At 40.5% G+C, this 144,179-nt stretch overlaps 5 protein-coding genes across 10 annotated transcripts in view; 3 read left to right on the top strand and 2 right to left on the bottom strand.

Annotated features, from left to right (window-relative positions):
- The window catches only part of LOC127433007 (protocadherin-1-like), a 304,687-nt gene extending 303,047 nt beyond the window's left edge, over nt 1–1,640 (bottom strand). Inside the window, exon 1 of the mRNA XM_051684592.1 lies at nt 1,513–1,640. The gene's annotated coding sequence lies outside the window, so the exon portion shown is untranslated. The remainder of the gene's footprint in view (nt 1–1,512) is intronic.
- Nucleotides 1,641–57,091: 55,451 nt separating this feature from the next.
- Nucleotides 57,092–75,647, top strand: LOC127433012 (short transient receptor potential channel 7-like). The gene is made up of 12 exons (XM_051684616.1): nt 57,092–57,225; nt 62,913–63,675; nt 66,258–66,440; nt 66,548–66,712; nt 68,416–68,632; nt 69,102–69,335; nt 69,554–69,818; nt 73,359–73,554; nt 73,683–73,904; nt 74,000–74,077; nt 74,354–74,429; nt 75,294–75,647. The coding sequence occupies exons 2-12, from the start codon at nt 62,923–62,925 to the stop codon at nt 75,431–75,433; spliced, it is 2,529 nt and encodes an 842-aa protein (XP_051540576.1). The 5' UTR covers nt 57,092–57,225; nt 62,913–62,922; the 3' UTR covers nt 75,434–75,647.
- Nucleotides 75,648–76,763: 1,116 nt separating this feature from the next.
- LOC127433016 (eukaryotic peptide chain release factor subunit 1) lies at nt 76,764–97,049 on the top strand. 5 transcript variants are annotated; one of them, XM_051684624.1, is made up of 11 exons: nt 76,766–76,965; nt 77,475–77,604; nt 78,233–78,408; nt 78,697–78,836; nt 91,876–92,014; nt 92,104–92,294; nt 92,381–92,510; nt 92,724–92,894; nt 93,918–93,982; nt 95,497–95,644; nt 95,749–97,049. In XM_051684624.1, the coding sequence occupies exons 3-11, from the start codon at nt 78,246–78,248 to the stop codon at nt 95,829–95,831; spliced, it is 1,230 nt and encodes a 409-aa protein (XP_051540584.1). In that variant the 5' UTR covers nt 76,766–76,965; nt 77,475–77,604; nt 78,233–78,245; the 3' UTR covers nt 95,832–97,049. The 5 variants fall into 5 exon arrangements, 4 of the variants coding, with proteins under 4 accessions (XP_051540584.1, XP_051540583.1, XP_051540582.1 ...); XM_051684623.1 differs by lacking the exon at nt 77,475–77,604 and adding an exon at nt 77,327–77,432; XM_051684622.1 differs by lacking the exon at nt 77,475–77,604 and adding an exon at nt 77,324–77,432.
- Nucleotides 97,050–97,709: 660 nt separating this feature from the next.
- LOC127433015 (F-box and WD repeat domain-containing 11-B) lies at nt 97,710–127,951 on the top strand. 2 transcript variants are annotated; one of them, XM_051684619.1, is made up of 13 exons: nt 97,710–97,794; nt 99,843–99,905; nt 106,487–106,727; nt 111,861–112,047; nt 114,931–115,021; nt 115,882–116,019; nt 118,050–118,168; nt 118,312–118,561; nt 121,324–121,442; nt 121,607–121,717; nt 122,379–122,457; nt 126,796–126,960; nt 127,095–127,951. In XM_051684619.1, exons 1-12 carry the CDS (start codon nt 97,756–97,758, stop codon nt 126,955–126,957), a joined length of 1,599 nt encoding a protein of 532 aa, XP_051540579.1. In that variant the 5' UTR covers nt 97,710–97,755; the 3' UTR covers nt 126,958–126,960; nt 127,095–127,951. The 2 variants fall into 2 exon arrangements, with proteins under 2 accessions (XP_051540579.1, XP_051540581.1); XM_051684621.1 differs by having other exon boundaries at nt 97,726–97,794; nt 99,843–99,910; nt 106,513–106,727.
- A 1,555-nt stretch (nt 127,952–129,506) lies between these two features.
- LOC127433021 (fibroblast growth factor 18-like) lies at nt 129,507–138,169 on the bottom strand. The gene is made up of 5 exons (XM_051684632.1): nt 137,699–138,169; nt 137,214–137,253; nt 136,924–137,101; nt 135,146–135,252; nt 129,507–132,659 (listed from the first exon to the last, which is right to left on the bottom strand). Exons 1-5 carry the CDS (start codon nt 137,728–137,730, stop codon nt 132,375–132,377), a joined length of 642 nt encoding a protein of 213 aa, XP_051540592.1. The 5' UTR covers nt 137,731–138,169; the 3' UTR covers nt 129,507–132,374.
- Between the last annotated feature and the right edge of the window lie 6,010 nt (nt 138,170–144,179).

The raw sequence follows: 144,179 nt of genomic DNA, 5'->3' as shown, positions 1-144,179 counted from the left end.
TATGGTTCCTAAGGTGGTCTGAGTGGTTCTTAGCACATTGCTATGCAGTTGCTTGGGTGTTCTGGGTGGTTTCTTGGGCTAGGTGGTTGCTGGGGTGTTTACTTACTGGCCTAAGTCAAAACAACCCACCCCAGTCTCTATAATGCTTTGGTCCCTAGATATGACTCAGGCAACATGACCACACTGGAAATCGACATGTTGCTTCCAAGAGTTTGTGTTCCCTGAAATGAACTCCATTCTGCTGAATTACTGACAAGCGCCATCTATCAGACATTTTAAATCAATTTAGATGTCTTCACCTTTCCCTCTGGTGCCACTGATACTCTAAGACTTGGGTTCTGGTTCCATGAGATCCAAAAAGTAATCGCGTTCACATCAATAAAGGTAAGCGTGATTTATAGATTGCATTTTCGCTCTGATATTATAGTTTTACTCCACTGACTTTAAGGATTAGGGTGGGGTTTTGGGTTAGGTGTTACAGTTAATAAAATAAGCATTCCTGTTGGCTGTATTACATAATTTACAATGAAAACTACAACTTGCATTTGGGTGCCACTCTGTGGACATTTCACTGGAAATTAGAGCGCACAGGTGCCCATATGTTTAATAACACTTCCTGCTTCGGCCACTGGAGGGCAGTGGTTCAAAATTTCGGTAAGCACAGACCGATTTCAGCAGCAGAACTTTTGACCTACTGTCGCCAGATTTACAGTGAGATCAGTCTGAGGGGCCCTACTTAAATATTATTCTAAGGGATTTTTTCATCCATTTTGTAGTCCACCAGGACAAATTGTGAGACTGATAGAAAAGTCATTTAGAAAAGTAATAGCGCACCTCCCCTCAACAAGCCGCATGATTTGAGCAGCTAGCTATCATTTATGTCTGGAGTACAAATGGTGCCGGTGAGTTACAAGTCAAAGTTTAATACTTAGTTAGAGGCCTTAGCAACACTAATATTAAATTTGGTGAGATCTGTGCTTAATCTGTTCTATGCTTCAAGATGCATTCTCTAAAGTTGGTACATTTATCCTGTTTTATACAACAGTTTGTTTTGGTCCCCGAATCTGATTGGGTGAGACACGTTCCATGAGTACTGATGTTTCAGAACATCAGCACTAGGATGCTTCACTGTTTGTATCGCTCCGCTTTTGTTCATGCCTTTCTAAACTAAAGTGTAAGAGCAGCGCATGTGTGTAAAAGAGCTATAGTATGTGTGTCTTTTAAATTTTTCCTGTGATATAAAAAATTTTACCCAGCAGGTGGCGATAAAAGACCATTTTTATGTGTTATGAGCCAGTTTAGTTTGACGTGCATTGAGTCATCAGTGCAGGTCAGTCAGCAAGCAGTTTCTTTTAAGTCATCGGCATTGTCTCTCACTCCATGAACGATCGGACTACTACGGCACTTCTACAGCTGGAAAATAAAGTTAAACTAACAGCTTCGGCATTAAGACTTATCACAGCGGAAAGACACAACAGACAGAGTAATCAAAAACATACTCAAGACGCTTACCTTTTACCGAAGTTTCCGTGTTGTGAGTAGAAATAAATATTCAACATGGCAGAAGAGAGAACAGTTTCTATAGTGAATGACTCTTGAGCCAGCTATCGCAAAATACTCTGGGGTTACCCCACTCGGACAGCTATTTTTAACCAGAGAAAATAGGATGTATTTGACCAGAATTCCCATTATCTTCAGCGAGCTGACAAACACTACACTACTGCTTGGGACTGGAGTCACGACAGACACAGGTAGTCGCACAAGCTCAATCTCTCTCTCTCTCTCTCTCTCTCTCTCTCAATCTCTCTCTCTCTTTCCCCCTATCTCTCAAACACACACACACACACACACACACACACATCCTTGTTTCTCCAATGATTTGTTAGAATAATTGGTGTAGATGGTCATAAACTTATCACTAGTGCCTGTCACATCCAAAAGACATGTCTTATGAAACCAATCACACTGCAGCAGATGTTTCACATAGCACCAATCACACGGTGGCAGATGTTTCCCACAGAGCCATTTGGATACAAGCAATTACCTCTCAACATAAGCATCTAATATGGGCCTATGTCCCTCACCATGTACGTCACAATACAGGCCAGATGTTCGGCAGGCAGGCATGAAGCAACAGCATCTGAAAAGTTCCAACTGTGTTCTAAATGGAGTGCAGAATAGAAAGTGATGCTGTTTACAGAGAGAGATAAAGCTGCCAAAGTGCGCAAAAGTTCGGGGTGCTGGTCAGGTTATATCGTTGCTATAGTGAATGCTGCCCTGTGGCTTTACAACACAGAGGACATGCTATGTCCTCCCACAGACTGAGATATTGTGGATCATGATGTCTTCACTGCTGTTTTACTGCAAACAATGGAGGTTAAGAGTTCTTTTTTTATGCTGGAAGGATGACTCTCTGAGAACCATTTCAGAGATGCTCTGAATGCCAGATTTCTACTTTAAATGCTGTATGATCTCCTGCTGTACCCTTTAGATGAGGTTCAGGTCGTATTTCTCAAAATAAATATGGCATATTTATTGGTACACTATGGCATCATGTGTTGCAGTACATTGAAAAATATACATGCAGAAAAACCCCCAAAACAAATGTTTATCGAACGGTCATAAAAGCTCTCATCAGCTCAGCGATTAAAAAAAAAAAAAAAGAGTTTACATCTAATAGACGATGTTTCTTCTTTTTCCCAATCGTTCTCTGCCTCCTCCTTCCTTTTACTCTCTTACTCTCTATCTTATGGTTCCCTCCTATTTTGAACATGCTGTACTCGTGACTTTTTTTCCTCTAATGGAGATTTATGAAGTCATCTAGATGCCTCTAGCATTTAAAACTTTGGATCTCGCAAATGAGATAGTAACTGTGGCTCTACATAATGTACATTGAAGGCTCGAGCTGGTGCAGTTTGAACTTTAATCCCTTTTATGTGTCATCAGCTCGTATAGACAGCCTTCCATCTGTCATTACAAGACACATCAGAGGGAAAGAGGGAGAGCAAGGAAGAAAGATAGATAATGGGGGGGGGGGTTCTGCTCAGAAATTCTGCACTAGTATGGTGCAGAAATTGATTTTTATGTATAGACTGAGAAGTTTCTAATCATTTTTATGCAGTATTAAAATTAATATCTAATATTCTCCATTAATTGCATTAATACTTTGACTAAATCTTCTTTGCATCTGTAATGCATCTTTTAGATCTAATTAAACAAATAAAACAGAAATGTACTTGTTACCAAATCAGTTGTTTATTCATTGAATCATGCCAAGGGGAAGGTTGCAAACTTAAGAGGTTGCAAAGAGCCCTTGGGCTCTATTTATGGATCTTTGGGTGTCTTTACTGTGGTTAACGCCAGCATTCATGAATAAATCATAAGGAATATACAGAACATGACGGGTGTTCAAATGAGATTATAAAGATGGAACTACTTCTCTTCAGGCAGAACATTGTCATCCATTTCAAGTTTGCCAAAGCCATTGACTATTGGATGAATGTACTGTTGGAGCTTTTTAGCATAAATTGAAATGTTGTGTTAGTTGGAAAAAAGAAAACCACAAAAGAATCCCATCTCAATATAAAGCATGAAGTGTAGGGCCTCTGGACTTGCTTGGCTCGCAATCATTAAGAGAAGAATGATTTTACGGTCTTTTTGTCCAACAAAGTCCATGAATATTGGCTAGATGAAGTCATGAAAACGCATGAAAGTATGCTTTATTTTTGTGTTATTCCTTTCCTCACAGCCTCTTGTCTGTTCTTAGGATCTGGATGACAATCAGCTTACATAATACAAAATATTTCTCTCACCTCCTTTATCGAAGTCATGGACACTTGTTTCATCATGCTGCTGGAAACTTTGAAAAGCTTATATGTCCTCAAATCCCCTGAGGTCCTATTTGTTAAATAAATCAAACCAGGTTTTCATCCACTCACTCTAATGTCACTAGTTCTAATTATGTTATTTGTTTGAACTGCCTCAGCTATGCAAATATAGCATCAGGTTGCATGCAGTAGCATTGAACTATTCCACAAATCCTCATATGCACAATCTTTATGTGATCTCTGTGTCCTTTATGCAATTGCTAAGGTCTGACTGTCTGAGTTATTTTGCATGTCAGGGCTGACTGCCTAAAGAATTTTGCATGTTCTGAACCATTTGCTGCTGCAAAACTATAATCTATAAAAAGACAGATTATAATTGCCTAGCTATTCAATATCACAGTCTGTGATCATGTTACTGTATTTGAATGTGGAAATATTCTAATACAGAGTTAAGGCTTAGATAAATCTTGCTGTTGCGCTTAGATATTCCTTGTTGGGAAGCTTGCAGGTGAGAGATAAGGTACAGTCACGCTGCACAGATGGCGGAGAACAAAACCATGTTTGTTTTTTTTTTTTCCACAGAGAGACAGAAACAAACAGGTTGGTTGAACAGAGTGAAATTTGTTAATTTAGAATTATCTTATTCTCAAGCACACACTGTTTAAACTACAACAGGGGACATTTTCTCTCAAACATATATACATGGAAAAGCTTTTTATATGAAAAAAATCACAAATGAGATCTCTTTAATATATAATTTGTTCCTCCTAGACATCAATGAGAACACATGGAGAGCAAATGGTTCTAATTTGGTTCTAATTGTATTTCTCCTAAGAAAACTTAGAAGAAACATCTAAGACAGTTGATATTTTAAAAATAATCATTAATTATATTGAAAATATGTCTCCTCAGCTATGAAAGAGCAACCTTATTCATATCACAGAAACACGTCGCTATATCTTCATTTTGCAAAATGATTTTTTTGTGGCTCCTTGTACATATCGCTGCAGTTTCTTGGTGAAATGAACACTAGAGGCTCTACAACAACAATTACTTTTATTTACTTTCACACAAATCACAAGTAAAACAGCTGATTATCAGTTCATAAACAATTACTTTTCACAATGTTCCTGACACAATGCTATCTTACTTACACTTTTACAATAGGGCATGACTTGTGAGGTGATACATTTTATTGTTTGCATTACATTTGCATTAAATTACATTTATCAACTTGTTCAAACGCAATCAAAGTGCACTGTAGCACAACAGGGTAGGGTTGCACCAGCTGTGCGTAAGTTCTTACATAAGTTGGGACATAAAGTTCACACTAAGGGCTTAGTAACTACTAGTTAGTTTGTAACTAAGTCCGTGCTTAATTTGGTTGCACCAACTGTTCTTAAGGCAAGACTTAACTAGCAGTTCGTAAGCTCTCTGTAAAGTAACGCGTAGTCGCATAATATGACGTTTACCCGTATTTATCCAATAAGCAGCCTTCAAATTTGTACACAGAAGTGTTAAAAAGCCCAGCATTTCAGTTTATCTCGCTATGGTTGATGTTCAAACCTTGTTTTCTCATGTTACTGTCAGCTGTAATAAATTATATCCCCATTAAAATATGATATGTAATAAAAGTAGATTTGATCAATAGTATATTTGCCCTGTGTAAATAACAATATATAGGACCTGTATCTAAAATAAATAAGGGGTGGAAAAGGGGGTAAAATACAACAGGCTGGAAAAACAGACATTTATTAATTTTAATAACCTATATGTATATTTTGAATGTGTTGAAAATTGACACTGGGCGACGTATCCTGAAAACTGCACCGTTTGAATGGTTTCATGCTGAAGAGCCGCTTAAAAGTACGTCTTTTTCTCTCTCATAAATGTAAACGAGTGTAAATGTCAACATCATAATGTATGTCAAAATTATTTGTCACACAAAATATGAGCTCATTGATGTCATCAAATATCTGTCTGCTTTTTTATTCCATCAGTTACTCCTGGTCGGAGGCTTCTGTAAATATTTTGTTTATACGTAGGGTTTCGTCCTAACTAAGTTGAATGGTGCAACGCTCAAATATTTAGTAGTGTGTAAATTGTGACTTAGTGCCCATTTACGCCACAACCGGCCCCTGATCACTCAGGAATGTTGCACTTGCTATGCACAGGACTGGGGAACACCTCCCAAAGATCATGCAAGTTGAAACGTGAGCTGAAAGTGTCAAAGAAGCACCACACAATAACCTAGTTTCCATTCACTTTTCGCTCGGTTTTGTTATCGATAAAGTGAAAATGCGTAAAAATTTTTTTGAGAAACTTGACGTCTTCTGCCTGTTTCCATTCAAATGGCCTTTAATCGATAAAAATTGTGTGCGTGATGATGTCATGCTTAAAAAAACACCTTGTCGCGTACGTTTTGATTTATCGCAAAAGAAATCTGCCCTTAAGCCATTAATTGTGTACCTTTTTTGTATTGAGACAATTAATTGAAATTTGACAGCTTACTGTTATTTTAATTTCGCAAATAAATGCAATCAGAAGACGAGGGATTGCAATCAAAAGGGAGCAGTTGCCCTTCTGATAGGACTGTAATATTGGTCCAGAGGTTGCCACCGGTTCCGACCCGAAAGCAAATCGTCATGGCCCTGTTCAAGCCGGCAACCTGCATAAAGTAGTGGGGGAAACTTTAGGTCTTGGTATAAGGACCATCCATCAAGTGTATATGCTGTGTGCACAGCTATTAAAGAAAAATTGATGCGGTGTAATATCAGGTTTTACATATGATACATTCCTGATATTCAATAGGCTATTTTAATCATCTTATGTAAAGCATTGCCATCACAACTGCATTATGTCCCGCATATCTGTCCAGCAACTTTTAACGACCAACTGAACTTGATTGTCATCTAAATTAATTTTAGCATCATAATGCAATTGACATTTTCTGAAGAAGCTCAGCAAGTGCGATCCGAGTTAAAGGTTAGATTTTAGCTAGTTTTCTGGGGGGGCCTGGGTAGCTCAGTGGTAAAGACGCTGGCTACCACCCCTGGAGTTGGCTGGTTCACTAGTTCAAATCCCAGAGCATGCTAAGTGATTCCAGCCAGGTCTCCTAAGCAACCAAATTGGCCCAGTTTCTTGGGAGGGTAGAGTCACATGGGGTAACCTCCTCATGATCGCTATAATGTGGCACTGAAAGCCAGATTCAGGGTGAGCAGAAGCCAGGTAGAGGACTGTAGAGCCAGGATCCTGCAGCAGAGGACAAAGATGGTGGAAGAGGCAATTCTAATTCTAAAAAGCAACTCTAATTCAAAGGTGCCACCAGCAGGATGCCTGCCAGGAAGTGACCTGGGAGCATCGAGCCAGTCAGAACGAGCTGAAAATCAAAGTGGTTATTGTGATAGTACATGTGCAAGCCATCAGGACCCAGATGGAGCAGTTCAGAGGTGTGAATGCAGGTAACATAACCTATTCTTGAGCAAAGTAGCACTTCACAATCTTTGATGTGACAGCTACAAGATTCATAACATAGAATATTCATTTTGAAGAAAGATTACAATACAAAATGCAGTGAAATCAGGGCAGCACACGTTCAGCGCTTGAGCACTCTGCTGATGACAAAATTTGCATAACGCGTCCTGTACGCAGTGCCTAGCGTTCGCATCTAACTGAAGAATACCTTGGGTTTAATTATTAAAGGGATATTTCACCTAAACGTTCTGTAATAATTGACTGACCCTCATGTTGTATCAAACCCATATGACATTCTTACGTAGAACACAGAAATAAGTTTTATTTTATTTATTTTCCTTTCAACTGTTGAACTCAAATGAAGATTTTTATAAGAATATCTCAGCTCAAGGGGGCCTGGGTAGCTCAGTGGTAAAAGACGCTGGCTACCACCCCTGGAGTTCGCTAGTTCGAATCCCAGGGAGTGCTGAATGACTCCAGCCAGGTCTCCTAAGCAACCAAATTGACCCGGTTTCTAGGGAGGGTAGAGTCACATGGGGTAACCTCCTCATGATCGCTATAATGTGGTTCGTTCTCGGTGGGGTGCATGGTGAGTTGAGCGTGGATGCCGCGATGGGTGGCGTGAAGCCTCCACACACGCTATGTCTCTGTGGCAATGCGCTCAACAAGCCACGTGATAAGATGCATGGGTTGATGATCTCAGAGGCAACTGGGATTCATCCTCCGCCACCTGGACTGAGGTGAATCACTACATGACCACAAGGACTTAAAAGCACATTGGGAATTGGCCATTCCAAATTGGGAGAAAAAGGGGAAAAATACAGAAACAAAAAACAAAAAAAAAAAACTAGTTTTCTGAAAGTGAACTCAGCATTGTAGTTTATAGTCATGAAAAAAGTGTAGAACATTCTGAGAATGTCATTCAGCCAACTTTTTCATCTATAGAACAGGGTAAGGCTAATTTAAGTTTGTGTAAAGACAAGGCAAATATATGGCCCTAACAATATTATTTTTTCATTTGGTAATTATTCTTTTTTTTTTATTTAATGCGTTTTTCGTTTGGTAATTTATTTTATTTAATACAGGGAATTTGCCGGCATTTTTTCAAAAGTAAGCTAAACAATAATTTTATAGAATTGGACTGTGTTAGTGTTCCAAAAAAGCACACTGATGCTTTTCTCCTAGTATTGTGTATCTATTTTTTTATTTAAAACATCTTTGTGCATAGAAATTATATGTTTTTTTGTATTGTGGACTAATTTCATGACTGCCGTCTATTATTTTGAATGGTGTGGAAAAGCAACTTTAATAAATAAACGGATGGCTACCGCGATTAAATTAATTGCAGAGTGGCCATTCATTTGTTCTCCATGCACTTGTCGATGACAGGTGCATGAGAGATATTTGTGTTGGCACTCCTGGAAGTGTCATGACGCAGATGTGTTTGCAGCATCGGATCTGTGCAGGTATGCCATTAAGACCAGTCCAAAACGGTGCGAGTAATGCTTCACATATAATAAATTGGCTTTCAAGGATGTATACCTTGTCGTCATGGTAAACACAGGCTAACGATTGGGGTAAATTCTGTCATGTGACACTATATTTTTGTGTTAATTTTCAATTTTCTCCACAAAAAGTCTTTCCAAGCCAGTTTTTCGTGACATTTGAAGTATCGACATAGAGTTTATGTGCTAGAGTTAAACGGAAAAATATTATGTCGACACTTGTGACATTTTAGCGTTAATTTGCATTTCCATCAGCTATATCGGAAAACTGCGCTATTTGATGCGCTACACCTTTTGCCGCAAAAAAACCCTTGGATGGAAACGTAGTTACTGACGTGGTTGCTTTAGCTATTGCATTTTTCATCTCACATTTGCTTTTTATGACACTATTAGTTAGGTTTAGGTTTAAGGTTAAGGGTAGGGAGGTAGATCTTGTTGATTTAAAAATGGATAGAGCATTAACCTTTAAAATTCACCTTAAAACTTCATCTGAATACGACACCATTTTACCCGCTTTTGGCACCCCCAGCTGGACATTTCACTGGAAAACTGCAGCCAAACATGTTATATAGCATGCAAATTTTGAATTGTAAAAATGTTGGCATATTCACGTAAATTTCATGAGATCAGACTTCAAATTTTAAACCTATACCTAACTAATAGCATCAGAAAAAGCAAATGTTTCATGAAAAACAGGTAAGAATTTTATGATTAAAACATATCTCCCTTACCTGAAACTTTTGCCTAAACCTAACCAATAGTGTTTTCAAATATAAAGGAGACGTAAAAAAATAAAATAAAAAAAAAACATCCTTACCTAATCAATGCCTAAACCAAGGGTATTATACTTACTGAAACTGAAACTAAAACTGAAATTAAATCCCAAAAACAACTAGAAAAACCAAATTAAAACTAAAACTTTCCACACAAAAAATTAACTGAAACTATCATGCATTGTTTCAAAACGAACTAAAACAAAATATAAGTGATCATAAAATATTTTCATTTAAAATATTTTGACTTGTGTATATTACAATACCATTTTTGTATCTTTTAAAATCTCCATCTGTGGCTTTGCAAACATCTGCTGGCCATGAGTTTCATGTGTGTGTGCCCACATTCCATTATGTGCTCCATGTTTCAAGATAAATGGATTAGTTTGTTTAATCACATCATCCATTGCTGTTAAAAAAAATAAAGGGATACATATCTCCACATTTGTAAGTCATTCTTGGTTATTTTTACCATGCTGTATGTCAGCCTAGCTATATAGTGCAGAGCTATGTGCAATCCAGACTGGATAGGGAATAGTTTAATATAAAGCACATTACACAAAATTGTCCCCTGCCAAGTAATTTACTAATCTATGTTAACTGAAATAGAAATAAAAATAAAATATAATGATAGACTAAAATAAAAAATAAAACTAAATTTAATTGAACAACTAAAACTAAACTAAAACTAACAAACACAGTTTGTACAATAACTGAAACTAAACTAAATAATAATTTGAAATTGAAAACTAAATTAAAATTAAAACTAAATTTAAACCCCAAAACTATAACAACCTTGATCTAAACCTAACGAATAGTGTTTTAAAATGCAGAAGCGAAATGAAAAGCAAATTTTCTGAAGCAACCACTTCATTTCGTGTCACTCCTGTGACTGTCATGTCACGTGTCAGCTTGAGTGCTGAACTTGAACTGTGGTCCTCATCCTCGAACGCCCTATCAGGTGAGTGTAACGTGTGCTGGCTGCTGACAATGATGGCAATGACGAAGACAATGATGAGATGAAGAACCCAAGTGCAGTTTATTTACAAAGTGAGAACCAATAACCCTGACTACACGTGAACTAAACTAAACGTAAACATGAACATGGCTTGACATAAATGTGGCTTGACTTAAACATCTATGATCACATCCAATACTTGACCACTAGACAATGAAAACATGAGGGCTTAAATACAAGACATGGGAGAACATAAACCAATGAACAAACAGAATTAAACAATAAACCAATGAAAACATGACACATGAACATGGAGGGAAAACAAGACATCACATGACTAGGGAACAGGAACTAAACTTTTCAAAATAAAAGACATGAATCAACAAAATACACCTGACATATCCCCCTCACTAAGGGGTGGCTCCTGACACCCCAACACATAAACAAAGCACTTAAAACATGACATAAATTCAAAGTTCTGTAGGGAGCTGGGGGGGGTGTCTTGAGGTGTGGGGCGTGGCATGGCAAGAAAGGGCGAGGGGCATGGGACCAAGGCAAAGTCCGTGGGGGGTGGAGCCATGAGAGGCTCGAGGGGCGGAGCCATGGAACTTGGTGCCCGGAGAGTAGCCGAAGACTCGAAGGGCCAGGGTGGAGCCGATGGCAGGGAGGACCAAGGCAGTGCTGGAGGCTCGGAGGAGCAAGGCGGAGCTGGGGGATCAGAAGACTGAGGTGGAGCCGGTGGGACTGAGGACCAAGTAGGGAAGGAGGTCCCCGGTGAAGCTGACAGATCGGAGGGACGAGGCGCAGCCAGAGGATCGGAGAGCCAAAGCGGAGCCAGGTGACCGACAGACCAAGGAGAAGCCGGAGGGACGAGGGACCCCGGCAAAACCGACAGGCTGAAGGATCGCAGTGGAGCCGAGGGAACGCAGAGCTGGGGCAATGTCGAGGGACTGACAGGCCAAGGCGAAGTCCAGGGCTCGGAGGTTCCAGGCGGGGTCGGAGGGCTGAAAGTTCCCCTTGCCTGCTCAGGAGAACTAAGGGTGGGTATAAGGGTGGGAACCATCTCCAGGTCCCACTGCTCAGGTGTGGCTGTGACGTGGCATGGAGCAGGCTGAGGCATTGCTGTGACATGGCATGGAGCAGGCTGAGGCATTGCTGTAACGTGGCGTGGGGCAGGCTGAGGCGTTGCTGTGACGTGGCGTGGAGCAGGCTGAGGCGTTGCTGTGACGTGGCATGGAGCAGGCTGAGGCGTTGCTGTGACGTGGCATGGAGCAGGCTGAGGCGTTGCTGTGACGTGGCATGGAGCAGGCTGAGGCGTTGCTGTGACGTGGCATGGAGCAGGCTGAGGCGTTGCTGTGACGTGGCATGGAGCAGGCTGAGGCGTTGCTGTGACGTGGCATGGAGCAGGCTGAGGCGTTGCTGTGACATGGCATGGAGCAGGCTGAGGCGTTGCTGTGATGTGGCATGGAGCAAAAGATGGCGCTAGCTCAGTGACCATGACTAGAAACTCTGGCATGGCGACCATGACGTGAAACTCTGGCTCGGCGGCGGCCATGTCGTGGACCTCTGGCTCGGCGGCGGCCATGTCGTGGAACTCCGGCTCGGCGGCGGCCATGGCGTGGAACTCCGGCTCGGCGGCGGCCATGGCGTGGAACTCCGGCTCGGCGGCGGCCATGGCGTGGAACTCCGGCTCGGCGGCGGCCATGGCGTGGAACTCCGGCTCGGCGGCGGCCATGGCGTGGAACTCTGGCTTGGCGCTCTGGCTTGGCGGCCATGGCGTGGAACTCTGGCTTGGCTGCCATGGCGTGGAACTCTGGCTCGGCGCCGGCCATGTTGTGGAACTCTGGCTCGGGCATCCCCCTCCCCCACAGTGAACAGGGAACCAATGAACCGTAGGGCGAGGTCGATATATTGAGCCAGGCTGAGGGAACTGCGACCACCAGGCATCAAAAAAGAAATGGACTCATTCAGTCCAAATCTAAAACAGTCTTTGAGGGCAACCTCATTAAAGTCCACCTGGAAAGCCAGATCGCAAAAGTCCTCCACATAGTCCTCCAGGGGACGATTCCCCTGACGTAGGCGCAGAAGCCGAACTGCTGGGTTCATGGTTGGGTCAAGTATTCTGTAACGTGTGCTGGCTGCTGACAATGATGGCAATGACGAAGACGATGATGAGATGAAGAACCCAAGTGCAGTTTATTTACAAAGTGAGAACCAATAACCCTGACTACACGTGAACTAAACTAAACATAAACATGAACATGAACATGGCTTGACTTGATTTAAACATGGCTTGACATAAACGTGGCTTGACATAAACATCTACAATCACATCCAATACTTGACCACTAGACAATGAAAACTTGAGGGCTTAAATACAAGACATGGGAGAACATAAACCAATGAACAAACAGAACTGATAACAAGATAATTAAACAATAAACCAAAGAAAACATGACACATGAACATGGAGGGAAAACAAGACATCACATGACTAGGGAACAGGAACTAAACTTTTCAAAATAAAAGACATGAATTAAAAAAATACACCTGACAGTGAGCTACTGCACAAGCAAATCAACTTGGAATAAATGTATATATGTAGGTGGGTCTGTAATACAAGTGTTAAAATTTATCATTTTAAAAAAAGATGTGTTATAGTAAAAGTGTGTTGATATAAAAAAAGCAGGGTCTGAGTAATAGAGAGAAAAATAAGTATTTATAAAGTCATAATTAGCCATTGAAGTCATGATTTGAGTGAAAGTGAATAAAACACACAGTTGTTGTAGCACCTCTAGTGTTCATTTCACCTGGAAACTACAGGGAATTGTACTTGGAGACACATATAATAAGTTTTGCAAAAATGGTTGCTGCAAGTTAAGGTTATGGATGTAGGTTTTGTTGATTTAAAAACCAATAGAGCATTAACCTTTAAAAACCTAATCTGTTTTGTAGAACATTTTTACTTGGAACTGCTGCAAGGACCCACACAATATCATTTTGCATATACTACCGGTCAAAAGTTTTGAAACACTTATTCATTCTTTTTATAATTTTTTTTTCACATTTTAGAATAATAGTAAAGTCATTAAAACTATGGAATAACATAAATGGAACTATGGGAATTATGTTGTGACTAAACAAATCCAAAATAAATCAAAACTGTGTTATATTTTAGCATCTAGTAGTCACCCTTTGCCTAGAATTTTCAGAAATGTACTCGACATTTTCTCAACCAACTTCTTGAGGTATCACCCTGGGATACTTTTTAAACAGTATTGAAGGAGTTCCCATCTATATGCTGGGCACTTATTTGGCTGCTTTTCTTTATTATTTGGTCCAAGTCATCAATTTCCCAAAAATAAATTTTTTTTATTAAATTTTAGATTTATAATGACATAAATTAATATGGTGGCACAATTATATTTTTGTCTACAAAACTAATTTCAAACATTTAAGAATACGCCTTCAGATCAAAAGATTTTTAAGATCATGAGAAACATTTCGGTCAAGTGTTTCAAAACTTTTGACCGGTAGTGTATATGTCACCACAGGCATGTTTTTTGGTACATGAGAAACAATTGGTGGGCAAATCAAGCCATTTTCAGTTTGTTTGTCACACTCCACACTCCAAGATGAGGGTCTTACTCATTCTAACCCTTCTGCCTGTTGTATACAGGGCATATAAGGGCAGCCTGCATTCCATGGAGGACACAGTGCAAACAGGAAGTGTGGAGACTCGAGCTGAGGCTCAGAAGAGCCAGCTGGAGCAGTAACACTTTGCAATCCCTGGCTGGACATCTTGGCAAAGCCGAATGAGCTTTCATGTCTCAGCAGCGAACTGCGGTCAAATCTGACCCGGTGGCATCCAAAGTCAGGGGTGGCACTGAAAGCCAGATTCAGGGTGAGCAGAAGCCAGGTAGAGGACTGTAGAGCCAGGATCCTGCAGCAGAGGACAAAGATGGTGGAAGAGGCAATTCTAATTCTAAAAAGCAACTCTAATTCAAAGGTGCCACCAGCAGGATGCCTGCCAGGAAGTGACCTGGGAGCATCGAGCCAGTCAGAACGAGCTGAAAATCAAAGTGGTTATTGTGATAGTACATGTGCAAGCCATCAGGACCCAGATGGAGCAGTTCAGAGGTGTGAATGCAGGTAACATAACCTGTTCTTGAGCAAAGTAGCACTTCACAATCTTTGATGTGACAGCTACAAGATTCATAACATAGAATATTCATTTTGAAGAAAGATTACAATACAAAATGCAGTGAAATCAGGGCAGCACACGTTCAGCGCTTGAGCACTCTGCTGATGACAAAATTTGCATAACGCGTCCTGTACGCAGTGCCTAGCGTTCGCATCTAACTGAAGAATACCTTGGGTTTAATTATTAAAGGGATATTTCACCTAAACGTTCTGTAATAATTGACTGACCCTCATGTTGTATCAAACCCATATGACATTCTTACGTAGAACACAGAAATAAGTTTTATTTTGGGGTGTACTATCCCTTTAAAATTCAGCTCATTACTCTTTCTGCACTGTTTATACTAAAGACATTAACTTCAAATCTTGCATGCTGATTCTTGAAACATTTTTGCAAGGTAGAAAGTTCTATAGACTTAGATCGAAGGAGGGACCTAAGACATATCTATGGACCAGAATACCACAGATTCTTGAGGTTGGCTCATTTGACTAGGACCAGTAAGCAAGCAATGCCCTAGCAACCACACAGCTCTGGCAATAACCCTAACAATTGCATTGCAACACATTAAAAGACACTCAGAACACATTCGCAATAACAAAGCAATGCCCTGGCAAGCACCCACAAGCACCATTCATAATTTCTTCAGAACATGTGAAAATCTAGTTTTGGCTCTTCTTGTTTCCCTTTCTACGTTTTAAACATGATTTTACAGAGTACTTTTCAGACTTGCAGCATAAATCTATATAATAGTAATAATGTCACATGAAGGCAGCCCTGACACTCTGGTGGGTGAATTTAAAGCAGTTCACAAGGAGCGGAGGACAGACAATTGTATTTCTTTCATTTTTCCTGTTCGTTATTCCACTTTTTTCCCTTCTCTTCTCTTTTCCCAATATCACAATAAGCAAACAAACCACTGCTGATGAAGTTGCATTCAATACATATTAAACAAAACACCATAAATAATATAAAGACTGCCATCAATCCACACAGAACATCATAAAATTCTATGCACAGAACAAAATTATCACAGTTATCACTTCTCATTTTCTAACTGAGATCACAAACATTTTACTGTTTATAGCTAAGGCTCTTGGTCTTGAAGACCTGAAAGTCAAAAACTGCTTTTCTCGGATTCCAACAGAGAAACAGAAGACTGCCCTGCAAGTGCTCAAAGCAACTACTGAGAGAGAGCACAGGTAAAACATATTCTGTTATTCAGTTCTGTTTACTGCATCACACACAAACAGCTCATGACAGGACAGAGAGAGATAAAAGAGTATTTTTGTGCTCACAGATTGCGTACTATCGAAACAACAAAAGCTACTCTCTTTTTTTTTTTACAACCATCCACTGCTGTGACAGCACTGACATGTCCATTGAATTCACTCCAAATAAAAGACTATATGACTGTGAATGTGTGTGCATTCGACTTGCTTTACGAGTTTTCTTAAAACATCATGGCATTGCTTTTTTCTCTTTCTTGAGAAGATACAAATGGGGTAGTGCTAATAGACCAGAAAACATCACTGGATTAGGTGCAGAAAGAGAATACAGATACATACATACATACATACATAACATAACATACACAAGCCTTTGTTGTTGGTTTTTATCTCTTGTATGCTTAATGGCAAAAAATACACCCAGCACATCACTTTTTTAAGGCTTTGATGCTGAGATGAATGTTTGTCAAACTAAGCTTCTCTCTCAGCTCTTCATTGCCCTCTAGTGGGCAACACATTGGAGTTTTCTGTACACTCTGACTGGCAGAGATATAAAATATGAATCAAAGGTAATAAAACCAGAACAAATTATATATATATATAATGCAAGCAGTTTCCTAATCTCTCAACAAGTCTGTAAGTTCGGTAAGATGTAATAATAAGCCTTACTAATGAGCAACTGTTCACTGAATTCTGTCCACCCCTCATTTGTTCTCAGATCTTTTTAGAATCTGTGATAAGCCATAAATCTTGATAGTAGTCCAGGCCTTGGTCCTATAGTGACTCGGAAAAGTCTAATTCCACTGAGAGTCTGCCTGATAAATAACATAACAATCTAGGAAAGCTAGAGACCGAAATGGCTGAGTTCAGTTCAGAGGGCTAGTAGGAGATAAAGAAGACTTTCTCAATAATTCACTCATTAAATTAGTTGTGGAACACCTTAGGGCTGTTCAAAAACTTAGCAAGCTGCCTACAAGATTCCTTCTGTCTACACAGGCAGCTGCATTCTTTGGCAGCATCCTACGGAAATGGGGCCTTATCATAAACCTTATTCACAGTAGCGCCATCTTTAATGTTTGACGGGAATGACAACCAGGCTGTCAGGGACAGACTTACAGTTCCTTCAATGCGCCGTACAGTTGTTTAAAGTGTTTTCGGTCATTCCACCGACAAAATATTAAACATCTTTCCAGACATTTCAGTTGACAAAAACTCCAGAAAACATGAGTAATGGAAAACTAAATGTGATCTTGGAGCTTTATACAACGGATGCCATTGAAGAGACTGTAAGTGTATCCCTCACAGCCTTAATTTCATTCACGTCAAAAATCAAAGATGACACTACTGTGAATAAGGTTTATAAGACACCGAACTGGAATGCCCTGCATGAGTGAGACACACAATAGACCTTTCTCACAGACTGTGATTGCGTGTTTCCGCCTTATTTAGTAGCATAAGTCTTGCAAATTGTTTTATATTATACATTTTTAAAATATTCAGTGTAAATTTATAACATTATGTTTTGTGTTATATTACCCTGGAATTCATTTTAAAAAATGAATTACCACAGCTGCAAGGGGATTCCCTATCTGTCACTCACTCAATGTTGTGTCGATGTAGTGACACTAGGGGTCACTCTTGGGAGCCCGAGACACCTCTGGTCTTTGATAAAAGGCCAATGAAAATTGGCGAGTGGTATTTGCATGCCACTCCCCCGGACATACGGGTATAAAAGGAGCTGGTATGCAACCACTCATTCAGATTTTCTCTTCGGAGCCGAATGGTCATGCTCACTGAGCTGAATTCCCACGACTGTTCATTCACCTCTGCTGGATCTGACGGCGCATTTCAGCGGCTTCTCCCCCCTCTGCACTGGTGCAATGCAGAGAATTCCCCTGGGCGCTTCGGCAGAAATAAAAGAGTATATTTCTCTAAAAGAGTATATTTCTCTAAAAGAGCGGCACACACGGAACGTCTTTTTAAAGACGCGTCTTTCTAAAGATGCTTTTCCGATTGTGTGTTATTCCTGGTTGCGCTCGTTATCTCTCGACTTCTGACGGTCACGATCACTGTCTTTCATGTCTGGGCACTGCTCACGCAGAGACAGCGTTCGTGGATTGTCATGTTCTCATTGCGAGGACATGTCCATGGCAACGATGTGGTCACAGCTCACCTTCGTAAGAAAGCAAGCCACCCCAGAGGCTCCCCGCCTCGGTCCTTTTACCCACGGGTATGAGGCCAGCGCGGCTAGCACTGGGGGCGATTTGGGGACCCCAATGGGACCGCCTCCGCCGGGTATCCCCCCGCGGACCTCCCATTCCCCAGAACGCTCGTCTGCCCCGATCGGGCTTCCGGATGAGTCCGCCGGCTTGTCTCACGGTGAGTTTGATCTCTTATTCGGAGCCCGCGAAAGTGATGAGCTCTCGAGTGCAGCATTGGAGAGCAGGCTCGTCCAGTCGGAAGCCTCAGCTGGGCCTCTGCCCAAGGCCTGTAGGTTTACGTCATCTCTGACGGCCAAGGCCTACGGTGCCGCTGGACAAGCCGCCTCTGCCCTGCACGCCATGGCTCTCCTGCAAGTCTGCAAGGCGCTAAAGGAACTGCACAAGGGTAATTCCGCCCTGGGATTGATGCAGGAACTGCGCTCGGCGACCGACCTCGCTCTCCGAGCGACGGAGGTCATGGCGCAGTCTCTCGGGTGGACGATGTCCACATTAGTGGTCCAGGAGCGCCAACTTTGGCTCAACCTGGTCGAGATGGGTGAGGCCGACAGGACACGATTCCTTGCTGCCCCCATCTCCCAGGCTGGCCTATTCGGTGACACCATGAAGGACTTTGCCCAGCAGTTCTCGACGGTGGAGCAGTAGACGGATGCTAGCTGGCATATCCTGCTCCAGCGCGGCTCAAGATCCCACACCTCGTCTACTCATCACCAAGGGCGTCCCCCTGCGGTGACTGCACTGGCTCTGCCACAGCCCGCCCCTTCGGCCCGGCCCCGGTGTGAAGCCCACCACAGGAAGCAGACGCCACCTGTCTCGCCACTGCCCAGAAGCCGTGAAAGGCTTCAAAGCGCCCTTGAGACAGGCGACCCAGGGATGATGAAACCCGCTGCTCTGGAGCTGGTATGCAGATCTCTCCATCTTTTTGTTACCTTTTGCATTTAATTGCACTGCATGCCCAAGTGGCTGCAGTACTCAAGAGTTCAGCAAGAGTGGTTTCCTTGTTCCCTGGGTCACGTATCCGGTGTGCACGGCCGTCATCACGACCACCATCCACCACTCTATTTGGCAGGTTTGGCGCTCCAGCGGTGGTCTCCCGCCCCTGAGCGCCCAGCTGTGGCACAAATCTGCCCACAATGTGACAGTCTCCATGGGTCACGAGGACAGGCCTCTTCCTCCCCCGTCCCAGGCTGTTCCGGGGGTGGTCACAAGGAGCCAGGTAAGTGCTTCGATATCCTTAGACTCAGCACGGCCACGACGTGGTGTGGCACCTTGAGCTCTGCCCCACCGCGAGGCCCCATCTGCCGGTATGTCCGATGACGTTGTCCCTTTGGTCCCCCTTGCATGGAACTTGGACGCGTGGCTTGCGCTTTCCAATCCGTCGTGATGGCTGGTCAGGTCCGTCCGACTCGGCTACGTGATTCACTTCGCCGGGCGTCCACCCAGGTTCAGCGGTGTCCACTTCACCTTGAAGGACGAAAACGCTACTACGAAAACGGAGATCGCTACCCTCCTACGAAAGGGCGCGATAGAACCTGTCCCTCCAGCCGAGATGAAGAAGGGGTTTTACAGCCCCTACTTCATCGTACCGAAAAATGGCGGTGAGTTGCGGCCAATCTTGGACCTGTGAGTACTGAACTAGGCTTTACACAGACTCCCGTTCAAGATGCGGACACAAAAACGCATTCTGGCGAGCATCTGGCATCAAGATTGGTCACGAAGGTAGACCTGAAGGATGCGTACTTCCACGTCTCGATCCTTCCTCAACACAGACCCTTCCTGCAGTTTGCATTCGAGGGTCAGGCATATTAGTACAAGGTCCTCCCTTTCGGCCTGTCCCTGTCTCCCCGCATCTTCACGAAGGTTGCAAAGGCAGCCCTTGCCCCGCTAAGGGAGGTGGGCATTCGCATTCTCAACTATCTCGACGACTGGCTAATCTTAGCTCACTCTCATGACATGTTGTGCGCACACAGGGACTTGGTGCTCTCACACCTCAGCCGACTAGGGCTTCGGGTCAACCGGGAAAAGAGCGAGCTCCTCCCGGTTCAGAGCATCTCTTTTCTCGGTTTGGAGTTGGACTCTGTCTCTTTGACAGCCCACCTCACGAACGAGCATGCCCAGTCGGTGTTGGTCTGTTTGAAGGCGTTCAAACAGAAAACAGTGGTTCCACTGAAACATTTTCAGAGGCTCCTGGGGCATATGGCATCCTCAGCGGTGGCCACCCCGCTCGGGTTGATGCATATGAGACCACTTCAGCATTGGCTTCAGACTCGAGTCCCGAGATGGGTACGTCGCGTGATCATCACGCCGGTCTGTCACCATCTTTTCACCTCTCGTTTCTACGGGCAGGTGTTCCCCTAGAACTGGTCACCAGGCATGTCGTGGTCACATCGGACACCTCCAACACGGGCTGGGGCGCTGTTTGCAATGGGCACGCAGCCGCCGGCTTGTGGACAGGCCCGCGACTGCATTGGCACATCAACTGCCTCGAGTTGTTGGCAATTCTGCTCACCCTGCGGAGGTTTCGGCCATTGATCCAGGGCAAGCACGTGTTATTTCAGACAGACAACATGGCAACGGTAGCATATGTCAACCACCAAGGTGGTCTGCGCTCTCGTTGTATGTCACAACTCGCCCACCATCTCCTCCTCTGGAGTCAGCAGCACTTCAAGTCGCTGCGAGCCATTCACATCCCGGGCAACCTCAACACTACAGCAGACACGCTGTCATGACAGGTTACCCTCAGGGGAGAGTGGAGACTCCATCCTCAGGTGGTCCAGCTGATTTGGAGTCAATTCAGACAGGCATAGGTGCACCTGTTCACCTCCCAAGAATCCTCCCCACTGCCCACCCTGGTACGCCCTGACCGAGGCCCCCCTCAGCATAAACGCACTGGCACATAGCTGGCCCCCTGGCATGTGCAAATATGCATTTTCCCCCAGTGAGCCTACTTGCACAGACCCTTTGCAAGGTCATGGAGGACGAGGAGCAGGTCGTCCTGGTATCACCCTACTGGCCCACCCAGGCGTGGTTCTCGGACCTCACGCTCCTCACGACAGCCCCCCTGATGAATTCCCCTGAGGAAGGATCTTCTTTCTCAGGGACGGGGCACCATCTGGCACCCGTGACCAGACCTCTGGAATCTCCATGTCTGGCCCCTGGACAGGACGCGGAAGACGGTGGTAGACACGATCACTCAGGCTAGGCCCCCCTCTATGAGGCGCCTGTATGCCTTTAAGTGGCATCTGTTCGCTAAGTGGTGTTCTTTCCGTCGGGAAGACCCCCAGAGATGTGCAGTCGGATCAGTGCTTTCCTTCCTGCAGGAGAGGTTGGAAGGGAGGCTGTCCCCTTCCACCTTGAAAGTGTACATTGCCGCAGTAGCAGCACACCATGACGCAGTTGACGGTAAGTCCTTAGGGAAGCACGACCTGATCATCAGATTCCTAAGAGGCACCAGGAGGCTGAATCCATCCAGACCGCGTCTCGTTCCCTCATCGGATCTCTCTGTAGTTCTTCAGGGTCTACAGAGAGCCCCCTTTGAACCTTTGCAGTCAGCCGAGCTTAAGGCACTCTCCTTGAAGACTGCCCTCCTGACTGCGCTCACTTCCATCAAGAGGGTAGGTGACCTGCAAGCGTTCTCTGTCAGCGAAATGTGCCTGGAGTTCGGTCCGGGTTACTCTCACGTGATCCTGAGACCCCGACCGGGCTATGTGCCCAAGGTTCCCACCACCCCTTTTAGGAACCAGGTGGTGAACCTGCAAGTGCTGCCCCTGGAGGAGGCAGACCCAGCCCTGTCATCGCTGTGTCCGGTGCATGCTTTATGCATCTATTTGGATCGCACACAGAGCTTTAGAATCTCTGAGCAGCTCTTTGTCTGCTTTGGTGCACAGCGGAAAGGAAATGCTGTCTCCAAGCAGAGGATCACTCACTGGCTCATTGATGCCATAACTATGGCATATGTCACCCAGGACATGCCGCCCCCGGTAGGGCTACGAGCCCATTCTACCAGGGGTGTAGCGGCTCCCTGGGCCCTGGCCAGGGGTGCCTCTCTAACAGACATTTGCAGAGCAGCGGGCTGGGCAACACCCAACACCTGTGCAAGGTTCTACAACCTCCGGGTGGAACCAGTTTCATCCCAGGTAGTGGCACGCAATACAAGCGGATTAGGCCGGGATTGCCGGCCGGGTTTATCACTTGCACATATCGCCTTCCACCTCCTTTTGAAATGAAGACATGCGCTATTAATTCCCAGTAGTGTTCACAAGTTTGTTCCCTGGTTGACTTCCTCCGAGCCCTGTGGCAGTCAAGTTTTCAGAGAGATTCGCTGCCGGCCCAGTACACGCGCTAAGAGCCCTGTTCTGGGGTAGGTGCTCCGCATGTGGCGGTTCCCTGTAAGGCTAATCCCATGCGATATATATCTTCCGCTAATTCGTTTCCCTGTTGGCAAACTGCGTCTTCCTTGGGCAGAGCCCCTCTGCCCCAGTCTCCATGTTTGTAGTAACTCCTCCCCCACTGGGCAGGATCTACCTTGAAGACTCTCCACCTGGTTGGAAAGACCATGTGACGTATTTTTCCATTTAAATATCCCCCCCTCTCTTTGGGCGAGGTGTGGTCTCTGCTGCGTCTTCCCCTTGGGAGGGACACCCCCGACTAGACCTGGCGGCCCAGTTGGATAATCCCCCTTCTTTTTTAGGGAGTGGAAAAAAAGAAGGGGGAAAGAGGCCACGACTGGGTTAAGCTTGTCTCTATCTTTTGGGTAGTCGACTTGTCCCCAAAAAGGTCCGTTCGACACTCATAACTATGTTGGGGGAGGTTATGTGTCGACCTGGTGTGCTGGCTATGAGGCACACAATAGTCTGCCCACCACATACCGCCAGTTCACGTAACACAGTTCAGCCAATTGTGGCGTTTCGTATAGGGACTCCTAGTGTCACTAAATCGACACAACGTTGAGTGAGTGACAGATAGGGAACGTCCTGGTTACTTGTGTAACCTCCGTTCCCTGATGGAGGGAACGAGACGTTGTGTCCCTCCTGCCACAACACTGAACTACCCGCTGAAATGGCCAGACCTTATATCAGCTCCACAGCATAAAACTTGAATGAGTGGTTGCATACCAGCTCCTTTTATACCCGTATGTCCGGGGGAGTGGCGTGCAAATACCACTCGCCAATTTTCATTGGCCTTTTATCAAAGACCAGAGGTGTCTCGGGCTCCAAAGAGTGACCCCTAGTGTCACTACATCGACACAATGTCTCGTTCCCTCCATCAGGGAACGGAGGTTACACAAGTAACCATGATGTTTCTGTTATAGCTGCTGAGTTAGTGACAGTAAATTTGGCATCTTCTCCCATTTTACTGTCTTAATCCACCGTTCTCTATTTTTTTCCTCTTCTGTTAAGTCATTAAAACGTAAGAGTGGACTTTTTCTTTTGCTCTTGGAGCAAATGGGTAAGTGAAAATAATATCTGTTGTGATCTCCCATTCACTCCCATTCACCACTGTCGAAGTTTACCCTGCAAACGATTACTTCAGCTTTCTTAATCCCAGAGTGTGAAAAAGGTCTATTAGCACTCCACAAAGCGCATGAGAGACTCGACACGCAATATGATGCCTTAAAGGTGCACTCAGTAATCTTTTCCCATTAAAAAAGATTTACTCTTAAAGAAATTAATAGTAATTTTGAAACATCTGTATAAAATCATGACCACTCACATGAAATGAGGAGTTTAGTCATATCAGTAACCTTATAAAAGCAGTTTTATTCTACATGGGGCAGGGGAGCCCTCATGTGGGCTGCCATTTCAGATTCACATGACCAGCTGAACACTACTTGCTTAATCTCAGTAAATGTCTTGTTATTGGACACTTCCACTCTTGGATTAAATTAATTATGGCTGATAGTAAACAGTGAATTTCTACAATGGCATCTGTAACTGAAAACTACTGATTTTGAATGATCCTGCATCCAGGCCACTAGGTGTCACTGTAAGTCCAAGTTGACACGAACATAAAGTTACTGAGTGCACCTTTAAAGCTGAAGTATGTAATTTCTGCAACACTAGCACCACCGAACGAAATTGTAAAAGTAAATAATGTTTTCAAAACAGCTTTTCGAATACGCCCCATGTCTGCTGTTGTTCGAACTTTCAGATAGTCCCACCCCCAACTCACGCCATTGGTTGAGTAATGTTGTTGGGATGGTTCTAAGTGGGTGGCTCTAAACAAACACAGGAGTTTTATAATGCCACAGAGACAACGCGTTTACTTACTGAATGACTGTGGCAGCGGGGGCATGGTGAAGCATCTCTCCGGAGAGAGAGAAAGCGGTAAGGGCACTTACACCTGAGCTAAATTATGTCTAACGCCTGTCTCTAATTTCAGTGAGCACGGGGAGAGCGGCATAAATAGGGCCACGCAGCACTCAGACGAGAGAGAGAGCCTGGGCACTAGAGACCTCATTGTGAAGCCAAGAGCTTATTATTACAAAGCTGAGAGTTTATTTTTCTGAAGTAGTTGTTTATTTTTAGAATGAATTATTGAACAAGGTGAAAGCCCTGAAAGAGTGCATTTGCTGCAGTGGGGAGAATAAATGCTTACCTGAACCAGAAAATCTGCTTCTCGCCTCCTCCTTTAACTTAGAACTGTTACACTGGTGCCGAAACCCGGGAAAAGGTTTGAATATGGATGGAAGTTGCCCCGTAGAGTCCTCCCAGTAGGCGGAGATCCTCCAAGCCCTCGCCAGCCTACATCAGAACCACCAACAGACGCTGCTTGAGCTCCGACAAGATCAAGACCGCCGGTTTGTCGAGCTCATGCATGCTCAAGCCGAGGACCGGCAGGCGATCCGGAGCCTCCTCAGCCAGGGGGCATCCTCAGCCGTGACCCCAGACACTCCCATGCCATTACCCCCGCCAGCATTACAGAAAATGGGGGCCGTGGACGACCCTGAGGCCTTCCTGGATTTGTTTGAGCGGACCGCCGAGATCTGGGGCTGGCCGCTCGGCCAATGGGCAGCCCGATTGATCCCACTCCGGAGAAGCCCAGCTCGTGGCTCAACAACTGCCAGCGTCGAGCCTCCTGGCCTACGGAGATTTAAAAAGAGCCATCTTGCAACAGGTTGGTCGCACTCCGGAGGAAAGTTGTCAACTCTTTCGGAGCTTGAAGTTGGAGAGCTCCGACCGCCCATTTGCCTTTGCCCAGTGGCTCCGTGATGCCTGCCAAAGATGGCTGCTAGCGGGGGATCGCGACGTCCAGGGAATTATCGACCAGGTGGTACTGGAACAGTTCATAGTTCGACTGCCAAAAGGGACGGCGGAGTGGGTCCAGTGCCACCGCCCGGCATCGTTGGAGGAAGCTATCCGACTTGCGGAGGACCACATGGTGGCGATCCCGAGGGCGGAAGAGCCCTCCTACATTTTCTCTCCTCCCTCTGTTTCTTCCCCCTCCCCTCTCTCCTCTCGTTCTGCTCTCTCTCCAGGTCCTGTTCCTGCCCCACGCAGACGAGGAGGACCTCAGCCCCTGAGACCAGTTCCCCGGGTGTGGGAGGCAACACCTTCCCCTACTCCAATGCCCCGCCGCTCTCCCCCTCGGGGGGGGCACCCGCCGACGCAAGTGCGGGCGTAGCGCCTGGGCCGGCCTGCTGGAGGTGCGGAGACCCAAGCCACTTCCGAGATCAGTGCCCTCTGATGGAGCTGGGGACGGTGGTGCGGGTCTCTGACCTCCCACAGGCTGCCCCCGACTGGGCCGGAGCGTACCGGATACCGGTAAGTGTCAAGGGGAGTACTCACCAAGCGTTGGTGGATACCGGTTGTAATCAAACCACTATCCACCAACGCCTGGTTCAACCCGAGGCATTGGTCACAACTAAAATGGTGAAGGTGAAATGTGTACACGGGGATATTCACAAGTATCCGGTGGTGACCCTGACAATTAAATTTTGGGGGAAAAAGCATAGAGTGGAGGCTGCGGTTAGTTCCCGCCTCACCCATCCGCTGATTTTGGGGACTGATTGGCCTGATTTTAGAGTTTTATTAAAGGGAATTTGCACAGATGGGTCCTGTATGAAAATAGGGAGATGTGTGATGTGCGATGCTCTGGCAGGGGAGGTGGAGCCGGGGCCGTCCTCGACAGCTCCACGTCATGATGATGAGAGAGGGGGAGAGGCTGCAGCCCCTCCCCTTCTCAGGGAATTCCCTGACAGGGATTTCCCTTTGGAGCAGTCACAAGATGAAACCCTCAAACACACCTTTGACCAAGTGAGAGTCATTGATGGTCAACGACTCCAGCCTGACATCGCACTTTCATACCCCTATTTTGCAATTATAAATTGCAGTTGTATCGAGTGACACAGGACACTCGGACCAAAGAGGATACAACCCAACTTTTGATTCCAAGGAGCCGTCGGGAAATGGTATTCCAGGCGGCTCATTATAATCCCATGGCGGGTCACCTAGGAGAAAGGAAAACACTGAACCGTCTAATAGCCCGTTTCTATTGGCCGGGCATTGGCAGCGATGTCCGCAGGTGGTGTGCGGCATGCCGCAAATGCCAGCTGGTTAACCCACCGGCCACCCCAAAAGCGCCATTGCGCCCTCTCCCTCTGATCGAGGTCCCCTTTGAGAGAATTGGAATGGACCTCGTCGGGCCATTAGAATGGTCAGCACGCGGACTCCAGTGTAACAGTTCTAAGTTAAAGGAGGAGGCAAGAAGCAGATTTTCTGGTTCAGGTAAGCGTTTTATTCTCCCCACTGCAGCAAATGCACTCTTTCAGGGCTTTCACCTTGTTCAATAATTCATTCTAAAAATAAACAACTACTTCAGAAAAATAAACTCTCAGCTTTGCAATAATAAGCTCTTGGCTTCACAATGAGGTCTCTAGTGCCCAGGCTCTCTCTCTCGTCTGAGTGCTGCATGGCCCTATTTATGCCGCTCTCCCCGTGCTCACTGAAATTAGAGACAGGTGTTAGACATAATTTAGCTCAGGTGTAAGCGCCCTTACCGCTTTCTCTCTCTCCGGAGAGATGCTTGACCACGCCCCGCTGCCACAATGACTTACTTGTAGTTGTCTCTGCATATTAAGCTGGGGTAGAAGGAAATATTTTAACACTGAAAAAGTAACATTAACAGTTTTAAATGATGCCACCCGAAGGAAGCCAACTAGGTTATGTAACAGACTCCTTATCTTTACCTTTCCTTACAAAAAAGAAAATGGTGTAGTGGCACTATGGTACAATGATAGTATCAGACTGTCATACCATGGTAATTTAAAACCATGATACTAAATAAGATTAGATTGACTTTGTCATTGTGCAGACAAGGCCTAAATGAAATACAGTGGAATCCATGATATACTGTGACACAGAAATACAGAAAATCATTAAATACTGAAATACAGAAATTATGTACTCCGGCATCTATATATTCCAGTCAAGGGTGTAGCAGCCGTTGGGGACACGTCCCCAACACTCTTTAAAAAGGTGATTTTTGTCCCCCGCACTTTTCCAAGCTAAACCCATACCGAGTCCAAATGGTGGATTTGTATACAGCAGGGGTCGGCAACCTTTTTGACATGGAGTGCCATTTATTTATTTTTTCCTGGTTAATGGCTGTGCCGACATCAACTCCAACAACAACCCTTACATAATAGGCCGTCAGTCAGACAGTTAATAAACGCAGCTCCTTTTATTTCTAAAAAGTTGCTTTCAAAAATGCTAATTTATCCATGTTTTTTATCAGCATTGATGTTGATCTAAATTAATAATCTAGAGGAACACACAAACAAGAGTTATTTATCGACATATCGTTCTTGATTGGCAGCATTATGTGAAATGCACTGCAGAAAAAAACAAAGGACAATCGTTCTTTTAAGCACACATTATAAGTGTAGTTTATATCAGCGCATGAGTCTTCATTAAGTTAGGCTTTTTACATTATGTTTGTGAGGTAATAGATTACTAGATCTGTGTTTTAAAATTCAGCTCCTGTTTATTTACCTCTATGTTGGTATGCAGTCGACAAACTGTAGGAAAAAGTTAGATCTGCTGTGTTCTTAGGCATTTTACTGAAGCGAATAGATAAGTAGACACGCTTTTTTATACATGACAACGTACAGACTTTATTGAAACTCATAATTATTATAAGACTATTATTGTTGTCTTTTGATAAAAGTCATGCTCAGCAGCTCACAAACTGTAGGGAAATGATAGCTTTGCTTTGTTCTTATAATGCATAAAACCTCTACTAAAGTCTCTTTGTAGGTCTGTAGATATACAAATTTTAAAGGATTAAAATTTTCTTTTGATTTGTTGATTCAGTGACTAACTAATTTCACACAAGACACTCATTTGTCACCACCTTCTGGCATCACCAGAAATGGTCACTGAACGAATCATTAAATGGATCTGTACAAATTTTGTTGAACATAGTCAAAACACTTAAGCCACTTGGATACATTTATATCCCACAATGCACAAGCACAGAGTAAAAAATATAATTGTGCACATGCACAATTGTCATAGTAATTTATTCAGGATCAGCTTGTGCTCAGTCTTTAATTGTCATGTGTGAAACAGAAGCAAGTGCTCTACAAGATGACCTTTATTTTTGCAGCTACTTTTGCGAAATTTTGCAATTACTTTGCAATACTAGAATCTTTAAAATACTACAAATATTAAAAGTAAATAATATGTGTATAGTAATATAATACTTATATATTAATATATAGTGTAATATATAAATACTGCACTGTAAGTGTTGGGTCTGTGCAAGCCACCTACTGACAGCTGTGTCCCCACTACTGCTACACCCCTGATTCCAGTGTACTTCAAAATGGTACTTTTAGGGCCATCACTCAAAAAAATATTTTAAGATTTATGCATTTCAATTTCATAACAAAATTCCATCCAATTCAATTAAGTTATCTTTAAATAAAATATTCTAAATATTTTACATTTTATTCATTAATTCTGTTAAACATTACACAAATTAATTTGATGGAATTATGTTGTGAAATTGAAATGCATACATTTTAATCTAGTTAAAATCTAGTAGGCTAATCTAGTCATGGCCCAGGCTAGGGGGGACCATTTGGACGGTGAAACAACCAAGGCAGACCACCAATCCCCCCACCCCCTCCCCTGCATATCATAAAATTATAATGTTACTTTTTAAAATGATAAGCCTTTTTTTAAATAAACAAATGCACCGAAATAAAACATCTGAAATATCAAACTAAAAGCGCATTATGCATTGTTTACAGTAACAGCAGTTGTCTGATTTTACTCATTCATGTTTAATGATGATGGAGTATTTCATATAGTAATTTGCTTAAAATATAGAAGGACTGCATAATTCTCAGAAGAGCTGCTTTTGTCTCCCTTTGCCTCATTAGGGCGAGTATACAAATCTCCAGCAGTGGAGCTCATTGTAAGAGCTTAAGAAAGCCAAAGCAGGTGCAGTAATTGGGAAGTCAGCTCATGCTCTGTTTTCCTCTCTGTTTGTGCTTTTCACTTCTGTTGTTGGGTTGCCAAATGACACATGTGATGGCTGTTTTTAGCTCATGCTCAGGCATTGAAATCTCTTGAAGTGAGGTCAAACTCAGTTGAGAGGAAGGTAACAGGACTAAATTGAGCTGACAACAAGAGTGGGGGAACTGAAGAGGAAGACCTCAGGTGTTTATCAGTCATTCTCGGTTTCTGCATGCTCACATATTCATTGTTTATACTGATACGTATTTCTCAGATCATTTTGGCAGAATTGGATATGATGAAAGGTCTTTTGTGATGCCCAGCAATTAGATAAAAATAGTCTTTACCACACTTACAATGTTGGAATTTCATTATAATAATTAACTACATATAATTTCAAGTGGTATTTATTTTTATTAATTTAAATATTTGTAGCACAAGCACACTTTAAGCAAAACATTTCAGAAAAATCAGTTTAAGATTTAATAATTGAGAAGTAATTGCGAAAACGGCTAAGAAAAGTTAGTTGCATATGACAACTTAGTTTGATATTTTGTTATAATGCAAGGACATTCATACATTTTAAAGTGTGGCTTAAAGGGATAGTTCACCCAAAAATGAAAATTATCGAATAATTTTCTCACCCTCATGCCATTCCAGATGTGTATGACTTTTTCTTCTGCAGAACACTAACGAAGCTTTTTAAAGAATATCTGTGGCAGGGTGGAGGGCGGGGCTGGGTCGTGATTCCACACACCCGGCCTCTAATAAGGCTGATTAAGCCCGAGAGGGATAAGGCCGACCGGAGACGGCAGTGCAACAGAGAGAGAGTTACGGACAGCTGTCCGACACCTGTTTATGTTTGTGTCTTTTTGGTTAAGTTTATTATTAAACTATTATTTATATTGTTGAGCTGGTTCTCGCCTCCTCCTTTCCATTGAACTGTGTTACACTGGTGCCGAAATCCAGGAAGGAGGAGGGATGCACCGTAGTAGAGTCCTCGCCACTACCATCCACCCCAACGGAGTAGCCGCGGCCATCCGCCTGAGAAGGGAGGAACGGCTGCCGACTGCGAGGGGAGGAGGGGCTCCTGGCTGACCGCCAGGAGCGGGAGGACCGCTGCCAGGGGCAGGGGAGACCCTTACCATTCACCGAAAACATGGCGGGGCATTCCATCTCTCTGGGGCCGGAGGACTGCATCCGATCCGCCTGGGTAGGCGTGGCTGTCGTCCACCAGAGGGTGGAGGAGTGACCGAGGACCAGGCTACGGCATATCGGAGAACCGGCAAGTAATAAATTCTTTTTTTTTCGCTCTCTCTCCTCTCTCTCTCCTGCTGCTGCTCCGCGTTGGCCTTTCCCTCTCTTTTAAATATTATTATTGTGTTTTTTTTTTTGGTGCGATCCCTGTTACAGGGTGTATGTACCGCATTTTTGTTATTATTGTTTCCCTCCCCTTGTCCCCTCCCTGTTCCAGGTAGATGGGGATGACCTGCCGGCAGACGGGTCAGAAGGCACGCCAGCAACCCCCCCCCTTCCCCTTGTGGGAAAAAGGGGGGCGGGTGTACGTCATGCCGGGGGCTCCCCGGCCTGAGAGAACAAGAGAGGAATGTGGCAGGGCGGAGGGCGGGGCCGGGTTGTGATTCCACACACCCGGCCTCTAATAAGGCTGATTAAGCCCGAGAGGGATAAGGCCGACCAGAGACAGCAGTGCGACAAAGAGAGAGGTATGGACAGCTGTCCGACACCTGTTTATGTTTGTGTCTTTTTGGTTACGTTTATTATTAAACTATTATTTATATTGTTAATCCGGTTCTTGCCTCCTCCTTTCCATTGAACTGTGTTACAATATCTCAGCTCTGTAGGTCCATTAAATGCAAGGGAATGGTGGCCAGAACTCAGAAGGTCCAAAAATGACATACAGACCACATAAAAGTAATCCAAATGACCCCAGTGGTTAAATCCATGTCTTCTGAAGCTATATAATTGGTGAGGAACAGATCGATATTCAAGTTATTTCTTACTATAAATCTCCACCTTTGACCAGCCCCAACCAGTAAGTGGCTGAATATGAAAGAGAAAGTCACTTCCTCACAAGAATGTCAAGTGAAAGTGATTTACAGTAAAAAAAGGGCTTAAATATTGGTCTGTTTCTCACCCACACCTCTCAAGTCGCTTCAGAAGAAATGGATTTAACCACTGGAGTTTTATGGATTATTTTTATGCTGCCTTTACGTCCTTTTTAGACCTTCTGAGTTTTGGTGACCATTCACTTGCATTGTATGGACCTACAGGACGGAGATATTCTTCTAAAAACCTTAATTTGTGTTCAGCAGAACAAAGAAAGTCATGCACATCTTGAGTGGCATGAGGGTGCGTAAATGCTGAGAGAATTTAAATTGTTGGGCAAACTTTCCTTTTAAGTGTCCAGATACTTTTTAGGCTCCTTAAAGTCCTATATGAATATGCACACCATAAGTTCAATGCTTTAGCTCTACCACCTAATTTACCCAATACAATGTATGTGTTAAGCTCAGGCAGCTGGTCTGAAAGCCCTGGGGAACCAAAGTTCACCTTGAGTCACCTGGATGAGGAAGAATCTTTGCTTGAATGTTTGATGAGTAAAACGGAACAACTGACTAGTAACCCAGATTTAGAGAGGCTGTAATTAATGTTCGGAAAATTAGGAAAATAAACAATTAGAGCCAATTTACTAAACATCACACACAAACCCTGAGTATATATTTGTATTTAGCGCTCTGAAGTGTTTTTTATTTATTTAGCATTTTATTTAGCACTATCGTATTAGATTATTAGCGATCTGGATGACTGTTGTGCTCTTATGTCACTCTTGAGAGTTTTATGCCTGCACTTGATGAGACGTGCAGCTCTACAGGAAGTCTACTGAAGAGACAGCAGACGGGGATTGCCAGTAACAGTGTAGTCTGCTTCTTCTTGCATAAGAGTCTACAAAGATTGACATCATATAGCGACAATGCCAATGCTGATACCACAAGTACAGTTTTCCAAATAAAGATTAAAGGGCCTAAACCATTTTATCACCCTAAAATACACATATACCCATCTATATTACACTTACACATGAAAATACATCCACATGACATCATACTCTGCAGCTTGTTTTGAGTTGTTTTCCATTTAAGAGTGAATTGTGTAATTTCCACACCATGAGTGGCACCGAAAGGAATTGCAAATATTGACCAGATGGATCACACTGTGAATTCGGCAATGGTAGGTCGAAAGTTTTGCTGTTAAAATTGGTCTGTGCTTACTGATATTTGAATCACTTGTCATTTTTTGAAGGAAATAGGGCAGGGATTATCACTTCTGCATGGAACGCACCCATGTTGATTTCATAAATGTTTCCCGAACACTCCCCTGTTGCCATTGCTTAATCAAATAGATAGTCCTGCCCAAATTCACATCACTGGTTGAGCCATTGTTCCTGCGCTAGGCTGGTTGGGATGCTCCAACAAATAGAGCAATGCAATGAAAGATGCAAAGAGTGACAGTGTTTAAACGTTTTGGGAAAATCAACCTACTAATGGCTTAGTTACAGTTCTTAGTTGGCATATAAGAAGTATTTTAACATTCAAAACATTACATAGTTCACCTCTTAAGTAGTATTCACACAAAACAGTTAGCATCACATTGATCCGTTAAAAATCTTTCAATGAACTTTGACCAGTAGGCTTCTGTAAAATGACTTATTTGAGGTGCAAATTCCAAAAAATGTATCACTAGATTAAATGGTTTTAGGATGCATCAAGTTCTGTTGAAAAAATATTTGATTTACATGAGAAACATCCTGGTTACTTGCGTAACCTCCGTTCCCTGATGGAGGGAACGAGACGTTGTGTCAATGTAGTGACACTAGGGGTCATTCTTGGGAGCCTGAAACACCTCTGGTCTTTGATAAAAGGACTATGAAAATTGGTGAGCGGTATTTGCATACCACTCCCCCGGACATATGGGTATAAAAGGAGCTGGTATGCAACTACTCATTCAGGTTTTGTGCTGAGGAGCCGAGACTAGATCCCGGCCATTTCAGTGGGTAGTTCAGCGTTGTGGCAGGAGGGACACAATGTCTCGTTCCCTCCCTCGTTCCCTATCTGTCACTCACTCGATGTTGTGTCGATGTAGTGACACTAGGGGTCCTTATATGAAACGCCGCAACTGGCTGAACTGTGTTACGTGAACTGGCGGTGTGTGACGGGCAGACCACTGTGTGCCTCACAGCCAGCGCACCAGGCCGACACGTAACATCCCCCAATGCTGTTATGAGTGTCGAACGGCCCTTTGGGGACAAGTCGACTGCCCAAAAGATAGAGACAGGCTAGCCCAGTCGTGGCCTCTTATCCTCTTTTTTTTTCCTCTCCCCAGAAAAAAGGAATTAAATGACTGGGGCCACCAGGTCTACGTCGGTGGGGTGTCACTCCCAAGGGGAAGACACCGTGGAGACAACACCCCGCCCAGAGGGGGGGGGGGGGGTATTTTGAGTGGAAATACGTCACATGGTCTTGCCGAGCTTTGTTGGAAGAATGTCATGTGGAGAAGTCCCATGGCAGGTCCTACCCTATGGGGGAGGAGTTTCTACGAGCATGTTGACTGGGGCAGAGGGGCCTCTGCCCAAGGAAGATGCAGTTTACCAACAGGGAAACGAATTAACGAAAGATATATGTTGCATGGGGTACCTACGGGGAACCACCACATGCGGAGCACCTACCCCAGTACAGGGCTTATTTAGCACATGTACTGAGCCGGCAGAGAGTTTCTCCGCGAACTCGTCTGCCACAGGGCTTGACGGAAATCATCCAGGGAACACAGTTTGTGAACACTACTGGGAGTCAACAGCGCATGTCTTCAGCTCAGGGGAGGTGAAATGCGCTATGCGCAAGCGATAAATATTGGCCAGCTGTCCCGGACTTATCTGCTTGTGCGTGCCACTACACGGGATGAAACCGGTTCCACCCGGAGATTGTAGAACCTCGCAAAGGTGTTGGGTGTTGCCCAGCCTGCTGCTCTGCAAATGTCTGTTAGATAGGTGCTACTGGTCAAGGCCCAGGAGGCCACTACACTCCTGGTAGAATGGGCTCATAGCCCTGCCGGGGGCGGCATGTCCTGGGCGTTGTATGCCTTTGTTATGGTGTCAATGAGCCAGTGGGCGATCCTCTGCTTGGAGACATCGCTTCCTTTCCGCTGTGCACCAAAGCAGACAAAGAGCTGCTCAGAGACTCTAAAGCTCTGCATGCGATCCAAATAGATGCATAAAGCACACACCGGACACAGCAACGTCAGGGCTGGGTCTGCCTCCTCCTGGGGCAGCACTTGCAGGTTCACCACATGGTCCCTAAAAGGAGTCGTGGGAACCTTGGGTCGGGGTCTCAGGATCACGTGAGAGTAGCCCGGACCAAACTCCAGGCATGTTTCGCTGACAGAGAATGCTTGCAGGTCTCCTGCCCTCTTGATGGAAGTGAGCGCAGTCAGGAGGGCAGTCTTCAAAGAGAGTGCCTTAAGCTCAGCTGACTGCAAGGGCTCAAAGGGGGCTCTACATAGACTCTGAAGAACTACAGAGAGGTCCCATGAGCCGTCTGAAGGGATTCAACCCCCTGGCGCCTCTCAGGAACCTGATGATCAGGTTGTGCTTCCCTAAGGACTTACCGTCCACTGTGTCGTGGTGTGCCGCTATAGCGGCTACATACACCTTCAAGGTGGAGGGGGACAGCCACCCTTCCAACCTCTCCTGCAGGAAGGAAAGCACCGATCCGACTGCGCATCTCTTTGGTCTTCACGTCGGGAAGAACACCACTTAGCAAACAGATGCCACTTAAAGGCATACAGGCGCCTCATAGAGGGGGCCCTAGCCTGAGTGATCGTGTCTACCACCGTGGGTGGTAGGCCGCTTAAGTCTTCTATGCCCCATCCAGGGGCCAGACATGGAGATTCCAGAGGTCTGGTCGCAGGTGCCAGATTGTGCCCCATTCCTGAGAAAGAAGGTCCTTCCTCAGGGGAATTTGCCATGGGGGGCTGACGCAAGGAGCGTGAGGTCTGAGAACCATGTCTGGGTGGGCTACCAGGACGACCTGCCCTCGTCCTCCCTGACCTTGCACAGGTTCTGTGCAAGTAGGTTCACTGGGGAAAACACATATTTGCAAAGTCCAGGGAGCCAGCTGTGTGCCAGCGCATCTATACTGAGAGGTGCCTCAGTCAGGGCGTACCAGAGTGGGCAGTGGGAGGATTCTTGGGAGGTGAACAGGTCTACCTGTGCCTGCCCGAATCAACTCCAAATCAGCTGGACCACCTGAGGGTGGAGTCTCCACTCTCCCCTGAGGGTAACCTGCCATGACAGCGCATCCGCTGTAGTGTTGAGGTCGCCCGGGATGTGAGTGGCTCGCAGCGACTTGAGGTGTTGCTGACTCCAGAGGAGGAGACAGCGGGCGAGTTGTGACATACAATGGGAGCGCAGACCGCCTTGACGGTTGACATATGCTACCGTTGCCGTGTTGTCTGTCCGAACTAACACATGCTTGCCCCGAAACCTCCGCAGGGCGAGCAGAATTGCCAGCAACTCAAGGCAGTTGATGTGCCAATGTAGCTGCGGGCCTGTCCATGAGCCAGCAGCTGCATGCCTTTTGCATACAGTGCCCAAGCCTGCTAAGGGAACCACGACACGCCTGGAGACCTGCTCTAGGGGAACGCCTGCCCATAGAAACGTGAGGTCGGTCCAAGGGCTGAAGAGGCGGTGACAGATCGGCGTGATGGCCACGCAATATGTCCCGTGGCACCATGCCCATTTCGGGACTCGAGTCTGAAGCCAGTGCTGAAGCGGTCTCATATGCATCAACCCGAGCAGGGTGGCCACCGCTGAGGATGCCATATGCCCCAGAAGCCTCTGAAACAGTTTCAGCGGAACCGCTGTCTTCTGTCTGAACACCTTCAAATAGGTCAGCACCGACTGTGCACGCTCATTCATGAGGCGCACCGTCAACGAGACTGAGTCCAACTCCAAGCCGAGAAAAGAAATGCACTGAACCGGGAGAAGCTTGCTCTTTTCCCAGTTGACCCGAAGCCCTAGTCGGCTGAGGTGTGAGAGCACCAGGTCCCTGTGTGCACACAACACATCCCGAGAGTGAGCTAGGATTAGCCAATCGTCGAGATAGTTGAGGATGCGAATGCCCACTTCCCTTAGCGGGGCAAGGGCTGCCTCTGCGACCTTCGTGAAGACACAAGGGGACAAGGACAGGCCGAAAGGGAGGACCTTGTTCTGATACGCCCGACCCTCGAATGCAAACCGCAGGAAGGCTCTGTGTTGAGGTAGAATCGAGACATGGAAGTACACGTCCTTCAGGTCTACCACCGCGAACCAATCTTGATGCCGGACACTCGCTAGAATGCACTTTTGCGTCAGCATTTTGAACGGGAGTCTGTGTAAAGCCCAGTTTAGTACTCGCAGGTCCAAGATTGGCCGCAACACACCGCCTTTCTTTGATACAATGAAGTAGGAGCTGTAAAACCCCCTCTTCATCTCAGCCAGAGGGACAGGCTCTATCGCATCCTTCCGTAGGAGGGTAACGATCTCCACGTGCAAGGTAGCGGTGTTTTTGCCCTTCACCATGGTGAAGTGGACGCCGATGAACCTGGGCGGACGCCTGGTGAACTGAATCGCGTAGCTGAGTCGGACGGTCCAGACCAGCCATCGTGACAGGTTGGAAAGTGCAAGCCATGCGTCCAAGCTCCGGGCGACGGGGACCAAGGGGACAATCTCATCGGATGTACCAGTGGGTGGGGCCTCGCGGCGGGGCGGAACCTGAGGCCGTGCTGAGTGTTGTGGCCATGCTGAGTTCAGGGACATCGAAGCACTTACCTGGCTCCTTGTGACCACCCCCGGAACAGCCTGGGATGGGGGAGGAAGAGGCCTGTCCTCGTGACCCGTGGAGTCTGTCACATCGGGGGTGGATTTGTGGCACAGCTGGGCATGCAGGGGCGGGGAGATCGCCGCTGGAGCGCCGAACCTGCAAAAATGGAATGGTGGACGGTGGTCATGATGACGGCCATGCACACTGGGTATGTGACCCAGGGAACAAGGAAACCACTCTTGCTGAACTTTTGGGTACTGCAGCCACTTGGGCATGCGGCGAAATTAAATGCAAATGTAACAAATGGTTCTCCTCCCGGCCCTCCACCGGGGATGGAGTGGTCTGCTTACCAGCTCCAGAGCAGCGGGTTTTGTCATCCCTGGGTCGCACGTCTCAGGGGTGCTTGGAAGCCTTTCACAGGTTCTTGGTGGCCGACTGTGAGATGGGTGGCGTCTGCTCCAAGCCGGGGGCGGGCTGCGGCGGAGCCGGTGCAGTCACCGCAGTGGGACACCCTTGGCGATGAGCAGACGGGGTGATTCAGGCCGGGGAAACCTCCGGCATGACGTACTCCCCTCCCCTCCAGGAAGGAAGGGTGTTGCCCTTCCGGCTGTCCTGCTGCCGGCAGGTCTTCCCCGCCACTCTGGAGCCCTGGGAGAGATGAGGGGAGGGAGAGGAGAGAGGAAAAGAGTGAGGGGGAGAGACAGAGAGAGAGAGAGAGAGAAACTCACTTACCTGTCACCGGACACGCCGTTGCCTGGTCCTCAGCCACTCCTCCACCCCCTGGTGGACGAAAGCCGCTCCTCCCCTGGTGGACGGCAGCAAGTCCTCCAACCCCTGATGGACGGAATGGCTCCTCCTCTTCCTGGCAGACGGCAGTAGTTCCTCCGACTCCAGGCGGGAGGCAGCAACTCCTCTGTCCCCTGGCAGACGGCCGCGGCAAGAATTCCACGACATCCCTCCTCCTTCCTGGGTTTCGGCAGCAATGTAACGTATTCATATGATGGGCAAGCAGGAGTCGGGAACCGGCTGAACAATCGGCATAAACTTTTAATGCCACAAAGGAACGTAAACATAACATAAACTGCTTTCCAACATAAACAAAACAAAGACGCGCACACACACAACATGTGCATCTCTCTCTTTCTCGAACTGGTGTCCCCAGCTCCTCTTTATTCCTCTCCCGGCTGATTGGGCTGATTCAACGCTGGGCATCCATCGGTACACCCCGGCCATGCCCTCCTCCTTGTCACATCAACATTACAAATGCTGTTGATTGAGTTTAACTTTTATTGAACCCAGAATATTCCTTTAATAAGACTCATAGGGCTTAGATTTGCCACCATGCAGCCAAAAGAAGAAGACAAAAATAGGTTTATTAGGATACTATTGGGATTGTGCCGACATAGTATGAGTCATCTATTCACAGGTGTGACAGGAGCATCAATGGGACTGTCACATCACAGAGAGAGAGAGGTCACTCTGCCCTTTAGCATTCAGATATTCAACCACAAGCACTCTTTAAAAAAATATTAGTCTGTTGTTAATAAAGATTGTTACTAAAAAAGCCGTATGAGCTCTGTATTTTGTAACTTTAAAAATTCAGTATGGTCTTTTATTGATGTAGTATGATAAACCAATGCTCTCTGCTCTCTAATTTCAGAGAAGTGAAGTGTGGCTTTAAGTGTCCAAATGAATTATGGGGCAACTGTATGCAATGTATTGGGAAAATGAGAGGTGTCATCCTTCACTTTCCATAGATGGTCATCCATCTGGTTGCAAAATGAGGTGTTCTTTCTGTGCACTGTGGTATCAGGACTGTACTTTTAAGGGCATGGTGTGTCATTAACGCCAACTCACCTGGTACAGTTTTAAACAGCAAGCCAAATGCTATACAAAGCCATTGCACAACACTTAATGTTGAACTTCCAAAAGCCTCAGAATCATCAAGATGCAAATCCAACATCTGGGCTGAAGATGAGGGTTAGAAGGCTAATAATGACTACAGGGGAAGTTATTATTAACTGAGTCAGATAGATGCATCATTGGAAGCCAGATAGGTGGAGGTGGCGTGGCTGAAAGCCATGATTATGAGGCAGGTGGTGCAGCTAGGGACTGGCCAGGTCAGAGGACAAAGGTCTGAGGTCTTCAAGATGATAACTGGATGCAATTTCTAGAATTAAACATACATGTCATCTAACAATGGAGCATACAGTATATGTACAGTTAATGTATACAGCATGCTGCATACTACTGTTTTTCATTGCATTCTGCATACTATTTTACATCCTTGGTTGTATAGTGTGTAGTATACCGTGTATACAGTACATTATGCAGTATGCTAATATTCCATTCTGAACCTATACATTTTCTATAATGCAACTGAATGCATATGGTATACGATTAACCTCACTCATAATTTAAGTACCACTATGAGCAAGATATAGAACAAAAGAAAAATGAAAGTACATATTTTTCTCTTTATGTGTTTAAAACATACAGATGTTCATTTATACTAACACAGTTAAGCCTATGTTTTTATTCAACCAAATTGCATTGTCTGTGGTTTATATCTTATTTGTTATTTGTGCAGCATATTGAAGTACATAAAATTGTTTGTTTTATATTCAGGAAAACAATTGGAAGAGAATGGGGCTAGCAATGCCAAGGTCATAGGTTCGAATCCCAAGGAATGTATATCTTGAATGTACTGTAAGTGGATAAAAGTGTTTGCCCAAATGCATAAAATGTAATGAGAATGTTGGTGAGTTTTCTTGGGGCTTGGGGTGGGGGGCATTAAAATATATACATATACTGTATAATATATATATATATATATATATATATATATATATATATATATATATATATATATATATATATATATATACAGTATATATACAGTATATATATATATATATATATATATATATATATATATATATATATTTTTTTTTTTTTTTTTTTTTTTTTTTTTTTTTTTTTGCTGCCAACACATGAAATTCAAGAACTGACTGTTCACTTGCTGCCTAATATGTCCCACCCATTGACAGGTGCCATTGTAACGAGATAATACATGTTATTCACTTCACCTGTCAGTGGTTTTAATGTTGTGGCTGATCAATGTATATATATGCAGATCAGCCACAACATTAAAACCACCTGCTTAATATTGTGTAGGTCCCCCTCATGCCGCCAAAACAGCACCAATCCGCATCTCAGAATAGCATTATGAGATGATATTCATTTCACTACAATTGTACAAAATGGTTATCTAAGTTACTGTAGACTTTGTCAGTTCAAACCTTAACAGATTACTTTCTCTTAAACTGTTCTTACCAATCTGCTTCAAATCTGGAGTCAGACATTGAACACACCGGCTGTATGGTCCAACTGTGCCGTCTCTGGTGGCGGCAAACTGTGAACCTGATGTCTGTAGGTGAACTGCCTGAGGTGAAGTTCTCATATGACATTATTCATTACAGTGTTGGTCAAATGTTAATCAAGCACTGACGCAGCAGTTTCCTAAACATCTGCCGTTACAGCTATCAATAGAAGCACAATTTTTTTATTCTATATATTGGATCAGGTTGCAACATTGCCCTTTAAACAGATTTAAATTTGAGCTCAGACGGAGTTGCTGACAGCTCCTGATGAGAAGTTCATCTCTGCTGGAAGTATTTTGGACAGGACAGAAGACTGTTATAGTGACATTCTGAGAGAGAGAGAGAATGCAAATAAATGTCAGAAGTTTTCTCAAGGCAGCGACTATTCAGGGAGACACCTGCCTACGAGCATTTGTCATCCTTAAGGTGCTTGGTATTGTTAGTTTATCTTCCAAAAATAATTTCTTTCTTTTTTTTTCAGCTCAAACATAGAAACCGAAAACGCTGGGTGATGAAACCATCCTCAGAGAGAGAGTCTGGTTCAAATACAGCACACTTTGGTGGTGGATCTCCAGGGAGATGTTGACATGCTGAAAACAGGAATTGTAGGTAAATCAAATTCTGTTACACCTTTATTCAACATATCACCTCTTTCTTATATCCAAAGAGCCTGGGGCAAAATTGTAATTAGAAAGAAACAGAAAAAGACCCAAAATTATGTTATATGACAGAAACCAAACGTGGCAGAAATAATTATTTGAGATGTTTTTCTTCTATTAAATAATCTCAGTCTGAGGAGATGAGCAATCTTCATGGCAGTCAAACTCTGCCATTTGGTTGGAGACTCTGGTGAAGGAACTGAAGAGTGAAGCTCATCTCAGAGGTGAACTGAGAACATCACCAACGGATGACTGTTCTGAGGAATTGGTGGGCGTTTTAATTTTACAGCCTCTTCCTCTTGCTTTTTTGCAGAATGCAACTTACTCCCACCTGTCTCTCAGTTACTAAAGGATCAGACAGTATTCATTCCTCTAATTCTTCACTTTTTGTTCTCAAACTGAAGTGTATTGAAATATTTTTTCCTCAATGATATAATAATTTTGTCTTTTCATACATCTTTTCTAACTTTCCATTCAAATATTGTAAAAAGAATGCCTTTCATACCTTTTAAACTTAAACTGAAATGTTCTAGTTATTTAAGCATCCATCCTCTGTAATAGTAGTAGATCTAAATAAGATAAGTGCTTCCACTGAAAATCAGTCTCCTATAGACTACCTCCTATAGTGCAATAAGTCATAGTGGTTAAAAATTATTTTTAGGACAATCTCCAGACACTTTCAGAAGATCCTCAATGCTCTCTGCTCAAAACTGACATTTAAAAACCAAAAACAAGTGCCAATGTACATCGAGAAGGACACTAATGTGAGAGGATACCAGTAGGTCACTGCAAACTTTAAGACTGAGACAGTGTTTATATATTCAACTTATAATCAGCACTGAGAAATCCAAAAAAATGTTGCCCTTCATGTCAAAATGACACAAAGACATTTTTCAAACACTTGTGTAAACAAACATGTACTTGTTTGCCACTTTGTGTGTGCACATCATATTTCACATTTTTGCTATTTTGTAGACTTGTCACACAATTGCTTGTCCAGCGGTCCAAATGCACAATGGGATTTGAGGCTTGGCCAGTGTAATCTTTTAAATGAAACATTTTCAGGATCATTTTTTGCCCTAACAAAGGGTCATCTCCATTGTAACTGTTACTGTTATTTAGTGTCCCTTACTGATGTACATAATAAGATACTACTGGAATTGAATGTGTGTGCCTTAATATCTGGCATCTCTCATCTATAACCAGCCATCCAAAGAACCTGTGCACTTAACGTTCTCATGAGGTTTCCTGCCAACCGAATGCAGTGATTAATTGGCTACATTAGGCCCCTTTTGGGGCTCACTTGGGTAACAGTCCTTTACAAACTAACTGGAATTAAAAAATCTGGCTATTTGGAGTGTATTTAGAGTATACTGTGGCAATATGTTTATATACATGTCACCTGAAGCACCTTGTCCTACATAGTGATAGCTACAATATATTATCCAATGAGGTTAATCACTGAACTCATACAGTTAATGTGAAAGTTTTCTTATGTAAAAATACTTTCTCTTTTCCCAGCTAAATATGCAGAGACAACTATAAATAAACCATTCATAGTCTGATTTCCCCCAAAACTGTACATTTTATGTCAACTTTGTGCAGTTCAAAACACTACATCAAAGAGCATGTATATTGCTTAAATAAATGATGTTGTTTCAATTAAATAGATTTTAACTCAGAGAAAACATGATTATGTCCTTCTCAAACTGAGAAGCTGAATGTGCTGGATAAATTGCTTAGCTCCTTTTAGGACAGTTAGGAAGTGGTAGTATTTCACCTGTAGAGAGAGCTTGGGAAAAAGAAAGAAAAAACAGTGAAAAAAACAGTGGTGAAGGTCATTGTGTATTCTCCCAGTGTAAACTGGCAGATTTTCAAGTTTTCCCATTTCCAAGCAGTATTTCTAACTGTGAGTACTGCCATGACAAGATCATGCATAATTTAATCTGCACAAGACTATCAGTGTTGGTTAGGTTTCATGCCAAACTCAGGTTCACCAGGGTTACAGCAGAAAATTATCAAGAGACTGCTGCATCTCTCCAGCAGAACCGGTCTATAGAAATAGATATGAAACACTGTCGGCTTGAACTAGTTGTTTAAGAAATGTCACAAATCATTTCGTGATTTCTTGTTCTGCCTTTTAAGTTTGAAGGTTTTGTTTGTCTCAGTAGGCTTCAATAATGTACGCTCTGTATGATCAATCAACACTTTTAAATGAGGCAGATTTAACATTTAAATTTAAGTCATGAAAAAACATCTCCCAACCTAAAATAAAAAGAGGGAGAAATATTGAGTCATATAAAGTCAACAGGTGGTTCAAAAGGCCTTGAGCCAAAGCAAGTGTTTGATATCTTTAAATTATGCCCATCATGATCTTACCTGGTACTTCCTCATTCACCTGCAAAGTTGTCAGCAACACTACCCAACAGACAGAATGTTTCCAGCACTTGTTTTCCATCAGGCAAAATAAAGCACTGACCAATCCAGGCAGAACATGAGCCTGCAGACATATACAAATAAAATATACTTTTCAGATCACTCTATAATTGCATTCTCAAGCATGAACAAAGTCAAATCAAATGGGTGACGCCATGCGAGAAGCAGACGTGTGAATCACGAGCTCTGTGCACTTTGATGGTTTTTTAATTATTTTCATGTTATAATCCAGTGAGATTCGATACACCCAATTACATATTTACTCTTTGAGGTAAACATGGCAAAGAAGTCAAAATCCTCAGACTCTGGAGACATTAAAAGACACTTACGTGCTCAAGCTGACACCCCCGAACAGGCCGTGAGCCAGGGACTCGATTTGGAAGGCACGTCGGGAGAAGAAATTCAGCGTCAACTGTCCAACATCTAGGTGATGCTGACGAAGGTTGTTGCTGACTTGGAGGATCTCGCTGTAATACATCACAAGAATGGCAGATGTTGAGAAACGGATCGATTATCTGGAGTCATCGGACAGGGAATTATCCGCTAATCCGCCTGCGTCCAAAACAGACTTGGAACATATTTTGGAAAAACTAGAATATCTTGAAAATATGAGCCGAAGGAACAATATACGGATTGTTGGAATTCCTGAGCATGAAGAGGAGAGATATGGTGAAATTCCTGGATGAGCTCTTCCCGAGTCTGCTCGACATAATAGGCCATAAACTGGAAATCGAGTGAGCTCACAGAGTCCCATCTCACAGATCTGCTGAGGGAGACAGGCCCCGATCAATTCTGGCCAAATTTCTGAGATCATCCGATAAATATCTCGTCTTGCGCCAGGCGAGGAGCAAAGGAATGCTTTCTTGGAGGAATCACAATATTTTCTCGTTCCCGGACTTTGCGAATTCGACAAGAGAGAAATGCGATCGGTTCAAGGAATGTAAGAAACTTTTACATCAACGGAAGATCTCTTTTGCATTGATGTTTCCGGCCAAACTGAGAATAGAAACGAAGGATGGTCGCAAAGTATTTACATGTCCAAAACAGGCACTCTCCTTCATAAATACATTGGAGTGAGTAAGCCATTTGATGTTTCTTATATTAGTGGTTTGACTCGCTGAAAATACACTCGACTGTCTGAGGAAGCAGGGTGCAATTTTTTGTGTCTTTTTGCGTTGGCTCCGCCTAGCAGCTGGAATTTGTTTTGTGGAATGACACTCCCTTCAAGAAACTTTTGCATTGACGGAAGATCGTTTTTACACTGAAGTTCCTGGCCAGATAGAGAATGGACACTATGGATAACTGTAAAATATCTACATGCTCACATAAAGGATGTCTTTTATGAAGTTGACGGGCTGAGTAAGTCATGGTGTATTGTTTTTTTTTTGTTTTTTTTGCGCGGCCTCCGAGTGAGTTTGGCTCTTGATCATCCGAGGAATTGGGATGCCTGTTTTGTTTCTTTTTGTGCTGGTTCCACCTAGTGGCTGGAGTTTGACTTGTAGATTAACACTGCTTTGGGACAGTTGTGGATGAATCTGTTTGTTCTTTGTGCTTATGCCTCCTGTTGGCTGGAGTTTGTGTGGAGTATTTTTAAGGGACATTAGAATGATTACATCATCTGCCATACTCGTAAACAGCCGGCTCACTGAACAATTGTTTGTCTGTCCGAGGAAACTGAATGGCTTTATATCAGCTGGAGTTTGTTTTGTGGAGGAACACACCTTCAAGACAGTTCTGTGAATGAATCTACATGTTCTTTGTGTTTATTCTGCCTGTTGGCTGGGGTCTGTTTTACAAAGTATTTTCTGATATGTAATTTTGCCACACAAAATTTGGATAGAAGCACCGGACTTCAGCAATCTTTGAGTTTAGAGGGACTGACGCCGGTTGGCACTGTCGTGCGCGGGGTTAATGTGCACATTTTTCTTTTTTTCTGTTTGTTTTGTTCGGGGGGAAGTTCGGTGTTTGATTGTTGCACTAATGGGGAATGTGGTCTGTATAATCTTGTTTTTGACACAATTTTATTTTTATTTTTTATTACATCAATATGTCAAATGTTAATATGAGTAGGTTATCTCTCTCCACCTGGAATGTGAATGGGTTGGGGCACCCCATAAAAAGAAGGAAGGTTATTTCTTTTCTTAAACGTAAGAAATATGATATAGTGTTTCTTCAAGAAATGCATCTTTCCCCGCAGGAAGCTGAAAAATTTGGGAAGATATGGGGTGTACATGTTTTCTTTAGTGCTGGCTCAAGTAAGAGCAGGTGAGTCATTATACTGATAAATAAACATCTATAATTCAAATGTTTTAAACAGAGTAAAGATCAATTAGGAAGAGTCATTATTGTTTTAGGAGAAATTGAGGGGCAAAGGTTGATTTTGGCTAATATTTACGCACCTAATGCTGATGATCAGGGCTTTTTTATAGATCTTGAGGGGATGTTGCAAGCTGCTGGCACCCCTCATGATATAATATTGGTCCCTCATTTCATCTGTTGTTGATTGCTCAGTTGGAAACATCTTAGTTTCAGATCACGCCCTGGTGAGTTTAGAGGTGTTGCCACATACGGAGATAAAGAAATCATATAGTTGCCGCTTTAATGTATCCCTTTTGCAAAATCCTGATTTCCAACAAATGTTAAAGACTGAATTCAGTGTTTATATGGAGACCAACTAGTCCTCAGTGGAGTTGGAAGAGAATATTAAAAGTGCCGAAGCAGAGCTGAAGCGCAGAATGTCGTCTGATGGCCTCAGAGAATTGACTCGATTAAAATACAGATATAATGCTATTTTGTCGCAGAAAGTGGAGTTTTGGTTGTTCAGGGCAAGACAGTCATACTTTGAGTCGGGGGACAAAGCAGGGAAGCTTTTGGCTAGATATATAATGCAGAGAGTGTCTTTTTCTACCATTCCCTCAGTGAAATCTGCTGGGGGTGAAATTTTTACTTCGGCCATTGATATTAATAATGCCTTTAAAGAGTTCTATCTTGATCTCTATAGGTCCACGTCTTTGTCTACTGATGAAGATATTAGAAAATTTGTGGAACCATTAGAACTCCCTAAATTGACAACTGAGCAAAAAAATTCTCTTGATTCTGAGATAAACTTGGAGGAACTTGAAGAGGTAATTAAGGCCTTACCTACAGGCAAGGCCCCAGGGCCAGATGGCTTTGCCGCTGAATTTTTTAGATCTTATGCTACAGAACTGGCTCCACTTTTGTTAGAAGTTTATACGGAATCATTAAAGAATGGAAAGCTTTCTGATTCTTAAAAAGGACAAAGATCCAAGCGAGTGTAAAAGTTACCGTCCAATTTCCCTGATCCAGCTAGATGTTAAAATTTTGTCAAAACTTTTGCCTAACCGGTTAAGTAAAGTTATGACATCTCTTATACATATAGATCAGGTGGGGTTTATTCGGGGCCATAGCTCTTCTGATAACATTAGGTGTTTCATTAATATCATGTGGTCAGTAGTGAATGATCAGTCTCCGGTTGCTGCCATCTCGATTGCCGCCGAAAAGGCATTTGATATGGTAGAATGGGATTATCTTTTTAAGATTTTGGAAAGGTATGGGTTCGGGAGTACATTTATTGGTTGGATTAAGTTACTTTATAGACACCCTGTAGCAGCGGTACAAACAAATGGATTAATTTAAGATTATTTTACTCTGAATAGGGGCACTCAGCAGGGTTGCCCTCTTTCCCCATTATTGTTCTGTCTTGCCCTGGAACCATTAGCAGCTGCGATAAGAAAGGAAGATGATTTTCCAGGGGTGATGGCGGGAGGTGTGGAGCATAAGCTTCTGCTTTACGCAGATGATATTTTATTATTTGTCTCTGACCCCACTAGATCTATGCCTTGCCTCCACAGAATTATTAATTCCTTCTCCAAGCTCTCAGAATACAAAGTCAATTGGTCTAAATCTGAAGCTTTGGCTCTGACAGCATACTGCCTGGTAATGGCTTTTCAGCCGGGCGCCTTCCAGTGGCCCAAACAGGGCATTAAGTATTTGGGTATTTTATTCCCTGCAAATTTGTCTGATTTATTTAGAGTTAATTTTGACCCCTTAATAAAAAGGTTTTCGAGCGACGTGGACAGGTGGGCTTCATTACATTTATCGATGGTTGGGAAGGTTAATGTTATTAAAACTACCTACTACAGTCACTCCCTATAGATGTCCCCCTCTCTTATTTCAAGCAATTTAATAGCATAGCAAAGTCCTTTATTTGGATAGGTGAGCATCCCAGGCTACATTTCAACAAACTACATTGGCCAATTGACAAAGGTGGGCTAGGCCTACCCAAGATTTTGTTTTATCTACACTCGGTGACCTGTATGAGAGTGGAGTGTTGAGATCTTTTGATAATTTCGGTCATCATTTTGGGATTCTAAGATCTCAGTTTTATAGGTATTTACAACTGCGCCACATGCTCTGTACTGTTTTTGGGAGTAGCACACACCCCCCCTAAGGTGGCAGGTGCTTTGGGAGAGGTGATTGCAGCTTTTGGAAAAGGTCATGAGGCATCGGTGTATTACTCCCTGCTATCTCAGAGACTGGGGGATGGAGCTTTAACTTCTATCAAGAGATTATGGGAGAAAGATTTGAATTTGGTATTGGAGGATGGAGTGTGGATTAAGATTCTGAAAAATGTCAAGTCTGTATCTAGAGATGCAAGGGTTCGCCTTATGCAATTTAAGATTTTACATAGATTTTATTGGACCCCCTCTAGATTATATAGGCTTGGTCTTAAAGACACACCCACCTGCTGGTGATGCCAATCAGAAGTTGGAGACACTACTCATGTATTTTGGGGGGGTGTTAAGATCCAAGATTTTTGGTTAAAGGTTAAGAATTATTTGTGGGATGTTTTGAACGTTCAAATTTTGCTTTGTCCCAGACTCTGTATTTTGGGTGATGGGGCGGTCATGAATTTGGGGGATAATCACATTAAAAATTGGGTTCTGACCAGTCTCATGATCAGCAGGAAAGTAATTTTAAGGGGTTGGAAGTCAAGTGGAGCACCCTCTTTTTCGGAGTGGTGTGTGGAAATGGGGAGGGTAGCTGCATTTGAAGAAGTGGTAAGTAGTAGGCTAGGGTTTAGGGATTTATTTGTTAAAAAATGGGGCAAATATTTAGTTTTTTGGGGGGACTCTTGGGGAGGGGATGTGGAGAGTGCAGTTTAGTTTAATCATGTATGTTTATTATTATTTTATTTAATAATTTTTATTTTTTCTTTTCTTTTCTTTTTTTATTTTTGGATTGTGTGTGTATGTGTTATTATGTGGGACCACAGGGGTGTTCGTTGGGGGTCAGGGTGGGATTGTATTATTGGGGTTTGAATGTAAAATGTTGATTCTTCATATATGTGATGGGTTTTTCTCTGTCATGTGTATATGAATCAATAAAAATGTTAATTACAAAAAAACAAAGTCAAATCAAATCCCTTTATTGTCACTCAACCATATGCACAAGTGCAACAGTGGGTGAAAGTCTTGGGTGCAGTTCCGAGCAACAAAGCAGTCATGACAGTGATGAAACATATACCAGTTTACAATAAACATCAGATTTACACAACACAATTTACATATCTAATATACACATAATTACACACAACACAATATACAAATAATAATATACAATGTACAGTATACAATACACACAATATAGAATACAAAGTATACAATAAAAATAGTATATATAAAATATACAGTAGGTTGTATTGTGCTGTATTGACATTCAGGCTGTCGGTTGATAGTCAGTTGCCAGTGTGTTGTTAAGAGAGAATATAATTTATGACAGTCCAGTGTAAGAGATTAATAAAGTGCAGTGCTGATGTATATTGATCGTGAGAGATCAAGATTTCAAAAGTCTGATTGCTTGGGGGAAGAAGCTGTCATGGAGTCGGCTGGTGTGGGCCTGATGCTGCGATACCGCCTACCTGATGGTAGCAATGAGAGCAGCCCATGGCTTGGGTGGCTGGAGTCACTGATGATCCTCCAACCTTTTTTCACACACCGCCTGGTATATATGTCCTGGAGGTAGGGAAGCTCACCTCCGATGATGTGTCTGGCAGTTCGCACCACCCTTTGCAGGGCTTTGTGGTTGAGGGTACTGCTGTTGCCTTATCAGGCCTTATGATTTACTATGGTATGTTTTTTTTTTTTATTATGATTTTGATTATTGTTTGCCCCATTCTACAATTGTGGTGATATTTCGATCTGAAATGTTTTCAAAAATGAAACCAAATGATACACTGGACCTACTGTGCAATTTTAAAGGAATAGTTCAGGTCATCCCAGATGTTTATGACGTCCTTCTGCTGAACACAAAGATTTTTAGAAGAATCTGCCAAGGACCTGCCAGTTTATTTATTTATTTTTGCTATAAAGGGAGAATTGCAAAAGCAAAAATGCTAGAAGTGATCTTTAAATATCATTTAGCAATTGTGATTGCTAACAAAAATGGCATAGTTCAAAATTGCACTTTTAACATTTAAATATACCATTTTTTTTTTTTTACTGTGACTATTGGAATTGAGCAGGCTACATTGCAGTTTAACTTTAAACTATTTGAAGGTGAGTGACAGCATCTCCCAAATAATGAATAACCCATTTTTGTTTGGTGCATCTCTAGATCTCTTAGTCTTACGGGATATCTAACAAACATGTTGTGAATCAGAAATCGACCTCATTCAGTGAATGCATTTATATTTCTACCATAACTCAGAAAATGTTGTTGATGAATGTTTTATACAGCGATTATTTAATACAGTAGGCCTATGGATGTCTTAGTATTATATAACTTGGCGCCTTTCTTGGCTAAGTTACCTTTCTCCTACAGCACTGCGAATGAGAAAGAGCACAATGTATCAAAAGCAGCATCTTTGTAGAAAGTAGTTTTAGCACGTGACATATTTCAAACCTCACTCAACCCACATCAATCTAGAGTAGATTAAGCAGTATATGCAGGTAATTCTTTCATTGGCTGTTTTCAAATAAGAGCATTTCAAATCCTATTTTCCTTTGTTTGGGAATTACCAACTATATTGACCAGAGGGAGGCAGTGTTGTCTCAAAGGTTTTCATAAGAATTTGAATATTTTGGAATGTAAGGGTGATTATATGTTGTGATGAGGCCTACTGATTTAAAAAATAAAAAAATAAAAAAACTTCTGCCCAATATACTCCATAAATATCTCCATTTGTTATACATAAGTATATTTGAGTATTATAGTTCTATCAAATATCGTCCTATATACATTCATGTAACAGGAGCCAGCTGATAGATAACTGTGCAATGTGTATAAACCTCACTCTCCTGACCTCAAAGGGTGCACTAGTGACTGACACTGGCTGGAGCCTTTAGCCTCCTTGTTAGCACACCCATCTCCCATGCCAGAGACACTGGTTCAAGTCCTGTATGGAGCGGGTAGAACAGGAGTATCACAATGGTGCCGTGACCCGGATGGAAGTGAGGTTTAGGTGGGGGTGAGTGTAATGGGAGCCAGCTGATAGATAGCTGTGCAATGTGTATAAACCTCACTCTCCTGACCTCAAGAGGTGCAGTAGCAACTTACGCTAGGGGCTGTTGCTTCCTTGTTAGCGCACCCGCCTCCCATGCTGGAGACGCCGGTTCGTGTCCCGTACAGAGTGGGTAGAACAGGAGCATCTCATTCACATATTTGAAACGCATACCCTGGCTGAGAATTTATGAAGTAGGCTGCATGATATACTGTATCTATATCTGTCCTACACATCTGCAAAATTGTCAATCATCACACCGTCATTATCCACCTTACTCTGTTTGTAAATGTGAACATGTGTTCACAAAAATTGTGCATGCTCAAAAATTCAGTTTGCTCCCATACTCCCCTAGTAATTATCAGGTGATGCTACTGACTTCTCAATTCCCAGTATATCTGGTAGTTTAATGTGAGCATGCCTTGGTAGATTTTAAAATATATGGTTGAGCTGTAGGAGAAAATCTGCCTCTTATGTCTCACTCAGTAAGTAAACATGATGAGAAATGACAGGTTCCTCTCAACTGCTGTATGATCCTGTGTGACGTTAATGTTTTTGTTTTGTTTTTTGTTTTTCACTTAACAGCTACAAAGAAGAAGCAGTACTTATTTATATATATAGAAATTAGCTTAATCTATCTATCTATCTACAGTATATATATATATATATATATATATATATATACATACAGTTGAAGTCAAAAGTTTACATACACCTTAGCCAAATACATTTAAACTCAGTTTTTTACAATTCCTGACATTTAATTGTAGAAAACATTCTCTGTCTTAAGTCAGTTAGGATCACTACTTTATTTTAAGAATGTGAAATGTCAGAATAATAGTAGAGAGAATTATTTCTTTCAGCTTTTATTTCTTTCATCACATTCCCAGTGGGTCAGAATGCTGCCACCCCCATGCTTCACGGTTGGGATGGTGTTCTTCGGCTTGCAAGCCTCACCCTTTTTCCTCCAAACAAAACAATAGTCATTATGGCCAAACAGTTCAATTTTTGTTTCATTAGACCAGAGGACATTTCTCCAAAAAGTAAGATCTTTGTCCCCATGTGCACTTGCAAACTGTAGTCTGGCATTTATATGGTGGTTTTGGAGCAGTGGCTTCTTCCTTGCTGAACAGCCTTTCAGTTTATGTCCGTATAGGACTTGTTTTACTGTGGATATAGATACTTGTCTACCTGTTTCCTCCAGCATCTTCACAAGGTCCTTTGCTGTTGTTCTAGGATTGATCTGCACTTTTCACACCAAACTACGTTCATCTCTAGGAGACAGAATGCGTCTCCTTCCTGAGTGGTATGATGGCTGTGTGGTCCCATTACGTACTATTATTTGTACAGATGAACGTGGTACCTTCAGGCATTTGGAAACTGCTCCCAAGGATGAACCTGTCTTGTGGAGGTCCACAATTTTTTTTCTGAGGTCTTGGCTGATTTCTTTTGATTTTATCATGATGTCAAGCAAAAAGGCACTGAATTTGAAGGTAGGTCTTAAAATACATCCAAAGGTACACCTCTAATTCAGTACACCACCAATCAGAAGCTAACTGGCTAATTGTCTAAAGGCTTGACATCATTTTCTGGAATTTTCCAAGCTGCTTAAAGGCACAGTTAACTTAGTGTATGTAAACTTCTAACCCACTGGAATTGTGATATAGTCAATTAAAAGTGAAACAATCTGTAAACAATTGTTGAAAAAATTACTTGTGTCATGAACAAAATATATATATATATATATATATATATATATATATATATATATATATAGTTTGCTAATGTCTGTGGAGTGGTTAAAAAAGTAGTTTTATTGACTTCAGCCTAAGTGTATGTAAACTTCTGACTTCAACCGTATATATATATATATATATATATATATATATATATATATATATATATATATATATATATATACAGTATATACAGTTGTGCACAAAAGTTTGCATACCCTTGGAGAATTGGGGTATGAACCACACGTTTGAGATCTCCCCAGAGTGGCTCAATGATATTAAGGTCAGGAGACTGTGATGGCCACTCCAGAACCTTCACCTTTTTCTGATGTAAACACTGAAGGGTCAACTTGGCCTTGTGTTTAGGGTCATTGTCATGCTGGAATGTCCAAGAGCATCCCATGCGCAGCTTTCGTACAGAAGAATGCAAATTGTCTGCCAGTATTTTCTGATAACATGCTGCATTCATCTTGCCATCAATTTTCACAAGATTCCCCGTGCCTTTAGAGCTCACACACCCCCAAAACATCAGTGAGCCACCACCATGCTTCACAGTGGGGATGGTATTCTTTTCACTATAGGCCTTGTTGACCCCTCTCCAAACATAGTGCTTATGGTTGTGACCATAAAGCTCTATTTTGGTCTCGTCACTGCTGTGAGGTGTGTCAAGCTGTTGTCGGGCATATTTTAACCTGGCTTTTTTGTGCATTGGCGCAGTAAAGGCTTCTTTCTGGCAACTCGACCATGCAGCTAATTTTTGTTCAAGTATCGTCGTATTGTGCTCCTTGAAACAACCACATCGTCTTTTTCCAGAGCAGCCTGTATTTCTCCTGAGGTTACCTGTGGGTTTTTCTTTGTATCCCAAACAATTCTTCTGGCAGTTGTGGCTGAAATCTTTCTTGGTCTACCTGACCTTGGCTTGGTATCAAGAGATCCCTGAATTTTCCACTTCTTAATAAAATATATTTTTATATCCTTTTCCATCTTTATGAAGTTCCATTACCTTGTTACGCAGGTCTTTTGACAGTTCTTTTCTGTTCCCCATGGCTCAGTATCTATCGTGCTCAGTGCATCCACGTGAGAGCTAACAAACTCATTGACTATTTATACACAGGCACTAATTGCAATTTAAAAAGGCACAGGTGTGGGAAATTAACCTTTAATTGCCATTTAAACCTGTGTGTGTCACCTTGTGTGTCTGTAACAACGCCAAACATTCAAGGGTATGTAAACTTTTGATCAGGGCCATTTGGGTGATTTCTATCATTATGATTTAAAAATGAGCCAAACAACTATGTGATGATAAATGGCTTCATATGATCACTATCCTTAAATAAAAGACTAAATAAAGTTTTTTTGCATGATCAGTCATATTTTCAATATCAATGCCAAAATTTCACAATTTCTGCCAGGGTATGCACACTTTTGAGCACAACTGTATATATATATATATATATATATATATATATATATATATATATATATATATACCGATCAGCCACAACATTAAAACCCCCTGCCAAAACAGCGCCAACCCGCATCCCAGAATGGCATTCTGAGATGTTATTCTTCTCACCACAATTGTACGGAGCTGTTATCTGAGTTACTGTAGAATTTGTCAGTTCGAACCAGTTTGGCCATTCTCTGTTAACCTCTCTCATCAACAAGGCGTTTCCATCCGCAGAACTGCCCCTCACTGGATGTTTTTTGTTTTTGGCACCATTTGGAGTAAACCCTAGAGACTCTTTTGTGTGAAAATCCCAGGAGATCAGCGGTTACAGAAATACTCAAACCAGCCCATCTGGCACCAACAATCACCCATGCGATTTTCTAATCAGCCAATCGTGTGGCAGCAGTGCAGTGCATAAAATTAAGAAGATACGGTTCAGGAGCTTCAATTAATGTTCACATCAACCATCAGAATGGGAAAAAAATTTGATCTCAGTGATTTGGCACGTGGCATGATTGTTGGTGCCAGATGGGCTGGTTTGAGTATTTCTGTAACTACTGATCTCCTTGGATTTTCACACACAAAAGTCTCTAGGGTTTACTCCAAATGGAGCCAAAAACAAAGAGAGAGAGGTCAGCAGAGAATGGCCAGACTGGTTCGAACTGACAAAGCCTACAGTAACTCAGATAACCGCTCTGTACAATTGTGATGAGAAGAATATCATCTCAGAATGCCATTCTAAGATGCGGGTTGGCACTGTTTTGGTGGCACGAGGAGTACCTACACAATATTAGGCAGGTGGTTTTAATGTTGTGGCTGATTGGTGTGCATATAAATTTTATATAATATATACACAATATATGTACAGTGTTGGGGAGTAACGGAATACATGTTATGGGATTACGTATTTAAAATACAAAATATAAGTATCTGTATTCCACTACAGTTACAAATTAAATCATTGGTAATTAAAATACAGTTACATTTAAAAAGTATTTTGATTACTGAAGAGATTACTTTGCATTTTATTGTCATTTGTTTCATTGAATATTTAGTCCTTTCAGATGGAAAACATATGGAAAACATTTATATATATAAATTATGCGATCCAAAGTGCATTTGAACAGCAGTGAAACACACACACACACACACACACACACACACACACACACATATATATATATATATACACACACACATCTAATTTTTTTCATGTGCAACAGTGGCTAGAGAAGAAAAGTAATAGTGTTACAGATTGTTCATAAAGTGACCTGAATTGTTTTCTCCACACTTTTTTGGAAGAACGTGTGCTTACTCTCTTTCTTCTCTGAAAGGATTATCATGTCACTTGGGTGATGGCTGCATCGGTAATCCCTGTCTCTTTGGACAACATTATTAGAGCAACCTTGTTGACAGACCTGTCATGTTAACTATAAGACATCCAATTAGCTTTATTACAAACTTCAAATTTTAAATACTGTTTTAAATATAGGAGAAACTTTAAACAAAAAAGACACTGATAGACAACTTAATAGGCATTATAGACATAATGAGAGTGGAGTGTGCAATGTTTTCATTTGTGCAGATGTGTCTCTTTTAATTAACAGTCACTCGTGCTCACTGTCTCCTGATTGCAATGATAAAATATTTATGGCCCAAAAGAATTATAGATTTTGCATGGCTGCAAACAGCTGAACGTATCAGTAACCATTTATTTCAGACCTAAAAACATTTTTCATCTTTTTCAGTTATGTCTGATTTGACTCTGTGTAAATCCAGTTATGTGTGTGAGGTGCAGACATCTATCAGCGACAGGATTACAGCTGCATCACCTGCTTTCCGTGAGAGACATAATGGTAGTTCTAAAACACACACTCTCTCTTTTCGTTCTGGCTGCATGTCATTTATTCACAGAACTGCACAACTGGAAAGACTCCACTTTCTCTTTGGTAAACATGCGAAAATAATCTTGATTCACCTCATCTCACACACACTCTTATCCCAACATCAGTTGCATGACATTCTTCTGCAAATTCTCTGTCCTGATTGACACCTCTGTTTCCCCAAAGGCAGGGACATCTCCTCGAGATACTGTCTCAGTACTGCATATAATACCTGTCATTGACAAACTGAGCCATTCGATTCAGACTATCGATCAGGTTTGCCTGCATTTTGAGATTATTTGTTGTTAACGTATGATTTGACAGTATGTAATATGGTATTTATTTAAAAATACCATCCTTAGCACATTGTGTTGTACATGATTATTATTATTTATTTATTTTTTGGTTTGTTTGTTTGTTTGTTTATTTTAGGGGGTTTACTGTCCTTTTTGAGAATAAGGGAATGGATAACAGACAGAAAAATTCTGGGAAGCAGTGCATCTTTACCTTTGAATTCTGAACTCTAACATCACTTAAGTTTGCGACTGAGTCATATGAGATGAGATGGGCCAGACCTCAGTGAAAGACCTCCAGCCATAAGCCTTTGATCAGCATCAAAGCACCTCAACAGGTGATCTACTGCAGTCAACACAGCAGCTGCTCTGCATGTATCATGGAAAAGTTTCAAATCTGAAATGACCTGCAGATTGGAGTTGACATTCAAATGTAATAGCTTTGACCTCACAAATATTAGGACAAATAATAAACTGAAATTTATTCACATTCTGAGATTGCATTGTAATCGAAAAAATAGGGGAGACCTACTTTTTTTACTCCAGTGAATATTTCTCAGGGTGGGATTATTTATGAAAGTCAATTTCTGTATATACACACAAGCTATCGAATATGACCTTTATTGCCCAAGAAAAAGATACAGTTCACTGAACACATGTTATGATCACAATAAAAACCTCCTGTTTATTGATGCTGTTATAGATAAAGCAGAAAGACTCAATCCACAACACATCTGCATTTAAACTATAAACAAATTGTAAATAACCTATTTAATTATTTTCTGCAAAATGTAAACAGAACAAAGAAATTGTTATTAAAGAATTACCCCAACCTGACATTTATGAAAAACACCCTTGTCCACAGAACATGGAAAATATATGCCTTCACAAAACACCTTCCAGTTTAGATTTAATGTATCCCCTTGTTTTTCCAAGAGCTTTATTACAAAAATGTTTGTTTGAAAGATAGAATTAAATAAATAATTACAAATATTTATTTAATTTTTTTTATAAATATTAAATAATGCTTTATTATATTCAATATTTTATTAAATATTATTAAACTATATTTAAGATTAAATATTTTTTGTTCATCATGATGTTTGAAATCAAAAATATGAATTGATACAATAAAACAAATAAATATTTTATTACTTTTTTGTTTTCTTACCTAGCCTATGTATGTGACTACCGTACCCCCACTCTCCCCTATATACATAGAGAGAGAGAGAGAGAGAGAGAGAGAGAGAGAGAGCGAGAGAGAGAGAGAGAGAGAGAGAGAGAGAGAGAGAGAGAGAGAGAGAGAGATCCCCTTAAAGACCAATTTTGACGTCTTTGTTGATCTGCAAGTGGACTGTGTACAGGCTGACAGACAGCTAAACAGTACTTTGATGATAACATTGCGTCCAAGAACTTGTGGTGGGCGGATGATAATATGAAGAAGAGGGGGAGGGAGAGAGACAGAGGAGAAAAGGTGCATGTCTTACTTTCTGAATGTCACACTTGTTGCACAACAAGACTTGTTGTATGACTCCTGTGGACCGGGGCTCTTTCTTTTAAAATGCTGAATGAGAAAGACCATAGCGAAATGCTCGCAAAGGAGCAGTTTATCATATCCCACGCCGCACTTTGCACCATCCCACTCGCGCTGTCAACGGGTGATGCTGCTGTCGCCTCAACGGAGACCGGCCGAATGCGGCGCAAACCTGCGGGAGGCGCTTCCGAAACTCACCCCTCTGATGCGTTCACCTACAGTGACAGAAACACCTTCTCTCGCCTTGACCGACCGTTAAGCAGGTGTATGACTCTTTCTGGCACTCTGCTAGAGAGTCGAGGCTACTCGGACCGGCAAAACGACTCAACCAAACCAGAGTTACTAGATCTTCATGAAGATGAGGTGTCTAAACAGGTAGAGCACGCCGAGGAGTTTGGACTTCACGCGCACAGGTTATTCGACAGTGATGATGACCTCGAGGATCAGGTGCACCATCACTGGCATCCCCATGAAAGCATCTCACACTATTCGTAAGTATTCAACATCAAATAAGACATAATCTGCTGCTCTGCCATCAGTTGTAACTTTGTAAATTGATGTAAAATTGTATTTTGATCTAAAATAGGAAGAGCAGAAAAGTTTTGATTGACTAAAAAAATGTACATAGATAATGTCGTTTTAGTTATTATTGAATTGAGTTTTTGTTCAGTTGGGATCTGTTTCACGTTCAAAGGCCATGTGTTATCCATTTTATACATTTTTTTGAGAAAAACCAAGAACAAAGATTCTTATTGTCCTTGTGATTTTCGGTAGCCTATCGACCTTATTCACGCTAGCGCCATATTTGATTTTTAATGGGAATGACAACAAAGCTGTGAGGGATAGACTTACCATCTCTTCAATGGGCTGAACTGCAGTGTTTTTGGATCGTTCCGAGGACAACACATTGATAAAATATCTTTCTAAGAACATTCAGTATACAAAGAACTCCAGACAATATGAGTTGTGGAAAATCAGATGTGATCAAGGAGCTTTATACAGCTTTATACCGTTCGTGCCACTGAAGAGAATGTAAGTCTATCCCTCACAGCCTCAGTGTCATTCCCATTAAAAATCAAAGATGGCGCTAGCGTGAATAAGCACTATGGGTGAATAGCATTACAGTTATTAGATTGACTCACCTCTCTCAGGCCTTATTGAAACATAAATTATTCATTCTGTTTATTTTAACCTCTGTTCAGTTTTAAAACAGCTATAGACATTGAAAACTTAAAATTTGTTGTCCACATTGCACTCAAAAAGCTTTCTGATTATGTAAAAACTTAATGTAGGCTAAACATAGTTCACAAATGCAACCAAAATATGCATGTTCAAATATCCATAACCAACATGTGTAACATGAGCACTAGTAATGAAAACAATGAGGGAAACACAAAAAGAAAGGGAAAAGAACAAAGATGGTACGAAAAATCAACAGTTAAGAGATCTCCGCGCACCACTCCCGAAACGAGGCGCCCCAAGAATGATCCGTCTGCCGATCATAACTTCAGCTAGGACCCAACTTTTTATATATCTATCCTCTATATTAATGACCACCCCATCGCCCAAAACACAGAGCCTGGGGCAAAACGAAAACCGAGTGTCCAATACGTCACACACAAAACTCCCAACACTCAACTAAAATTCCTGGATCCCAACACACCACCAAAAAATATGGGCCATGTCCCCATCCTCCGACCGGCACCAGCAGCAGTGGGTGCGTCCCCAAGACCAAGCCCATACAATCCAGAGGGGGCCCAACAGAATCGATACAAAGCCTCAAATTGCACAAGGCACACCCCTGCATCTCCAGACACAGACCCGATGCCCTCCAGAATCCCAGCCCACACTCCCTCCCCCAACAACAAGTCCAAATCCCCCTCCTACAATCTCCTGAGAGAAGCCGAAGCTCCACCCCCCAGACTCCGAACCAGCAGGGAGCAACACACCAATGCCCCACGACCCCCTCCAAAAGCAGCAATCACCACTCCCTTTTCCTCCATCTCCTACGTAGAAAGGTGTGCCCCCTGAAGAAACACCACACCTCCGACGCTCAAGAAGAGAAACAACCCTCCCTCCCCCCATGGGGTGCCCCAACCCATCCACACTCCACGCAGAGAGAGAAAACCCACCTACACCAACACTGACATCCCGACACACAATAAAAAACAGATCGTGTGCCAAAAACAAGACCACATTCCAACATCGCCGCAACCACCAAAACCCGAACATCCCCCGGAACAAAACAAATAGAAAAAAGAAAAAACACGCGCACCAACCCCGCACATGACAAAGCCAACTGGCGTCCACCCCTCCAAACACAAACAGTCCATGCATGCCCACGAGGACCCCCCTGACAACTTCGCCGACGGACCGCTCAAGTCTGTTACCTCCACACAAATTCTGAGAGACAGAACCACACAGCAAAAGACAATCCACAAAACAAACTCCAGCCAGTAGGCGGAACAAACCCAAAGAGCGTGCAGATCCATCCACAAAACCGTCCCGAAGGTGTGCCACTCCGCAAAATAAACTCCGGTCACTAGGCAGAACCAGCACAAAAAGAGCGCGCAGACCCCCCAAACAGTCAAGTGAATGTTCAGCAAGCCGGTCCACTCGGCCGCAATGAGAGCACCACAAAACAACTCACCCACTCCACCGACCCCACGAAGGACATTGCCCGCTGTGGGTATGTGAACATCCCACGGCCCTCCCCAGCATCCACTCCCAACCCGGCCGGGAACACCAGCGCAAAAGTGACTCTCCGCCGATGCAAAAGTCTCCCGCACTCCCCGAATCAACCATGTCCCCCTCCCGCTGAACCGGCAAAGTCCGGGAACAAGAAAATGCTGTGGCCCCCTCAAGAAAGCCCTCCTTCACTCCCCGACCCAACCCAACACAGGATCCCCACCGGATGATCCCAGAAACCCGGCCAGAATCAATCGGGGCCTGTCCCCCTCCGTGGATCCCCGTGCCGGAACCCTGCGAGCTCGCTCAACCCCCAGCCCATGGCCCGCCGTGCCGAGCAGACCCGGAATGAGCTCATCCAGGAACCCCACCACATCCCAACCCTCCTCGGCCCCAGGAGCACCGACAACATGGACGCCACCCCGCCGGCCATGGCCCTCCATGTCCTCCAACCCCTCCCAGACATGCCCCAAATCCACCCCGGCCACCAGCAGACCAGCAGACAACTCCCCCTCCGATGACCCCAGACAATCGATCTGCCCCTCGACACCCCCCACTCCTGCAACCACCCCAGAGAACCCCGCCCCCATGGCAGCAATCAATTGACGCACCACAGCAAGATCCTCCAAGCCAGCAACGACCCCAGCCTGCACCGCTGACATGCCCAGCATCCCTCTGACCAAACTGACCCCCCGGCCCACAGCCTGTCCTGGGGCATCAGCCGAGCATGCAAGCGTCCCCCAATGCCTCCAGAGCCTGAGGATCCCAAACTCCCCGACACATTGTCCCCCTAGAACAGCCACGGAACAGAGTGTACCGTATCCCACCGGTCCACATCACCAAAAGTGTCAAAACTAGCAAAGTGCGCAGAGCTCGCTGCCCACACCTCTGATCCCCGCACGGTGCCACGAGACCCCCTTTCCATAGACTTAAAAGAGTAATGCAGAGACATAGATTTAAGTGCAATTGAGTAAAACAGCAAGACTGAAATTAATGACTGATTCAGGATTGGGACATTTTTGTTAAACAAAATAGTATCGTTCCTAAACTCAAGAGGTGGAGCAGAATGCCATTGGTACACTATCAGAGTAGGGCCTACTGTATATCATGTTTGATATCTTGTGTTGCAAGGCGAGGAAAAAAAATTATATTTTATTCTAAGTGACATCCACAGTTTTCACAGTGTTATTTGCACTGAGGCTCTTGCAAAATCAAAGCGAATTAGATTTCATCCTTGTGTACCTGGTTTGTGTTTGAAATAACTTGTGTAGTTCTGCATCTTTGAATTTAAAGTTCAAGGGAAAATGACACTACAAAGTACCCCCGGTTAATTCAATAAAGTCAGTTAATTAAGTCCTAAGGTGAAGATCACATACATAAAATTACATTAAGAACATCTGTATCAGAGGTGGTGGTATTTTCCTGTCATGACAGGAAGCTCTATTAAAAGTCCATCTGCATTGATCTCATTGACCACAGGTGCAATATTATACTGTACTGTAAAGCAGTCTGCTGTATATACCTAAACCAATGTTGTTTTAGATGAATGGATGTCCTGGACAAATTTCTTCCAGCCTTTGCTTGTCCAACTAGGCCTATTGTAGTCTGGTCTACCCTGCAGGTCAGCTTAAACCAGAATGAATTTCCATGCTGGTCCAGCATGGTTTATGCTACATTGGTGCATCAAAAACTCAGCCGGTGAAGGTTCTCAACAGCATGGTCTTAGCGGGGTAAATGCTGTGAAAAAGCAATGCTTGTCTTTTCAGTTTTCCACATATTTTTTATTTTTTTTTTGTAATTCAGGTTTGAGGCCATGCAGCGTAGACACACCACCCTTAGAGAGAAATGCCGCAGGCAGGCCGTCCGCGGGCCAGCGTACATGTTCAGCGAGAGAGGCACCAGCCTTACCCCTGAGGAGGAGCGCTTCCTGGATGCTGCAGAGTATGGAAATATCCCAGTTGTCCGTAAGATGCTCGAGGAGTCCAAGACTTTGAATGTGAACTGTGTGGACTACATGGGTCAGAACGCATTGCAGCTTGCTGTAGGGAACGAACACTTGGAGGTCACAGAACTGTTGCTGCAGAAGGAGGGGCTGGCACGAGTGGGTGATGCCCTGCTTTTGGCCATCAGCAAGGGCTACATGCGGATAGTGGAGGCCATCCTGTCCCACCCGGCATTCGAGGGTGGACTGCGTCTTACACTGAGTCCCCTAGAGCAAGAGCTACGTGATGATGACTTCTATGCATACGATGAGGATGGAACTCGCTTCTCACAGGACATCACGCCTATGATTCTGGCAGCCCACTGCAAAGAATACGAAATTGTGCATATTCTACTACTTAAGGGGGCTCGCATCGAGAAACCACATGACTACTTCTGCAAGTGTGGTGAGTGTGCTGAGAAACAGAAGCAGGATTCTTTCAGCCACTCAAGATCAAGGATGAATGCCTACAAAGGGCTCGCCAGCGCTGCCTACCTGTCACTCTCCAGCGAGGACCCTGTACTCACAGCTCTGGATCTCAGCAATGAGTTAACACAACTAGCCAACATTGAGACTGAATTTAAGGTAAGGAGATGCACAGAAACACATTCCAATTTAAATTCACCTAAATTGTTTTGCTAGGCCATGAAGTAGAGTTTCAAACTTTTCACTGTCAAGAACCCCCAAATATTATGATCCCCTTGTGTGAGACCCCCTTCCTAAAATATAAAGGTTTTCATACATACAGATCTATACTGTCATTGCCCTAAAGTCAAATCAAACTTTTTAAGGAATAGTTCATCCAAAAAATGAAAATTCTCTCATCATTTACTCACTCTCATGCCATCCCAGATGTGTATGATGGAGGAGTTACATTTTTGGTCTGTTCTCACCCAAAACCAGTTAGATCGCTTCTGAAGACATGGATTAAACCACTAGAGTCGTATGGAGCTTCTTTCATATTTTTGGAGCTTCAAAGTGCTTGCCACCATTAACTTGCATTGAGTGGACCAACAGAGCTGAAATATTCTTCTAAAAAAATTTGTTTGTGTTCTGCAGAAGAAAAAAAAAGTCATACACATCTGGGATGGCATGAGGGTGAGTTAATGATGAGAACATTTTAAATTTGGGGTAAATTAATATTTAAAATATTTTCTGGAAAATATTTCCTTCAGATGAATACCCACTATTAGAATACTGTTAGATGTACAAACCTAAAGAAAAACACAATACACAGTAAATAATCAGAATAAATATTGTTTCAAAGAGAATAGTGCCTTTTATCTCTCAGTGAGCAAGCTAAAGGTGGCACAGTGGTAAGGAGAATATATAGCTGTCAATAGAATAAAATAATTGTGAATAATCACAAGTATAATGAAACAGTAATGTCAAATGTTGGTAAATGTTAACTTTTTATGGGGGGCCTGGGTAGCTCAGTGAGTATTGACGCTGACTACCACCCCTGGAGTCGCGAGTTTGAATCCAGGATGTGCTGAGTGACTCCAGCCAGGTCTCCTAAGCAAACAAATTGGCCCGGTTGCTAGGGAGGGTAGAGTCACATGGGGTAACCTCTCCATGGTCGCGATTAAGTGGTTCTCGCTCTCAATGGGGCACATGGTATGTTGTGCGTGGATCGTGGAGTTTAGCATGAGCCTCCACATGTTGTGAGACACTGCGGTGTAATGCACAGCGAGCCACGTGATAAGATGCATGGATTGACGGTCTCAGAAGCAGAGGGGAGATAGAAATAATAAGAAAAGGGGATACATTTTGTTTTTGTTTTTTACTTTTTATGTTTTTTCTTTTTTTTTTTTACATGTTTTTCTTTGAAATTTTCTACCGACCCCCTAACATGCCTTGAAGCCCCCTGGGGATCCTCATTTTGAAAGCTCATGTGGGCCCTGGGGCAGCAGCTCTGGGTTCAAAGAATTAAAGGGAAAGTTCACCCAGAAATCTAAATTTAGTCAACACTTATTCACCCTAATTGTTTGAAACCCATATGACTTTCTTTTTTTTCTGTGGAATACCAGTGGAGATATCAGGCAGAATGTTAGCCTCAGTCACCATTAATTTTTATTGTTTGGAAAGAAGATGTTGTGAAAGTGAAGCGTGACAGAGGCTGATATTCTGCCTAACGTCTCCTTTTGTGTTCCACGGAAGATAGAAAAACAAAGGGTGATAAGTGATAGAATTTTAATTTTTGCGTAAACTATCTCTTTAAAACAAGATCTTACTGCATTCCTGGCAAAGGCATTTTTATGAATCATTAAGTAATTTGTGGATAATACAAACTCGTAAAGTACTCTCATGATATTTCAAAGCACATTTTAATAAAAATAATAATAATAATAATAATAATAATAATAATTAAAACAGCTTCTCAGTTAATCTAAGAGAAGTCCAATCATGATGAGTGTTCATGACCCTGTACTGGGCTGTGTCTTTATGAGAGAAAAGTCTTCGCTCATTTGAGCTCACAGACAAGCAAAATATTTCACACGAAAACCAATTTCCCACCCTTGAGAGAACCCCTTATTATAAATTAGAGGCTTTTCAGTGACAGTTTCTGGTTCATAGAATCTCTATACACAGAATTTTTCTAAAAAAAAAATTTCTCTAGAGAACTCTGTGCGCTTCAGCGATGTGTGTTGTTTTATATTTAAATATTTTGGGGAGAAGTTCTTCACTGAAAGTCACTCCTGGGAAATATCTAATCACGACTTCTCCAATCCAGACAGCTTTTCCCCTTATTGTGCTTAGTGAGCTATTAATTTAAAATGCTCCATTGAGAGCTTCCTGTAATCATCCTGTTATTATTCTCTCATCATCATTTTTCTCCACAGACTATCACTTTCGACAGTTGTAATGCCGTGTCAACGATTCTGGGTCTGGAATTCGACATAAAATGTTTGATCTCATAAAACAATGCGATGCTATAATTACTGAGGCAGGCTTCTCTTGGGTGCCCTCCATTAGGTACATTTCTGTTTGAGAAGATCAGATGCAAACATCAATTAGACTTCCATTTAGAGGTGTTACTTGGGATTTTTGTTTCAGGACTTCTGCACATCAATGTCTTTCATAGCTGAGTGTGCCCCTGTCATTTGCTGTTTGGGTCTCTGTTGGAGTGAGTAATCCAGTAATACTGTTTCTCTGTTTTGTTTCAGAATGACTACAGGAAGCTCTCAATGCAGTGTAAGGACTTTGTGGTTGGAGTATTGGATCTCTGCAGAAACACAGAGGAAGTGGAGGCCATTCTAAATGGAGATGTGGATCAGAACCCCCCAAGCGAACACCACAGGCCCTGCCTCAGCCGGGTCAAACTGGCCATTAAATATGAAGTCAAAAAGGTACTAAGTAATGTACTCTGTATATCTAAACTATGATTTATAACCAAAAGCAAAATAATTTCCCAAGTGCTTACAAGACAATGTCTAATTTAATCATTTCTGTGCAGTTTGTGGCCCACCCTAACTGCCAGCAGCAGTTACTGACGCTGTGGTATGAGAATCTATCAGGCCTCAGGCAACAGTCTATAGGCGTGAAATGTTGGACAGTACTGGGAGTGATGGTCGGTCTGCCATTTCTTGCCATTGCATACTGGATTATGCCCTGCAGCAAGGTAGATCATTATTGTCCAGTATCAATTCATCTGAAAACAATGGGCAGGCCTACCTTTTTATCCACCGTACAACATTGCAGGAGAAAGATTAGAGCATAAATATCCTTTACACGAATGCGCGTGTGCAGATGCGAGCACTTGGCCAACAAATTGCCAATGAGCTGTGCAGATTGAACATATTAACATGTGTTCTTGTGTTACTGTGGCGGTACAAACCTCAGTACACAAGGGGGTGATAGAATTGCCATCAAAAGTCTGTGCCATTTAATTGGATGTGTTATTATTCAGGTAAGTTGCTATAAATTGACTATACTGACTATATTACTTGCTCAACAATATTCTCTTCAGTCTGTTGCTCTGCCATGACAATAGTTGACTTGAAAGAGAAAACTAAACGTAGAAGCAGACTAATGTCCCCTACAGCAACCTTTATGCCAACGTTGAGAATGCAACACAGTCTGGAACTCAACAACTCATGAAATCAAGCTTGCGCAGCTAGAAACCTCTGCATTCACGCACTTGTGAAAAGTATGTTTCGGCCTTTACAGTGTAGATGAGTGGTTCTCAAGTGGTGGGCTACACCCAACAATGGATGGATCAGGATCTGTTCTAAAAGGGTCACAAACATACATACATACATATATATATATATATATATATATATATATATATATATATATATATATATATATACTGTATATATATATGTGTGTGTTATTTATTTAAATTACATAAACGGTTTTTGGTCAACCTGGTCTAATAGAATGAACATTACTCTATATACATTTTTGCAAACTGACTTGTATGTGCCGCTCTCCAGGTTTTGCTGCAGTTTCCTGGTGAAATGGACACTAGAGGTGCTACAACAACTGTGTGATTTAATCATTGTCACACAAATCACAAGTACAGTTGCTGATTTTAATTTTATAAAAATGTATTTTTCACTCCATTACTCACCCTATACTATGTTATGATATCAAAACACTTTTACTTTTACGCATGATTTGAAAAATGAAACATTTTAACACTTGTATTATAGACCCATCTACATATTCACACTTATTCGTATGTCTTTAGCTTGCTTGGTAGCTTACCTGATTGGACATTGAGTTGGACTTTGAGCATGATGACCGTGGTTCGAAACCAGCCAAAGACTCACAAAACTGAAAGTGGCATAGAAGCGACACAAAATGACATGGTTGCTTTAGTTAATGTGTCTTTTCTTTTTTATTTTCTTTTTTATTTGCATTTTAAAACACTATCGGTTAGGGTTAGGTGTTGGTTAAGGGTAAAGATGTTTGTTTTGTTAAACTCTCATTTATCTTTCCGGACACTATTGGATAGGTTTAGGGTAACGTTTTAGGTTAGGGAGGTATGCTTTACTTATTAAAACATCCATCTAAAATTCACCTTAAAAACCTCATCTGATTACAACCTCATTTCGCTAGCTTTTGGTGCCCCCTGCTGGACATTTCACTTGAAAACAGCAGCCAAACATGTAATGAAGCATACAATTTCAGTTTTGAAAAAACTTTGCAATGCTCATGTAAATTTCATGAGACTAGGCTGTTTTTGGTGCAAATCAATCTGGCTAACTTGGAGAGGTTGTGATAAACAATGTAAAAAAGTGTATATTCTGTAAAAAGATTGTTTTTATTGATATTTTGGATATTATGTGCCTTTGTTATTTATCTTTTCACCAGGTGGGACAGGTTCTCCGCAGTCCCTTTATGAAATTTGTAGCTCATGCTGTCTCATTCACCCTCTTCTTGGGGCTTCTGGTTCTCAATGCTTCGGACCGATTTGCAGGAGTCAAAACCCTTCCTAACGAAACCATCACTGATCATCCACGTCAGATCTTTCGCATCAAAACCACTCAGTTCTCTTGGACAGAGATGTTAATCATGAAATGGGTACTTGGTGAGTATCAGTCTTCAGTCATGCCTGATCAACAGAAAGTTGTTGGATGTAGTTCATAATTTGAGTTGTGATCTTGAAATGTCCTCTAAAGCAATTTTTTGTCATTTTTTACTCACCTTCATGTTGTTTCAAACCTATATAAAACAAAAATAGATGTCAGGCATACTGCGAGCCTCAGTCACCATTCACTTTTGTTGTATCGAAAAAAGATGCAATGGAAGTGAATGGTAACTGAGACTAACATTATGTCTGACATCTAGTTTCGTATACCGTGAGAAAGAAAAAAAGTCATACCTTTTTTGAACAACATGAGGGTGAGTAAATGATGACAGAATTTTTATTTTTGGGTGAACTATCCCTTTAAGATTAATTTCACTCAATGTTTGCATCAAAACACCACCAAAAAGAAACATATACACATAGTTATGATGAAATACCCTTAATTCTTTGCTTTGATTCTTCTGATCAGGAATGATCTGGTCGGAGTGTAAGGAAGTTTGGGCTGACGGGCTGCGTGAGTACATAATGCATTTGTGGAACGTTTTAGACTTCGGCATGCTGTCGATCTTTGTAGCATCCTTCACTGCACGGCTCATGGCTTTTCTTCGAGCTTCTCGTGCACAGCTGTATGTGGACTTGCATTTGACCAGTGCAGACCTGAGCAATGCCTCATTACCAGCAGATGTAGCCTACTTCACTTATGGTAGGTTGCGTGCTGTCATGCTCTATTTAAGACCAAAAATGTATTGAGATGTTTGTGTTTTCTTCCATTTTATCAGTAAATTCAAGAATGTGTGTCTGTTTCTTTTCACAGTCACATGCTAATAAATGTAGCACATGCTTTTCTGTTGTCCTCCGAGTTTAAACAAAATGCTGCCATCAAGTGGTGATACCAAACATTTACTGATTTCTGTCTTTCAGCCAGGAACAGGTGGCTTCCCTCTGATCCTCAGCTCATCTCTGAGGGATTGTACTCTATTGCTGTGGTGCTGAGTTTCTCTCGTATTGCCTATGTTCTGCCGGCCAATGAGAGTTTCGGACCCCTGCAAATATCAATCGGCCGCACTGTTAAGGATATTTTTAAATTCATGGTCATCTTCACCATGGTCTTTCTTGCCTTTATGATTGGCATGTTCAATTTGTATTCTTACTATTTAGGAGCCAAGTACAACCCCGCTTTTACCACGTAAGTCTGGGAAATTTACAATAAAAATATTTTTTATGTAGGACTTAATTGTTAAAGGAATGTTACAGGTTCAATGCAAGTTAAGCTCAATTGACAGAATTTGTGGCATAATGTTGATTACCACAAAAAAAAAAAAAAAAAAAAAATATATATATATATATATATATATATATATATATATATACACACACACACACACACACACACACACACACACACACACTGGCAGCCAAAAGTTTGGAATAATGTACAGATTTTGCTCTTATGGAAAGAAATTGGTACTTTTATTCACCAAAGTGGCATTCAACTGATCACAATGTATAGTCAGGACATTAATAATGTGAAAAATTACTATTACAATTTGATTTGTTTTTTTCAGAACTTCTTAAACTACTTCAAAGAGTTCTCATCAAAAAATCCTCCACGTGCAGCAATGACAGCTTTGCAGATCCTTGGCATTCTAGCTGTCAGTTTGTCCAGATACTCAGGTGACATTTCACCCCACGCTTCCTGTAGCACTTGCCATAGATGTGGCTGTCTTGCCGGGCACTTCTCACGCACCTTACAGTCTAGCTGATCCCACAAAAGCTCCATGGGGTTAAGATCCATAACACTCTTTTCCAGTTATCTGTTGTCCAATGTCTGTGTTTCTTTGCCCACTCTAACCTTTTCTTTTTGTATTTCTGTTTCAAAAGTGGCTTTTTCTTTGCAATACTTCTCATAAGGCCTGCACCCCTGAGTCTACTCGTTACTGTTGTACATGAAACTGGTGTTAAGTGGGTAGAATTCAATGAAGCTGTCAGCTGAGGACATGTGAGGCATCTATTTCTCAAACTAGAGTCTCTGATGTACTTATCCTCTTGTTTAGTAGTACATCTGGGCCTTCCACATCTCTTTCTGTCATTGTTAGAGCCAGTCGTCCTTTGTCTTTGAAGACTGTAGTGTACACCTTCGTATGAAATCTTCAGTTTTTTGGCAATTTCAAGTATTGTATAGCCTTCATTCCTCAAAACAATGATTGACTGACGAATTTCTAGAGAAAGCTGTTTCTTGTTTGCCATTTTTGACCTAATATTGACCTTAAGACATGCCAGTCTATTGCATACTGTGGCAACTCAAAAACAAACACAAAGACAATGGTAAGCTTCATTTAGCAAACCAAATAGCTTTCAGCAGAGTTTGGTATAATGGAAAGTGATTTTCGAGTACCAAATTAGCAATTTAGCATGATTATTCAAGGATAAGGTGTTGGAGTGAAGGCTGCTGGAAATGAGGCCTGTCTAGATTTGATCAGAAATTACATTTTTTCAAATAGTGATGGTGCTGTTTTTTACATCAGTAATGTCCTGACTATACTTTGTGATCAGCTGAATGCCACTTTGGTGAATTAAAGTACCAATTTCCTCCCGAAACAGCAAAACCTTTACATTATTCCAAACTTTTGGTCACCAGTGTATGTATATATATATATATATATATATATATATATATGACTCATCCTTCCTTTATAGAAAAACTTACAGTGGAAGAGAATGGGGCCAATCAATTAACAGTAAAATTCACATCTTTTCAAAAGCATAGCAACAAGATTTAAACATTATATGTTTTAACACCAATTTTTGATAAATGAGGAACGAGCCAGAATTATTTTTTTGGAAATCAACATTATGCCACAATATGCTGTTAATTGAGCTTAACTTGTATACAACCCTTAAAATTTCTTTAAAATTTGTCGATAAAATTTGAGGCATGCTCTTGATAACAGAAAACAATTTTGACTTTTCCCTCTGTCTGTCAGTTTCATCCGCAGGATAAATGTTAAAAAACACTAATTTGAAAGTACCAGTATAGTGACAAGAGCTAAACATTAAGGGCTCTATTTTTGTGAGTGCGCAAAGCACAGCATTACGTGCAACGTATGCAGAGCGCTAATTCTAAGCACAATTGTCGTGCCAGCGCAAGTGGGCATGTGTGGGTGTTTGCACTATTTGTAGTTGTAAATGCGCACAAACTGTGGGTGTATTGTATGTTAATGACGTTTCATAACCACGTCTGGTTTTAGTGCTAAGTCTAAATTCAGTTCCAACATTTGCAGTTTAGAGGTTCCACCAGCAGGTGGTAATAAAGTTAATGTCCAAACTCTGAAAATATATAGTGGAACATCAAAGGATGCCCCTGACAATCGCCATTTTATGAAAAAATAAAATAAATAAATTGTGTTAAACTATCTATAGATCATGGTTTATTCTTCAATTATTATTAGTAGTAGTATATTTGATATACTGTAATTTGTATTGGTATTTTTCCACCTGTTGTCGTACAGTGATTTTAAATCACCGCAAAAGGCGCCAGTGAAAGAAATTTGCTGAGGATAAAATGTTTGGATTTGGTATGATTTTTGACCACTTCATTATTTTGATTATATTTTTGTTTCCTTTGAAGTTTAATTTTAATTTAGAAATAATTTTGATTTAATTTTTTAATGTTTCAATAAATGAATGACATTTTTCAAAATCAAAATCGAATGGTAGAAGAGAAGTGCGTGAAGTGTGTAATACAGTCGCTATTAATAATAGCCATGATTTGTGTGTCAGTAGATACAAATTCTTAATAATACTTATATATTCTATAATTTAATGGAGTGTACATCCATATCCTGACGAGAATCACATTTTCTATGTCACTGTCATAGATATATGCCTGACATTCATCACGGACACAGTTAATGCACAAAAATAACTTAGTCCATATTTCTATTCTTTTAATTCATTGCATACAGCCCAGTTACACTACCAATTTCTAATGAATATGCTGTCTTTATTTATATCACTGGTGTCTGAGGGAATTAACTATATAAAAGATGCAGATGCTGCAATAACCAGAGAAGAACACATTTCCCCAAACCCACTTGCACCTATTAGCGCATGCTTAATAGCATGAAAATATCAAAACTTCATGGCCATGCCCATTGACTTAATGCTTCAGACTTAAAACTTAGCACTAGCGCTCTTAACATAGGGTCCTCTATGTGTTAACATGAGACTAGTGTCATAAATTTACTTACCTTGTCTATGCAATGTTTTTACAATCTTTCAACTCCTGTCATGACCATGTAAAGCCAGTAAACATTTGAATGTTGAATGCATAACAATTTCAGTAATCCCACTACAAAAATTATTATTTGGACAACTTTACAGCTCAGATAACATACATTTTTGTGTGGATGGATTGATATAAGTGCTTTAACACATGTAAGAAGCATATATCTGCTTTTAAACCCTCCTCAATGCCATGACCCATAGACTTCCATATGTGTATTACTATACATGCGATTTTGGTTTGTTTTTACAAACTGAGAACAAGTCAAAATTATTTTCTGTGGTAATTGACAGTATATCGCAGATGCTGATGATAGAGCTTAACTTGTTTTTAACCTGGAATATTCCTTTAATTGTTTCTTTTTCATTGTGTGTGTGTGTGTGTGTGTGTGTGTGTGTGTGTGTGTGTGTGTGTGTGTGTGTGTGTGTCTGTGTATTACAGGGTTGAAGAAAGTTTTAAGACACTCTTCTGGTCCATTTTTGGTTTGTCTGAGGTGATCTCTGTGGTCTTGAAGTATGATCATAAGTTCATTGAGAACATTGGTTATGTGCTCTATGGGGTCTACAATGTCACGATGGTGGTGGTATTGCTCAACATGCTGATAGCCATGATTAACCATTCATATCAGGAAATTGAGGTGAGATCAGTTTACTTTTCTTTCCCAAAAATACTCTTTGTTAACAGATTTGCAGTGTTGCAATATCAGTGAGTAGTGCCTGGATCATATGTCATAATGGATATGGTTGTGTGTGTGTGTGAGAACAGGAAGACGCTGATGTAGAATGGAAGTTTGCTCGTGCAAAGCTGTGGCTCTCCTATTTTGATGAAGGCAGCACTCTTCCACCCCCCTTTAATCTAATACCCAGCCCCAAATCCTTCTATTACATGGCTCAACGCACCAAAGCATGCCTAGTGAGTTTGTGCAAGGCCAGAATCCGTACTCAAAGTAGCCAGCAAGACAAGGGAATGGCCAATCCACGGTCTAAGGTCAGAGTTCAAGCAAGGGTTTTTGTTTCATTTTTCAACTTAAGAACAAACAAAATTATAATTATTTACATATTTTTTATTTATTTATTTTTCAGCTTCATCGGTTTCAACCTTACCATGCACAAGAGGGATTCACAGTTAGAAATCCCATCAAACACCTGACAAGATATCAGGTACTGATAAATGTTTTCCCCCAACTCTTTAATTTATAGTAATTGAAGGCAAAGTCAACATATTACTTTTGTAATCTTGTGTATTTCCAAGCAAAAAGGGATCTTCAATAAGAAAAAATATAAGGCGGTGCTTGATTTGATCCGTTGGGATTTGATTGGATCAGGAAAATAACGTGCACAGATGCATCGTGCCAAATGAGACCAGCAACTCGCATCAAAAAAGTAAACAGGGTCAAATTTGATTTCATATTGACTTGAACTCTCTTGATCTCATAGAAACTCATGAAACGTCTCATCAAGCGATATGTCCTAAAGGCTCAAATTGACAGTGAAAGTGATGAGATCAATGAAGGTAAGATTAACCTGTTTTATGGTTTTAGAGGAATAGTTCACCCAAAAATGAAAATTCTCTCAACATTTACTCAGCCTCACACCATCCCAGATGTGTGACTTTCTTCTGTTGAACACAAAGATATTTAGAAGAATATTTCAGCTCTGTAGGTCCATACAATGCAAGTGAATGGTGACCAAAACTTTGAAGCTCCAAAAAGCTCATAAAGGCAGCCTAAAAGTAATCCATACGACTCCACTGGTTTAATCCATGTCTTCTGAAGTGTTTCAAACAGTTTTGGGTGAGAACAGACCAAAATATAACTCCTTTTTCATTGTACATCTTGTCATTGCAATCTTTAGGCACGATCATGATTTCAAGCTTGATTACAATTACTAGTGCTTGACGCATATGCTGAGCGCTAGATGGTGCTAGGAAGTGTTATCGAGCTTGAAATAATGTTCGCCAAGGAAACTGCAGATGTCAAGATATACTGTGAAAAAGGAGTTATATTTTGGTCTGTTCTCACCCAAAACCGGATGGATTGCTCCAGAAGACTTGGATTAAGCCACTGGAGTGTTTTTTTTTAAGCTTCAGAAAGAAAGCAGAAAGAAAGTTATACACATCTGGGATGGCATGATTGTGAGTAAATAATGAGAGAATACAATTTTTGAGTGAACTATTCCAGACTCATAAGGACAACCAAGATGCATTTCTTCATTTGTTTTTCTTTGATGTATGCCCTAAAACGCATCCCTGTGATTGTCCAATGTTATAGCCTACATGCACTGTATGTGTAGAAATTGCTATAACCTCATGTTTCTTGTGATTTTGCAACCAAATATTACTTGAAACCCATGTTTTGTGTATGACATTTTGTCTCAGGTGAGTTGAAGGAGATCAAGCAGGATATTTCCAGTCTCCGCTATGAGCTCCTTGAGGAAAAGTCACAGGCCACTGAAGAACTTGCTGAACTCATCCAACAGCTTGGAGACAAACTCAGCAAAGGAACCAAGAGACCATGAAAAGTGGACCATTGCAATTGCTTTATGAAGAGGCTACCCTTGTACAGCTCACAGAAATCAGATCTGCTAAAAAGTTTAGTTTAGAGACTAACTTTTAAGCCCCTTTATGCTCTCACTCTGATTTAGTCATTGGTTTGTGAAATGTTTGAGGCTGCCTTTCTGGGCATTAGGTTGCACATTAAAACAATTAAAGTAAGTGATTGTAGCACTAACTCAGGAGAGATTCAACACTATAGTAAAATAATAATACACTTAGATGAATATATTATCACAATACTAATATTACTAACATATAAATTACAGAGCTATGTGTGTTAGTATTAAATATTATGACAATGTATTTTCAACAATAAAATATATTTAATGTTTTTGGTTGTACTTTAATTTTTGAGGCCATAGCATTTTTCTCAGATTTTTATGTTGACATTTTATTAACATACAAATAATGGTGCGGTGAATCTCACAAGACCTGTCAAGGCCATATCTGGGTCATATTTCACCCCAAAATCAAAATAACCATTTTTTTTAAATGTATTAATTTCTGCTCATTTAAATAAAATAATAAAGATTACTGTAGTTCAATAATGACAATCTTATGAGAACCACCATTGAGAATAATGGCAATTATGAAAAAAAAAAAAAAAAAAAAAAAAGTGGAAAAACTTTGTGAAATGTAAAAATGTGTATAATTATCAGGAAATTAATGTCAATTCAAAAATTGTCCTAAAAATAGGCTTTATTGTCATTATTTTATTTTATTTATGTAATTATGGGGTGAAATGTGACCTGAAAATGTTTTTGTCTGAGATCACACAGATCCAAAGTATTTAAGGATAATAATAATAAAAAAATATATAATTTTATTTTTATGACATAAGACCTATCACTGACTTCCTCTAAATTAATAACTCTATACAATTATTAACTCTTTTGGAAATGTTCACTTGCAAAGAGCCAAGGTAATGTCAACTAAACCCTGTTTAAAGCTATTTTGCATAGACTTCAGAAAGTTTTATGACTCGCTGATTAATTTGACCTGTAAAATAAAAATAAATAAATAAATAAATCAGTTCTCTGTCTCTTATCTTTATAGAAATGTACATTTATAAACTAGTAAATTGTTTGTGTATCTTTATGCTTCAGACGAAAAAGGAGATATCCCTTTATTCAATTTATTATTTGTATAGCATTGTATGTATTTCCCCTCGTATGTAACTGTTTATCAGTTTATGTTTATTTGCAAATACAATAAAGGGTTGTTCCATTGTTCCACCCTTTTTGACTGACAGCTCAATCATCCAATTACATAGCTCCAACTACACCCTCATGCGTCGCGTTTTCAGGAAGCGATACTAAATGGAATGTCTGCCTTTCCTCCACGTGAGCCACCATCGAAGCACCACTACGCGCAGCAAGAACAAATCTGCTGCTAACGATAAGTGTATAACGTCACTGTGAGAAACAGCGGAGAGCTCGCTCTGGACCATAAAGTAACTGCCGTGCAGAGACGGCGGAGCGGATCAGTGTAGTCTGTGAGTATCTTACAGACATCTCTGTCAGTAAAATGGGTTTGATAATTCGGACCATGTGTATCCAATAAAAAAATAAATATTAGAGTCTCTTTTAAGGGTTATTTCCCGCGAGCGGCGCGTGGCACAGTGTTCCCGGGCGCGAGAGGAGAGGAGAAAGGCCCGCGAGCTGGGTTGCGCTATCCAGTTAGCGCATCAAACTTTAGTCCCACGTCTCTTTCTTGCCCATAATAAGCCTGCCTTAAACTGTGGAACCATCCTGTTCTATCGTATATACTTAATCAGTGCCCTATGAGGCGTTATTTTGAATAGCCGTCCTTCATAATCGCTGATAATTCATAAAGTTGAATGATCTTTTCAGCAGGTCCAGACGGCACGAGGAAGATGGCGGACGACCCCAGCGCAGCGGATAGAAATGTGGAAATTTGGAAGATAAAGAAGTTGATCAAAAGCCTTGAAGCGGCCAGAGGGTGAGGCTCAACTCGGTCTCATCCTCTTTATTTGTATTCCAGGTGTTGAATGACACCTCTGATGTGTGATTCGATTCGCTCTTGGGGAAGACCACATGCTAACCAGTTTGCTAACAGCTGTCTGCTGTTGATGAGAGAGCAGCATGATGGACGGAGAATAAGACCGCGCACAGTAAAGCGTTTTATCATTTATTGACTAAAAATGTATGTTTTGTAATAAAAGAACAAACCAATATTAGTAACTAGTGTGTTGAAAATGTGAAGACCATTTGGGATGACTCCTAAACAGATGTGACATTTAGCCTAGCCCGTGTATACTAGGCAAAATGTTTTGTTTACTTAAAAAAAAAAAAAAAATCCACTTCAATGGCTTGTAGTGTCACATTTGAAAATTACAATGCGACAACTTTATGATTGTAGTCGAAATGTTATCTCAACGTGTCATTGCTTTCTCAACCAGTCGCCATGAGGATTTGGCCTAACTTGTTAATTCTGACTCAGAATACAATTATTGAACATACATCTCAACGAATACCGTCATAAACGTTAAATGTTGTTATGAGGCATCTTTTAAGTTCATTTTATAGAAGTAAAGGTCACTTATTTGTATTTGAGGCTATGAAGATGTGATTATGGACTCAATTTTATCAGATACTGCTCAGTTGCATCCTCTCTTACCCATATACTTTGGATATTGTCCAAATATTCGAGTATTTCTCAATAAACTTTGAGTTGTAGATAACATGAGTTAATATGCTAAACTTGTATGATTTTAAATGGCTTGTATTCTTGCTCCACAGAAATGGCACCAGTATGATTTCTCTCATCATCCCTCCCAAGGATCAGATCTCGCGTGTGGCGAAGATGTTGGCCGATGAGTTTGGCACAGCCTCGAACATCAAGAGTAGAGTCAACAGACTGTCTGTGCTGGGAGCCATTACCTCGGTACAGCAGAGACTCAAACTGTACAACAAAGGTGAATGTGTGGTTGTTTATGCGGCAGAGGCGGTTTAGTTCAATCAAAGATGTTTTGTGGCAATTTATTTAACCATTTCATTGTCAGATCAGTGATTTTATTGTTGGTAAGCTTAACTTTTCTTAATAGTGCCGTTTAAACATTAAGCTGGCTGTTCAAACAGATGTACCATGCATGTAGAGGTTCAATGGAATGAATGTCCTTGGTATGGGCTGATTTAATCTCTTCTTGGGTGTGGTATCTCCTGATCCCCCCCCTCTCATAAGCTTGCTTTTTTTTATCTTGCAGTGCCTCCCAATGGCCTGGTGGTGTATTGTGGCACCATAGTGACAGAGGAAGGCAAAGAGAAGAAAGTCAACATTGACTTTGAGCCTTTTAAACCAATCAACACATCTTTGTATTTATGTGACAACAAGTTCCACACTGAGGTGAGAGCAAGATGTGTTTTGTTAAGATGTGAGCATCAAGGAATAGATAATGAACCAACTCTTTTTGTATATGCATAATTATCTTCATTATCATGTTTTTTTCATAAATGCGCATACACATTCAAAGTGCGTCGGAAGGATGCAAAGGAAAATTTCAAGGGTTCACAACCAAAAGTTGAGAACATCCTGCCTAATTTTTTAAACTGACATTGCTCTTTCCACACCCTCAAAACCGAGCTTACTCATTCCTACCTGTCATATGCTGTCATATCTTCTAGTGTATAGTCTCCCTATGTATGATACAGATTCTCCCACTGCATGTAATTCATACAAAAATATTGAGTTGTCTAAACTAGGGATTGACAATACTGGATTATGTTAATTACTGAAGTGGTGAAAAAGGCCAGTAATTCATTAATCGAATGATAGTTTTTAAAATTAATTTATAGATTGTTAGAAAATTATCTTAGTCTTTCCATACTATGATGGGCACAGACATAGGGGCTACAAGAGTCCAAAATGAATAAATCACAGATGCAGTTTATTGCGCAACCAAAATCCCAATAGCCAGAAGAAAAAAAAAGGTTTGGTGCATATCGTAGGACTTTTAACTATAAACAAGTCCAAAATTCACCCGAAACTCTTATTTTGATCTGACAGAGACTTGCATTTATTTAAAATGTTCTGTATTTACCAAATTAACCTTTTTATAGCATATATAAATCAAATCAAATCACTTCTATTGTCACACAACCATATACACAAGTGCAATAGTGGGTGAAAGTCTTGGGTGCAGTTCCGAGCAACATAGCAGTCGTGACAGTGATGAGACATATACCAATTTACAATAAACATCAGATTTACACAACACAATTTACATATCTTATATACACAATTACACACAACACAATATACAAATAATATACAATGTACAGTATACAATACACATACACACAATATAGAATACACATACAATAATAATAGTATATATCGTATATACAGTTGTGCTCAAAAGTTTGCATACCATGGCAGAAATTGTGTAATTTTGGCATTGATTTTGAAATTATGACTGATCATGCAAAAAAACTGTCTTTTATTTAAGGATAGTGATCATATGAAGCAATTTATTATCACGTAGTTGTTTGGCTCCTTTTTAAATTATAATGATAACAGAAATCACCCAAAAGGCCCTGATCAAAAGTTTATATACCCTTGAATGTTTGGCCTTGTTACAGAGATACAAGGTGACACACAGGTTTAAATGGAAATTAAAGGTTAATTTCCCACACCTGTGGCTTTTTAAATTTCAGTTAGTGTCGGTGTATATATAGTCAGTGAGTTTGTTAGCTCTCACGTGGATGCACTAAGCAGGCTAGATACTGAGCCATGGGGAGCAGAAATGAACTCTCAAAAGACCTGCGTAACAAGGTAATGGAACTTTATAAAGATGGAAAAGGAAGATATCCAAAGCCTTGAAAATGCCAGTCAGTACTATTCAATCACTTATTAAGAAGTGGAAAATTCGGGGATCTCTTGATACCAAGCCAAGGTCAGGTAGACCAAGAAAGATTTCAGCCACAACTGCCAGAAGAATTGTTCGGGATACAAAGAAAAACCCACAGGTAACCTCAGGAGTAATACAGGCTGCTCTGGAAAAAGACGGTGTGGTTGTTTCAAGGAGCACAATACTTGTTGACCCCTCTCCAAACATAGCGCTTATGGTTGTGACCATAGCTCTATTTTGGTCTCGTCTCTCCAAATTACAGTGTGCCAGAAGCTGTGAGGCGTGTCAAGGTGTTGTCGGGCATATTGTAACCCTGTTTTTTTGTGGCATTGGCTTCTTTCTGGCAACTCGACCATGGAGCTCATTTTTGTTCAAGTATCGTATTGTACTCCTTGAAACAACCACACCGTCTTTTTCCAGAGCAGACTGTATTTCTCCTGAGGTTACCTGTGGGTTTTTCTTTGCATCCCGGACAGTTCTTCTGGCAGTTGTGGCTGAAATCTTTCTTGGTCTACCTGACCTTGGTATCAAGAGACTGCCGAATTTTCCACTTCTTAATAAGTGATTGAACAAGGCTTCGGGTATCTTTTAATATCCTTTTCCATCTTTATAAATTTCCATTACCTTGTTACACAGGTCTTTTGACAGTTCTTTTCTGCTCCCCATGGTTCAGTATCTAGCCTGCTCAGTGCATCCACATGAGAGCTAACAAACTCATTGACTATTTATACACAGGTGCTAATTGCAATTTAAAAAGCCACAGGTGTGGGAAATTAACCTTTAATTTCCATTTAAACCTGTGTGTGTCACCTTGTATCTCTGTAACAAGGCCAAACATTCAAGGGTATATAAACTTTTGATCAGGGCCTTTTGGGTGATTTCTGATACCATTATGATTTAAAAAGGATCCAAACAACAGTATGATAATAAATGGCTTCATATGATCACTATCCTTAAAAGACTTTTTTTTTTTTTTTTTTTTTTTTTTTTTTGCATGATCAATCATATTTTCAAAATCAATGCCAAAATTTCACAATTTCTGCCATGGTATGCAAACTTTTCAGCACAGCTATATAAAATATACAGTAGGTTGTATTGTACTGTATTGACATTCAGGCTGTTGGTTGATAGTCAGTTGCTAGTGTGTTGTTAAGAGAGAATATAATTTATGACAGTCCAGTGTGAGATAATAAGATTAATAAAGTGCAGTGCTGATGTACACTATATTGCCAAAAGTATTCGCTCATCTGCCTTTAGACGCATATGAACTTAAGTGACATCCCATTCTTAATCCATAGGGTTTAATATGATGTCGGCCCACCCTTTGCAGCTATAACAGCTTCAACTCTTCTGGGAAGGCTTTCCACAAGGTTTAGGAGTGTGTTTATGGGACTTTTTGACCATCCTTCCAGACGCGCATTTGTGAGGTCAGACACTGATGTTGGACGAGAAGGCCTGGCTCGCAGTCTTCGCTCTAATTCATCCCAAAAGTGCTCTATCGGGTTGAGGTCAGGACTCTGTGCAGGCCAGTCAAGTTCTTCCACACCAAACTCGCTCATCCATGTCTTTATGGACCTTGCTTTGTGCACTGGTGCGCAGTCATGTTGGAACAGGAAGGGGCCATCCCCAAACTGTTCCCACAAAGTTGGGAGCATGGAATTGTCCAAAATCTCTTGGTATGCTGAAGCATTCAGTGTTCCTTTCACTGGAACTAAGGGGCCAAGCCCAGCTCCTGAAAAACAACCCCACACCATAATCTCCCCTCCACCAAACTTCACAGTTGGCACAATGCAGTCAGACAAGTACCGTTCTCCTGGCAACCGCCAAACCCAGACTCGTCCATCAGATTGCCAGATGGAGAAGCGTGATTCGTCACTCCAGAGAACGCGTCTCCACTGCTCTAGAGTCCAGTGGCGGCGTGCTTTACACCACTGCATCCGACGCTTTGCATTGCACTTGGTGATGTATGGCTTGGATGCAGCTGCTCGGCCATGGAAACCCATTCCATGAAGCTCTCTACGCACTGTTCTTGAGCTAATCTGAAGGCCACATAAACTTTGGAGGTCTGTAGCGATTGACTCTGCAGAAAGTTGGCGACCTCTGCGCACTATGCGCCTCAGCATCCGCTGACCCCGCTCTGTCATTTTAATTGCTGTCATTCCCAATCACTTCCACTTTGTTATAATACCACTGACAGTTGACTGTGGAATATTTAGTAGCGAGGAAATTTCACGACTGGACTTGTTGCACAGGTGGCATCCTATCACAGTACCATGCTGGAATTCACGGAGCTCCTGAGAGCGGCCCATTCTTTCACAAATGTTTGTAGAAGCAGTCTGCGTGCCTAGGTGCTTCATTTTATACACCTGTGGCCATGGAAGTGATTGGAACACCTGAATTCAATTATTTGGATGGGTGAGCGAATACTTTTGGCAATATAGTGTATATTGATTGTGAGAGATCAAGCGTTCAAAAGTCTGACTGCTTGGGGGAAGAAGCTGTCATGAAGTCGGCTGGTGCGGGTCCTGATGCTGCGATACCGCCTGCCTGATGGTAGCAGTGAGAGCAGCCCATGGCTCGGGTGGCTGCAGTCTCTGATGATCCTCCAAGCTTTTTCACACACCGCCTGGTATATATGTCCTGGAGGGAGGGAAGCTAACCTCCGATGATGTGTCTTGCAGTTCGCACCACCATTTGCAGGGCTTTGCGGTTGTGGGCGGTGCTATTGTCGTACCAGACAGTGATGCAGCCAGTCAGGATGCTCTCTACAGTGCTGGTGTAGAACCGTGTGAGGATGTGGCAGTTCATTCCAAACTTCCTCAGCCTTCTCAGGAAGAAGAGGCGCTGATGAGCCTACTTCACAACGGCCTCAGTGTGGACGGACCATGTAAGTTCCTCAGTGATGTGGACACCGAGGAACTTGAAGCTGCTGACTCTCTCCACTGGTGTTCCATTGATGGTGATGGGACTGTGTTCTCTGTCTTGCTGATGTTGAGGGAGAGGTTGTGCTCCTGACACCAGTGTGTCAGAGTGGGCACCTCCTCTCTGTAGGCTGTTTCATCATTGTCAGTGATCAGACCTACCACTGTGGTATCATCAGCAAACTTGATGGCATTGAAGCTATGTGTTGCCACACAGTTATGTGTGTACAGGGAATACAGGAGTGGGCTGAGAACACAGCCCTGCAGGGCTCCAGTATTGAGGGTCAGTGAGGAGATGTTGCTGCCCATTCTAACCAGCTGGCGTCTGCTTGACAGGAAGTCCAGGATCCAGCTGCATAGCGAGCTGTTTAAGCCCAGAGTTTCACATCAGGCTTGGAGGGCACTATGGTGTTGAATGCTGAGCTGTAGTCTATAAACAGCATTCTCACATAAGTGTTCCTTTTTTCCAGGTGGGAGAGAGCAGTGTGTAGTGTAGATGCAATGGCATCATCAGTGGAGCGGTTGTTGCGGTAAGCAAACTGCAATAGGTCCAGTGAGGGGGGCAGCACAGAGCAGATGTAATCTCTGATTAGTCTCTCAAAGCATTTGCTGAAGACGGGGGTCAGAGCAACTGGACACCAGTCATTTAAGCAAGCGATTTTGGATTGCTTTGGTACAGGCACAGTGGTGGATGTTTTGAAGCATGTGGGGACCACAGACAAGGAGAGGGAAAGGTTGAAAATGTCCATAAAAACACCAGCCAGTTGGTTCGCGCATGCTCTGACGTGGCCCGGAGTGCCGTCTGGACCCGCGGCTTTATGGATATTCGCCCGTCGGAAGGATCGAGTTACATCCCTTACAGAGACGGAGAGTGAACTAACCTCTGTAGCTTCGGCCGTGAGAGCTCTCTCCGTGAGGGCGTTGTTATTTCCCTCGAAACAAGCATAAGTATTTAGCTCATCCGGGAGAAAGGCAGCAGTGTTCACGGCAGAGTTTTTATTCCGTTTAAAGTCTGTGATGATATTAATTCCCTGCCACATGCTTCTAGAGTTGGTGGTGTTGAACTGTCCTTCAATCTTGTCCCTGTACTGGCGTTTGGCTGCTCTGATAGTTTTGCGGAGTGCATAACTGGCTTGTTTATGCTCCTCCGCATTCCCGGAATTAAAAGTGGAAGTCCGCGCATCAAGTGTCGCGCGAACATCGCTATTTATCCATGGCTTCTGGTTGGGGTAGATCCGTTTTGTTTTGGTCGGAACAACATCCTCTACGCACTTTCTGATGAAACTCGTTACGCTATCAGCGTAAAGCTCGATGTCGTCATCAGAGGCGGACCGGAACATCTCCCAGTCTGCATGATCAAAACAGTCTTGTAGTGTAGAATCTGATTGGTCCGACCAGCACTGGATCATTCTGAGGGTGGGTGCTTCCTGTTTCAGTTTCTGCCTGTAAGCGGGCAGAATGGAAGAGTGGTCCGGTTTGCCAAATGGTGGGTGGGGGGAGGGATTTGTAGCCATCCCGGAAGGGAGAGTAGCAATGGTCCAAAACCCGGTCCCCTCGTGTGTTGAAACTGATGTGTTGGTGGTATTTTGGTGTGATTTATATGAAATTGGCTTTGTTAAAGTCCCCGGTCACAATGAATGCGGCCTCAGGGTGTGCGGTTTCCTGCTCACTTATACTCCCATACAGTTTCTTGAGTACCCGGTCTTTGTCGGCTTGTGGCAGGATGTACACAGCAGTGATAATGACCGCTGTGAATTCCCTCGGTAGCCAGAATGGTCGACACAGAAGCATGAGAAATTCCAGATCAGGAGAGCAGAAAGACTTGATAGAATGTACGTTCCTCTGATCATACCAGGATTTGTTGATCATAAAACATACACCACCACCTCTGCTTTTACCTGGCAGGTCTTTCGCTCTGTCCGCTCGGTGTACGGAGAACCCTACGGGTTCGATGACTGAATCTGGAATCTCAGCAGACATCCAAGTTTCCATAAGGCAAATAATGCAGCAGTCCGTCGTATCTCGTTGGAAAGAGATCCGCGCTCTCAGCTCGCAGAGCTTGTTGTCCAGAGACTTAACATTGGCCAGTAGAATACTGGGTAGCGGGGGTCAATTTGCGCGACGTCTTACTCCGATGAGAACGCCGGCTCTCCTTCCCCTTTTCCTTCTGCGTTTCCATGGCCGGGCTGCCCAGACAAAGGGCTCCGCTGGCGTGTTTGTAAACAGCGGGTCGGCATTGAGGAATTTGAAGTCCGGTTTACGGTGTGCAATTGCAAAACCAATGTGCATTTTTTTTTTTTTTTTTTTGTCTGTCTTAGACAATAAGGCAGACAACATCCAAGACAAAAAACATAAGAACTGTAAACAAAACAAACAAACAAACTGCAATGTTGTTTCGGAGCTCGCAACGCAGCAGCCATACTCGGCACCATATTCACCATATAAAGGATTTATGTATATTTTTTCCAGATGTGGTCTTTTTATTACTGTTCACAAGATATGAAGTTGGAGATGGTATGTTTGTGCTGAAGGGACATGTTTCCATAGATTATTATTATCATTTTTTTTTGTATGCCCTCGCTTCAATTAAAAACCCTTGATTTAGCTAATCCAAAAAGTAAAATTATGCATTGAAGTGAGGACTGAAATATGTATGAATATGGTCACTAATGAAAGATCAATAAAAGTGAAATATGTAACTTTTTTTATTTTTTGTCAAAATATGTTCTACTATCCTGGGTTATTGTTCATTCTCAATTATAAGTAAGCCATTCATGGGTTCGATTGTGGTTTTGTTCATTATGACGTTAAACGTTTATAAATTTAGTATGGCCTATTTGTTCATAGAATCTGAATGAGCTCTTTTGCCAAGTATGCTTACACATACAAGGAATTTGTCTTGGTGACAGAAGCTTCCAGTGCACAAACAATACAACAAGATGGAGATGATAAAAAAATAATAAAAATAGAAAATAAGTATATATAGAAATACACAGTAGACAAAAAGATATATACAGTGGTGTGAAAAAGTGTTTGCCCCCTTCCTGATTTCTTATTTTTTTGCATGTTTGTCACACTTAAATGTTTCAGATCATTAAACAAGTTGAAATATTAGTCAAAGATAACACAAACACAAAATGCAGTTTTTAAATAAGGGTTGTTGTTATTAAGGGAAAACAAAATCCAAACCTACATGGCCCTGTGTGAAAAAGTGATTGCCTCCTAAACCTAATAACTGGTTGGGCCACCCTTAGCAGCAACAACTGCAATCAAGCGTTTGCGATAACTTGCAATGAGTCTTACAGTGTTGTGGAGGAATTTTGGCCCACTCATCTTTGCAGAAGTGTTGTAATTCAGCCACATTGGAGGGTTTTCTAGCATGAACTGCCTTTTTAAGGTCATGCCACAGCATCTCAATAGGATTCAGGTCAGGACTTTGACTAGGCCACTCCAAAGTCTTCATTTTGTTTTTCTTCAGCCATTCAGAGGTGGACATGCTGGTGTGTTTTGGATCATTGTCCTGCTGCAGAACCCAAGTTCACTTTAGCTTGAGGTCACGAACGGATGGCCGGACATTATCCTTCAGGATTTTTTGGTAGACAGCAGTATTCATGGTTCCATTTATCACAGCAAGTCTTCCAGGTCCTGAAGCAGCAAAACAGCCCCAGACCATCACACTACCACCACCATATTTTACTGTTGGTATGATGTTCTTTTTCTGAAATGCGGTGTTACTTTTACGCCAGATGTAATGGGACACACACCTTCCAAAAAGTTCAACTTTTGTCTCGTCAGTCCACAGAGTATTTTCCCATAAGTCTTGGGGATCATCAAGATGTTTTCTGGCAAAAATGAGACGAGCCTTAATGTTCTTTTTGCTCAGCAGTGGTTTTCGTCTTGGAACTCTGCCATGCAGGCCATTTTTGCCCAGTCTCTTTCTTATGGTGGAGTCATGAACACTGACCTTTACTGAGGCAATTGAGGCCTGCAGTTCTTTGGATGTTGTTATGGGGTATTTTGTGACCTCTTGGATGAGTCGTCGCTGCGCTCTTGGGGTAATTTTGGTTGGCCGGCCACTCCTGGGAAGGTTCACCACTGTTCCATGTTTTCACAATTTGTGGATAATGGCTCTCACTGTGGTTCTCTGGAGTCCCAAAGCTTTAGAAATGGCTTTATAACCTTTTCCAGACTGATAGATCTCAATTACTTTCTTTCTCATTTGTTCCTGAATTTCTTTGGATCTCGGCATGATGTCTAGCTTTTGAAGATCTTTTGGTCTACTTCACTTTGTCAGGCAGGTCCTATTTAAGTGATTTCTTGATTGAGAACAGGTGTGGCAGTAATCAGGCCTGGGTGTGGCTAGAGAAATTGAACTCAGGTGTGATAAACCACAGTTATGTTTTAACAGGTGGGGCAAACACTTTTTCACACAGGGCCATGTAGTTTTGGATTTTGTTTTCCCTTAATAATAACAACCTTCATTTAAAAACTGCATTTTGTGTTTACTTGTGTTATCTTTGACTAATATTTAAACTTGTTTGATGATCTGAAACATTTAAGTGTGACAAACATGCAAAAAAATAAGAAATCAGGAAGGGGGCAAACACTTCTTCACACCACTGTATACACACAGTACTGTGCAAAAGTTTTAGGCACTTGTGAAAAATGTTGCATAGTGAGGATTTCTTCAAAAATAATGCCATAATTAGTTTTCATTTTTCAGTTAACATCATCCAGCGTCTAGTAAACATAAAAAAAAAAGCTAAATCAATATTTGTTGTGACCAACATTGCCTTCAAAACAGCACCAATTCTCCTAGGGACACCTAGACTCAGTTTTTCAGATAGGATGTTCCAAGCTTCTTGGAGAATTCGTCACAGTTCTTCTACATATTTAGTCTCAATTGCTTCTGTCTCTTCATGTATTCCCAGACTGACTCAATGTTCAGTGGGGGTCTGTGTGGCCATGCCATCTGTTGCAGGGCTACATGTTCTATTCTATTTGCAGAAGGAATGTTTGGGAGTCTAAAATGTATATTACCTATTGACACACTACAGCTAAAGATATAAATAACCATCTCGACAAAGTTTTGTTAAACATCTTACGTGCCTAAGACTTTTGCACAGTACTGTATATATGTACAGATTAGGGCTGGGACGATTCATCGACATCATCGATTACAGAAATATGTCGATTTGCATAACGTGTTGGCGCGTCGCAATGGAGTAATTAAAATGGCAGCGCCCGGTTTAAGTATGGATTCCTCCGAAGAACAAGCTGCAGCCAAAAAAAAAAACTCTCCTACGGTCATCTAAAGCGTGGGAGTATTTTAGCCAGAGACCCAACAATGTGTTGCTGTGTAAGCTATGCAAATTGGAAATGGCTTATCACAGCAGTACAACCGCCATGAACGAACACTTGAAGCGAAAGCATCCCAGAGCGCTTTGTCAAGATGGCAGCGAGGCAGCACCGTAAGTCCTGTTTACTTTTGTCCCCACCCAAGCATGACATGTTAGTATTACAACACGTGTTTCTGTTAGTAGTAGTCACTTTAAATTGATTTTCTAAATGTTTCCTCATCGCCCCCATGTTAAAAGTAATTTCTGCACCGCTGCTAACGTAGGGTGACCATACGTCCTCTTTTTCCTGGACATGTCCTCTTTTTCGGACCTTGAAGCATCCGGCCAGGATTTCTAAATTTGCAAAAATGTCCGGGATTCGGCTTTAGTTGCATTATGATGTGCATCTGGTCTAATACTTCATTGTGTGTGCATGCATGTTTGCATTGCTTTAACCCCTCTTTGTAAGTCTCGTCTTCTCGCACACCAATTGGTCAATTATAAGAGGCTTGCAGCAACTATTGGCCAAATTCCTACCTGTCAATCTCTCCGCGAACGCGTGAAGTGCTGTTGTGTTCGGCATCAAACAGTTGCTTGACAGCAGCAGCAAATGACAGCTGAGTGGAAACAATGCCCAAACGAAAGTGCTAATTTACAGAAGATTTGCAAAAAATTTCCCATGCTTTCGTAAAGTAAATTAACGGTCTACTTTTTGCGATCAGGTAAAATTATCACATTGCTTCATTTTCCATGGCTATTCAAAATAATACTAATAGTTAATGAAGGTACACTCATGGCATAAAATATTTTATTTTAGTACATGGACATTCAAAAGAATGTTGGAAATTTTTATTTATATATATTTGTTATGCTAATAGTGTCTTTTTCACTGTATTAAAGTTTGCATTCATAGTAACACTGTTTTTTTGTTGCAGAATAATGCCCTGCAGTGCACACTTTGTTTCTTGTACATTTAAGAGAACATGATTTAATAAAATATTGAAATACTAATGACAAGTTTTTTATATTTATTTTGGGTTAATTGTTAGTAATAATTATAAAATATCTTTAGAATAATCAGCAAATTAATCGACTAATCGGAAAAAGAATCGTTAGATTAATTGAGAAAAAAAATAATCGTTAGTACAAATACAAATCTGTTACAGATAGTGCAAGGGAATTTAATGGCAGAAGAGGTAGGATATGTTAGATATAAATAAACTAAGCTGTGTATTGCACATAATTATTGTTCATTGGGGCATTTTTAACTGTTCTTGAGATGGTTAACCTGAGGGGAAAAAACTGTTCTTGTGCCTGACTGTTCTGGTGCTCAGTGCTCTGTAGCGCCGGCCAGAAGGCAACAGTTCAAAAAGGTAGTGGGCTGGGAGAGTGGGGTCCAAAGTGATTTTTCCAGCCCTTTTCCTCACTCTGGAAGTGTACAGTTCTTGAAAGGAGGGCAGGGGGCAGTGCTGATCGTACAGGTGCTGGAAGTAAATTTCCCCAGTCTCACTAGCTGCTGCCTGTCTGTCAGAAAGCTGGTGATCCACTGACAGATAGAGGTGGGAACAGAGAGTTGGGTTAATTTAGTTCAGAGAATAGCTGGGATGATGGTGTTAAGTCAAACTGAAGTCCACAAAAAGGATCCTTGCATATGTCCCTGGTCTGTCCAGATGTTGCAGGATATGATGCAATCCCATGTTGACTGCATCATCCACAGACCTGTTTGCTCTAAGAAAATTGAAGGGGATCCAGAAAGGGTCCAGTGATGTCCTTCAGGTGAGCCAACACCAGTCTGTCAAATGACTTCATGACCACAGACGTCAGAGTGATGGGTCTGTAGTCATTAAGTCCTGCGATCTTGGCGATTCTTTGGGACAGGGATGATGTGGAGCATTTGAAGCAGCTGGAAATTTCACAGTGTTCCAGTGATTGTGTTGAAGTTTGTGTGAAGGTGGGGGCAAGTTGGTTGGCACAGGATTTTAGACAAGTGGGTGAAACACCATCTGGGCCCTGTGCTTTCCTTGTCTTTTGTTTTTCGGAAGACCCGGCACACATCCTCTTCACAGATCCTAAGTGCAGTTTGAGACGCCAGTTAGAGAGAGAGAGACGCACGCAGCAGTGTTTTGTGTGTGCGTCTTTGTTTTGCAGTTTATGTTTGAGTTCAGTTTGTTAAAGTTTTCCATTGACTGTTCAGCTGGTTCTAGCATCCTCCTTTCCCAAACTGTTACACTGCTGTGTGCATCTCTCTCTCTAACTGGCATCTCCAGCCCCACTTATCTCTCTCCCGCTGATTAGTCAACTCAGCGCCAGGCGTGCGTCATCACGGCCCGGCCACGCCCCCATCCTCATCACACTCCACCAGATTCAGGCCAGGAGACCTCTGGCCTGACTTACTCCCTTCCTGGAGGGGAGGTGTTGCCATTTTGGCCGGCCTTCCCTGCTTCCTGGGAAACTGAGAGAGACGAGGAGAGGTAGAGAGGAGAGAGAACGAGACTGAAAGAAAAAGTGGCTCGCCGGTCCCCGGACATGCTGTCGCCTGGTCCTCAGCCACTCCTCCGCCCCCTGGCGGACAACAGCCGCTCCTCCCCTGGTGGATGGCAGTGAGTCCTCCATCCCATGGTGGACGGCAACGGCTCCTCTGCTTCTTGGCTGACGGCAGTGGTTCCTCCGGCTCCTGGTAGACGGCAGTGGCGAGGACTCTACAACAGCGCATCCTCCTTCACCGGTTTCGCACCAGTGTAACGAAGTTCTTAAGATGGGCAAGGAGGAGGCGGGAACCAGCTGTACAGTCAACGTAAAACTTTAATAACAAACTGAACTCAAACATAACATAAACTTCAAAACAAACAAAGACGCACACACAAAACACTGCTGCATGTGTCTCTCTCTCTCTGCCACCCTTATCTCTCTCTCGCTGATTAGTCAACTCAGCGCCAGGCATGCATCATCACAGCCATGCCCCCTTCCTCGTCGATATCAATAGTTCCAAAAAGCAACTATCAGTACCGATTAATCTGTAAAACCGATATATTGGTCTACCTCTAGCCTAAACAAACATTTAACTTTATCTAAAACAACTCCCTTACCCTAAGTATTGAACTTTGTATTGCACTGTTTGTGCTTGGACATGAATGATACCTCAAGTCATGCAGCTTGTCTTGGTCTGCTATTACTTAACTAAGGGATCAGACTCTACTATTTTTGCCTGATGGATAAAAGGTGGACAAAAAAAAAGATTTTGATTACATTTCAACTAATACCATTTATGTCTGCAGGCTTTAACAGCGCTGCTGTCAGACGACAGTAAGTTTGGCTTTATTGTGATTGATGGTAGTGGTGCCCTTTTTGGGACTTTACAAGGAAACACGAGGGAGGTGCTGCACAAGTTTACCGTGGACCTTCCCAAAAAACATGGTAAGATTTTTTTTCAAACTGCTTATGGTGACTCTTTCCTAATTGAATTTTTTTTAAAAGAGCGTACTGACTTGGATCTTCACTCCCAGGTAGAGGAGGTCAGTCTGCTCTGCGATTCGCACGTTTGAGGATGGAGAAGAGACATAACTACGTGCGTAAAGTAGCAGAGACTGCTGTACAACTGTTTGTGTCCAATGATAAGGTCAATGTGGCAGGACTGGTGCTCGCCGGATCAGCTGACTTCAAAACGGAGCTCAGCCAGTCAGATATGTTTGATCCGGTGTGTTGTCCATTTAATCATCTTCTAACAGTCATAATTTATCACTGTCTTTTCTGACTTTATTGTCTTTTTTTGCAAACATACAGAGATTACAAGCAAAGGTTCTGAAGTTGGTCGACATATCGTATGGAGGAGAAAATGGATTCAACCAGGCCATTGAGCTCTCGGCAGAAGTGCTGTCTAATGTTAAATTCATCCAAGAAAAGAAACTAATTGGTAAGAATAATTTACAGGTTGGATGAGGGTGATGGACCACCAGGCACATTTCATTAGATACTTCTATTATGGTATTTAGTTAAGTATAATAAAACCTATGACTTTCTGTAAAATCAACAGGTTAAAATTCAGGGAAATTGATTAATGACTGTATGCATATTTGAAGTTTTATGATGTCCTTGGTTGTGTAGTGAGTCATTTCTCTGATTTCAGGCCGATATTTTGATGAGATCAGTCAGGATACAGGGAAGTACTGTTTCGGAGTTGAAGACACACTCAAAGCGCTGGAGATGGGAGCAGTGGAGATTCTAATAGTTTACGAGAATCTAGACACCATGCGTTATGTCCTACGTTGTCATGGGGAAAACACTACACCGGAAAATGGTATACACATTCTCTCTCTCATTATCACAATCAGTATGTTTACATTGTGGAATATACTTTGACTGATAGATGAACTGGGTTGGGGAGTAATGGAATACATGTAACAGGATTAAAATATAAGTAACTGTATTCCACTACAGTTACAATTTAAATCATTGGTAATTAGAATAGTTACATTCAAAAAGTATTTTGATTACTGAAGAGATTACTTTGCATTTTATTGTCATTTGTTTCATTTAATATTTAGTCCTTTCAGATGGAAAACATTTATACATATAAATGATGTGATCCAAAGTGCATTTGAACAGCGGTGAAACACTTTCTTATGATGTGTTACATTCATACGAGCAGACAGAAGTTTGAAGTAAGTTTTGAGCAGAAGAAATAGAAATAAACCTTGTGTAAATTGTCAGCTTTATGCTAAGCTAAAATGCTATTTCTAGCCATTTTACATGCACATGTTATCAGGCACTATCTTATTTTTTTATCAAGAAAATTCACGTTGGATCATAATTTCTTTTTTTCTAGTAAGACCTTTGATATTAGGGCAAAAATCATATTCTTGATGATAATTTTTGTATTGTTTTCCTGTAAAAATATTTAAAAATCCTTAAAACAAGATCGGTTTGATTTATCTTGTTTTAGAAACAACACTGCATAAGATATTTAGGTTTTTCAGAGAATGTATTTTTAACATGTGTATTTTGTCTTACTGTACTGGCAGAGTTTTTATTGTCAAAACAAGTGAAAAAATCTACCAGTGCTGAAGTAATCTAAAGTATTTAGAATACGTTACTGACCTTGAGTAATCTAACGGAATACGTTACAAATTACATTTTACAGCATGTAGTCTGTATTACATTTCAAAAGTAACCCTCCCAACCCTGTAGCTGAATACACTGTAGCATGAATACACTAAACTCTGCTGTAGCTCAATTATAACTTTGCATGTAAATGTAACGTGTGTTTTTAAAATATAAAAATTGTCCTTTCTGGTTTTAATTTACATTCTTTTGTTATTAGATGAAAAGGTACTTTACCTGACACCAGAACAGGAGAAGGACAAGTCACATTTCACTGACAAAGAGGCAAGTGAAAAGATATTACCAAATACATTGTAAATGAACTTATTGCTGGACAATCTCAGTAACTGAAGTTGTACCAAGACCAAAAATCAGATTGTCAGCTTATGAGTAAAAAGCCTGATCCTTAAGGGAATATTCGGGGTTCAATACAAGTTAAGCTCAATCGACAGCATTTGTGGCATACTATTGAGTACCACAAAAAGTAATTTTGACTTCCCTCTCCTTTTCTTTAAAACAAGCAAAAATCTGGGTTCCAGTGAGGCATTTACAATGGAAGTGATTGAGGGCTAATTTTTTAACGTAAAGTATAGCTACAAGACAAACAGTATGCATGTAAACATGATTTTACTATGAGAAAATCACAATCTTTTTTGTGTGAAGTTATAGCCAATTTTACAACTTCATAGAAATGACGATGTAATGTCAACAAACCCTAAAACCCAAAAATGACTGTAAAGATTACGATTTAAACAACTTTACAGCTCAAATAATAAATGAGATTTAACAAAAGAATTAATGTAAGTGCTTTTATAAAATTTATAAGTTATAACTTCCATTTTAAGTGTTTCAATTCCACGTAGAATTTGGCCACAGCGAAGAACTGTTGAATTTCAAGGTTCAGTCCTCTTAACAGTGTTTTGTAATGTTTATAAGTATTATTTCTGACATACACTCCCCGTTTTCATCTCATGACATATTTTAAAAGGCGTTTAAAGCTGCGTAATAGGAAGTAACCGATCGTGTTGTCAGTTTCTGGTGACGCTTTTAGTCAGATGGTGATCAAACGGAAAATTTTATCAATTTTTTCTTGAAAAAAATTGCTTTTTTTTTTTTTTTTTTTTTTTAAAGGAGGGACGAGTCAAAATTAATTTTGTGGTAAATCAACATTATGCAACAAATGCTGTTGATTGAGCTTAACTTGTATTGAATCTGGAATATTCCTTGAACGATTAGGATGTCACTGCAGTTCTGTTTTTATGTTTCAGTATTTACAGTGGGATCCAATTGTTTGAGAAATGCCACATTAAAATCAAGGATTCAAAATAGTTTAACCCTAGTAAAAAAGTTTTAGGAATTCTAAATTTTAAAAGAAGAAACCTTTTATATATAATTGGCTTCAGTTATTTTATAATAAATATACGTATGTCTTATGAATATACAGTGAGGTTCAAAAGTCCACTTTGTAAATCTGGGATTCAAAAGCTAATTGTAAAAATTAGTAAATTAATAATTATTCATTATTATAATTATTAATTAGTACAAACTAAAATTCTCATTCATATGAACATGATTGTTATGCAAATGTAAAATATTATTTTTATGAAAAATTGAATTAGAAAAAATGCAAAAGCAAAAAGAGTTTTCTCTTGTGGTCTCAGACTTTTGGACCCCACTGTATGCACATTTGGTTGAACTGAGCGAACTTCCCTCTTGTTTTGTAGTATTTACTTTTCAGTATAAAACCAATGTGTGGTTCCAGAATGAGGACTGTACTGTATGTTTATTTTTGTTTTTAGACGGGTCAGGAGCATGAGCTGATCGAGAGCATGCCGCTGCTTGAGTGGTTCGCCAATAACTACAAGAAATTTGGGGCCACGCTGGAAATAGTTACAGACAAGAGCCAGGAGGGATCACAGTTTGTGAAAGGCTTTGGAGGCATCGGTGGTAAGTATTCTTCCACATTATTATTTGAGTCATCCGAATAGAGAAATGTTATTTTTAATGATATCAAGGGGCATTTTTTCACCTTATGTACTTGTTCTTTTAAGGAATTTTGAGGTACCGGGTGGATTTCCAAGGCATGGAGTACCAGGGAGATGACGATGAATTCTTTGATTTAGATGACTACTAGGTAGTCGGGACTGACACAAAAGAAATTTCAAAAATAAGATTCCCCCCTCACATACCCCGCAAACGGCAGGGGAGCGAAGGAAATTGAATCAGCAGGAGGGAGAATACGAATTTGAAAAGATGGCAGATGTTTCCCTGGCTGTAGAAATGCAGTGATTACATCTCTGGACTGGGAGAGACAGAGTTTTCTCCACTAAATACCGGGTCATCGCAACAGCATGGCCATGGTCGGTCTGCCTGTCCTGCCTCAGCTCTTCACAACACACACTAGGCTTTCAGATCTACTTTTTCTTCCATTCTAATCTCACTCCTTTCATCCTTTTACCTCTCCTTTTATAATGGCATCTGCTGCTGTTGTATTTTATTGAAAATGTATTATATTTTCTCTTATTCAGTGTATGAAGAAAGCAGTAGCGAACGATTAGATCTGTACTGCTTACATAGCCACCTCAAGCCCATTGCTAGGCCTGCATTTAATTTCCTGGTTAGCCCAGACATGATTTGTTGCCTTGTTTCTGCTGTAAACCAGTGTGGTGGTGGTGATGCACTCTGAGCCAGCAGTACACCTCCCATCGTATTGTTCCCACGTTTAGGCGTTTCTTGCCCTCAAGTGGACCATTATAGTAACTGGACCCACCTCCCTGTGCTCCAGCAATTCCTCCACGAAGACCTTGAACCGTCTTTCTCCATACATTTCCCTCACTTGTTTTCCTCAGCCCCCAGGAGATGCAAATTCTCAAAATAAACTATATATGAGTGCCTGAATTTTGCAGTTTGAGAGACATGACAGCACAGTGTACCTGCGTCTGGACCCTAACTTCAACACAACATAAAATCTTAGCTCGACCCTTCAGCACTCATTGGTGGCTTCTTTGCCAGCAGAACACATGCATGGAAATTGTCAGTTTGGATCGTTTTAGGGGTGGGGGTTACTGTGATAACTGTGATGCGTGAGTGAGTATATGTCAGTTTGGCTGTTTAATTCCCTTTTAGAAGTCAAATCTTCTGAGCCTGTGGTCAACCACACAAAGCTCTAATTTGTTTTTGCCCAGTTGTAACAACAGATTGGTTTTAGAAGAAAGGTAATGCAAGTAAATGGCATTTTGGACCTTCAATAATTGTGGCATGGTTGGTGTTCTGGCACCTACAAAAATAAACCGGAACTAGAAAACCCAATAATGTAAAAGGGGGAAAACATTAAAGACCCACAATATTTTAACACGTTGTATATTTTCTCATTTTCTTTGATCCATCACAATTTTGTATAAATCATTTGTTACATATGGACACAGACATTAAACGTTCTCATTGTTTTCAAGTTGCACTTAAAGCCTGTTTGTTTTGCCAAGTAAATCTTATTTAGGGGCAAATTAAAATGAGTTTTATATTCGAAAGGGGGTATTTTATTATTTTGCCTTATGAGGTAACTTTAGATTTCCGTAGGGATTGTAAAGCTGGTGAACTTATTTCCCCGATGTATTTATGTATATGTAATTAATTGTGGAGCGATACGGTTTGTTGTTTTGTTTTTGTTTTTTTTAAGATTCCTCCAAGCTTTGGTAGTTTGGTATCGGCGAAATCATCGGGGATAACCCCATTCTTTACCCCAGCACCAGAAAGCAGCCAATCGATATTTGTTTTACGAAGTGGACAAAACACTTTTTGTTATTCGGCGACCAATCACGAATCTTGTTTCACATGTTACATCCCCCATTGGTCATGACGTAGTGTATCTGGACCCGCTTTGTACCTTAGCAGCAGAAATTAGCCAATCACGACGCGGACAACGCCCATTTAGTCAATTTGGGGTAGTTGACAGCCAATCGTATGTTTCAGCTCAAGGATTCTCTCCCCGCCTCCTTTTGTGACGCGCTTGTGTCGCAGGGCGGGGTTTCCATTTTCACTGCGAGTTTCGGGGAACAAACATGGAGCCGGAGATGGAGGACAAAACCCTGGAGCTGATGGTGAGTCCTCGGTTCTGCTTTTGAAAACGGGGTTCAGTCTGTTCACAAGACTTTATATAAAGATATGGCCGTTTGTGAGGGCAGTCCGTGTGAATATAATCAGCTTGTTAAGTAAGTAAGGATCGATTGAGTTGGTGGGTGGAAGGAGGGGTTAGTACTAAGAGAGAAATGGCTGGCACGACTGACAGGGAGGGCCCTGCTCTGTATCGCTGGCTCTTTGGCTTTCTTGTTCGTTCCTTCGCCCTCTTCCTTTTGTCTTTCACTTGTTAGAACAACTGGGGTGTTAATGAACAAGCTGAGATATTGTATTGGGCGATGTTTGATGATATAAACTAAGTGACGGAGGAGGAGGGAAGAAAGCTACCGCGGCATCGTGGTGAGTCGGTGTCTCATCGACTTCAGCCGGCGAGTCGAGCTTCACTGCGGCGCCTCTGCGCCACTCAATTCCGCGTATAATTTGGCCACAGCGAAGAACTGTTGAATTTCAAGGTTCAGTCCTCTTAACAGTGTTTTGTAATGTTTATACGTATTATTTCTGACATACTAACACTCCCCGTTTTCATCTCACGACATATTTTAAAAGGCGTTTAAAGCTGCGTAATAGGAAGTAACCGATCGTGTTGTCAGTTTCTGGTGACGCTTTTAGTCAGATGGTGATCAAACGGAAAATTTTATCATAATTTTTTCTTGAACAGTGGTTGGATAAGTGAATATTTCTATTATAAGTGCCCACAAGACTTTATCAGTAACATCCATTGTTGTGAAATACACAGTTTTAGCAAGCAGCTAAGTGGCTAACAAGATCCAATCATTAGCCTATGTAAACCAATTGCGATTACTTCGGTTTTAAAGAACACATTTTTAATATCAAGTATGTTTTTTCAAGTGTTAGACGTTTATTATGAAAATTGATTAAAACCAAAATAGCTTTGAAAAGTTGTTTGCTGATTAAACATGCAGGTTTTGATCAATTTGGTCTTTTTGAAACTACGTCTGTGTAGTCTCCACCAATTTGATGTAATATTTATTGAAATAAGGATGTAAGGATTCAATATTATGTGCAGTATATTTTATATTTCTATACGGATTTGACATGCAATATTAAAAATTACATCTAAAAAAAGTATTGGCGTGATTAATTAGGCTTTCTATGAATCAATGTCCGAGGTATTTAATACAATAGCATTATAGAATCAGAGTGGATTTGCTTCTTGTTGCCATGGATACAGTGAAAATGGTACGTGTGAGTACTCTTGAGTTTGTTCACTTGGGTATATGAAGGTTGAGGAAGATGGATAAATGCCTTTTGCTTAAAGACAACACACCATGTGGAATTGTGTATGAAGACTCTTTAGTAGAAACCCTCATGAGTAGTGCTGTTCCTGCTCTGTTGACCTTTAAAGATGACTGGAAATGAAACCTTTACATTGTCATCACTGAAGTATGTGTCAGTGTCTAGCTTTGATGTCACTTCACTTTCAGTTCTGAGGGCTTTCATCTACGTTTGTAAAGAGTTTGTCTGATATTCATGGTAAGAATCGTGGCTGTGGATTAAAACGGGTGCTGAATCATGGATATTAAGAGCGATGATATGGATGGCATCATCTCTGTTGTGCCTGTATTTGGGATGTAAGCAAATACTTGTTATGGCCTTGGCTAAGGGACAGCTGTTGACACCTTACCCAAACGCCTACACACTCGGCCCAATCTCCCATCAATACCACACGCTGATGGAGAATCTGTCCAGTTATTTAGCACACAAATTGTAAGCTGTTGTACAGTCCTCCTTTCATCTGCTTTCCAGCAAACAGTGAAACATGAACATGAATTTGTGAGAGCAGATGATCGAAGTATCACCATATAACTTTAATGTTTTGAGTAGTTTGGTTGCAATTCAGTGGATAAGAGTGTTGGATTCATTTTAATGTTGGCTTTATATTGGATCAGTTGTAGTATTGATTTCGGTTTTTAATTTAAATCACACAGTACCATTTATTTCTTAGTTTCGAGAACATTGAATGTAATTATTATGTGATTTTCTTATGCAGAACACCTCTGTCATGGACTCGCAGACTGCAGACCGCTCCCCAAAGATCACCACAGTGTTTAAGGTGAGGTGAATTTGCCATACGTCAAAGTCTGTAGAATTAGTAAAATCATAAAACAGTAGCAATTCATTGACTAGCCTCTTCCTGGATTAGGAAGGATTTTACGTGGTGAACCACTGTTGACAGTGGAATTTGTTATAGGGCATGGCCTAATCGGTGCCTGAAAAACCTTTTGTGTCGTTTTCCACAGGCCTTTATGATATTGTATTCAGGATCAATAGTCTCTTTTTTGCAATTTTGAAATGTCCTTCAAACAAGGGATGTGGTTTATGTAGGTCTGTTAGCAAAATGGTAAAGGGGTAGTTCAACCAAAAATTTAAATTCTCTCATCATTTACTCGCCCTTATGCCATCCCAGGTGAGTATGACTTTTTTCCTTCAGCAGAACACATTTGAAGAAAAATAAATCAAATATCTTAGCTCAGTAGGTCCTTAAAATGCAATTGGATGGTCATCAGACTTTTGAAGCTCCAAAAATCACTGACAGTCATCATAAACGTCATCCATACGACTGCAGCAGTTAAATAATGTCTTCTAAAGCAATAGAATCGCTTTTGGTGCGAAAAAGATACATTTTTAAGTACTTATTAACTATGAACCATCGCTTCGGTCAGGAGCAGTTTACGCATTCATGAGAGTGCTGGGTTCAAGCGGTCTCTGGTGGGACGTATTTGCGTTGGCATGTTATGGACATTCACGTTCTCCTCAGTTGAGACATCCAGGATAAGCACACAAATGCACTTTGTAAAAAAACATACATAAAAAATACTGATCTAAACCAAAACAAATTAAGTTTCTGTACAGCATTCCTCTCACTCACTTGTAAACAATGCTGCTCTTCCGGGTGTGTCGCACGTGTGTCAGTTCTCGTGTGAACATGCCAACATGATTACGTCATGTGCATACCGCCGCTGACCAGAAGCTATTGTTTATAGTTAAAAAGTACTTAAATATTGATATTTTTCACACCAAAAGCAATCGTGTCACTTTAGAAAACATTAATTTAACAGCTGGAGTCATATGGATGACATTTATGCTGACTGTCAGTTCTTTTTGGAGCTTCAAAAGTTGGGTCACCATCAGCTTGCATTTTAAGGACCTTCTGAGCGAAGATATTTTCTATTTTTCTTCAAATGTATTCTGGTAAAGAAAGAAAGTCATACACACCTGGGATGGCATGAGGGTGAGTAAATGGTGAGAATTTTCATTTTTGGGTGAACTAACCATTTAAGTTTCTATGGCACCTTATCTCGTTTCCAAAAATTTAAAAGTAGCTGCCTTTTGTATGCAGTAGACAGCAAAGGCAGCATCCTTACTGAAAAGGAGCCTCATAAGTGGAATGCTTCACACAGGCAGAAATAACACTCCTCACATGAGGGACTCTACTTCCAGTTGATTCCATTATAGTTTGACATTAGCATGTTGCTAAGCCAATGATGCAATACTTTTAATCAGCATGAACATACTTGTCACACACAGATATTGGGTAAAATATGTAAAAGTGAACTTATTTTATCAATAGGGCCTATTATTTGGTATTGAATGAAGTGTAATGATAATTGTTATCCACATTTCTCTGGACTTGTACACCTCATGGGTGAATTGTTTGACAAACTGCAAAGGATGGGCTACATGTGATGCTGCCTTAGAATGTGGCCAAAATGAGGTACAGTACTGTGAAAAAGTATTTGCCCCTTCCTGATTTCTTAAAAAAATTAAGCAAAAAGTTATCCAACACTTACATCACCCATGTGAAAAACGAACTGCCCCCTTAAACTTAATAGTTGGTTGTATCACCTTTAGCAGCAATAACTGCAACCAAATGCTTCCGTTAAATGGAGATTAGTCTTTCACAATGCTGTGGTGGAATTTTGGCCCACTCTTCTTTGTAGAACTGCTTTAGTTCAGCCACATTGGAGGGTTTTCGAGCATGAACTGCCCGTTTAAGTCCTGCCACAGCATTTCAATTGGGATCAAGTCAGGACTTTGACTAGGCCACTCCAAAACTTTAATTTAGCTTCTTTTGAGCCATTCAGAGGTGAACCTACTCCTATGCTTTGGATCATTGTCTTGCATAATCCAGTTGCACTTGAGCTTCAAATCATGGACTGATGACCGGACGTTCTCCTTTAGGATTTTCTGGTAGAGAGCAGAATTCATGTTTCCCTCAATTATTGCAAGGCACCCTGGCCCTGAAGTAGCAAAGCATCACCACACCATCACACTACCACCACCATGCTTGGCCTTGATTTACGCCAGATGTAATGGGACCCCTGTCTTCCCAACAGTTCCACTTTCGACTCATCAGTCCACAGAACATTCTCCCAAAAAGGTTAGAGGATCATCAAGGTGTGTTTTGGCAAAATTCAGATAAGGCTTAATGTTCTTCTGGGTTAGCAGTGGTTTTCGCCTCACCGCTCTTCCATGGATGGAATTTTTGGCCAGTGTCTTTCTGGTAGTGGAGTCATGAACAGTGACCTTTATTGATGTGAGAGAGGCTTGCAGTTCCTTGGATGTTGTCCTTGGCTTTTTTGTGACTTCCTGGATGACTCGTCGCTGAGCTCTTGGAGGAATTTTGGAAGGTTGGACATTTCTGGGAAGGTTCACTACTGTGCCAAGTTTTCTCCATTTGGAGATAATGTCTCTCACTGTGGTTCTTTGGAGTCCCAGAGCCTTTGAAATAGGTTTGTATCCCTTACCAGACTGATATATTTCAATCACCTTTTTCCTCAATTTCTGGAATTTCTTTCGACCTTGGCATAGTGTGCTACTGGGTGAGACCTTTTAGCCAAATTCATGCTACTGAAAAAGTTATTTATGTGTTAATTGAACAGGGCTGGCAGTAATCAGGCCTGGGTGTGTCTAGTCCAGCTGAACCCCATTATGAATGCAGTTTCATAGATTTGGGGATTTAGTATCTGGAGGGCAATTTTTCACACAGGCCCAGTTGGTATTGGATAACATTTTTGCTTCAATAAATAACATTATCATTTAAAAACTGTATTTTGTGTTTATTCAGATTGCCTTTTGTTTTGTTATTATTTGTTTGAATTTTTGAAACAATTTAGTATGAGTTATACACAAAACAGAAGAAATCAGGATGGAGGCAAATAATTTTTCACAGCACTGTATCTTTTGAAAAGGCCTTTGCATCAGGAATGTGATTATGATGCCTTAATTTGCTGTCTAGGTACACAGCTCACTGTTTTGGAACAGATTATCTCCATTTCACAGGTTGGCTAAGAACTGCAAGGAGAGTTGTGCTTTGCTGAGCAAACATACCTAAACGCTAGGAATGTCCTGAAATATAATTAAATTGATTATTGATCTGCATTTTATTTTCTCTATTTTTTTAGGTATTGGTTTATTAATTTTAGCCGACATTTAAATTAGAAGCCTAATTTGTGTGCTTTCAAATTCACTGTCAGTTTGCCTTCCGTGTAATATAGTCTGTCATAATAGCTTTGGGAGACCACAAGGGGTGATATAGCATTTACTCTACTTAATACTGAAGCCGGTCACACACCAGACAAGTAGCTCAGTGTTGTGGGTAGGACAAGGTCATGACGAAAGAGGGATCCCTCTTTCGTCAATCTTGCAAGATTCTACAATTCTACAGATTATACACTGCGTTTTAAGTCGCACAGCAATGATGAGCGCTAGTTAAAGATTATTTTAAATTGTCTGTTTTGATAAATAGTAATTCTTGATCAATTCAAGCTCTAAAATAAATATTTCACATAATAAATTTGATAACTTCTCTGTGGATGCTACTGTCAGTCATGAGATATGGTGAGTCAGTGGAAAAGTACATCAATCAGCTCCAGTAGTAGGAGTCTGACTGGGTGGTCTAAAGGTAATTAATTCGCCCTGTGTATAAGAGGCTTAGGGTTCTAATCCGCCCAAATGCAACTTCATATTTTAATTAACAAAGATTGCATCTGCACCTCAGTGGATGTATATCTTGAGTTGGGACACATTTGTAAGCATTTTTCTATGGGATTTCACTGGAAAAAAGCACGAGTTGCGGAACTTGCAGCAACGAAGAGCGCTCGCCGTCCAATCTCGATTTCTCAAGTACATCACTGTGGCAAATATGTTGCTGTTTTAATACTGTAAAATTAATGCTTATGATGTTTAAAATTAAAAGCAGTTCATGAGCATGTCGTTGTTATTTTGCTAGCCATCTTGAGCTGATCTTTGACTTTATCGTTCTTTTAAACATGGTTAACTAATTAACGTAGTTACAAATACTTAGACTATACATAACAGACTGCGCATGTGCGAGAAGTTGACAAAAGAGGGATCCCTTCTAGACACAACTGTAGGACAAGGCACAGGAATCACACATAATACGTCAATGCAGTGCAGGTGGCAGTCCAAAGTTGTGAATCTAGTCACTGTACACAAAGTTCTGAAGGTATATGTACTTCATGAATTAAAGTGGCGTTGATGAGTTTGCAGGTTAGTGAATGAAACTGGTGTAACTGTGCAAACTGAACTATTAGAAATGGCGTAGTTTATTATGCAATTTCTTTATGCAGCCTTGAATAGGTTTCATTAAGCTGAGGGTCATAGAGAAAAGTATGCAATTAGAAATGGAATGAAGAGACAAAGACTATTGTGCAACAAGTAGCCCTATTTACTGTATATCTGGAAAAAAATGGCAATCGATATTGATCGATAATCATCAGGAATTTTGTTCTGATTATCGATGTGTGTAAAAGGCATCAATTCCAAGCCTTCTAAATACTGTTTAGTTTTAAGTCTCACTTTGCTAGATCCATCTCTAATCCATCCTTTCAAAGGCCTCATTTACTCCTTGTATTAAAGCAGAAGTGTGAACTTTATCGGTGATCAAATAATTTCTCCTATCCCAGCGTAATATGCAGAGAACACTATAAGTTAGCTATCTGTAGGTTAGTTTTCTCAAACTGCGAGTGTGCCGTCCAGCCCAACACAACATTGACTCAATGGCGTGATTTTGTGGGCGGGACTATCTGTTTGTTTGATCAAAAGTAGACGAAGGTGTATTCAGAAGGCTGTTTGAAAACGATGTTTCTTTTTGCAATTTTGCTCGGTGGTGCAAAAATCACACACATCAGATGCATTTTGGCTGATCTGTTTGAAAAATTGAAGACGTTAAAGACTGGTGTAAACTGGGTCCAAAAAATTTGGATATGTCAAATTCAGCCACATATGGAGGTAGTCAAATGTGGTTAAATAAATGTGAAAATAACAACCAAGGAAACACACACCTTAGATTCAGAGATGCAAGTTATGGAGAAAAAATCTTTTGAAAAAAGGAAGAATAACTGCATAACTCAAAATGCCGGTGTTATGGATCAATGGGGGATCGTGTTAACTGGGGATGTGCACGTGCATGTGAATCATTTTACTTGCCTTTTCAGCAGATTCGTCTAATGTGAATTGTCAAGGAGCAAAGAAAAGACGTTTTGCATATTATAAACAAATTTTGGTATCATTATTAAACAGTTTTTCTTTTCATCGATGTCTGTTCTAATGAATTTGACCGTTTAAGAGCCATTTTAACCATTTCACAGGGTAACATGGTTGCCCATGTTCACATAGGACATTGGTTTGAATGGAAACTGCAGATTACATTTGCCAGCAGTAAATCGCATGATGAATTATTTTATTTGCAACACTAAAGCATCATATGCTGATATGTGTCAATAATATACTTTCAATTGCTTTTATTTCTTTATAATGAATAATGGCTTGATGAACTAATAGTTGAGTAACTTACTCCAAAGTGAATGAAAAATTATAGATGTGGTAAGTCATATTGGCAGTAAACATAGCAACCCCATTTAACACCTGCTCTTTTATTTCTCTTAAATACCGCTCTCGGTAAGGGAAATAAGTTTATAAATTGAGTTGTGCGGTTATACTTTTTTCAAAACAAAATGCATGTGACCACATTATGCTTGTAGTGAAAACGCGTATCCATTCGAACAGCAGCAAAGCACCACCCACTCACCTGTCAATCAACCACTTTGCTAAAACAAGAGTTTTAAACTTTGTCAATTACATGTGGTTTTGAAAAGAGAGAACTCCCTGATTGGGAAATTTGGGGAAAAAACGGATACGTATACATGCACAAGAACTTAAGAACTTCTTCAGTGTGTTTGATAATATCAACATGCAGTGACACAGATAAGGGAAGCACCCAAATCTCAGTTAATACAATACTGTAATAGAGTATTGTTCTCAAAATGCATATTAGTGCATATAATGCATATAAATGCATATTAGAAATGTAATTGGGATTTTGTTTTGTGCTTTATCATCATGCAGCACTACACTGATGTAGTGACTGATATATGTCGTCATTAAAATCATGTACCCTCCCCTTGAAATCCAAACACAAGTAGTCAAAAGAGACTTGTATATTACGAACAGATGTAAATGGCTATGCGTCTTGACTGTCCACTTGTGATCAGATTGCACAAAACGCATCTAAATACTTGTAAACAGGGCCAAATAATCATGGACCGGTTTATTTTGTCTCACCCGGTCTAATATATCTATTTGTTTGTTTTTCTTGTACGATTCTTCCAGCATACCTATCTCTGTCCTCAGGTGAGTAATGGGCTGCTGACAGGCTCCAGGAAGCGACCGTCGGAGGGAAATTACGAGAAGGAGAAGGACGTGTGCATCCAGCTCTTTGATCAGTGGTCTGAGGCGGATCAGGTGGAGTTTGTGGAACACCTGATCTCACGTATGTGCCATTACCAACACGGCCACATAAACTCCTACCTCAAACCCATGCTCCAAAGGGACTTCATCACGGCACTGCCAGGTATCAAATAAAAATCCTTGGTCTGATTTCTGAACTTTTCGGTAACACTTTCTATGAAGTCCATATTCATAAATGCATTGTAAAGGCATTATACATGCATTGTATTGCATTCATAATGTCTCGTAATATGCCTTATAAGTTATAACTTCTCATAAATAATTATACAATTATAATAAATTAAGACTTCCCCTATTTATAGTTATACTTAAGAGTGTAATGCATTATAACACAAGCAACATCCAGTTTTGATGCAGCAGAAGCTAATAAAGTTAATCGTATAAGTGCTGTCATGCAAAAGCAGCATAGTGTTAACCATCAAAAGACTTTTTGACATGATCATATTATAAGTGGTCTTTACCTGCTCTAAAAGTTACAAAAGCAAAATCTTATAAACAGCTATAACATAAATTTGTAACACAGTACATTACAAGTCAAACTTATACAGTGGAAGTTATTTATAAAATAAATCTCCAAATAAGATTTTATTGAATATAGTCCAGTGTGGAATCAGATTTTTAATTTTGTTTTATTTTTAAATCTTGGGTAGGTTTACTTTATACCCAAGAAGATTGGCTACATGTGTGATCAACTGATATACACTGATCAGTCACAACATTAAAACCACTTGCCCAATATTGTGTAGGTCCCCCTCGTGCTGCCAAAACAGCGCCAACCCGCATCTCAGAATAGCATTCTGACATGATGTTCTTCTCACTGAAATTGTACAGAGCGGTTATCTGAGTTACCATAGTGACCTCTCTCATCAACAAGGCGTTTCTGTCCACAGAACTGCCACTCACTGGATGTTTTTGTTTTTGGCACCATTCGGAGTGAATTCTGGAGACTGTTTTGCATGAAAATCCCAGGAGATTAGCAGTTACAGAAATACTCAAACCAGCCCAAAAAATCATGCCACGGTCCAAATCACTGAAAGCTTTTATGGCTTTAAACTCTTAAGGCCTAGGTCACCTGGTCGACCAAGTTGCCTTTCTAAGTATACTCTGACTCTTCAGTCAATGGCAGGTGCATGTGCCGACAAATGGCAGAGATGAGGACTGGGCTGTTTGTGGACCAGAGCATGTGAGCAGAGAATTCCACCTGAACGGAGAGTGCATTTTGACGATTCGGTTACACTCAGGCCACTCGACGCCGCTCACTCAACCTAGAATGCACTTTGTAATATGCTGGTCTGGGAAACTGCAAAATAAGCAATAGGCCTAAGGTTATGGAGTTCAGATATTGTTTTAATGAAGTTGCAAATTAAAAAAATCTAAGAACGAGGAAGGAGAAAAAATTTAAAGGGAGTGTGGAGAGACTGTGAGAGTTGGAATCTATTGGAATCTTAAGCGGCACATTGCCAGAAAGCCTGAGGAAGTGCTATGCAAACATTGTGGTGCAGCAAAAGGTGAGCAAGTAGGTTACACTACCTTATGAAAATAGATGAAGTAGATAGTAATGTATCTTTTTGTCAGATACAGGGGTTTGGATACAGAGGCCCGAGCAACTGCGCCTTTGCCCACATGGGAGGTGCCCCTTTGAGTGAAATATAAACATGCATTCATTCATTTATCAAATGTTTTACATGCTTAGTAACGTACACTTCTGAAATTATTTGTGACTTGTATTGTGGTGTTTTAGTATATAATCTCACTGTTTGTTTTGTAACTAGGGTACTGATTTACATCGGCTATGTTAATTGCATCTCATTATTTGTAATCAGTCTATTAGCACATATGCCATTGAACGTTTTCAAATAATGCCTTTAAAAAAAAAAAAAAAAAAAAAATTATTTACTTTAAACAAACCATCAAACATGCCTCTAAGTAATAAAACATTTATGTACGGTGGCGCGGAAACTTGATCTGACTCAACTGACCTAGAATAACGCAATTCTTTTGTATTTTTTACAATTTATGCAATCTAAACAGCTGTGGTTAATTATTATTATTATTATTAATAGTTATATTAGTAAATACATTGCGCTCCCTTTGTTTTTCCTTGATATTTTTAAAGTGGCATAATGTGAAACTGGACTTTATATGCGTCAAAAGATCATGTGTCGTGCGTGCGCTCTGTGTACAGCAGGGTTTAACCATGGATTTAACAAATAAATCCTGTTGCAGTTGGCTATTATATAATTAACTACAATTATAATTAATTAAATACATGGGGGCCTGGGTAGCTCAGCGAGTATTGACGCTGACTACCACCCCTGGAGTCACGAGTTCGAATCCAGGGTGTGCTGAGTGACTCCAGTAAGCAACCAAATTGGCCCGGTTGCTAGGGAGGGTAGAGTCACATGGGGTAACCTCCTCGTGGTCGCGATATTAAGTGGTTCTTGCTCTCAATGGGGCGTGTGGTAAGTTGTGCGTGGATCGCAGAGAGTAGCATGAGCCTCCACGCGGAGTTTCCGCGGTGTCATGCTCGACGAGCCACACGATAAGATGCACGGATTGACTGTCTCCGAAGCGGAGGCAACTGAGACTTGTCCTCGGCCACCCAGATTGAGGTGAGTAACCATGCCACCATGAGGACCTACAAAGTAGTGGGAATGGGGCATTTCAAATTGGGAGAAAAGGGGATAAACAATTTTAAAAAAAGCAACAATACAGAAAAAAAAAAAACTCGCTGCTCTTTTCTGGATAACTTAATATGCCATTTAACACTAAACACAAAATTAGGTTGAGAAATTGATCATTTTAATTTACAGACCTAAAGTCTGATAGCATTAAATCAGTAGGCTATGAATGTATTAAATCTACAGTAATGATCATTCCGTGAAGACTGAAGAACAATTCTGAATTTCACTTTTATTGGTTACATTTTTCCTTGTACCAGTCCATGTTTTCGTTTTTGCCATAAAACTACTTGAACAAACTTAAGAGTTGAAAAGAATTGTTATCCTGGGTCGGTTGAGGCACTCAGATCCAATTTAAACTGAAAAGCATGAATCTGCGCACATGCAAGAGTTTCCACGCCTAATGTTTTATCACTTAAAGAGGCATGTTTGATGGTTTGTTTAAAGTAAATAAAGGTAATTAGAACTGAAAAAATTATCTTCATTATTTGAAGATGTTCAATGGCATATGTGCTAAGAGAAATATTTGACTGATTACAAACTAGGGCTGAAACAATTAGTTGACTTTATCGACAACGTCAACAATAAAAATTGTCGACGAAAAATTCCATTGTTTTTGAATAGTTGTTTGATCTCATTTAATGTAACGAGATCAAATAAAACTCCAATGATGGCACACGAGCAGCAGCATTGCAGCTCGCGCCTGATTGAGGAGAGGAAGAATTTCATGGCTCACAGTCCAGATGCACTCTAATCTTTCCAAACTGCTTCAGGTGATGTAGATCGCAAAGTATGAGGAAATCATACAAAAGTAAACAAAGAAGCTCTTGTGAAATAAGCGGAGCCGGAGCTGTCAATCCTCTGAAGCATAACTTACGTGACGAGCGTCTTAAAGGAAACACCCCAGCGTAACATCTTTAATGCAGTTATATTTAATGTGTTATAGCTTTATTAAAGTTCAAATAATAAGGAAGCAGGTCATGTAAATAACTACAAACTCCAAAACTGGCATTTCTCTGTGCTGTCAGTGCCTCTTCTATGAGTTGCGCGAATGTCCCGATCTAAGGGGGAGAGACTGAAACTGCACCCGGCTGAGGCACACTCGGAGGGGATGCTTGTCCCTCAAGCGCACGCTTAATGCAGCTAGATTATAACGTGATGGCTAGTGACTTATTCAATCATAATATGTCACTGTGCATTTCTTATCGTAAAGAAAATTGGCAATGCGCAGCGGTGAGTTTTTTTTTTTTTTTTTTTTTTTTTTTTTTTGTGTGAGTTAAAGATGGATTGAAGTGAACAGAAAGGTGAGAGAGGGTAGTCTTTGCCCCATTATACGCTGCAACAAAATACGTTTTTGGTTTGTTTTTGTTTTGGCTTGTTTTCCAATATAAATATCTAAAACTCCTTTAAAACAAAATACATTTTCTTTAGCAGCAATACTGCAGAAGAAAATTTTTTTATCTGAGAATGTTAAGTGCATATATGCAAATATTTTAAAATATCTAAAATCCTTAAAAAAAAAAAAAAAGATGCATTCACCTGAGAAGCAGTATTTAAGATATTTAGACTTGCTTTTAGAGAATAGCTCTTGAATAAAAGTATATTTTATCTTTACTGCACACGCAGAAGTATAAAGTAAAAAAAAATACACTTATACAAAATACACTTATATTTAAGACATTCTCTTAAAGCAAGTCAAAATATTTTATATGATGCTTCTCAAGTAAATGTATCTTGTTTTAAGACTATTTTAAATGGGAAAACAAGACAAAAACACTTGATTACAACAGGGTTTTTTGGCAGTTAATTTTTATTTTACTGAATTAAACTGAATAAAGTAATTTTTTTTCTCCTTTAATTCAATGAATGTCATTTAATATGATTTTGTCCTCTTTAGTGTTAGCAAGCACGTTTGATACAAACTTAAGTCTGGGAACAAGCTGAATAGTCGGTTGTGAGCTAATGATTAATTGCTGAATAGTCAGATAATCATTAGATTAGTTGATTATCAAAATAATCGTTAATTGCAACCCTATTACAAACGAAGGTCTGGAGACCTGATTATCTAAAATAGTCATTGTACAAAATAAACAGCGAGATTTTATAAACTTAACTTATTAACTTAAACACCACAAAACAATCTCATATAAATCATTTCAGATGTGTACCTTACTAAGCGTGTAAGCGTTTGATAAATGCATATGTTTATTTCACCCAGAGGGGCATCTCAAAGGCGCAGTTCCTGGGCCACCAACCACCTGTGTATGTGGCTGGAAAAAAGTATACTACAGAGACATTTGATGTAAGAGTGGGATTTGAGTAAACTTTGATTTACCGGTGAGCATTACTTGAGTGGAGCATTGCTTGAGTCATGAGTGGTTGAGTGGAGCACACGCGCATGAGTGGATTAAGTGGAGTGTCACACCGCTCCGCTTCGCGCACATGCTCTGGCATGAACTGTGCTGATTAGCATCACGCACACTGTGCATGGGCAACCTAAGTATACTTTTGCCTATGTATCCTGGTAATTTAAGCACAATCTCACTTTGTTCCAGCTCAGGGTCTGGATCATATAGCGGAGAACATCCTGTCTTTTCTGGACGCACGCTCACTATGTTCGGCAGAGCTGGTGTGTAAGGAATGGCAGCGTGTGATTTCCGAAGGCATGTTGTGGAAGAAGCTGATCGAGCGGATGGTTCGGACAGACCCGCTATGGAAAGGTCTCTCAGAAAGACACCAGTGGTGAGTCACAATGCTGATATCACTGTTTACTTCCACCGAACCCCCTCATTTACACATGGGGTTTAACCAGAGGTGGGTAGTAACGCGCTACATTTACTCCGTTACATTTACTTGAGTAACTTTTTGGGAAAAAATGTACTTTTAGAGTAGGTTTAAAAGTGGGTACTTTTTACTCAAGTAAATTTCTAATGAATTTTTTTTACTTTTACTTCTTTACAATGGGTGGCATTACTGTCGTTACATTACTGGGTTTAATTTGAATGTGTAATTTATTGAGAGATTATTGAATGGGACTTTTACGAGAGCGGAAGTTCACACAGCTGCGCGCACTGAGCCGCTGTCACAGACTGTCACTCAATCACTGCAGCAGCATCAAACTCTTCAAAGTGAAACACTTTCTTCGCTCCGCACAGTGAAAAAATAATAGTTTCGTCATGCAATGCCTTCATTTAACACCAAGACAAGCTGATATTTCAAGATTCAAATCACAGCTCCAACTTAAGGCAGCACGCTGAGGTAAGTTTTGGCTCTAATCCTAACGCGGACTTTTCTGTATAATGTGATGGTCGTTTTCAGGGTGATAATGTAACTGGGCTCTTATGACATCAGTTTTTAAGTGTACATTTTTAAATCAGTGCGCGTTGTCCCTCGTCCCGCATGTAGTAAACAGTATTTCGGGGGTACTGAACTATCGCAGATACTTCAGGCGGATTAACTGTATAAATCCATGTAAACATCCAAGTTAAGTGTAAATCACTGCCATTCGCATGATCGACAACTGGAGCACGAACAGACAGCATTTCTGCACTTGCACAGCGAGGTGTGCGGGGCGCGTGTGTGAGATGTGCGGGCGCAAGGCGATTGTATGGCGAAGTGAGTGGCTGTGTCCGAAATCATTCACTCATTCACTATTTCCTATATAGTGAATGGCAGTTAGTACACTATATCTCAGCAGTAAGTGAACGAAATGAGTGAATTCGGATGTGAGTGTCGGAGCTCTGGGGCTGTCGCAGAAACAATGTCACATATGAAATGTTAAAATACTTGGGCCTTACTTGTTATTCTTATTAAATAATATATTAATACAATAAATCTTCATTCTGTTTGTCATTTTTAATATATACTGTGTGTTAATATAAAGAGTAAGCACATTTGATCAAATAAAGAGTACATTTTAAAATGTATCTGTATGTTTTGCCTCTACATGTTATTTTAATCAAGTAATGATTTGTCAAAAAGTCATTTATTACATTCAGCATGAAATAAAACATTGCAGGAGTGAAGGAAGCAGTAAACTCCCAGCTCGTACATCTTCCCTGTGGTGGATTGTGGGAAATTAACCATTGTCGATTGTACATCAAATGTACACTTGAAATTAGAGTGCATTGTGGATAAGAATGAGTGAACAAAAGTAGGGAACGAGTGGCTCACTCAGAATTCAGACACTCCTACAAAATAGCGGACAATCAAAATAGTGCACTATATAGTGGATAGGGGGTGGTTTCAGACACAGCGAGTGTTCCGCGACCGGAGTTGGTGCCCTACGTAGGCTGCGTACTCTGCGTTTAGAGAGCGGCGGTACTGCTGTACAGAACTAATGATCTAAATACTTATAACACTGAAAACTGTAACTACACTGAAATAAGAATCCGCACAGGACTTCAAAAGCTATGAAATAGTGAAAGAATTAATAAAGTATGATCTTGCTTTGGTTTATATTTCAGCATTATATATAATGTCCTTGTGGTACATTTTCACTGTAATAATTACTAGAAGTGTTTCCAAACCTCTCATCTTATTGACAAATTCATCCAGATCTGACAAGAGCCCTTAAAGGGATAGTTCACCCAAAAATTACATTTCTCATTATTTACTCACCCTCTTGTCACCCCAGATGTGTATGACTTTCTTTCATCTGCTGAACTCAAATGAAGATTCCTCAGCTCTGTAGGTCCATACAATGCAAGTGAATGGGTGGCAACATTTTAAAACTAAACAAACAAAAGTCAGCATAAAAGTAATCCATAAGCCTCTAATGGTTAAATCTGTATCTTCAGAATTGATGTGAAAGGTGCGGATGAGAAACAGATCACTTTCACATTCTTCTTGTGTTTTTGGTGATTCACATTCTTCTCTGCATATCGCCCCCTGCTGTCTAGCAAAAAATGCTGTTTCTCACCCACACCTATCATCTAACTTCTGAAGATATGGATTTAACCACTGGAGTCTTATGGATTACTTTTATGATGCCTTTATGTGCTTTTTAGAGCATCAAAATTTTGGCCTACAGAGCTAAAATATTCTTTTAAAAATCTGAATTTATATATTAAATATATATATTAAAAAAAACATTCACTTAAAGTAAATAGTCACTCAGGCAAACATTCTGTCTAATATATCCTTATTGTGTTGCATGGAAGAAAGTAAGTCATATGGGTTTGGAACAACATGACGGTGAATGATGACAATTTCCATTAATAATAATTCTGTAGTACATGTTCATGTGTATTATGTAATGGAATATAGCGAAGTAAACGTCTATTGTGTCATTTGTGAAAGTAACTAGTTACTCACTAATTGAGTACTCTTTTAATTGGATACTTTCTTAAACTTACTCAAGTAATTATGTTAGTACTTTTACTTGAGTAATTATTTTTTTTGAAGTAATTGTACTTTTATTGAGTACAGTCTTTGGCTACTCTACCCAGCTCTGGGTTTAACAACAACCTCGTCATTATCTCTATACAGGGTAATTCTCCACCAGACATGCTGGAAGCCTCCTTATAGACTGTCTTTTACATCTCGGTTGACTTATTTGTATTATTTGACTCGTGAAGATGCTTTGTCAGTTCATTTAAATTTTTAATGCCGTTTCTTTCACAGGGAAAAATACCTGTTCAAGAACCGCACAACAGAAGTTCCTCCGAACTCATACTATCGCTCTCTTTATCCGAAAATCATTCAGGACATTGAGGTAGGAAAAGCAGCCATCATCTCATTCTGTCTTTTTCTTTGACCAGAATGATACATTTTTAGCTATTGTGTTCATTCCAGAAGTGAGCCAATGATTTGAGGCTAAGGGAGATGGGTAGTAGTCGACCATTATGGGTTTTTTAGTGGCCGATGCCGATATCCAGAGAGCAGGGTTGCCAATAGGCAGACACAATGCCGATATATCACACAATTTAATAGTAAATAACAAACATAAAATTGCTAAAAATAATAATAATAATAATACTAATAAAGTCTTATTTAGCACTATATTTACTCAATTTCACAAAACATTAACTTTGTAAAAAATAATCTAAAAATATTGTATTTTAAATGGTAGATAGCAGTTTCTTCTGATTTATGTTTAGTCATCAAATTGTAGTAATTTATTTGCACATGAAGAAATTAATACATTACTAAGAAGGAAATAACAGTACACACAGTAGTCCAGCAACCATGGATGGCATGTCCATGTTAGCAATCGCATTTTCTCCAAAAATACAGAATCAAACCAATTGTACATACAGTGCATAGTGAATAAGACATTTACTTGTAGCACATGTGAAGTGCTTTTACCTTGAAGTTGCACTCATGCGCTCATGCGGATCCAGCGTTAGCAGCAATCTTTTTCTTTTTCTTTTTTGTCAATTTCTATGCCCTGTTTAATTTCTAATAAAATGGTGAGATGTTTTAGTTGTAATATTTTTGTATGCCTCTTAAATAGAAAAAGTTCAAGTAAATTAGTTACACCTCTTAACAGTTTCCTTTTACTAAATTTCTTATACATGAAGAGATCAATTTAATTTGTGCTTTTACGTTTCCTCTCTCTTTTGCTGTTTCCAGACCATCGAGGCAAACTGGAGGTGTGGCCGACATAACCTGCAGAGGATCCAGTGTAGATCGGAGAACAGCAAAGGCGTTTACTGCCTCCAGTATGACGATGAAAAGATCATCAGCGGTCTACGAGATAACTCCATCAAGGTGCGATTGCTCTCTGCTTGTGTGTTTTCTTGCGAAACTTATGTGGTTTTCACTCAGTTTAGATTCTGAAACCACATGATCTCATTCCATTCCTACACAGGTGTCATTTTTTACCACATCTGACATTAAGAGTGTGCTCATTTAAGATTTACACTGGCATTTGAAAGCTCTTTTTGCAAGTGTATGATTTTGTGGCTTTGGTTTTAATGGAACAACATGAGAGATCTTCAATCAAACGGATTAAGGATCTCCTTTTGTGATGTAGAAATGCTTTTAAAACTGTAAACAGAAATAATAACATGCCTTAATTTTTGGTTTTACACATTTTAAAAATCCTCCATTAATGTAATATAATAATGAAACGAGTAAGAGCACATTGAAGCGGGCAAGAAAATACAAAACCATAAGTGTTAAATTCAGGATGTAATGTGAACTGGGTGTTCAGCCCACGTAAGGGACAATTAGATAAAATTAGCTTGAAAGGACTGTCCCATTAAAAATCAATCTAGCTGATTTGTTCTTTATAGAGTTGCTAGGTTCACACGTTGTTGGAGAGAATCTTGGCATATCTTTCTTTTGGCTAGAAATTAGATGCACAATAGGTGCGTCGCGAACTGCACACTTCTGCACTATTCTAGGTCATTTTGTAGTGCAAGTAGTGCGAGTAGTAAGTTTACACTGAAAATGCAACAAAAAGAAGTGTACTACGAGTACCTGGATGATGCACTTTTTCAACCGTCAAAACGAAGTGTGGAATGTTGGACACTTCGTGCATTCCGAGCACACGGCTTGCTGTGCATAGCAGAAGGGGCAGAGTTACCTGGCTGCGCTGCTGGTCAAGTTAGGCTTTATTTATAGAGCACATTTAAAAAACAACAGAAGCTGACCCACAGTGCTTTACAGATCAAACAAACAAAATGACAGAGTGATATAAAAACAGATTGATTTTAAAGTTAAATATAAAACATAATCAAATAAAAACATTTTAAAGTTGAATGCTTTACCATCACACCACGCTGTGTGAATATGCACGTTGTTTGTGATACAAGTGATGAACTGAGGTCTGCTAATGCGCTAAAGCTAGCAGAAATGCATCACGTGCGCTTGAAACTTAATTTCCATCAGCTGTTAAACAGCGAATGCTTCTGTGTAGTAACAAACCGTTAAGTGTTCCATTTAGGACGATACTACATTTTGAAAATTCATACACTACATGGTTAAGTGCATAGTATATTTTACAAGTGTATAGTGTGTCATTTGGGACACAGCTAATGTCTTGATGACCATGGTGAGTTTTGCATGGACAAGAACTGCTCAGTTTTACTTCAGAAAATGTGAAAAATCTAGGATTTATTTTCTCTGTTGGTTTGATTAGGCAGGTATTTGAAGCAGAGAATACCAGGGTTTTTTATTTTTATTTTTTTATTTTTTTTGGTCCCCAAATTCAAACGTTTTATTATTATTATTATTATTATTATTATTATTATTTAGATTATATTAAATCTGCTATGGTGTTACAGAATGGCTGCCTGCTGGCTTGAGTCAAAAGAATAGACCACCATGTCTCTACGATATTCTGGTACTGAGATATGAGTGTTGCTATTCAGTTTATAGGGTGTTCCATCTGGTTGCTAGGGCGTGTCTTGCAGCTAATAGGGTGTTACAGGATGGCTTCATCCTTGTGTCTCTATAAAATTCTGGTGCTGAGAAATGACTGTTGCTGTATACGGTTGCTATCATATAGATGTTTTGATTATTGGCAAAAATTATGTCCGTGCATTTATGCTACAAATGTGACAAAAGACCTGTTAAGCAGGATAACCATGAGTGCTGAATACGCTTTACTAACATGGTTAAGATTTAATAGTATTGTATGTTCAAAGTCTGTTACCTTGTAATGAGTCAGATCCATATGTTAAGAAGAATGTTTAAAGGCCTTTTTTGTTTGTAATGTGTTCATCTGGAAGATTAATGGTTCTTTCAGTTGTCAAAAAAAACCCCAAAAAAAACATATGTATGTTTGCATTCAGATATGGGACAAACAGTCTCTGGAGTGTTTGAAGATCCTGACGGGGCACACAGGCTCTGTGCTGTGTCTGCAATACGATGAGAGAGTCATTGTTACCGGCTCCTCTGATTCCACTGTCAGGTCAGATCTCTATCACACTCTCGCTCTCTATAAGTCCTCTGTTCATTTCTGCATTTTTTTTTCTCTCACTTTCATCTCTGTTCTGCTTCAGTAAATGAGGTAATGATTTTCAGTTCTCACTTGTCTTTCGATCTCATTCTCAGAGTCTGGGATGTGAACTCCGGGGAAGTTCTGAACACTTTGATCCATCACAATGAGGCTGTGCTCCACCTGCGGTTCTGCAATGGGCTGATGGTGACCTGCTCCAAGGATCGCTCCATCGCCGTGTGGGACATGGCCTCTCCCACAGACATCAGCCTTCGCCGTGTTCTTGTCGGCCATCGAGCTGCCGTCAATGTGGTTGATTTTGACGACAAGTACATTGTCTCCGCCTCGGGGGATCGGACCATAAAGGTCAGCGCTCAGATCTGACTGACTGTCATCGGCTGTCAATCAAACCACAAATCAATGCGTTGTAAGAAAATCTAAAGCAGAATGAGAGGGTGGGTGTGAATGTTGAGGTAGTTTCACAATAGACTCAAGGGATCCTTTGGGTGTAAACCTGGAAAAAGCAGGACATTTTGAAATTGTGTAGGCCAGGTGTGGAAAAGTTTTGGAAATTATTAAGATCTTAAAGGAGTCATGACACGAGGAATTAAATATACCTTGATCTTTTGACAAAAATAGGTCATTGTACTATACAAACATAGTGTAAGTTTCAGAACTCAAAACGTCCTCCCCACTGCAAAAAGAGCATTTGTAGAAACCAAGCTGCCAAAACGACTCGTTCTCTACTTCCTCCACATTGTAATGTCGCACTGTAGACATTTGCATTTGACCGCCTCCACAACAACACATCAACACCTATTTTACCTTATCACTTCCATAGCCCCACCCAGTAGTTGTGAGCAGTGAGATAGCAAGGGGAGAGCAGGGCAGTCAAGAGCAGAGAGCCAATCATAACAGTGGGCATTTACTGTCAAGTCTTAATGGAGATGCAGCACCAAAACTGAGCGTTTCTGGCAGAGGGTCAGAATGAAGGGTGGAAAATGATCATGTTTACAAATATGACTTTTTTTGTGCAAAAACATTACTAATATTATAAATGAACCTCAAGGAACATATTAAAATAATAATAAAATGGATGGTGTGACCCCTTTAAACATATGGAAATTTCTATAATGAAGATATTTTTTATTTTTATTTTATTTTTATTTTTTATGCTTTGCTCTAAAATATGTCATTGACATTTTTTTATTTTTTTATATATATATATATATTTATATATATAGAGAGAGAGAGGAAAAATCTGTTTGCAAGCCATAGTGATGTCTGATTTGTGAGTGAATCGTCCTTTTGAGAGGTTTTTTTTATTTTCAGTGAATTGGTTAAATTGATTTTACAAATCAGTCTGAATGATTCATTATGTAACCGATCTGAATTTGGATGTTTTAAAAAAATCTGTAGATCATGAAAGAATCTGTGACTCTCAGCATAAAGTCTTGATCCACATTACAGCATATTCTGGCCAAGAACTGCCCACTTAGACAGGAAGTAGCCATCTGACTGTCACTAAAAGCTGGGCTATTCAAATCTGCTCCTTCACACCTTTGTCAACAGTGCATTTATATCTAGTAGGCTGTAGAGTTGTCAAACAGGTTTCCAGTATCTAAATAGACATGGCAGGTCTGCTATTAGGCTACTTTGGACTAGTGGTCGACCTATATATCGCGAGGCCGATAAATCTGACGATATTCTGACTTTTTTAATTATCACATCAATTGTCCCGTTTGGCCGATTTGTTTCTTGTGCCTGCTTGCATGTGAAGTGACAGACTTGTAAATGACCAGTCATGGTTCGTTATGTTACGTGCCTTCGTGTTACTACAAAAATAGACCGGTGTGCAACAGTCTCATTTAAACGGTCCGCATATCAGAGCAGGCAGACGCATTTGAGCTCAATGTTAAAGTGCTCATCTGTTTCATTCTCCCTCTCAACCATGCCCTGTAACCTTTAACTGTCTTGTCTAATGATAAAAAGGCTAAAGATCCAGCATCCTGTGGAGTACTCAATTATTTACCTCTAAAGCACGTATTCTAACAGTCTCTTCTCAACAGTTCCCTGTAACTTTTCTAAAGATAAAAGCCCCCCCCTCCCCAAAAACAACTACCTTGTGATTTGTACAGTTGCCGTGTTTGCCAAATTTGGCAAATCCATTGACTACGGTAGTTCTTGTGAACGTGACTGTTTTCCAGTGAACTCATGCACCCATGCACTCCCTCCCAGAAATTACATGTGTTGGCATGCTGTCTGAGGCTAAGATTAATGTTCAGGTGTCTGTTTGCTCTGGTACATGCTCAAAGCAGCCAGCAGAGGGCAGCAGTGTACCAACGGCCTCAGATTTCTCAAGACTGCAGGCCTGCTGTCCGTTCCTCTTGCCCAGAGCCCTATTCGGCATTTGTATTGTCCAGCCCCTCTCTCCCAGATGTTGGATTTGCGGGCAGTTGGGATTCCAGGAACGGACAACCTTGAGCCACCCCACCTATCACCCTGGGAAAGGTGCCAAGTCATTCTGCAGCCCCCACCCTCTCAAAATATTCCCCAAATAAGTTAGCAGGGCATTGAGGGCTGGTGTGCAGAGGTGTTTTCACATGTGGACATACACACTGTAGTTTGAGAATGTTGTGTACCAGTGCTTTACCAAATATCCCTGTTACTTTTCTATTCAAAGATGCCACTGAATAGAAAGTATACCTGAACCAGTTTTAAAAGATTTTGTGTAGCATATAGTTCAGCCTAAGTTTTTTGTTGCGAGTTATTTGGAATACACTTTTTTTCCCCCCCGATGTAAACGTTTTTGATCTTTTTACATTCGATCTTCAAGAGTACGTTCGGTTCGGTGATTGAAGATTGCCATGCCAACATAGTTGCATTAAATAGAGATGTGTCAATGTGCTCATGAAAATGGCAACAAGAACATGAGTACAGCATGTTACATATCTATGGACATATCAGCAATAGCAACAAAGGAAAGAAAATCTGTTTGAGTACATGGGCACGCGACAAGTCGGTTTTGTGTGCGTGTGTGTGTGAGTAGCTCAATGATTTGTTTAATCTTATGTTGCGTGTAGAATTTGTCTAATGTGGAGGGTGTTTTATGTGCGTGTATTCTGCAGGTGTGGAGTACGAGCACCTGTGAGTTTGTTCGGACACTAAACGGTCATAAGCGAGGTATCGCCTGCCTGCAGTACAGAGACAGACTCGTGGTCAGCGGCTCTTCGGACAACACCATCAGGTGTGTGAGATTAAACAATAAAAACAGTACTTGGTGTTTGAAAATCAACAGATGTTTAAGTCAAACAATGGTTCCCCCTTGCCTTGGGTTAATTTGTTGTATATGACATCAAAACCTTGGGTTTTTTCCCCTCTAATATTCCACGTTATTCTCTCTCTCAACAGGCTGTGGGATATCGAGTGTGGAGCATGTTTGCGGGTTTTGGAAGGGCATGAGGAGCTTGTTCGTTGCATTCGTTTTGATAACAAGCGGATTGTGAGTGGAGCATATGACGGGTATGTCTGAGTCTGATTTATTCTTAGTCAAAAGGAGGTTTATTGAAAAACAAAAAAAAAAAAATTCAGAAAAAAATGCTTGGATTTTTCAATGACTGAGACAGTTTACAGACAGGAAGTTCCTGTTAAATTCTTAATAAAAATGTATTTGGAAATATTATATTTCAACTTGGAGACTGGGGACTTATTACGTGTCACTGAGATGCATATTTTCAAATAAACCTAGTAGCAAACTTCTCTTAAACTCGTGTTTCTATCCGAAATGATGTGTAGTCTGGGGATTAGAATTAAATTTGTGCAGGGTTTTTTTGTTCGGGTTACTGCTGGTTTATTCCTGCCCTTAATGTGCATAATCCCTTTATTCTCACATCTTTAATTGCGGAGTTACATTTGTCTACTCCCTGTGCTCTTGTCATTAATCTGGTACTTGAGTGGTACACAATACCCTCACAACCGAGGGAGCAGTCGCATTTAATCCCACAAAGCCCACAATTGAATCAGAGATTATATGTAGATTATGTGTGAAATGCAGCTCTAAAGAACAGAAGAGAAAGTGGTATTTTAGCCGATGTATTTTGGACAGTCATATTCTGTTTTGTTTTTTTGTTTTGTGTGTGTGTATTGTCTAATGAGTCTTGATTGTATTTGTGTGTGTGTGCAGTAAAATTAAAGTATGGGACCTGCAAGCTGCACTTGATCCGCGAGCCCCAGCCAGCACTCTGTGTCTGCGTACGCTTGTGGTGAGTTCTATCCTCCCCAAACAAACCTGCCCCCAACCCATTGCCAGATCACTCCCTTTCTTCTTTAAAGTGTTAGTTCACCCAAAAATGAAAATTCTCTCATTATTTCCTCACCCTCATGTTATCCCAGGCGTGCATGACTTACTTTCTTCAGCAGAACACATATCTTAAAAAAATATCTTAGCTCAGTAGGTCCTTAAAATGCAAGTGGATGGTGATCTGACTTTTTAAAAATCACAGACAGTCAGCATAAACATCATCCTTTCCAAACAACTCCAGCTGTTAAATTGTCTTCTAAGACTTCGTCTACATTAATTCAGATACATTGGAAAACAACGTTTTCGTTTTTGAAGCTCTCCGTCCACACTGCCGTTTTCAGGCGTTTTCCATAAGTTGCTCGTCCACACTGAAATGTTTGAAAACGCTTAAATTCCCTCACTGCGCATGCGAAAAATCTCCGTTGCATGTACAGTCTGAAACGCTATTGTTCTCGTGTTCCGTCGCCGGACACCAAATTCAAGTAAATGTTCCGTCACCTTTGAAGGAATGCAATGTGAACGTTGTACAAAGTAACATTTATCTACTACGCTATCAAAGTGAATATCAGGCACAACAGCACCGCTATAACACGGGGTGCCATTTTCATTGTTTGGTTGAATGGATCACATGACTGCATCGCATGACAACAAATGCGGTATCGTTTTCAGAAATATCTGTTTTCCCAGTCCACACTACAATGCAAAGGCTGCCTTTTCAAATGTATCCACTTGGGAGAGCGTTTTCAAAAAGCTCAGTTTTCGCTGACAAAAACGCCGTCTCAATGTGGACGGACGGCCAAAACATAGAGAAAAAGATGTGTTAGTTTGGACGTGGCCTAAAGCAACATGATCCCTTTTGGTGTGAAAGATCAATATTTAAGTACTTTTTAATTCTAAATTATTGCATCTGGTCAGCAGCGGTATGCGCGTGTGACGTAATTGCGTTGGCATGTGAGACACGTGAGAATTGAGGCACGAGCGACACACCCGGAAGAGCAGCGCTGTTTACATCTGAGTAGGAGGAACGCTGTACATCGTTGGTTTTGGTTTAGATCTGTATTTGTATATGTTTCTTTACTCACAATGGTGCTTTTGTGTGCTTATCATGGGTGTCTTAGCTGAGAGAAGAACATGAGATCATATCCGTAACATGCCAACACGAATACGTCACACGAGACCACGTGAACTCCACCCTCTCATGAAGCTTACAGGAAGCGATGGATTACAGTTAAAAAGTACTTAAATATTGATATTTTTCGCACCAAAAGAGATTGTGTCACTTCAGACAGGGTTCGTATAAGGTGCTTGAGGTACTTGAATTTGCCTTTTTCAAATTTAAGTCCTGGAAAACCTTTGAAAATAGCCGTTTTTACCAAGAGGTGCTTAAAAAGTGCTTGAATTATAGAAAAACATAAAATACGTTGCTTAAATCACTTAAATTAAATGTATTTATTTTCGGACAAACACGACGACAGACCACTAGACCACTGCTGAAGCTGGCAGCGCATAGTGGCACCTGTTACTTTTGACAGTGCTGTTCAGAATGGGCCAATCACAATCAATTGTTACTGGAGGATTTTTAAAATATGTATTTTATAGATACTGCTGTGGCGGATTTAACAAGTATAAATTCTTGCAACTATCAGTTTTAATTAAAAATTAAGTGAAAAAATTAGAAGATATGTAAAACGTTCTGAGATTTGAATGCAGATCAATGGAGGATTCAGTTTTGTTTAGCCGTCTAGCGCCCCCTGGTGTAAAGACAGCTTTGTGTCTCAAAATAGGTTATATCTGACAACATTTGGGTCAATATCAAAACATGTTGACAAGCATGTCCCTTGACTCTATTAGTCATGAAATAGCGAAAAAATAAAATAAAAGGTATCATTCTATAATCTAACCTTTAATGATATGAAATGGCTTGACTCTGTTTTGAATTTTGTTTAGAAAATATATTTGAAATCAATTGCCTGAAAAAAAAAATTTGAAAAAAAAAAAAATCCTTCATCTGGTACACCACTTTTATGACATTTAAAGTTATTTATGTATTTATTTTGTACTTATTTTTAATACAAGCATTAGTGCAAGGCCAAACATTGTGCAAAAAAGCAAACAAAAGTATTATTAATAATTTGAATAAAAAGAATGTTTGTCCCTTAATTTCATGGCATTGGTGTTTTCAATGTTAAAACTTTTATTTATTTTTATTTATTTTTTCAGAGGCTGCTTAAATATGCATATAGTGATTTTTCCCAGCATGTTAAAATGTTATTTCACATTTTAACTGTAATATTTTCACACAATTTTTTTGGTGTTGTACCCCATTGAACCCTCAATTTGGTGTTGTAACCCATTTAACCCTCATTAGTGTTAATTTAGTGTTAACTTGCTTCGTTTGTGAAACAAAATTAATAAAAGAATGAACAACATCCAAGTTGTTCTTTATGAATAAAAATAATGTCAACATGTTACAAAATGTTTACCCTCAGCGTTTATGGGCAGAAACTGAACGGGAAATTTCAATATTTTGTAAGTTGGAAAGTTAACATTTTTTGAGTGACCCAAACTGCAAATGGGTCAGTTCCTCACATAAATCTGTTGTGACTTTAGAAAACATGGAACACAGCACATGAGTCATATGGACTACTGTTTACGGACACAGTTATTCACTTTTGTTGGAAAGCAAAGTGCGTTTTAAGGGAGCACACTACAATAACACATCAATTTCATCATGAATGAACCAAGAAATGTTACTGAGAGTATGTAGTTAAAGATGCACATTGAGATGTGTTGTACTTGTAATAAGTGGTGTTTTATAAAAATAAATTAACTAAAGTGAATAAAATATTTAATTAAAGAATTAGTTTTAATGACATCTCGATCATAGTCCTTAAAAACAAATAAAAATGTGCTTAAAGTCCTTGAATTTAACATTGAAGCATCTGTACGAACCCTGTTTAGAAGACATTCATTTAACCGCTGGAGTCATATCAATGACTTTTTTTTTTTTTTTTTTTTTGGAGCTTCAAAAGTCAGATCTCTATCCACATGCATTTTAAGGACCTACTGAGCTAAGATATTTTTCTAAGTTTCTTCAAATGCGTTCTGATGAAGAAAAAGTTATACACATTTGGGATATCATGAGGGTGAGTAAATGATGAGAATTTTCATTTTTGGGTGAACTAACCCTTTGAGGGGAGCTTTTACAGGCATAAATAATGATTTTAGTTGTATTTAATGATTTTAGATTTTGCTGGCAGTATTTTGCAATTCAACATGCAGACTTTCAAAAATCAAAGTAATTGGTAATAAAATGTGACCGTATTTAATTTTATGTGGTAAATGTCAGCATCATTCAGCAAAAAAAAAAATATATATATTAGCATTTTCTGGGGCATTTTATCTTAAAGGCAGCAAATGTTTTATTTTAGCATGTTATGTTTAAATATTTTGTTAAAGAACCTTTTGAAAAGGGTCTGAGTGCAACAGTCAGGTACTAGATGTAAAAAATAAATTAATATTTTTCCATAAGGGAATTGACTTGACTTGGTCATTTAAACCTTTAAAAGCAAACCTGCCGTGAGCTCCATGGTTGTTAATCGATAATATTCTGTTGAAGCCAGCAGTTAGCGTTATTTCAACTTCATAAAAAAAAATCATGTTTAATAGTAAAATTCCTGGTGGAAAAACTACACTACACTACCCACGATCCTGAAGAAAACAATCCACCAATCGTAGAATCTTGGCAAACAAGCGTGCCAAACGAGCCCAGCAGTGACCCTTCTACTTCCAAACACTGGGAGTGACACAACCAATACTATCACCCTACACTCTCAAAACTTGTTATATATTTGTATATATCTGCAATATAGTTTTAAATATTGACTTTGTACTTATCAACAACTTTAAATCAATAGTTTTATTTCTTTTTCTCCATCGCTTTTATTATGATCACATCATTTGCAATGCTTCAGGGGATTGTAGTTCATTCCCTCATTAAAGATGTTAAGTACACAGGCTTGTACCTTCATCTTTTTGTCACATTTTTCAAATACTTTTTTGATTCAAATCGAAGTCTGTAATGTTGTGATTCATCTCGAAGCTGATTTGTTTGGTTTATGGCTTAGAACTCTTTGTTAAACATTTTATGAAATCCCTATGTATGTATGTATGTATGTATTTAATATTCTGTATATCATTGCAATATTGTGCATATGAATTTTACCTTTATTAATTATTCCTGGTAGAAAGGCATAATTCACCTCTAATAGTCTGCCCTTTCATGCGTGTTTGCGTGTAGGAACATTCTGGCCGAGTGTTCCGGCTCCAGTTTGACGAGTTCCAGATCATCAGCAGTTCCCATGATGACACTATCCTTATCTGGGATTTCCTGAATGTGTCAACCAATGGACAGACAGAAGGACGATCACCGTCCCGCACGTATACCTACATATCCAGATAGCAGGTAACACACTCAACTCGGTGCATTTAAAAAGCATGATAAGCAATCGTAAGGTGACAGTAAAGAAAAATTGTGTTTTCAAATGCTTGCACAACAAAGTGCAAACTCTAAGTTGCATGCATGTGATCTCTTGGCAGGGAAGCCCTGGTGGCGTGCGGAGTGTGTGTGAGTGTGTGTGGGGACTGTTCGGCTGACCCAGTCTCTGTGGAAGTGTGCCAGGATCAAAGGTCGAAGAACGCCACCACTACCCCTCCCCATCACCCTCCTCTCTCCATCTGTCCTTTTTGATTTCTCCCCCTCTTCTATCGTTCTGAGGGCCGTCCCCAACACACAAACAGAATGGGTTGTCTTTCTCCCTCTCTGCGGAGGAGGAGGTGGAGAAAAGATGGAGAGAGCGATGCCATGAAGCAGAGAACGTGTGGGTGTGGAGCCCCGCCCCCTCGTACAGAGTGACGGCTGCCCCGGCTCCGCCCCCTGGGCCCATGAACTCTGTATCTGTCTTTTTGTTTGTTTATTTTTATTAACGTAAAGAAGAAAAGAAAAACTAAAGGGAGAAGGCAAGGTCTAAGAAGACCTGAGTGCTTTCCTTCCCTCAGAACTGTTCTGCATGATTGAGAGATGGGACATAATGTGTGCTGGTCAAACCTCGGTTTCTGTCTTATGTTGTTTTTTTATGCTTTTCCTTTTTTAAGTTGGGAAATTGACTTCTCTTTTGCTTTTCTCGTAAAATCGTATGAATAATTGTAGTTTTTTGACTTATCTCCTGATGTGTCCCGCCATTTCTCCATTTTAGCGCTGTCTGTCTCGTTCCCCATTCACTGTCTGCTTGTCTAGGTTCTGAATGACCCATAACTGATCTGAATTTAGTTGTAAACAGAATTGTCTTGTCTAAAATGGTGTTGTATATTGAAAAGATTTTTTAAAGAAAAAAATGCATTATTAATAAGAATAAAGTACTTGACTGTGAAGGAGTGTTAAGAAGCTTGCACAAGCACATCGTGTTTTAGTGTGTGTATTTTTATGCATGATTTGTCCCATTTGAGAGTGAGAGAGGCTTTCCAACAGGCCCAGATTTCATTAACCTGCCACAATGGCTGCCAAACCCTTCCGCAAGCACCGCTGCAAAAGCTCAGGGCTGCTGTTCAAATATTTAAGTTTACCTCCTGCTCAGAAAATGTGGAAATTGGCAGCACTATTTTTCATCCAATGGTGAAGTCTTATTTCATTTCTGCTTTTCTTTTGATTGGCACCATAGCAACAGGCACAATATGAGCCCAATTTGGAAAATCATTTCAACACTTTACTGGATGGCTGTAGCAATTCAAAATATGTAGAAAAGCAGAAGAATTTTTTTTAGTCTTCAGTGATAAAATATGAACTTTATTAGTTTCCTTAAAGGGATAGTTCACCCAAAAATATACTCACCTTCATGCCACCTCAGATGTGTATGACTTTCTTTCTTCAGCAGCACACAAACAAAGCTTTCTAGTAGAATATCTCTGTAGGTTCATACAATGCAAGTGAATGGTGATCAGACCTTTGTAGCTACAAAAATCACACTAAGTAAACATAGAAGTAATCCAAAATACTCCATTGGTTAAATCTACATTTTATATTGCTTAAGATATGAATTTAAACACTGGAGTCATATGGATTACTTTTATGTTTCCTTTATGTGATTTTTGGAGCTACAAAGCTCTGATCACCATTCACTTGCATTGTATGGACCTACAAAGCTGAGATATTTTTCTAAAAGTATTCATGTGTTCTGCTGAAGAAAGTCATACACAACTGGGATGGCATGAGGGTGAGGAAATGATGAGAGGATTTTCATTTTGGGGTTATCCCTTTAATCACAGGGCTGAATTCAGTTCTGTGTGAAATGCAGAATGGAATTCCAACAAAGGCATTAGTATGAATGATTGCAGGCTAACACCAGGCAGTGTCGACTCGTGAGACAAGGGTGTATGTGTGAGAGTGATGGAGATGTTATAAAGAAAGGAGGATCAAGAATGCAGCAGTGCACTCTCACATTTACTTGTTGCTTTAACTTTGATGTCTCATGATATGAATGGACCAAACACTCATTATCAAATGAGGAAATCGTGGGAGTAGATCTTCAGTGCTGCTGTACAGTATAGAACTATCCTCCTATTTGGTTAATGGGAATAGACCATACAAAAAATGAAAATTCTGTCATCATTTACTCACTTTCATGCTGTTCTAAACTCACATGTCTTCCTTCTGTGAAACACAAAAGGTGTTATGCAGAATGTAAGCATTAGTCACTATTCACTTTCTTTGTATGGAAAGAAAAAAGTGAATTTTTGGGTAAACTGTCCCTTTAACTAGCTGTTAATGATCAATGATTAGTTCTAAAATATAAATGTCATACTGTATATTAGATTAGATGGTTTGCATTTTCTTTTTATGCAAGAATGGTGTGAAGGATTTAGATCTTATATAGTTCATTCCTTCTGGGTCTTGCCATTCAAAGGCATGAGTGAAGGTGTCATGGAACAGTAAAAAAGAAATAGATACATCCACAAAATAAATATTTTAATAACATGAATAGTATCAAAATATTTCATCTCTCAAGATTTAACCAGCCCCAGGCAGGTTGGGACACAGTTATTATCAAAAAGCAACATTTTGCAATGCATTACTTGCAGGGCTGGAAGCGCCTGGGTCAGTTGTAATAACTCTGGTACACTGTAACTATCTACAGTGGAAATAAATCCATGCAGTGACCAGTGCTGGATATGCTTTTTCCCAGCTTTCATTTTCAAATTGCCCCAAACGTCAGTGCAGATCAGATTTCAAATACTTTTTTTTTTCATCTTTCTTTTTTACATTTTATGCACTTATATTATGGAAGACCTTTTCTGTCACATGAAAAATTGTGATTTGATAAGTTATAATTCTGAGATAGTCATATTTATTTGGTAAAAAGTCATAATTATTAGATTTAAAGTGATGATTATGAGATGCAGTTCTGTTCAACCAAGATTTCTACTGCATGAATGAAAGAGACCACCTCTGTCACGTCCATTTTGTTCTTTCTGCGCCAAAGCTTCTTGCTTAAAATCCTTTCAATGGTGTGTTTACTCTATACAATTGCATGCTATTCTGCTAATAAGGCAAGTATTTCATAATAATTCAAACCATGTTTGATATACCTCTCAATGTGTTCTTAGTTTACTAGGCCACTATGATTCTATGCAATGGGAAAACATTAGATCAGTATGAGTTTGTAGCTCATAATTATGACTTTTATCTTGTAATTGTCTTTATCTCATAATTATGACTTTTCATCTCATTATTTTGATTTACTATATCATAATTTTGACTTTTTAATCTCATTATTATGACTTACTATCTCACAATTTTTACTTTCTTATCTCAAATTTATGACTATTTCATAAATACAACTTTTAATTCCATAATTTTGTTTTACCATCTCATAATTTCGACCTTATCTCATAAATTCGACTTTATCTCATAATTATGCCTTTTTTGCCATAAATTAGATTTTGAATCTTTATCTCTTAAATATGACTTAGTTTCTCATAATTATGACTTTTTATCTCATAAATACGACTTACAAAAGCACATTTTTTTTCCCCATATGGCGGAAATGGGCTTCCATACTAATTTGATAGTGAAAGCACTAGAACCAAAATATTTCATTTCAGCGGATGAGTACAACTTTGTGAATGGCAGGAGTTTGAATTCTCAGAATCTGCTGAGCTTTCTGCAGAATTCTGTGGGCACAGATACTTTGCAGGCCAATTCATAAGGTGCTTTTCCATCATCGAGCCAAATGGTTCTTGTTGCAGAACTGTGCCATTCCATACTGATCCGGGCTCATTGGCACGGTTACAGTTTCTTTTTCCACTGTTGTGCTGCGAAACAGAATTAAAATCGACTGACTGGGCAAGTGACCAATCATGAGCCGCCACGTCAGTAAACTCTCTGACATGAGTAAAGTCCACTACAAGTCTCTTCACAAATACATTCTGGTTCTTAGTTACAATATCATGGTTCTCTTAGGCCCAATGCCTATAATAAAGAAACAGTTCACCGAAAAATGAAAATTCTGCCATCATTTACTCACCCTCATGTTGCTCCAATACAAGACTTTCTTCAGTGGAACACAAAAGGAGTTGTAAGGCAGAATGACAGCCTCAGTCACCATTCACTTTCATTTTACGGCAAAAGGTTGTAAAGGAAGTGAATGGTAAGAGTGGCATGCCGAACATTTAAATGATGACAATTTTCATTATTGGGTGAACTATCCCTTTAAAAGTATCCCAGGTCCTTTTAAAGGGATAGTTCACCAAAAAAATTTAATTCTCTCATCATTTACTCACACTCATGCCATCCCAGATGTGTATGACTTTCTTTCTTTAATAGAACAAAAACAAAGATTTCTAGAAGAATATCTCCGCTCTGTTGGTCCATATAATGCAAGTGAATGGTGATCAGACCTTTGTAGCTCCAAAAATCACATAAAGGAAACAGAAGTAATACATATCTTAAACATATAATTTTTTTTTTTTTTTTTTTTTTTTATCCATATCTTCAGAAGTGATATAATAGGTGTGGGTGAGAAACATCAAACTTTAAGTCCTTTTTTTTACTCTAAATATCCACTTTCACTTTTACATCTGAAAGTCACATGTGGTGCCTGTTTAGTTAAAGTGGAGATTTAGATATTTCTTCTGAAGATATGGATTTGAATGCTGGGGTCATATGGAGTATTTTTTGGAACTACAAATGTCTGTCCACCATTCACTTGCATTGTATGGACCTACAGAGCTGAGATATTTTTCTAAAGATCTTCATTTGTGTTCTGCAAAGAAAGTCATACACATCTAGGATGGCATGAGGGTGAGTAAATGATAAGAGAATTACAATTTTTGGGTGAACTATCCCATTAATCACTGTTTTTGTCATGAACATCCAAGTCCACAGGTCTCAGCTGATGTGTATTGAATTTGAACTTGCCAGTCTTCCATGCTTTGCTGCCTATGGATTGCATCCATGCTGCAGTTCATATAAGAAGAGCACTTGACTTAATTTCTCAGTCACTTATTTTAATGGTGCGTCTGTGGCACTGGACATTAGAGAGGAATTCTTTGGCGTGAAGTGCTTGGTCCCATACTTGTCAGGGTTTAGTAACTGGACACTTGCCCAGGAGTCTTTGGTTATGTTTGCATGATTACACAGTGTTTAAGCAACCTCATCCTTTGACTGTGACTTCCACTGGGAGGTCGGTCCTACGTCTAACCTAATCACATTTTAAAGGATATTGTGTCTGTTTCTCTGTCCTTTTGATGAAATGGTCTTTGCAAACAAGCTCCAAGAGTCATTCTCCCATCAGTGCTTGTTAAAACACAGTGTCGTATGTTGTATTATGGGAGTGGTTGTGGAGACGTGAAGGTCTGCTGGACTCTTTTCCTCCTCTTGCTGACTGTGGTAAAGCTGCAGGGCTGGAGGTCTGGCTGCTCCCCTGGAGGGAAGCGTTTCATGAAATGCACATCTCGCTGGTTGGGTAACGTGTTGGAGCCCTTGCGCGGTCGGCCTCTTTTGGTGAAGCCTACGTACCAGCCCAAGTAGCGTGCTGACATCCAAGCGGTGTAGTTATTCTCAAGCATTATCTCAACAAAAACACAGCCTCCATTTACACTGCTGGCTTTCTGAAAATGGAAAAAAAACATGTACATACAGTGAGGTTCAAAAGTCTGATATACATGTGTATATATACAGTATATATTAAATAAAAAATGTATAATAGAAGATATAATGTATAACAGAATGTACTATATATATATATATATATATATATATATATATATATATATATATATATACATACATATATTCCATTACAAATTATATTTTCGATGTTGAATTCACAGGAATTTCTTAGTATTTGGTTTGTCTCCCTTTTGCTGTAATGACAACATGCACTTGAGCTAACATGGACTCCACAAGTTTGTGCAAATCCTGATAATCTATGTTAACCCAGCATGATTTGACAATATTCTAAAGAGCATCTTGTTTGCTTCAATGGAAGCAAGGAAATCTGACCTTTTGTACAAAGTAGTTCACATGGTTAATGTCATAAATTTGGCTTATTTGAGTTACTACAACTGACCCAGGCGCTTATTTCTAGTGGCCTAGAAATGGTGCAAAATCTTAAATGTTTCTTATTCATTGTCACTCATGATGTTTATTTGTTTTATTTACAGGTTTGAATTATATTTTGAAAGCAACCCTGTGGACAACTCTGCTCACGAATGACTAATGAATGTGGCAAACATCTCCCATTACTGATTGGAAACTCCCGGTTGCCAAAAAAGGCATTGCAATCAGCATTTGTAATTCTACTTGTAGTGAGTGGTTGCGCTGCGTAACATGGCCAAGATCGCCCTTCAGCTTGTTAGTGATTTCCCATATTGTGCAATGGTCAAATCTATACTTCTGTACTAACATTTCATTGCTAAGATGATACAAATGGTTCTCCCTATCACAAAAAATTAGCCTTGGCACACTGTCCTCTTCAAGTACTTCTATAAACGCAGCCATTTCTTTTTCTTTGCCTACACTTAAGGTGAATTTTTGAACCTTAAAGGGATAGTTCACCCAAAAATGAACATTTTCTCATAATTTTCTCACCCTCATGCCATACCAGATGTGATATGACTTTCTTTCTTCTGCTGAACACAAACAAAGATTTCTATAAGAATATTTCAGCTCTGTAGGTCCTCACAATGCAAGTGAATGGGTACCAAATTTTGAAGCTCCAAAATGCACATAGAAGCAGCATAAACATAATCCATAACTCTCCAGTTGATAAATCCATATCTTCAGAAGCGATATGATAGGTGTGGGTGAGAAACAGATCAATATTTTAGTAGATGGCAATATTCACAAAGAATGCAAATCACCAAAAACAAAAGAAGAATGTGAAAGTGAAAGTGGAGATTTATAGTAAAAAAGGACTTAAATATTGATCTGTTTCTCACCCACACCTATCATATTGCTTCTGAAGATATGGATTTAACAACTGGAGAGTTATAGATTACTTTTATGCTGCCTCTGTGTGCATTTTGGAGCTTCAAAATGTTGGTACCCATTCATTTGCATTGTGAGGACCTAGAGAGCGGAAATATTCTTCTAAAAATCTTTGTTTGTTTTCAGCAGAAGAAAGAAAGTCATACACATCTGGGATAGCATGAGGGTGAGTAAATGATGTGAGAATTTTCATTTTTGAGTGAAATATTCCTTTAAAGTATACTTAAGGGAAAAGTGTAAGGAATTATGACGTTTCACCTATAGAAATATAAGTAACACTTAAGAGTTATTTTCTTCAACAACCTTAAGTTTAAAGGAAACTTTAGGTTAATCTTAAGGAAAAATTACACTTAAGGTGCTTAATTCAATAAGGCACAAATTTTCAATGTGGACTTTTGAACCCCACTGTATTTTCATATAAATGAAGTACATTTATTATGTATAATTGGCTCCAGAAACATCACCAGTACCGCCGCTCCCTATACGCATATTACACAGTCTGCGTAGGGCACCAACTCCCTAGGTGTCCACCAGAAACTCCACCGGCTGCCCTTACTCGCACATTACACGTTATTCAAGGACCAGGTAGCAGTCGCGGAACACAGACGATCGCCTCGCGCTCGCACTTTCACCTCGAGCTCACACCGCGCCTCGTATCCCATTGAGTTTTGATCCCACGGGAATCATTGTAAAATAAGCTCATTATTTGCCAATTGTTGAGAGATGCTATTTCAACAACAGCTCAACAGAGATGCATGTGCTAAACAAGCATGGTGCTCACAATTATGAGGCATTCACACTGACAGTGTTTTAATCATGAAAGTCACCAAGTGGCTGTGCTGTTGTTTTCTAGTAGGAGTTTAGACTCAAATGCATGAGGAAGCAGATCATGAACTTTTCATCTTTACTTTTATCAGTAGCTACCACATAAGCTCACTGCTTTGCCTAAAATGAAACTCTGCTCAGCTTTATCACATCAGCAACTGTCGTTGCTGCTTATGTCTTCTCGAATCAGCAACTCTCTTTGAAAATGGCAGATTTCTGGTTGATTTAGCACTGCAAACATCTGTCAGTGTTAATGCCACTTTAGAGTGCAGTAACTCACCTTTCCCACAAGCTTTCCCTTACGATTCATGCACAGGTAGTAATTTGACTCTTTTCCTCGTATTCTCACTTGACTCCCAAAGGTGTCTGCCTCCACCACAAGCTGGGCTTGTGAAGAAACACACACACACACACAGAGACAGAAATATAAACGGGCTGTACATGAAACAGTTACCTGCACTGTCATACTGTAGAATTTAAGCTGTCCGAGGCAACTACGGTTGGAAACTCAATATGCAACAGTCCTTCAATTTTTAACAAAAGAAAACAGTACACTGTTATTAAAATAGAACAGAGCTTTCTATCTCTTTTGCTTGCTCATTTTCTAATCTACATTTACCTGTATTAATTTAGCAGCCACTTTTATCCAAAGTAACTTACAAGTGGAGAATGCTACAACACAAGCGATTCACCCTAAGAAAGTAGCATTAAAGGGATAGTTCACCCAAAAATGAAAAGTCTCTCATCATTTACTCACCCTCAGGTCATCCAAGATGTGTATGACATTCTTTCTTCACAAACACATATATTTTGAAAAATATCTCAGCTCTGTAGGCCATAAAATGCAAGTGAATGTTGACCAGAACGTTGAACCTCCAAAAGTATAAAAGCAATATGACTCTAGTGGTTAAATCCATGTCTTTAGTTGTGAACTGATAGGTGTGTGTGAGAAATAAATCAATATTTAAAGAGACCATGACATGAAGAGTTACAATTTCCTTGATCTTTTCACATGTAAGAGTTCATTGTACTATACAAACAGAAGAAGCTAGAAGATAAAAACATACTGTAAGTTTCAGAACTTAAAACTTTCTCAACACTGCAAAAAGAGCAATTGTTGAAACAAAGCTGCCAAAACTTCCTTCATATTGTGATATCACACTGTAGACATTTGCATCTGATTACCTCCACAACAACACTTCAACACCTACTTTACCTTATCACCTCCATAGCCCCACCCAATAACGTTGAGCAGTGAGATGGCAAAGAGAGAGCTGGTCAGTCAAAAGCAGAGAGCCAATCATAACAGTGGGCGTTTACTGTCAAGTCTTAAAGGAGAAGCAGCACCAAAACAAAAATGATCATGTTTTACAAATATATGACTTTTTTGTGCAAAAGTGTTTACTAATATTTTAAGTGAACCTTAAGGAACATATTAAAATAATAAAAAGGCATTTCATGACCCCTTTAAATCCTTTTTTACTATAAATCTCCACTTTCGCTTCCACATTCTTCTTCTTTAGTTTTTTTGACAATTGACATTTTTTGTGCATATAACCACCTACTGGTCGGGATGGTAACAACAGGAGATTTATAGTAAAAAAGGACATAAATATTGATCTGTTTCTCAACAACACCTCTCATATCGCTTCTGAAGACAAGGATTTAACCACTGGAATCATATGGATTACTTTTATGCTGCCTTTATGTGATATTTGGACCTTCAGAGCTCTGGACACCATTCACATGCATTGTATGGACCTACAGAGCTGAAATATTATTCTACAAATCTTTGTGATTTGCAAAAGAAAGAAAGTCATACACATCTGGGATGGCATGAGGGTGAGTTAATGATAAGAGAATTTTCATTTTTGGGTGAACTATCCCTTTAAGGCACAGCTGATCATTCATATGGATTGTCAGACTTACTCTCTTTATTATTGTATTGCTATTGTTCAGTTATCTTATAATTAGTTAATCAGGCAGTAATTCAAATTAAAGTTAACCTCTGTCTTCCATGACATTAATTTGTAGGTACACATTCAAACTTATCCTTACCATATTTGTCTCCATCCTCTCCCATGGCAGTGATTTTCTTGCCGAAGACCTGGACATGTTTTCCGCTGGTCCGGCTGTATAGTTGGTAAACTCTGTGTTGCTTCCGGCTCAGACCGTCCCGAACCCCAGTCTGATTCTCCACGTGAACTCCAAAGTTAACATTTTCCACTGCTAATACCTGTACAAATACACAAATAGGAGTCAGTCAGACACCAAGGACTCTTATTGATTTATAAGCTATTTATTGATGTACATGTATTAATGGCAACATATGTGCAGACTGCAAGTACCTGTAATGGGCTGTATAGCAGTAAAACGGCCTGGAAGCATCTGGCCAGGGAGAAACAGAAAAGACACATATGTGATTGTATGGCATTTGCATTCAGTAAAATTAACATGTCAATCTAGTTTTTTTCTTTTCTGTACAAGACCTCTATACAACATTGAGGCAAAATCTAACCAAGCTTCTGGAAACAGCAGTATGAAGGATAACAATTCAAACACTGAAAGTCTCATCAATACTTTGCATGTTGCTGTTATCAGAGGAGGGTCCCATTTAAACACAGACAGACTGACTGGGTGGGATGTGTTATTGTGAGAACACAGCATCTGCTCGGGCTATCGTCTGACCCAGAGATGGGAAACACAACAAATGTCCAGGGTGGACATAAAGGTGGAAACATGCTCGTCTGTCATCATCGGTAAAAGGAGACGCACTTCAAGAAGCCTTCACACCTCATACAGAATAAATGATCTTACATCAAGTTAAACTTACAGCACGACAGCCGAGGACAGGATGGATTGCATCGCTCCAGCGCTACTATCACCCAGGACAGTGAGCTCTTTGCGCCGGATTCGGCCGATCGTTTCAAAAATTGCACCCAGGTGAGCATCTGAGCGCGCTATATGAGGATTGTTTAGAGAGAGTCTTCTCGCAAGAAAATCTGTTCAGATGTACACGGGTCCATCCGGAGAAGAACGACAGGTGAAAAACAGGTCATCGCCCTCCAGTGTGACCCCGTTCTCCACATGACACACTGACAATGGCTATTAAAAGAAGACGTCCCGTGTCCCTTGTTCTTGAAATGTCCTATAAATAAGCATATAAATGCGCAATGTAGACTTCCAAATAAAACTATAGCATTGCAATCCAGGGTTCCGTCTGTCCTTTCAGAAGTGCTTAGAAGATTTGATCCTTTTCCAGTCTTCTTTTGTCTGGCAGCAGGGTGGAAAGGACCCCTCTCTCGCCACAGGACAGTGCGTTTGCTGAATGAGAAGGAAGCGCTGCTGAAGTGGAACGGAGATGGGCGGGGTGCGCGCAGGGGCAGGGATGACGACGGGATGATGTTTCAAGCTCAGTTATCATCACCAAGGTGGAGCGAAGTCGATTGAACAACTTTTTTTTGTGATTGTGCTTTTGTAAAAACTTTTTGGAATAAGGAATAATAGAAAAAAAAATGTCGACACATGCATTAAAAATTTTAGTTATATTTATTTCTATTATAATACAAACTCTCAGATTCATTCATTTTTCAATATTCTAGGGGAGATTTTTTTTTTACAATCGCCACTTTATACATAAATATATATATTTTAAGGAAGACGCAGCTATTTTCAATGTTTTTAATGGATTATGATTAACTACTATCGATGCTTTGTACTTAATTAAAAAAAAAACAAAAAAACTAATATATATATATATATATATATATATATATATATATATATATATATATATATATATATATATATATATATATATATATATTTTTTTTTTTTTTTTAAGATTCCACTATTTTCAATGTTTCTAATAGGCACGATTAACTAGCGCCACATCTATGTTGCCCTTTCCCCTTTACTATAAATCTCCACTTTCACATTCTTCTTCTTTTGTTTTTGGCGATTTGCGTTCTTGTTGCATATCGCCACCTACTGGTTGGGGCTGGTCAAAGGTGAAGAATTTAAAGTAAAAAGGGACCTAAATATTGATCTTTTTCTCACCCACACCTATCATTCCGCGTCTGAAAACATGAATTTAACCACTGGAGTCATATGGATTACTTTTATGCTGCCTTTATGTGCTTTTCAGAGGTTCAAAGTTCTGGCCACCATTCACATGCATTGTATGGACCGACATAGCTGAAATATTCTTCTAAAAAAATCTTAATTTGTGTTCTGAAGAAGAAAGAAAGAAAGACATTCACATCTGGGATGGCATGAGGGTGTGTAAATGATGAGAGAATGTTCATGTTTGGGTGAACTATTCCTTTAAAGATGCAAATTTTGTCAAACCTGAACAGGACAGTGAGTGATATTAAGTCATACTGGAAGATTTCAAAATGGAAGAGAGGGTGTGAGAGAGGTATGTAAGCAACTAGTCGTTCCAAAATGAACATTTCACAGGGATTTCAGAAACACTGCCCGTTTCCCCCTCCTCTGACCACGACAGAACCGCAGACACCCAGGTCAGCCAAGAAGCACCAGTGCTGCATGCTCCTGCACCCCCCTTTCTTGCCCCAGCGCCCCTGTGCCCCATCCAGGAGGAGCAATAGATGTGTGCAAGTGAGAGAGAGAAAGAGAGAGAGTGTGTGTGTGTGTGTGTGTGTGTGTGTGTGAGAGAGAGAGAGATGTAAATTAGTGGGTAGCTAAACAGGTCATGGCCCGTTTGGTGGTTTTGAACATCCTAAATGGGCCATGTCACATTTCCAAAGTACAGAACTCATAACACACCAGAATGTCCTTTCACCTTAAGAAAATGTGCAAGTTTAGACCAAGTAAAGAAGCAAAGCCTGGTTGAATGGATCATGTTTTTTGTCCTTTTAGCTGCCCACATTCAGTTCTTACAAATGCACAGCTGTAATTGGATAACCTTTTGTACTGGCATTTTCTCTGCATTCTGTCTTTCAGTGTCTGGGTCGGCCAGGCCCTCCACCCAGATAGAATATTAAGATGAATTGCAGAGATGCTGAAAAAAAAAAAAAAAAACTTAATGTGATAGATATCAAATGCACTTTCTCTCAGCGCTCTCAATGTGTTTTCTGAACATCAGTGTGTTCCATGAATTCTCAGATACCAAAGGGATTTTATGAATATCAATATTAGAAATCAATGGCTCAGTCAGAGCACCGGCTGAATGGTGTGAATGTGTGCACAGTCCAGAACTGAGCATAGTTTATCTATTCTCTCAATGGAGTTAGTCTCCCCACTTCCAAGCTAATTTCTCAGCCCAACATGTCCAATTCTACCAGTTTCAGACAAAATAGGAGTTTCTCCTTATTCTTTTTGTCTCCCTCTGTCTCAATCTCTCTCTTCTTTTTGGCTCATCTTCCATCATTCCAGACTTTGAAGGGAGTTTCAGACTTCTAATATAAGACAGGTCCCTACCATAACAAAGGAGACAGCTTTGAGTTTGAATAAAAACTTTCTCTCCTTTTCTGCCTGTCTGTACCCCACTCCCATTTTCCCCTCTCTGTGTTATTTCTTTCTTGGCCCGTGGTGAAGTATGAGCACTTATTATGCGTTCTCCATGGTAGCCTTTCTTCTGGAATAGATTAGCAGGGCAGGGAGGAAGGGGAATCAGCGGCAAAGTGAAGTCGGTAGAGGGAGAAGAAGGTGTAAAAGCGAGTGAAATGTGAAAAGAATGACTGAAAAAAGCAATAGAGGGAGAGCGCGATGGAAAAAGGAAGGAAGCGGCTCAATAATGGGGGGAAAAGGTGTATTGTGGATGGAGGGAATGTGGAATGACACACAAGGAGAGCAGGTCACTGTAAGTAACAGAATACACACTATTTGGATCATGCAGGCTTTTCTTTAGAAATTCAGCTCTGATAAATGTCATCACACTGACGACTGCGCCCCCAAAATGCCCTCCACATACCATGCAGATTTCCAGAGTTTTCACATGTCCCGTACATCCTATTAGCCATGCCCTTACATACGCTGCATTGTAATCTCTGGACTCTTTCCTCATTCTACGGTCTCGGTCACTTCCCCACTCGCATTTGCAGTGCATAACATCATGAGCTGTCATCACTCCACTCCCCTTTCCTTCTCTCTCCCCCCTCTCCTTTTCCCTCTCTGGTGTGAGCTGGCTGCATTAAAACCACAGGTCTCCTCTCTCTCTCTCTCTGTGTTGGCGAAAGCACATGACCGCAGCCACTGAACTGCAAGTATGTACTGTAAATGGACATTCTCTGCCTCTTTTCTTCAGAGTGTGGATTAATTTGTTTAGCCTGTTGACCACAGGTCTCTTGTAACCTCAAACATATGCACATACTCATGCATATACTCTCGCTGTTGTCATGTACGCATACAATAGTAGTGGTTAGTCAGTTTCATGTGTGCTTTGATAGTTACTCACAATCATTTATTGAATTTGACCTATCAATCTTCCTTCAGTATAAAATAATTAGTACTGCCTAAAACAACTTTCAAACTATTTCTGTATGGCATAAGTAACAAGAGGAAAAAGAATGTGTCCGTGTTTGAATTGCTAATAGGTAGAACTGTTCCTTTGAGCTTTGTGGAAAAAGTGTTTAACATTCAGGCTGGGCTGTCCACACAGACTGCCCGAATTCCTCAAATTTGTCTGCCACGCTAGCCAGCTGTCAGTCACCTTTAATTTTCTGCAACATAATTGACCTTATGGCTGCTGGCAAATGCACACACGCATACACAGAAAAACCTTTCGTCTTGTGAGGAGCAGTTTTGTACTTTTCAGATTTTGGAATGTGTTGCATTATTGTCAAATTTTGCAAGAGCTGTGAGGGTGCCGGATGCTTTAGCAAACATGCTATTCATCAGTCATGTCTTCATATTTTGGGGAACTGATGTTTTAACCCAGCACGGGTTATGCTGTCATTTGAGCAACAATATTGACTTACAAGTATTAACTGCCCTAAATGGCCTAAAAGGAAGAATGAAATGAGACATCGATAAACACATATAGGAACAGGTGCAAGGAATATTCTGGGTTGAAAAGAAATAAAGCTAAATCAACAGCATTTGTGGCATAATGTATAATTTATATATATATATATATATATATATATATATATATATATATATATATATATATATATATATATATATGAACCCCTAGATTGTTTAAAAAAGATTTTAAAAAAAAAGAAGAAGAAAAAACAAGATATTACAGTAAGGCACTTACAATGGAAGGGAATTGGTCTAGTGGGTCCTAAAATACTCACTGTTTCAAAAGTAAAGCCACAAGACATAAACAATATGCATGTAAGCATGATTTTCAGCATGAGAAAATCGCTTACTAACCTGTTCTGTATAAAGTTATATAAATTCTATTACTTTGTTGCCATGACGATACTTAAACGACTGTAAAGACGACAATTGAACAACTTTACAGCTCAATTAATACACAAGTTTTAGAAAGAATATTTAATATTCAGTAAGTGCTTTTATAAAATTATAAGCTTTACATTTCTGCCTTGAAATCCTAAAAAAATTGGCCCCATTCACTTCCATTGTAAGTGCTTCACTGTAACCTTGATTTTTTTTTAAGAAAAGAAAAGAGTGAAATTATTTTTTGCATTAATCAACATTATGCCACAAAAGCTGTTGATTGTTTTTAACTTGTATTGAACTTGGAATATTCCTTTAACTTGAATTGAACCCAGAAGATTAATTTAAAAGTAAAATGGACTCAATGCACTGAAAGCCTATAGTGAGCACTTTTAATTTCCTGTTAAATCACAAGATGAGGAATAGAAAAATAACTTGGAAACCAAAATCACAATTCTGACATCCAGTACATGGCACACTGATTTGATTAACATACATAGTGTTAGCTGTTTACACAACCAGACATCAAGGTGCAATTCTCTCCTGGTAGAAATGTACTATATTAGCAACAACCATGTGCACAACAGAAAACAAGACTGCATGGAACGTTTTATTTGAAACAGATTTCATGTTTTCTAGAAAGAATGTGTTTTAATGATGGATGAGTGTAGGGGTGTTGCAGTTTATGCAGGTAGAACAGTTGTTGTGAAAGACTAGATAATGAAATATGATGCATTTGACAGATGCTGGGAGGACACACTCACACACAGTGAACCCTATCAAGGTCAAATGTATTAGTGTGCACTTGTCACTCTGTGGTGCTTTCCTTTGGGTTGTTGTAATAAACATATACACCTGCACACAGGCATTCACTGTTACACAAAAATGTAGTACTGTAATCTTTTCTCACACCATTGTCCTCCACCACATTTTATGTTGACTATTTTAGAGAGAAACTATTTCAGAACTGTTAACGATGTTCAGAGAGAAACTATTTTTTTTTTAAAAGATTAACAGATGTGAGATAAAAGCAAGGTTTCTGGGAACACCAGGTACGTGTTATTCTGATTTACAATAGCTGAGTAAATCAAAACAGATACAATTCTCAAATGCATCCAGTGGGTATTTAGATGTGTGGTATTAGAGGATTAGAGAATCCACACCATTTAATCTGTAATTAAGTAGAAAATCAGGATTGTGTATCAGTTTCTAATATTAAATGCACTCACATGTAATTAAGCTTCATGAAGACAAACATAACAAGCCTTTTGACCCTGACACAATAAACTGGACTGGATGGGCATGGAAGGGTGTTGATTTTATATAAGTATTCCCTATTCATATAAGTTCCCTATTTGTGTTTTGGGTTACACTACAACTGTATGATAGTCATTTAGCACTAAAACATTTTTGAGAACAAAATGTGATTTAGATGTTATTACATGTGGCTGTTTGCAATGTGCCTCATCTGTTTTCACTTATAAAGTTTTACTTTGGAGCACTGCTGCTTCCCCCCGATGGATATATAGAGAACTTCTGGGGAAAAGAAGGCTTTTTGTGCCCTAATACTTCCAGGTTTTGTCATTGTTGACATGACAGTGATGAGCTAGGCCTGATCTTATTTAGATAGTTGTACTCACTGACATATTTCCACCTCTAATATACACATATAGGCCTAACACTACACATGTTCAAAGCAGTCTATGTTCTGATTGTCACCAGCCTACCTGCTCTACACAGTGTTTGTTTTGTGTTTTGCTGCTGATGTGATGACATTGCAATGTCATCTGTAACTGTTTTAACTTCTTCATAAATGCAAACTATGTGGCTGTGTAGCTCAGAGCACATAGACCTTATTCACGCTAGCGCCATCTTTGATTTTTAATGGGAATGACAACGAGGCTGTGAGGGATTGACTTACAGTCTCTTCAATGTGCTGAACT

The sequence above is a fragment of the Myxocyprinus asiaticus genome, chromosome 42, assembly GCF_019703515.2.
Source record: "Myxocyprinus asiaticus isolate MX2 ecotype Aquarium Trade chromosome 42, UBuf_Myxa_2, whole genome shotgun sequence".
Lineage (NCBI taxonomy): Eukaryota > Metazoa > Chordata > Actinopteri > Cypriniformes > Catostomidae > Myxocyprinus > Myxocyprinus asiaticus.
This window is presented reverse-complemented; position numbering and strand designations above follow the sequence as displayed.

What these genes read in the sequence shown, in the direction of transcription:
- LOC127433012 (XM_051684616.1), top strand. Translation starts at nt 62,923, where the DNA reads ATGCAGCGTAGACACACCACCCTTAGAGAGAAATGCCGCAGGCAGGCC. An exon ending in GGATTATGCCCTGCAGCAAG is followed by an intron (nt 66,713 to 68,415) that starts GTAGATCATTAT and finishes TCTTTTCACCAG; the next exon opens with GTGGGACAGGTTCTCCGCAG. An exon ending in TGTAGCCTACTTCACTTATG is followed by an intron (nt 69,336 to 69,553) that starts GTAGGTTGCGTG and finishes TCTGTCTTTCAG; the next exon opens with CCAGGAACAGGTGGCTTCCC.
- LOC127433016 (XM_051684623.1), top strand. Translation starts at nt 77,347, where the DNA reads ATGGCGGACGACCCCAGCGCAGCGGATAGAAATGTGGAAATTTGGAAG. An exon ending in CCAAGAAAAGAAACTAATTG is followed by an intron (nt 92,511 to 92,723) that starts GTAAGAATAATT and finishes CTCTGATTTCAG; the next exon opens with GCCGATATTTTGATGAGATC. An exon ending in CACATTTCACTGACAAAGAG is followed by an intron (nt 93,983 to 95,496) that starts GCAAGTGAAAAG and finishes TTTTGTTTTTAG; the next exon opens with ACGGGTCAGGAGCATGAGCT.
- LOC127433015 (XM_051684619.1), top strand. Translation starts at nt 97,756, where the DNA reads ATGGAGCCGGAGATGGAGGACAAAACCCTGGAGCTGATG. An exon ending in TACGAGATAACTCCATCAAG is followed by an intron (nt 116,020 to 118,049) that starts GTGCGATTGCTC and finishes GTTTGCATTCAG; the next exon opens with ATATGGGACAAACAGTCTCT. An exon ending in TCCTCTGATTCCACTGTCAG is followed by an intron (nt 118,169 to 118,311) that starts GTCAGATCTCTA and finishes TCTCATTCTCAG; the next exon opens with AGTCTGGGATGTGAACTCCG.
- LOC127433021 (XM_051684632.1), bottom strand. Translation starts at nt 137,730, where the DNA reads ATGCAATCCATCCTGTCCTCGGCTGTCGTGCT. An exon ending in TGCTATACAGCCCATTACAG is followed by an intron (nt 137,102 to 137,213) that starts GTACTTGCAGTC and finishes GTATTTGTACAG; the next exon opens with GTATTAGCAGTGGAAAATGT. An exon ending in AGAGGATGGAGACAAATATG is followed by an intron (nt 135,253 to 136,923) that starts GTAAGGATAAGT and finishes TTTCTTCACAAG; the next exon opens with CCCAGCTTGTGGTGGAGGCA.